This window comes from Lagopus muta, chromosome 4 (assembly GCF_023343835.1).
Source record: "Lagopus muta isolate bLagMut1 chromosome 4, bLagMut1 primary, whole genome shotgun sequence".
NCBI classification, from domain to species: Eukaryota; Metazoa; Chordata; class Aves; order Galliformes; family Phasianidae; genus Lagopus; species Lagopus muta.
The window spans coordinates 46,315,649-46,422,133 of record NC_064436.1 but is presented as its reverse complement, the minus strand read 5'-3'; the positions used below and the strand labels follow the sequence as shown (position 1 = coordinate 46,422,133).

Below are 106,485 nucleotides of genomic sequence, written 5' to 3'. Positions count from 1 at the left end.
TCTATTTTCCAATAAATGGCATTAAAGTCTTTTATCCATTTTTCTTATCTTCTTCTGGAGGCATGTTCCTGGCCCTTGTCATTGTCCGCATTACTAGATTTTTCCGACACTGTCTGTCTCTTCCTTTGATCTTTATGTGCCTCTCTCAAACACCCAACTCGTCACAAAACAACGGCCAGTGAAACCTTTCCTCCCACATGTCTTTCACACACCCTTGTTTCGGACAGTGGCAAGTGTTGGTGATGGGAAGGAAAGCCACATTAGTTCAGCTACCTGGCCTGATGATAAACTTTCCTTTTTCTTCCAAGGCTATAAGGGCCAAGTTTACCTTTATTTACAGAAATTCTACCCCAAATACTAACAAAACTGATGAAAAATTGGACTCTCAATTTCTCAGTAGCACTGAGAAACACCGAAGTCATAGCACTCATGGCTGTGACAACAAAACCAGACAACAAAGGACCTTTTATCTTCTTTCAGATGCATTCTCTGTGCTCCATTCAGCCATGAACTAGATGTTCTTCCTCAGGGCTGTTGTAACTTAGAAGTTTGAAGAAATGTACTTTGTGCATTTGAGTGTTTCCAAACTTCTTTTTCAGTCACTGCACTTTGTGTGCAATGTTGCTTACTTCTTAAGCATGAGTTTTCTCTATTCATTCCTAGTTTGTAATAAACAGTGTGACTGTTATGCATAGGTAATTTTTCCTCAGTTCCTTGTTGGGGCAAGTGTGGAGTAGCCTGGTACTGTTCTGTTATCTTTAAAAATACAGATAGGAGCATGTATTCATGAGGGCAGAAGGGTAACTCTTCTGAAGAAGAGATAGCCTCTGAGAAATCCCCAGTTCCCAGATAGCCATGCAAAAAGTGCTGTCTTTGCTACAAACTGACTTCACAGTGCCTGGTTGTGCCTGGTTTGTCACAGTTTTCCTGGGGCAACTACTAGGTATGTTTTTTCCATTGCTTCATGCACTTAGATTGCACTGGAAACATTGAGGTTCCTGGACAGTTGAAGTTGAGGTAAAGGCATGGGACACTGAGGAGACTGAGGGCAGTTTCTCCATCAGTGGTGGAGAATGGCAGTGAAGAAGATAACAAATTCAGGCTTTCAGCCATTGCAATGTTCTGAATCTCAAAAGAAAGCAGTGGGAAAGATCATGGAGAGCAGGAGCACTTGTAATCCAAGTGATATGTATGCATTTTCAGATGGTGGAGGTTTGGTTTGGCTTGCTTTAAAAGCTGCTTCTTTCCTCCCAGCACAACTTCAGCTGTCCCTTAGCCCTGAGCTGATCTCAGCCAAGCACTACGTCACCCTCGCAGAGATGTTACAGATGTCTGAAGGTGAAAGTGTTGCACACCTCTTGCTGGGTTTGGGCTGCCTAAGCAGTTACTCAATGCTTGCTTGCAGATGTCAAAGGAAGGCTGCTTTGGGATGTGGGTCATCAAGCTCACTTTTATATTGCCAGTTTCATCACTCGTGAGCTCTGAGGAATTGGTCATCTCATGGTATCCCACCATGGAAATGAATACATTCTGTCCATGGTCACGAGAAAAGACAAGTAAAGAACAAAGGAAAGCTTTGTCTGAAGGTCAGTGCAAACTTCTGCTGAAACACCCTTTATTTGATAATGTTTTCTATAGTAAAATATTAGGAAAATGTGAGGTCCTTTCAAAGACAAGATAACAAAAATTATTTTGTTGAAGGTCTATAATAGAACATCATGTGGCAATCACCAAAATTAAGTCATCTTCAGCTTCTCAAATTGGAAAAGTCAGTCTGTTAGCAATCAGCTTTTTCTTTGGACGAGCCTAGCATTTAAGACTTCCATCCAAAAAGACATAGCTGATTCTTTCTTTTGATTTAAGTTTAAATAGGTGGTGTGCCAAGGAGCAAAGTTTAGGTCCCTCCTTTGAGAACAAAACAATTTTGGCTTTCATTTGACAGTATTAAAATCTCATCTTCAGCTGGAAACAACAAAGCTAAAACACAATTATGATGAAGATGTCAAAATATCTCTTTTAAAAAAGATCTTTAATCCCACCAGGAGGCAATTTCTGATGTATGAACAGAGTGACAGAGGTAACTCTTTGCTTCAGTACTGTTTTACAAGCTGAGTGCTTAGGATTGTGCTGGATAGTGAGCTTTTAGGCCAAAATCAGGACTTTTTTGATGCATAATTTGTATATATATGTACATATTGTACATATATATATATGTTTAGCCCATTTGACTTTTTCCAGAATCCATGCTTTTTGAAAATAATTTTAGTAAGTTGGAAGATTTTTTTGGAAGAAAACTGAAGGAATGATTCAGTCTGGAAAATTTTCCTCATGATGAGACTGAAGAAAAAGTTAACAGATTTCTATCTTGGTCTCTAAATACTTATGTAAGGAAATTATTTTTTCTGAGAATAGATGACTCGAGATTTATAACAGCACAAGTAGTCTTCACCTCTGGAATCCAAATCCAGACAAAATTCTGCTGGAGATACAGTACGTGCCTCTCATGGTAGAAATTACAGTGTGAGGTATAGTGCAGGTATAGGTTTTCATAATGAAAATCCTCATTACTGATAACCATGAATGTCCTTCCAAACCTTGCAAATGAGCAGTAGTGAATAGAGGTGGGTAGAGGAATGACAAATAAAGACACTGGCCTTGACCATGCATAAAATCAAAATAATGAGGTGGCGCCCAATAACTTTTGCAGGCTGAATTTCTTGCTGCTACCTTCATTGCTTTTCCTCTTGCTTCCCCCTGCTTTGGCAGTATTGCTACATCCTCCTTCCCCACCAGCTGTAGATTCTGCTTCTTGACCTCATTGTGCTGCTTCCTCACCTACATCAAACGTAGCTTCTGCTCTGGCTTCTTCATCTCCCACAGTCTGGGCAGAGCCACTACTTGAGTAATGCTGGCAACCTTTACTAGTTTGATCATAAACTGAGCACTGTGAGATACCCCAGCAGACAGGCTCAACTTGCCAGTAAAAACAAGCAGTTCAGGGATCACAACGTGGTTAGTGAACATGGTGGTAATGGGTTGATAGTTGGACTAGATAATCTTAGTAGCCTTTTCTATCCTTAATGATTCTACAAGAAAGAAAGAACTAGCACTTTCTTGTCCATCTGAGCCCTAATGGCAGAATTTGTGCAACATCAGCATTTTCTGTTCCTCTTTTCCACCAGCAGTTCGACAATATGTACAAACTATGTACAGAAAATAGATTCTTGCTTGATTCCAAGTTAGAGGTAAATGGAAATCTTATTAGCACGTGTGGATTTGATAGATAGCAATGGTATTTGTGGCTGATGATCAAATAAGAAGTCATGGTTATTGTTCTTTCCAGTTGTCCATGGCTATTTAGAAAACTCCACAGAATCTTTCAGAATCTTTCAGAAACAAGAGTGTATTCTGACATACCTAGTGCAAAATTTTCTCTTTTACTTTAAACAATGACACTGCAAACAAATGGGTTTATGAAAAGAAAGAGACACCTCCATGAAGTTTCTGCTTTGATAAAATGTTTTACAGAATCCAGGTCTTTCACCATATGATGAGACCTGATATATCCTCGGCTTTTCCACTGTCTTTTTGGACAAAGATCAAGAGTTAAGGACCTGGCAAAGCAAATACATGTCTGAAAATGCGTGTGTTACTAGTGTGAGAGTGCTTTTGGCAAGCGTGTTTTTGAATGACTGCTGCAGTGTTTTACTGGCTCTCTGCTGCTGTAAACAAATCTGAAAGGGGAAGAAGATTTAGAATCTAACTAATGAGCATGAAAGCCACAGAAAGGAAATGAAGACAAATGGTTATTGACTCTGCTTCTCTCTTATTAGGCAGTAATTAATTTTTCAGCTGCTTCATCCTATCAGATCCCTGTGGTGCAATTAGGAAGCCAGTAGGCTTCCTACTTTAGGGTCTGCATTGCCCACTAGCACCCAAAGGCTAAGGTTTGTGCAGAAGTTTCACCTGGCTTTCTCTGTCCTGTGGTGCCTGCCCACTGGCTTTGGGATCAGCATATCCCCTAACTGCCTGTACTGGTGATACTGATGGATATAGGCATTTTTGTTGGCCCTGTTTGATTTTAAGACAGACAAAGTGGAAGACTGCACCTCAGAGTTAAAACTCCAGGAAAAGTGGATTTTCACCTCCAGAGCAGTATTACAGTTATTTCCACTGCATAATGGGAGCAATTATAACATCGTGTGAGCTTGTTCTGGGGTTTGTTCTCCAGCAGTTCAAACAGTATCTTTTTACATTAAATTAAACCAAACTGTGGCCAGTATCAGCATCAAGCATCCAAAAATATAATGGTTTAAATCTTTAAGGCCAGACGTGGATCTCGGAAATTCTGGTATGAATCTTGAGGAATTCCAGCTTTAAGTTGGTGTATGCAAGATGAAGGGGCTGATTTTGGACTAGTGATCTGCTTTCACAGGAGTGCTAGGGGCTTATTTTAAGGTTCCATCAAAACAGCTTCTTCCTATCACTCTAAATCTATTGAATATTAAAGGAGAATGTTACTGGTAATCAAACAAACAGACAAAATCTGGGGAAATAAGTGCACCTTTCATTTCTTTCTCTGTTAAATTCTGTAAAGGACAATTTGAGTATGTTGTAAAGAATATGTGAAAACAGAGAATGATAATAGAATTCTGCCTATAAAGAGAACACCTGCAGCCTACACTGAGTGAAACACTGCTTTAAGGAAGTATTTTCTCTCCTTTTAAAATTTTTTTCAGTGCACAATCGCATTGGAAGGGAAGTACTCAGGTAACCCTGTACCTCCCCATCTTCCTCTGTGTTAGCACCCATCCTGATGTCCCCACAGCTGTAGTCTTGGCATGATTGCAGGCAGAGCTATGCTCTGACTCGCAGGCATGTGCTGGCTGTTAGAGCTGCTCTGGGAAGACACGCTTGAGGCAAGATACAGAGCCATAAGAAAAAGTGTGTTACAACTTCAGCTTGCATTCACCACCAAAATTATCTCACTGGCCAAAAATCTCAGCCCAATTTCACCACCCCGCGCCAAGCTCAGGCACTGCATATAGAATAGAGAGGGTGATGCCCCTCAGTGACCATCAATTTTTGTAACAGAGGACAGGAGCTTCACTGCCTGTTTTCCCAGGTAGGGCAAAAATTGCATAATTCCCGTGCACAAAACAGTGCCAGGACAAGAAAATAGAAGTGCTTAACATGTTCCCCGGCTTAGAACAGTGTGGGAAGAGAAAAGGAAAAATATTTTTATTTTGTAGCAGAAATGCTAAGTCACAGCCTGAAATAGTGTTTGAGCATCTGGTAGGAAGGCAGGGCCAGCACAGGGGAGCTCAGGTGTATGCAAGGCACCTGAGTGATCAGAAGGGTGGAGCCAGAATCCACCCCTTCCCAGATCTTATTTAAGGGTTGGTAGTGAGGGATGGGTATCTTGCTTGAGGTTCCTGCCTACCTGAGGCCTTCTGAGAGTAAGTAGATTCTTTTGTTTCTATACTCACAGCTGCTGCATTTGGTTTTGTTCTCACTTGCTCAGCCTAGGTCTTTGCTGCTATGCTGTCATTGCTGTGAGTTCCATTGTGTTACAGTTGCTGTATTCCTTAAAGAATAAACACTCCATTTTCCTACTATGATGAGGTTCTAATCAGTACAATCTGTGTGATAAGGTTTATGTGCTTTTGCATAACTTTTCCTTTTTCTGTTATTTTAGTTTAAAAAAAAAAAAAAAAAAAAAAAAAAGGGGGGGGGGGGGGGGCAAAAAATAGCATTGTTTAAGCCTATAGTATTTGTATTTCAGCAACTCTTTTAAACAAGTTCCAGCATGCTGCGAGTCGGCTTGGTGTTCTACCTTAATGATTTGTTTTATTTCTTAAAAAATGAGGAGATTCTGATTTGTTCTGTCACATAAGAAAAGGAACAAATTCTTCCTCATTCCTCTCCACTCCAAAATATTTTCTTATATTTTAATTTTTAGATGTGATATGGAAGCGTTGAGGCTTAAATCCTCAAGAACTGTGTCCTTGGTTTTAGTGTGAAATGTACTTCACAGGTTTATATATATAAATAGTCACAACAAAACTGAAGTGACTTCTGGCCAAACTCCCTCAAGCAACAGAATGGATATGTTGATCATAAAGCAGCCTAGAGTATCATCCATGGCGTTAGGAATGTAAGCTGTAGTGCCCTTACATCTGAAATAATTGAAGAAGTTAGTTACATACTGAAATAAATGGCCTACTGAATCTCCTATATTGTATTACCCTTTTAGCAGTGCCACGCATAGATACCTTGGCTCACCTCATTCTTGTTTTGTTAATGTGCGTATGCCAAGAAGAGCTGGCCAAGAATAATGCAGAGCTACTTATGCTCATTCAGGGCCTAGTCAGCCTCTGAGCTGAATGCTTAATGTGCAAATGTAAATGGCTCTGCCCAGGACTCTTGCTCTATTTGCGATATTCTTTTGCAAGTCCTCTACTTGTGTGTATTTTCATATAGATTTCCTCTTGTCTGAGATAGGCAAACACAACAGCAAGCTCCACTGCAAACAGGAAACTCAGAGCAAAGAATGAGACCGCACAAAATAAACTCCAACAGTATGTAACAACTCAAGATAGTATTTATTCTTCAAATATTTATTTGTGTTGTAACAGTGCTTGAAGGCCAGGGCTACTTTGTGCTCACTGCCATGCAGACAAAACAACAAATCTCATCTCCAAGGGTAGCTGTAAAGGCAGACAAAATGCTCACATTTGTGTTTCTGTATCACTCGCTTGGGTCTGCAACACCAAAACCTTGGAAGAAATCTCATCCTTTCCTTCCAGACCTGAAGTCCCTGGAGCTCCAGTCCAGATCTTCTCTTATACGTGTATAGCTTACTGAATGAGGTACAAGAAAGGATTGTAATAGAGGCTGCAAAAAATCTACCTTCAAAAGCTAGGAAATGCCAAATTAAGTATGTAATAGCAATTTGGTTCTCTTAGGTATTGCATATGTTATGATACAAGACAATTTTTTTTTTTTCTCTCCCCTGGCAACCTTGGCCTCATTCAGTGCTGTTGGAGAAGTCTATGAGTAGTGCTTCAACATTCCATTTTAGTTGGCTGAAAGTATGGGCTATACTTCCCTTGCTGCATGCTCCTTCATCAATCAAAGGTCAGGGTGAAATCAGTATTTAATTTCTTAATGTTATGTGGTGGTTTTTTTTTTTTTTTTTTTTTTTTTTTTTTTGTATTTATGGTTTTGGGTACATTTATAACTTTTTTTTCTTCAGAAAATCCTTGGGGATGATTCTGCTTTTAAGTTACAGCTGAAAATCTATGGGAGGCTCATCTCACTGGGTGGGTGTTTACTTGCTTCAGAGAAACTGAGGTAGATTTCAGGGTGTGGAGGCAAGAGTGTCCTCAAGCACTCTTCTCCCCATTGTTTCTAGTGGCCTTCTTCAATCTCACCACTGGCCCACCCTATGTTTCCCCCCTTTGCTTTCTTTCCCAGTCTTTGCTTGGATATTTTATCACAGTCTGATCTCCTTCACAGTTTTTGTACTTTCATCTCTGAGCTCACAAGCCAAGTGACAAATTTTCCTTGTTTCTGTCCCTCCCTCATCCATTGTCATGGATGCCTTGACATCTGCAGGAGGAAACTTGACTGATAATTGGACTGTAGGGTTTCAGGATCTCAAAGACTAAACCAGATTTCCTGTAGTTTTTTTTTAAAACTAAGGCCCAGAACTGAAAGTAGTTTTCACTGGCATCCAGCTAATACTCCAGGGCAAGAATAGCTTTCTTACAGATATTCTTTTCTTCTTGTAAAATTCCCACATTTGAGAGATGCCTGAGAACAAACTGCCAGGAGGTCTTGTACATTTTCACTGCTGTAAATAAAAAGTACTTACCCTGAACTGCTCATAATCTGCAGAGTCTACGCTGACTTTTTTTTGGGGGGAGGGGGGGGAAAATGGACACACTGGAAGAATAATATCTCCATCTTAGATTATTGCATAAGAATTAGTGATTCGTTGCTTGTTTTTGAGAGCATTCTAGGTATTTGTTGATCTGGGTGCTGCTCTAGGACTTGCTTATTTCCCAATGCCATTTCAATACTAAGAATGCTAATGGGAGAGAAGACATGATAGAGAAACTGTATTGAGAAGTGTTTCAGGGAGAGTCTTAAAGCTTCCTGGGCATGATGTAACTTGAGTTACACTCCAGATATAACAGGTTATGTGTTGTTTTTTTGATTTAGAAAAATCTTGACTCAGTCAATGGACAGGTGAGAATTATATTAGGTCTGCTTTTACACTAAGAATTCTAGTGTTATTTGAATATTCCCTGCAATATTTGCTCAGCTGTGCCTTGTAATGCAGTAAGAGAGCATGTATTGAAATGAGCTTTCAAACAAGACCAAATCTTGATATGGAGCACCCCAGCTCTTATACAATCACAGAATGGCTTATGTTGGAAGGGACCTTAAAGAATATCTAGTTCCAAACTCCTGCTATGGACAGGATTGCCACTCATCAGATCAGGCTGCCCAGGGCTCCATCCAAACTAAATGCCTGCAGAGGTGGGTGTCTCTTCACACAAGCTCTCTACTTCCTCCCTAGCAGAGAATGAATGTCAAGTGGTGCCTGAAGCAAAGGTGAGGGGGAAATTTCTGCAGTGAACTCTTGTTGCAGTTGCCCCAAGGTGGCCTCCTTTGAATTTCAAGTGCCCACTGAGTGCCACAAGAATGACTTTGGTTAGTATCATGCACTGGGTGAAACAGTGAGAGAGCCCCACATAGGGTCCTTAGGTGTTCAACAAGCAGTGTCTGAGTCCACTAGTGCATTTGGAAAGTGCTTGAAGAATGGTTGTATGGCTCTGGTCTGGGTAGAAACTTTCTTAATGTAGAAAGAGCACATTTCTAGAAAGAGATGGGGCTGACCCAGGAACTTCTACATGCTGAAAGAATGTACTTGTCAGGTTGCCATTTAATACAATTACTAAGGGTGAAAGTAATGTGGCTCGAACTTGTTGGATTCACTTATTTCTTGGATATATCCATATTTTCTGTGCTGAAAACCTTTGAGTGAGTTACAGCTGCAATGCAGGATTTGATGCAAGCTGCCAAGAGCCTGCAGGCCTCTTGGCTCCTGTGTGGTCTTCTTCCTGCATCCCTGCACAACATCAAGCCTGTATGCTGCTCACGCGTCACATCCATTGCCTGACATTGCACACCAAAAGTTTGAGCAAATTTCCACATGGCAGAAACCTCGGTTGCTCAAGAGCATTTGGTTTTTCAGAGCCTATAGCTGGCTTCCCCCATATGTGTGGCTCAACTTCAGACATAGGTTTTACTTTTTTTCCCAAGGGTTTCACAGTCTTCTCTGCACTGTTCGGGCTTGAGACAGCAGAGGGCAGCAAGAGAAAGCAAAGACGGTTTCATAAGCTGGGCTGTGTCCTAAATTCTGACTCGTATGTCTTTGATGCGGTGGTTGCGAACAGGCCAGCACTGGGGCAAATGCAACCTGGCCTCACCCTGCTGTATGTTGCTGAGTGGATTTGAAGGGAAATCGTGCTGCTCTGGCCAGTTAACAAGGGTGCCATTATGATATTTTGTCACACTCATGTTAAAGAGTAATGAGTCTGAAATTAGCTCTGGTTATCATTCACTGGGCAGCAAAATGTACCACTTGCTAGGACTATGAATAAGTGATTTTTTTAATACAATCATGAGAGCTGCTGAATTGCATTCTTTCTCTCCTGTGCTCTCTCTGAAAAGAAATGGGTGTTTGGAAAATGTATTGTACTGAAGGACAAAGAAAAGGGGCTGTTGCTGCTGCTATGTTGTTCTTGACATGATTTTTCCTGTCATTATGCTTGTTTGTTCAGATGAATTTTTTATGTTCTAAACGAGCGCTTGCAAAACTCAGCATAATGTTCATGTTACAGATACTTATTTTGCCAACAAAATAATTGAGGAGGTTCACTCCTGTATGTGAGCAGCCACATTCATGGCTTCCAACAGTTTGATCCTCCATTTTGTGTATGCGTGCTGCACTTTCCAGTCCTTGAATGGAGCTGATAAGCAGAAGGGGGAAGGACTTTTTACACTGCCTGATAGTGATGGGACAAGGGCTTATGTCTTTAAGCCAAAAAAGGGGGAATTTAGTTTATATATTAGGAAAAAACTCTTTATTCAGACAGTGGTAAGGCACTGGCACAGGCTGCCCACAGAAGTTGTGTATGCCCCATCTCTTGAAGTGACCAAGGCCAGGCTGGATGGGACAATGGGCAGACAGAGCTGGTGGGTAGCAACCAGCCCATGCTGGAGTGTGGGAGCTTGATGTGCTCTAAGATTCCTTCCAACCTAAGCCATTCTATGATTACATGATCTGAGAAGCACGTGGGGGTGGTGAAGCAGGAGATAGAACGTGAAAAACAATGTAAAAGTACCTTAACTTGTAGTAAAATAATATGTTAGATAAAGAGAGTGCTTTAAGCTGGTTTGTGGTTTTAATTCCTTTTTAATTTCATAAACTGGTGTGGAGCACTGTTGTATATGCATGTAACAGAGTGAATCTGACTGATCTAGTTTCACTGAAACATGAGAAGTACATCCTAGCTTGAATTCTTGTAAATTAGCTGCTACTAAATGTTGTTCCCTCTAAGCGATCACAGGTGTGCTGAGATATATATTTTATTTTTATGGCTGCTGCCAGGCAGCCTGCTCTGCTCTGAGCCTGGGCCAGGCCCTGGCACCAGATGGCAGATGGTGGGGGCACTGGTGGGAGCACAGCCCTGTTCTGGTTCTGCCCCAAGCTCCTTGTGCAACATCTTGGTTCAACAGCCGGGCACTGTTCCATGCTGGTCGGGGGCTCTCAAGATGAGTTTTGCTTCTACGATCCCTCCAAACTGAATTAAATTCTTAAACACAAACACCCAGTAGAGGAGTCTGTGGTATTTAACAGACTTACCCATGCAATGTGATAGCACTCAGTTTGGTAGAGCACATTTTGAGTGAGTGCAGCAGGTAAGAGACACCTCCAGTCTGATCTAGTAAAATGATTTTATGTTCTCCCGTAATGCTCTCCAAATGCTGCTTTATTTTTTGTTGGACATTAGGAAAAATTTCTTGTCAGAAGAGTGGTTACACATTGGAACAGACTGCCTAGGGAGGTGGTGAAGTCACTGTCCCTGGAGATGTTCAGGGAATGCATAGATATGGTGCTGAGGGGCATGGCTAATGGACATGGTGGGAATGGGTTGGCAGCTGGAATAAATGATCTTAGAAGTCTTTTCCACCCTAATTATTCTGTGATTCTATAATAAATAGTCTGCTAAATGAGGCTGTTGCTGCTTCTATTCCTTGGTGATGAGCTGTGTTCAAAAATATGGACAGATTTCATGCCAAATATCTCCGTGTGGTTCAGTGCCATCAGATGTTCTGGAGCAGACAAGAGCCAGCCCAAACCATGGAGCTGCTGCTGGGAGGGAGCTGGCCCTGTGAAGCAGCCCACTGTCTTCCCTTGAAGCTCTGTTGTAGTGCTTATTGATCAAAGGCTTGCATCATGGAAGCATGCTCCATTTCACGTTATCCATTGTAGTTGTGATTTTCAAGAGACTTCTGGGATCTAAAATAAAGAAATGAAATATAATTTTAAATTAGATATGAATTTCTACCATTAAACAGTTCTAATGAAAAACAGGTAATGGACTGCAAGTTCTATTCCTTCATCTCAGACAACAGTGAATGCTTCTCATAAATCTGGTAATAAATTTGTAGATTAAATTACACATCTGGTAAACAAAATATGAGTGGATTCTATGTAGGGAATTTTAACTGTGTCCTGCTATCAAACAGAGGAACAAGTCCTAAATGAATTTGCAGGATTAAATCCATTCTAATATTGTGTAGAAATCCATGAAATATACTGCAGGCTGTATTTTGCCAAACTGACTTCTTTCTCTGTTGAAGATATTTTCCTTAATTATTTCCCTCCCTGTTTCCTCCCTGGAGTGTCGTTGCACAGTGAAAGCCTCTACGTGCCTGTTAGTGAGCTGGAAGAAAAAGCAGCGTACCTTTGCCTTTAGGCATAACACTGTAACTTCATCTTGTGCAATTAACTGCTTACAAAGTGTTTCTTTCTCTCACTGTTCTTGGCATATATTATAGATTACTTGCTGAAATCTGCCTTCTCACCTAGAGCAGGAGTCTGCTTCTTGGTAAATTTCCAGGACGCGTCACCCAGATATCAAAATACCTGTTATCATGAAAAAAATCCTTTTCCCCACCTGGATTTTCACAGTGATTGATTTTTCTACCAAAACACCTCACTGGAAGGTGGATTAGGGACTGGACTTGCCTCTTCTCCACATCAGGAAGCAAGGACTTGTAAGTACCACAACCTTTGGGGTTCCTCCCAAACCCAGTTGTCTTTATGACAGATTCTGGTGTGAAGCTTAATGGATCAGTCAGTAAAAGCAGCAACAGGAGTGTCTCTATGAGGCACATATGGCAGCCATGAGCTTTAGTTTTAATCCTGTCCTCACTCCCTCCCTACACAGGCTTGGTCATATCACTTGGGACAAGGTTTTCAAGCGTTCCCTAATTTTGACCTTGCCTGCCATTGCTCTTTACTTCTTTCCTCTTAGCACTCTCTGTGTAAGACTACTTTCAGCAGAAGAAGTTGGTGTAACTTATAAGTGTCAGGCAGCATCTTGGAAACCAGATCATAACTCATGGTTAATCCATCCTCCCTAAGTGAGGCTGAAAGCTTATTTCCTTACACTATCTTCACTGGCCCAGTCAGTTGTTTTTTTTCTGAAGCTATGGTCTGTCTCCCAGTGAATTAAGCTGATTTCTGCAACTTTATCATCACAAACACATCTGAATGGTCTCTGTCAAGTACAAAGAATTTTGCTTGTGGATTAACAACTTTATGCTGTGTTTTGGTCTGGTTTTGTTTAAAATCAAAGAAAAAAATCCTTGAATGAAGTTTTACAAAGGGACATGTTCAATTACTTAATACACTTGTTTTTATTAGCAGGCAAAGGGAATTTCAGGCCTAAGAACTCACAAACAGCAAGGGAGAGACGACTGGTGTGGCAGGCTATCTGGTTGGACATGCAATTCTTAAAGTGCTCCCAGAACCCCAATACCATAAAAGTTGATGTTTTTTTTTTTTTTTGTCCCAGGTGGGTACTTAACTGATAATGGAGTCCCATGTGATGTTCTCTAAGGTTGGGAGAACCCTATAGAAGGTAGCCACTTTCTGGTGCGGATGGAACCCATAAACTGAGCATGGGATGGACCAAATGGGAAATAATTCTCTTTCCAAAAAATTCTTTTTGTTCACCCGGTGATGGAAGCTCACCTGGGATCTTGTATTTGAGGCCAATGCTGTGAACCTACCCCATATTTTATTGTTTTGTTTGGTCTGAGGAGACACTGTTAAGATCTTCAGCCTTTCCAGCATTCTCACTGATCATCCCTATGTGCTCACTTCAATGAATGTTTGGTTTTGATTTACACTTTTTGTGACAAAAATGATTTCTAAGGCAGGTTTTCATTTAAACAGCCTGAAATACTGATGATTTAGACAAAACAAGAAACTGTCTGCTTATCCTGCCCCATTTCTCTCAAAACATGATGTGCAGATCTTTGGATTAAAGCTGTCCCCTTTACACAGCAGTCAGTTTCAGTAAAAACTCTGAGTAAATTGGAGTGGTGCCCATCTTACCAGGACACCATTCTTTTTCTTTCTATCTTGCTTCTTTTTCTCATCCATGGGAACAAGGATTTATTTGAATTTCTGAGTCTCTACAACTGACTTGGTACTAGACTGTGTAATTCTCCTTGGCATTTCATGGGTATTATAGAAAAGCCTCAAGCTATTCCACAATCACCATCATATAAGAAAAAAATATGACTGTAGAAATACATTGACTTTCAGAAATCAATCACAGCTAGCCCTTAATCTTAAAAATCTCCATGTTTTTACAGAATAACATGGTACATCTGTTCGTGTCTGGTGTGTCTTAGCTGCCTTAGTTCTCAGGTATTTCCAGCTCTCTTCATGGACGACTGAAACTCCTCAAACGAAGAGTCATGACAGTTCCTTAAGTTATTCAATGCCAGAATTCCTCTTTATGAGGAATGCTGGCAAGTATGCTTTCAACAACCTCGTATTGTTTCAGCTGCTTGGTTCTGAAGAGAAATTTCATGGCTCCTGGACCTTCTTGCTGTTTTTGTAATAGTAGTCCCTTCTTTCCCTATATTCCAATTCCATCTACTCAAGCATGAGCAAGTTTGAATCAAGTGTTGAGGGCAACAAACATTGCTTTGTGGATCTTATAGGCACCAGTGAGCAGATCAGAATTTAGGCTATAATTCCTGGATATCTCCAAGCTAGGTTTTTTAATCATTGCAGTGGGTCCTAAATGCCTTGGACAAAAAATGGGGCTACAATATTTGTCATCTGCTGGTTTGTCAGGGTCTTAAGGACATCAGATGCTATTAGGAAAATGTGGTTTTCTGGTGATAAAATGTACACCATTCATACTGCATGTTGAGATAAAATAAGTTTTTGATGAACTCTTTGAAAGATTTGAAGATAAAATATTGGAATTCCCCCTTTTTGCTTTCAGAATACTTATTGCTCTCTGCTTTGTACTACCAAAACAAGCCATAGTGGTGGGGCTGATCCCAGTGTGCTCTTTGAGGTGCAAGGCCATCATTTTGGGAAATAAAGACCCTGAAATATTAATGAGGCATTTAGATGAAGCTTTTTGGATCCTGCACAGAATTCCAGCATAGAAAGGAGCTGTGGAGAGCATACCAGATATTTCACATCCAAAGAATTAGGATTTTTCTACCTCTCCTTCTATTTTTCTGGATAGCAGAAGTTCTAATCCTGAATTAAAAGTAGGAAACTATGCAAACAGGATTTGGCTGTAAAAATAATAATAACCACATGCTGTGGGTGTGCTACAGAGTTTGCCCCATGCCATCTGTGCTATAAGGCAGGGTAATGTCCAGATTGACACGTATTCATAGATGTTTTCAATTACTCTAATGTCCTTGATTCTATAACATTGAGGCAAATGCACAAGTATCCTTCTCATGTTATTCTTTGTCCTTGTTCACTGTTCCTTCCTAGGTGAATCTAGTCCTTTTACAATCAAGACTGCAAAGAACTTCCAATCAAACCCTGGTTTAGGTATCAATATTTCATTGCATGTTTATGCAGATCCTGGATCAGTGAGATGCTAACATATGACTGGACTTCTTTAGCAAGATGAGGAGCAGTCTTCAGCTATATGATAAACAGATCTTCCCTTTTGTGCCACAACTGGTGTGGGGCCAAAGGAAAATGGCAGAATGCAAGAAACAAAATCTCTGTGAAACAAAATCTCAAAGAACGCATTGTGGTGGTTTTTCTGATGTCAGTGGTTTTGAATGAAGCAGATAATTGATATAAGAATGAAAGATAGAAATAATTATTTTTAAATGCTGAATGGTTATGCTGTGGGATGATTTCTCTTACAAACCTCTGTGTTTATGCACTTTTGAAAGTAGGAAGGGAAGTTCTCCTTTTGGATCTGAACTTGGCACTTGTGCTTATGAAGCCTTGTATTTACATCTGCTGACAGTCTCACTGCTTGAGTGAATCCTCTTCTGGGAGTGTGAAGATGCATTTCACTGGACCATGTGAAAATGTGTATTTGGTTGTGGGTGACTCAGATGTATTGGAACTGTGCTTTCCATTCCACCATCCTTCCTGTTGAAGATTCAGGAGTGTATGTTTTTATATTTGCTGTGCATCTTGGGTGTATCCATGTCTGACATTTATTCTTTTTACAGTCTGGATTATTTTGTCTCTCCTACTTTTGTTCTATTTCACCTCAGTTATGCTCCAGAAACATACTGGTCCCATAGGGATTAAAGTCAAGAAGAAAAACTAACTGAGTTTATGACTCACGTCAGTGACATTACACCCATTTGTTTTTATGTTAGTCCAAAGACCTTAGACTGAAACTCAGAGATTAAATTACATGCCCTGAGGAGAGAGCAGATGAGATCTCTGATCCTTGTCAGTGTAAGCTGAAGAAAATTCCTTTCTGATCCCCAATCTAACACAATTGCAGCCTGTGCAAGTAAGTAAAGCCTAACATTATTCTTATCTGCTATAGCTACTTTATCATATCCCTTGTTCCATGCATGATTCAAACTGTGCATAAGGGGAAGAGCTGACACTTCTGGCAGTATGGTTAGTTCCAGGTCCATATTTGGGCCACTTCAATGAGTGGATCAGTCATTGAGCACCAGAAAAATGCCTTCCTGGGCTGTGCAGAAGGTCGGTAGAAGCCTTGAAACCTTGAGATCTGATTTTGACCATTGTTCTGGTTTATCCCTGGGAATGTCTGGACTGGGCTGAGAATGCCCAACCTGAGCATAGGGAGGGGTCTGATACAGAGAACCCTGGTCACATGGAGAAGAACCTTTGGGTGGCCATGCTGGCATCCAGTCATCATCTCAGAGCCCATGAACTACCTCCATTGGATCAGTCTGATTTCATATTAAACTCTAATAGGATGAGATGCTGCCAGAGATGTCTTTGGGCACCTGGAACAAGAACAGGGCCAGATGATCTCTGTTCACAGGGGCTGCAGGACACCAGAGCCCTTTGAACCAGCAGCTTGGAATGAAGCTGAATTTCTGGAGGCCTACAGAATGGCACTGGCTTCCTCAACTTGGGGAGCTCATTTGTGCATTTTGTAATGATTTCCCTGTTCCCTTTCCAGGCAATTCAAGTATAAAAAAAGTTTCATACCCAAGCACAAGTCCTAAACCGTAAGCTATTTCCAGCATGAGGAAATCTGTACTCTCTTTCTTCCCCCAGCTCATTATAAATCTGTTATATAGTATATCTTATCTATTTGAGGAGCTGAGCAATTTCGGAATATTTTTGTGACCTTGTGCTCCTTTATTCCCACATCATTCCCAACGCACAGGGAAGGAGTGAACTTCTCCATAGTAGTTTTACTGGTGCTGTGTACTGAAATTGATTATTTTTGCTACCTCTGTTGTTTTCCTTTGCATTTATTCAAGGATTATGGTAAACTTTAGTAGTAATATTGCAAAGGGGAAGTTATCTTTAAGAGTATCACAGCTCTGAGTCTTTCAAGAGTGGCTATAATTTTTGTCCCCAAATCCTAGGTGCAGGCTGGATGATGACCATCTCAATTTACAATTTGGATTGCTGTCTCCATGATTCTGCTATCCTACTATCTTAAACTTAGCTGCAGTGGATACTGTGAGTAAATATCTTATGTTTCTAAATAAAATTTTATGTTTCTAAATATTATTTCATAAAATAATAGTGTTGGCTCAGAGACTGGTTCCCACGAAGCAGGCTGGAACGTCCTCAGTCACAAATACGTCTTTATCAAGACACGATGAGATTCTCTGATGAGGCAGTTCTTAGTTATTTTAATGTATGCTCTGTTATTTCTGCATAAAGTACTTGCAGACAAAATGTCATGTGCTCCAAAATCAAACACTTTGCAGAAATCCAAATAGACTATATTAATATGCATGACCTTGTCAACTGTGCTGGAGATTCCCTCTAAGAAAGGTAATATTTAAAGCCTTGATTTTCTGGTATACCTAACAGCATGAATGCTATTTGATTAAGCATGTGATGTACAGCCTGAGGCACTCCTAGCTAATGGTGCATGAAACTAATGCTTTGCTCTTACAACTTTGCTCTAATCCTGATTAAAGACCAGTATTAGCGCTTTGATGAATGACTGGAAGTAACTGGGTTTCTGAGTAGGCTGAAATCATCTTTGCATGCCATGATATACATTTTTGAAGGGCAATAGATGAAACTAGGTCACTCATTTACAAATTAATTTGTGTTTTAAATCAAAGAAGGCTGAGCTGTAAACAAGACTGTGACATATCCGGCCAGTGTTTCTTAGACATTGTCAATCTGTTTCTGTTTAAGACTGTCTGACATTTTTTTCCATTTTCCCCTGGTGACCCCACAGTCAGAGAAAATTTAGACGATTATGTAAAACTAGTCATTGCTCATTGTACCTAATTTCTTGTAGATTATTTCTAGCTTATTTCCTACCAAGGTGCTGGCTTGGAGACATCTGGGCTATTGCTGCAGTGCTTCAGTTCTTCTGCACTTTAATAAAGTGTACAGCAGGTCTCAGTATAGGTGAATGAGCAGAATTCCACTTGTATAAAGCTGTTTCCTGGATACTTGTGGTCTGGATTATTACCCAATTGTAAATTAAAATTCCATTGAGACAGATGACTCTAATTCTTAGAGCTGCGGCTGCAATATGATGTTATGTGTCTTTTGAACGGGATCTTTGTAATTAGAGTATGCCTTATCCTAAATGGATCAGAAGATTTTAGCCCAGAAGATATAAAACGAGTTTTTTTTTTTTTTTTTTTTTGTATCATTTCATTATCATTTATATTTATTCCATGTGGTGGTAGGAGACTTTCTGAAGGAGCTAGGAGCACAGCTCCTACAACACATGATGCCCTCTGCACAGCTCTGGTCACTCTGATAACACCAAGTCTATATGGTTTCAAAATTCTATATCTATTTTTTTGTGATGTAGTGTCACTGAACCAGATTTGTTGTGATCCAAACCAAAGATGGCTCTGCTGCCTAAGCAAGACTTGCCTGGTCTATGAGACCTGAGGCCAGGCTTGGAGCTAGCAGGTTACCTTCAAGAACTGTTACATAACAGTCAGCCTGTGACACGTGTGAGGCAACAGCACTCTAGCCATTAAGAGACTGAGAAATTACTTTGGAGCTATGGGAGACTAAATATGAAGAAGCAGAACTGTTGTCTTTGAGAGAGCATGGAACTTCTTCCTCACCCATGGCAGAGCCCACCATTCATTGCCATTGTGTCTGATAGTGAAATCACTGGGAAACAGAGGAGAGTTTCTGGAATAAAAGAGAAAGAAAGCCTAATGCAGCAGACAATTGTTGCATTGCAAGAGAAAGTTTGCTGAGCTTCCCTGGAAGCCTGGCTGTGCTAGCTCCACTGCTGGCTGTGGAAGCAGTGTCAGATGACAAATGTAGCATAACACAACGTTGTTTGCTCTGGGCTGTGTGCTTCCTGAACGTGATTATATGTCTGTGGGAAACAGGTTCCTTTGGCCTTTCTGGCCAGCTATGAGGAAGACAAATGAGATGTTGGGTATTATTTGTATCATGAGGTTTCTAGTTCAAATGTCATCCCAGGTGGCTTGTAACTAAATACTTTTACCATTTGATTAAAGCTCTGTCTTTAATATAAATTGGTCAGTGAAAAAGGAACTTATGGTTTTACCCCCACTCTTAAAAGAGATACCCACATCATAACATGACGATTGCCCCTGCATCTTGTCTGTGGTGGGAAGCCTCAGATAGAATCATAAAATCATTAAGCTTGGAAAAGACCACTAATATCACCTAGCCCAATTGTCAACACTTCACCACCATGCCCACTGACCTATGTCCCTCTGTGCCATATCTGCACATTTCTTGAATGCCTCCATGTGGAGAACTCACCAACTGATGGGATAATGATATCCAGGCTGGAATGGGCGTTTGAGAATGGAGGTAACCAAAGTACCATATCTACTGAGCACTGCTATACTGTTTGTGGTTCAGAATTTAAATTTCCATTTTTTTCTACTCTCAAATAGGATCTTTATTTTTATAATTTTCTTCTAATTAAGAAGGGATAAGAAACTTCCAGCTGTAGTGGAAGACTGATTCATTATATAGTAAAAGACAAATCTGGACTGGATGATCTTGTAGGTCTTTTCCAACCTTGGTGATTCTGATCCTCTGTGATTCCCCCAGTATAAACAGTTGTAATCTTAAGGGGGGGGGGGGGGGGGTTCATCATCTGAAAGACTTCCCCATGAATTTGGACAAGCGAAACCCAAAAGCCTGTTGCAGTCCAGACTAATTATTAGCATGCTAGAAAACTAGCTTTGGCCTCTTGGCAATGATGTATGATTGCATTATTTGAAGCCTTAGTTTAAGGAGAGGAAGTTCCTCATCAATGAGAACAAGTGCAATTCCTGTTCTTTGGGCACTTTCTCATAGTTTTACTGAGGCTTCATAAACTTCACTTAGTATGAGTGATGAGATGATTCTGTAAGGAATAATTCCTGAAAAGGTCTCCTTTTCTTTCCCTATCCCTATGTAATTCACAGAATGGTTTGGGTTGGAAGGAATCTTTATGTTTTCATTCTTCATGCCACGGCAGAATGGCTGAGATCTGAGAGCTACTGCTGTGAACCAAATGCTGTATAAATATTTAAAAGAAATACAACTGAAATAGAAGCTTTCCCACATAACGCTAATCCATCATTTCTCCTTGTATGTGGAAGGTGTTTCCTGCATTCACCTTGGGTAAGAGACCACCTTCATGATTCTGAGCTGAAAAGCTGAACACATTCCTGAGTTGCAAACATCAAAGACTTCAGTAAAAGTTTGCATATTTGCTCATATGTTTCAGATTCCTGCTGCAGACTGCAATGTGACAGGAGGAAAAAAAACCACACAGAACCCAAACCACTTAGTAGCAAGTTGCAGCAAAACCCATCAAAGTTAACTTTCATCCTGTTCTCGACTTTTCATTAGTCAAAGTCCCTAAAATTATTTTATATGCTGAAGAGAGATATGATTGTGTAAACATGGGAAGAAATCTTTCCTTTCATAAGTAGAAAAATATGGCATTTACTAAATGTTGACTTTTCTTTAGGTAGTCTATAGTAAATTTGAATTGGTAGTAAAATTAACTGAAACCCAGTACTAAAGAGCAAGTGGGTGGTCTAGAAATAAAAAGCAAACAAAAAAATACCCCACAAAACACATAAATATGAATTGATTAAAATTATTTTAGAGTCTCTGACAGAGTAGAAGACTTAGTTACATGACAATTTGACTTTTTGCCACTGACTATTCTGCATAGCATAGCAATAATGGTGGAGATATCTCAGAAGCCTTGATGCAGAGAAAGGTCTGAGAAATCCCAATGAATTCAGCATCCCAACATTTATCAGGAAGTCAAACATATTCTGGACTGCTTATAATAAAGAGAAAACATTATGGGAGGTTTCTGAAGACATTTATTAATTTATTGATAAGAAAAAATACAAAGGTGCCCTTCCCCGCTCCTGGATAAAACTGTGAGAGCAGTGGTAATGTAATCTGTGTGTTCTTGCTTATATCTCACTGAGGAGCAATCTGAACTCTTCACAGTTGAACTTTGCATGGTAGGGAGCAGTAAGAAACAAAAATTATTGGTTTCTATTTAGTGCCTGTCCTACAAAGGCACATGCAAAAAAAAAAGTTTTGTAAACATTACAGTTGTTTTAGTACTAACTATTGGACTGTTTGATAATGTTTGATATAATACTCTGTGAGAGTTATGGAAAATCAGTTGTCTCTTTCCATATCTGTTACTTATGCTATTTATAACTCATTTTTATTGTTATTCAAAGAAGATAAAGCAACCAGCTGAGTGATGGGTTTAGTGCAGACATTTCTTTGGTGAAGGGGGATTCATAAAGATAAATTGAATCAAGCATTAGTCAGAGTCTGCAGACGCAAATGAGCAGAAATGACCTATGTATGAATAATACATGGACAATTGTCTAACTATTCACATGAGGCAGATTTGCTAACTCAGTATGTGTTTTGTAAGGAACTTTGAACTAGATGATGTCCTTTTTCCCTACTCCATATCATGAACCCTACCAGATCTGAAGCCTCGTGGGAGAAATGTTTTGCTATTTGAACATGGGCCTTCATGTAGATATCACAACTGACCATTACACCCTTTTTACAGAAGTGACCAAAATCTTTAGCTATTGGATTTCCCCAGAGGTGAAGAAGAAACTGAAATGTAGCTCACACTGCAAAGATCAGATTAGTCTCTAAGCATCAAGTTTAACTCTCAAACGACAGAAATTCACAAAAAGATGGCGAGCAATCCAGCAAGGTAGCACGTTCAGGGTTTAAAAGCCACCATTGAGTGAAAAAATGTTGAAAGGATGTAGCAAATCTGGGAGTATAACTGACAGACCTATGTGCTCTTAAACATCTCTGTATGTTTGGATATCAAAGGACAACACATTCTGCAGTCATAAGAATGGCTGTAGCTGACATATCTTGTGAGGTTTTCTCTGGCCTGACTTCTTTCTAAAAGACTCACATTTCCATACGTTTGCTAAGAATGTGGACCAAACACTTCTAAAGGTGTGGCTACCCTGACTGAAATACCCCAGTGCTTGAAAACCTTTGCATGGAAACATGAGGACAAATGCTTTCCTCCAAGTGGATGGGGAAGGATGGCTGGCACAGTGAGCAAGGGATAGCATCAGATCCCTAGCTGACATGTGGACACAACATTTTCTCTTTAGAGAAACAGGCAGAAAACTTGCTTTCCAGCAGGAATGCAAATAGATCTGATGATTTCTGCTCATCTACCATGTGTTTTGAGGAGTTCCACAAATCTTGTCAGTCTCTGCTGTTAAAAGTTAGACCTGTAGAAGGCTCTGAGAACACCTTATTCTGTATTTCAGGAGGTACAACCCACCTCCTCCTTTTAGCTTTCTACTTCAGCCTCGTGGTCGCTCCATCATACTGCTGCCTGCTCTGGTGCTCTGACTCAGAGCCTTTGCAGAAAATTTATTTAGGATTGAGACAATTTTCCTTGTGACATTATTATTGCATTAGTGATCTGTAATTCAGACTTTCCCAGCCAAGCTATCCTGCTTCCATTTTCCTCCTGGATCTGGTGGAGGAATATGGGATCACTCTTGGAGTGTGCCATGATCTGACACTGACCTCTGGGCTTGGGTGGCAGCACCCAGAAAAGAGAGCTGCACAACAGGCTTAATGGGATACAAAGGTCAGAAAAAGTTGGTTGAATTCTGACCAGGACAGGTTGGCTTGAGACCACTCAGCTGTAGGCTATTTTTGCATCAAACTAGTGATGAAGTGAGAGAGAACAGAGCAACTGTCTCTCTCTTAATATTTTAATACATTGAAAGATTATGCTGGCAGCAGACTTCAAAATCAGTAAGAAAATGACTGTTGACACAGAGGGAGCAGCAAATGGTCCCCTTGTTATCCAGCTACTCATGGCTAACACAGCTGTGCACAAATAGCAGAATAAATGAACCAGCCCTCTATGTCGATTATGCAGTCTGTGGGTTAGAACAAGTTGGTTTGAAGGGGATGTTCTGTATTTCATCTGTGTTTGACTTTACAGATGCTCTCCTGTTTTCAAATGCATCTATGGCAAGGACAAGCTTTGAGATTATTTCAAGAGCCAAAAGCGACTCTGTGGAAGTTTCCTGATCCTGTTGCAATCTATCAAAAGCAACAGATATGCTCATGCTTTTTCAGGAAGAGGCACAAATGTTTTCCCCTCAAGGCATCCAAAACCTCTATTCAGATTTAAAATGAGCAGAATGATGGCTTATGAAATAAAATAAAACACCAGGAGAAACAGACACATGAAGGGGTTAAGTGGTAGGGTCAGAAGAAAGATGAGAGCCATTGTATTGATTTCACGATAAGCAAATGATGGATTTCACAGAAAGGATTAGTTACTATGAACTTCACAATCCTGAACGATAAAGGCTTGACTTTTGTCTAAATTGTGAAATTCAGATATAGATTGATGCTTTCCGTGCTCTTTTCCCCCAGAATTGTTGAATCTAGTCTGGATTTTTATCTATCCTGTAATAGCAATGGAATCTAGCATTGAAATTTAGATCTCGATGCAAGTACCAGGTAGAACAGGGCCATATTGGATAAAATCAGACTGTGATATTCTGTCCTCATGTTCTGTGGTCAGGTTTTCTATTACATCTAAAAAAGGAAGAGAGTGTCTGTGTATGATAGTTATCAGCACTGCACAAGGGAATAAAGTGATCATTCAACAGCGTATAGGCAATCTCAAACATCTGTGCCTTGAAATCCTCACATGCTCTCACAGCCTCTTGTAGTCTGCTACACTGCTACATCAAATTTCACCTGAGCATACTTACAGAAAGCTTCAGGTACCAATAAATCAAGTGTTTCTTTTGGGAATGCTCATTATGCATATGTTGTGTGCTCTTGTTTCCCCATTTTCTTCTTTCAGTTGTCCAGGGGAAAGGAAATGCCCTGGATCAGGGGGCTTTTTTTTCACTTCATGGAGTAGCTTGACACTGATTTGAGCCTAGACTGTGTGACTCACTCCTTCCTTTTCTATAATGTGTACCAAATCTGCTTGCATTGCATGAAGTTCAAAGTATGCTGCTGCAGACTGTGGAGAAGATTTAATGCATGTAAACCAGGTTTCTTTCAGAGAATAATGGACTGGAGATAGGATACAGAAATTAAATTGTAGGAAGTCTGACTAAAGTTTTGTTGAATATAGGCTCAATAGTTTATGTTACATTCCAAATAAGCTGTAAGCAGTTGGTAAGGATGATGTTCTCATACCCAAAAATTTAGCAGAGCTTATAGTCTCTACTGCAATTGCCTTAGGAACAAGCATGTTCATCTGTGGGCAGAGGTGTGATGTGACTGTGTGCCTTTTAGGTGTTTGCATAGGCAAAAATAAGAAAAACTTATTCCTTAGAGGACCAAATGGGCTTTTCATCACTTCCTTTGGAGCCATACATCAAGGGAGTGCATCCCTTGATTTTCTTATAGGTGCTATAGTTATATACATGCAACAGATAGCAAGCAGCAAAATGCATGAAATTCAGTTTCAAGCTGTAGTTGCTTCTAGAGTGCGGGTTTCCTGCTATAAAACATGTCTTTGAACAGTTTGCAGGTGAGAGGAATTTCAAGCTTGTTAAACATTACAACTGTTTTTTTTTCATGAACAAATAATGAATTTGCTAGGGCTATAGTTGTCTGTGCAGGGACATTCCTGCTAATCATTTACTGGTAGCAATTCATGCTAATCACGAGTTTGTTTCTCTAGTAGGGGAAGATTTTGCATTATATACTCCTTCATAAGATAAATGCTCTATCATATACTTGTTTGCATTCAGATGGTGTTTATTCACTCTTTCAACAAACAAGTTCCTATGGTGAAGAAATGGCTGATGGAGCTCTCTTTCCTAAATCTCAGTTTTTCCCTTTAATTTTTTCAGATTAAGATAGACTAGCAACTGTGCCTTCTTCAACAAAAAAAAGCTCCTGGTAACAATATGAATTATTAATCTCATGAAAGAACAAGGAGAACACGACGGAGCCAGAAAGAAGGGGCATAAGGGCCAGGATTTCACCACTAGAGAGTGTAATTCTACTGTGTAACTTGACCTTTAAACTGTTTCAAGGTGGAGAGCTTAGAAACATACAGCAGTTTGGATAGAATTGCTTGAAATCTTTTCTGTGGGCCTTGTAGCAAAAGACGCATCAGGGGAGCACTGCATCATTGGGAGATTAATGCATTGCTTCCTCCTGCATTACTTACCATGACTTCCAGGATGCATTCTGCAAAGTAAGATGTATGTAAAGTGGAATGAAAGCTTATCTTGAACTTACTCTTGAAACAGATGGTTATGCACTCAAATTTGAATTTCAAGCATTTTAATAAAAGAAGGGAGCAGAAAAGAATTTATGTATTTTTCATTTTGTTTTCAGCTGTGTGTGTTCTATCACTATGCATTTCCCTTGGGTTGATGCTGCAATTTTTAACTTAAAGATGGTTCTTTGAAAATTCTGCCGTAGTTTCTGCTGACGTGGCTCCAAAACTGCACTGCCTTGCCATACAGATCAGACATTTAATTATTAGAGAAATAGGAAATTGAATCTTTTGCATATCTGAGATGTCAATTCTGTTTAAGGATATGAGGTTCAAGGGAAATTCTTCACCAGATGTCTACTGCCTGCCCACAGTGACATCTACGCACAATTCACACAATTTTAGGTCACTTTCAGTTGTATCACACTCTTGGGCCCACTGTATCTCACTTGTTAAGCTTGAGACTCCTCTGCTTTGCTGCAACTCACTCCTTGCAGCCCAAAGGATGCAGCTGCAACTGGCAGTCAGAACCAATTAGCAATTAGCACCTGCTGGAGGATTTGAGCCTCAAGGGAGTTCTGGAAGCTCATAATGTAGGTCTAGATACAGTCTAGTGCTGGTAGAGGTCTTTTTCAAACTGGTTTCTATCAGAATTGGAAGCACCAGAAGGAGTACTGAACCTATGGTAAGTCTGTTTACTGTACTCTGGGGTTGCACTGTTGAGGGACTGTTAATGGTTTCCCCTTATGTGTATAAGTTTCTGTGCAAAAAGTACAGTACTGGTACTCTGAATTTCATAGGTTTAGTAAGAAGATGACTAGATGATGTATGCTAACATATAATTTGCCATAAAGTATACTGAGGGAGAGTTTATATGGCAAGTTCAATTAGGTGCTGTCATTGAGAACCCGGGAAAGGGTCATCACAGATTTTATTACTTGAACTAGACCTTGAATGTTGTTGTGCCTCTAGCAACAGCCTGAAACTTATGTCTTGATCTTGAATCCTGTGAACCTAATTCATTTCTAGTGTTGCTATGCTGTTTTTAACTTTTTAACTGTTTTGCTGTAGGGATGAACCCATCAGATTCTAAAGCTTTGCAATGAATTGAAGTATATGTAAACCAGTACATTCATTAGTGTTTTCAAAGTTTTTCTCCCTTCTCCTTGCTAGCAGAGCTAGCATAATGTGTATATATAAATGTACATGTAACCTAGGAATTATCTCAGCTATACATGTTCCAAAGGATGTGCTGTTCCATGGCTGACCATTAAAATACCAACCCTATTATGCTCAAATGTAGCTTTTAGGCAGTGCAAAGCATTTAAGAAAGAATGGATATTAAAAGTGAGTTTTATAGTTTCCATGGTGATTGTACTGAAAGTAGTAACAATACACTTAAATATGTTTTCATTGAGAATATCTTTAAAAGCACTTGTTTGGCTTAGTCTTGCTGTGTTTACTCTACAATTTGTCCTAAAACTCTGGTTATTATAAAATGGAGCTAAAATGACATGGCTGTATTGTTCAAACACTTAATCAGAGCACCAAAATAGTTCAAAGCTTGTTGTTCAATGTTTTTATCATGTTTGAAATACACACTGGAGTGGGAAAAGGTTCCAAAAAGTCAGCAACATTGTGATTTAAAATCAGTACCACAGTTTCACATTAGGCTGTTTTCCAGAGTACATTTTGCTCTTGCTTCTTTATTATAGAATTCAGGAGCTTATCAGAAAAGAGCTAAACTTTGCACAAACAAGAGCAACGCGTTGGCAGACTCTCAGGAAAACCAGAGCAGATGAGAGTTATGAGTGTTCACACTGTGATAATGGATGTAGGGAATAATCGATTTATGGGATTGTACTCTTAGCTCTTACTTCAGACTTCCTTCAGAAGCGTTACAGAAATTGCCTCCTCTTTGAGTGTGCCTGCAACAAGCGGCATCAAGGAACAGCATGGTCATGTGCTAAGTATAAAGTACAAGGATTTGAGAGGTCATGCAATGTGTGATTTTCTGTTAGTCTGAAGGATGTGATGTTCATTCTGTAACAATCTTAGTCACTTGCAACCAGCTGTAGGATGAAGGCCCTTTGATAGGTGTTACTGCCTCTGGGAATGAGGAACCTGTGCCAGTATTTGGCAACCCTTCTCTGCATAGCCGACAGTCTTAAGATTAATATTATGCTTTCATTCAAGTGTAGAGATATTTTCTACTAGTGCAGGAGGTATTTGTCTTCTGAATTAGGACAAAAGCTCTTGTGAAACTTTGCAATAAAATCATCCTTCTCTTTCTTTCTGTTGAGCAAATCTAACACAGTATCTGGCAGGATCTGCTGTGTCCACTGAGATGGGAAGCAGGAGTGTGAGTGATCTAGATAAGAGAGGCAATGACTTAAAGCTACAGGTTATCCTCTATTTCTGAACTATGCCCTGCCATGGTAAGGGGGAGCCTGGCCCTAGGAAGTGCAACTTTCTGAGGTCCCTCTTCAGCGAATAGGCAGAAGCAAGCTCATCCAGAAGAATTAGGGGCTAGGTTTCTGTTCCAGATGGCCCTACAGAGGAGCCTTTCTGACTGGTGTGGTTGTGAGAGGTGCTGAGAAGGTCAGCCTTAATGAGTTACCAGGAACATTTACAGCCACTACCCTTCCATCCATGCATGCTTCAAACTGAATCAGAACTGAGTCTCTTGGATTAGCAGAATATGGGAACAAGGCACCTCTGAAAGGCATTGAACTACCTAGTCTTGGCTGGTCAGTCAAGGAATTACGTAGATTTAGGCCTTCTGAAGCTTTGGCTGTCAGTAACTACTGTAAGTTTGCAGCATGCATATAAAATTCTTGTATACTTTAAAAAAGAATTTGGACAAGAATAAATTACAGTGTTCTTATGTGAATGACAAATGCTGCAGTCACACTCAGATTCCAAGGCATGGATCAAACTGAATGACATTTGGACCCTGACGTAACATTAGATAAAAACGCTCCTTCTGCCTTGTATGCTGTCCCTCCATAAATGTTTTAATGCAGCACAGTAAGTGCAGATATCTGCCAGCTGGGACATGAATACTTTTGTTCTTCCTTTGAATGGGTGAGGCAGTATTAGGAAGGCAAGAATATTTGAACTGAGAAATATTCATGGCTCTTTCTCCTTGACTTCCACTGCTATACTTGACTTTTAGTTGCCTTCCCTCAAGGCTGCATGAATAGCTGTGCTCTCTGACTGAGCTGACTACAGAGCTGATGGTGTATGGTCATGCACAAGGACAGAGGTTGAGGGAAAAGTTTGCTGATGTTTTGAAACAGCATGGAGGGGAAGAAGGGGAGATACTGATTTAACAGTTGCTTCTGCAGTTCCAGCCTCCTTGCCAGGAGGAAGGTTTGATTTTAGTTCTGAGTAGGAATTCAGCTCTGCTCCTCCAAGGGCTGTCTCTTGCGTAAAGCACATTTACAGTGTTTTCCAGGGGATCTTTGTATTTACATGGGATATTGAATCTTGATTTGTGTGTTGCACTGACTATGGGCTTTTGCATGCAGAAACATATTACAGCTTATACAGGATGCTTGCAGGGAAAATGAGCTGCCGTGGCTAGGTGAAGTTCTCCATTCCTGCCATGTATAGGTCAAACAGCCAAATCAGATGAATTTTAATCACAGAAGTCTTCAAGAAAACTGAATGTCAGAGAGTTACAATGAGAGTGACTCAGTGGTTTCAGAATGAGATCCAACACTGCTGATGACAGGTTCAGATGAGGAGGGTCTGAGGAGTTGCAAACAGCCTTTGTGTCTTTTATAGGAAGAGAAAGAAGGAAACTTGTGGTACTCCAAATGCTGCTGTTGTTCCCTTTTCCTCTTGCAAGCTTAACTGAAGAATCTTTCTCATTTTCTAGATAATCTGAAGTTATTTTAACTTCTTTTTCTTGGTTGTATTTCCAACACAATTTCTGCTCAGATTTTATCATGTACCACGCACAAGTAACACAGACGGCAAACATGCTTTATCTCAGACCACGCAGCCATCAGTGTGTTGTTTTGCACTCCCATCTCCTACAGGTTGCCTCTGTCTCACAATGCTCGTAGTACACCTTTGCTGTAGAAAGACCAGATAAAATGTAATAGTGATTTGCAAATTGTTTTAAAGTGAAAATCAACTGTGAACTAAAACAGAAGAAAAAGGTGCTTTTAGGTTTTTCACAGAGCAATGTGTATCCTGAGGTCCTTGAATTAGATATTCCTAGGAAATGGCTTGCTGTCCAATTATAAGCAGCAGAACATGTTATAATGAAATACTCTTGTTTTCCTATCATATCCATAACTGCATGGCAATAGGGCCTTCTGCTTTGTTTTGCTCTGACAGCTTCAAGTAAAGCAAATATGGAAACATCAAAGCTTTATTTTTCTCTTTTAATTTAAAGCAGATTTTTTTTATTACTGGATAACATCATATTTTTGTTCATTGTGTGCAAGTGCTGAAGGTGAACAGCAAGCAAATGAAAGTAATAAGCTAAGTCTGCATTTTTGTTGCTTTTGACATCTTTTAAAAATATTTTCATTTTAGTGCCTTAAAATATTACCACTTTCTCTTTTTGTTTTTCTCACTTTTGTGCCAACTGGAGAGGGCAGGCCAGGCTTTAGACTTTCAGATCAGATGTATGAAATCCATGACTTTGCCAACAAATCCTTGCTAAGATTGTCGAAAACTATAGGGAGGAGCACTGATGTGACATGGTGCCACTGGTGTCAGGGAGGCTGGGAATGCATCCACCACTGTGCAGATGTGTTTCAGATGTTGGAGATGGCTGGTATACTTTGCCATATGCAATGAAAAAGCCTGCCATTACATACATCTAGTAAATTGACCCACTAGAAGTCCAGTTTAACTTGCATAGTTCTTGCTGGATAAGTAAGCAGATGCGCTGGCACAGAGGTATGGGAAATGGTCTCTTAGAGTCCGAGGTTGTTTGTGGTAGTTATAGTTGTAGTTGTCTCTTTCCTTGATGTTCACTTCTGGCAGCTGGTACAGAGGAGCAATACTGGGAATAAATAGAAACTATTAGTTTCATATGCTTTTTGATGGTTTATTTTTAAGAAAAGTCTCATTTGTGACAATTGTATCCCTACTGTTATTAGTCACCAGCCAGAATGCTTCAGTCTGTTTATCAGATGCATATGTACTACAAATATCCATCTCCTTTGATAGAAAATCACAAATCAATGAAGTTAAAATGGGTAGTTTAATTTCTATTAGAGTCTCAGCATGATGCAACATGAGTTTTCTGATGCTGGTTAGCACATCTGAGTCTGAGCTGTCAGTGGTTTTTGTGAGGGAAGCATTTATTCTTTTGATTATTGTAGTAGGTATTTAGCCTTCCCGTGTTTCCAACAAATTTCAGAGAAAACAATTGTGAAATGGGAGATGGGAGGCTGCCTCATGCTGCAGGCAAATGTGATTATTTTCATACTTATTTTCCAAGTGCTATATTCTGGTATCAAAATTGCTAAACATCCCAGAAAACTGTAGCTGGTGTGTGGGAGAGATTCATAAAACCATTCATGCACTTGAATATTGTCAAAATTTCCATCAACTAAATGCTCTAAAAAGAACAAAGTCTTATTGGAAAATTCTCTTTGGTATTCTACAGGCTTTCAGATAAGTAGCATTTTCCTGTAGCGATGGCTGCTTACACACCTGAGAGTATGCCTCTGTGAACTAAGCAGCCAGATTTCTACAGCAGCCCAGGCAGTGTGCTGGACTGGTGGAGCCTAAAATAGCAGTCACAGCATGAATAGTCTCCACTAAACTCAAGCTCTGTATGTATATTCACTTATCAGAAAGGTTGGAATCACTTACATCTCTTATCTGGGTTCTTTCTTTTGATTCTGAGCAATAATGCCACCAGCTAATTATTCCTGCATAGAAGTCCCTCAAGAGAAGGCTGACATCAGTGTCAGACACTGAGTGCTCGATTAGGGGTGTAATTTTATATGCAGCCAGTGTCTGATCAGATTTCATGTGCCTCGAAGGCAGACAGCCTGCAATAGGATATTCTTGGGTAGTTAAATCGCATTAAATATTTAAGCACAGAATTTGACATCGTTCATTAGGCCTATTAAGGAATCTCATTTCTCACTGCCAGGACTAACCACACACCTTGCAAGTCGCGTGATTGCTAAAATGACTAACACTTTCGGCTTCTTACGCCCTCAGTGAATAAGTTTCCATGGCAGTTTCCAATGTTTCCATAATACTGCCAGCAGTTCCTATGACGGCCTTAATCTCATTTCCACTGAAGACACTGATGTTTGAATTAGTTTCATACTGTATGGGAGAAGGGGAGCAACAATTTGTAGTAGAGAAAATAAAAAATGAAGCTAGATGAAGGAAATCAAAACTTCTCTTAATTTGTCACTAAAACCTGAGTTTATCAACTAAAATGTTGTAAAACAAGGCCTCTTTGTCCCTGTACCAAACCACTGAGCACTCCAGAAGAGAGGCAAGTAAGGCATCACCAGTTCTTGCCGTGAGCTCCAGCACAAAGACATTAAGTGCCTTGTGGCCACGTGCTGACTGCAATGGCAAACCTGAGGATTATAGCCATGTTTTGAGAGTCAATGCTGACTTTAGATGGGCACAGATCCTTTCTATCATCAGATAATCTCTTAGTGCATTTTCTCAAGATTCTCTGTATTGGTCTAGTTCTTCTCCATCTGAAAAAGTTAATATTGAACCCATACTTTCTCTATAAAGTAATGACACTGTATTGAAATTGCATTTTACTTTCCTGGAAGGATTGGCACCACTGGAATAATAATAAAAGCCCTCTGCATTGTGGGTTTCTTCTGCCCTAAAAATATTTATGGTTTATCTCTAGATAGATGTCTTTGGTGTATCCTGGATGCTTCGTTACTTTCATCACAAAGAAATTTTCTTCCTGTTCTGAATTACAATCCTGTAGCAATCTTTATTCACTATGGGGGAAAAAAAGATTGCTTCATACTCATCACACTGTCTGCTTTTGAACACTGTTTTCTTTTTACTAGGTTCTGAAAAATTTCCCTTCTTTATCTTTTATTCTTTATCTATGTGCTGTTCTTAAATTTAGCATCTCTAACCTCATGTCCTGAGAAATGTGTAATTATTCAGCTTTCTTTATTCTGTTGTTTTTAGGCCTTTTTCACTGTGTGATTTCAACTGGAAGGCAGTTTAAGTGAGAAAACATAGCAAAACACTGTAGTATTATAATTCTGCTTTATCTATAGTAGTTAACTGATGTGACATTATTGTAACTGATATAATACTGACACTGAAGTTACAAAATGCTGATTTAAGGTGATATTGATGTTGCCCATGATTTTGTACACAGATATTCTATCAGAAAGCATGTTGTATGATGATAGCAAAAAAAAAAAAAAAAAAAAAAAAAAAAAAAAAGAGGAGCAATATTTAGGAAAAAGGAAAAAATGAGATATTTTTTTAAAGAGGAGGAAAATTGATATATTTTTTAATGTGTTAGATGTGTTAGAAGAAACCAGACTTTGATTTATTTCAAAGAGATGAATGGAATTGCTCACGTATTTGTCACTGTCATGGTTTTAACAATTAAAGGTATCCTGGTAATGTAACTTCAAAGAGCATGAGTAGAAGAGCGGAATGACAGGAGTAAATTTAAGTGATGACAGAGGGTGTAATCTTTGGCCAGTAAAAATTATCCTTGGCTTTACCTGTGTGGTTTAGACTGTAGGAAAAACTTTGAGGTGAGATCTGAGGTGAATGCAAGAAACAGAGTTTGTCCAGAGCTTAGTGTGCTCTTCAAGAGACATGTATCTGCTGCGCAAGGGTTCTTGCTGACTTCTCTTGAGCATTTCTAGAAAAGGCTGTAGCATCTCTCTGAGGATAACCTTGTACCAGATGTATGTGGCAAAAAGAGCTTTGGCCTCCTGGAAGAGCAAACAGGGACCAGGACTGCCTAATCCTGAGAGGAACTTGGAGATCAGCACATTTTAGATATTTATGAACAGTTAAATATCTAAAGTGCATGGGTCAAGTCAATGGGGACGGACTCTTTTTAGTGGTGAGAAGCAATGAAACAAGGGGCAATGAGCAGAAAAATGAAACACAGAACATTCCGTTCTAACACAAGGAGGAACTTCTACACTGTCAGAGTGACAGAGCACTGGAACAGGCTGCCTAGAGAGGTTGCAGACTCTCCTTCTCTTGAGATATTCAAGACCCATCTGTATGCATACCCGTGCACCCTGCTGTAGGGAACTGCTTTAGCAGAAGGTTCAATTCAGTGATCTCCAGAGGTCTCTACAACTCTGTGATTTTGTGCTCTTGGGATTGCTCTAGCAGGAGCCACAGGAGATGGTCTGTGGATCGTCATCCAAAGCTGTGCTCCCTAGTCTATAACATAACTTATGGGAGAATAGGAATCCTGCACAAATCAGTTTAGAGGTTTGTCTCCATTCTTATTCCTCCAACGGAAAGTAACTCAGACTTTTGCCCTTTTGCCTCAACATTTTGTGCACTTTGGTGTTTTTTGGCTAGTACAAGCTGGAGTGATTTTTTTTTTTTTTTTTTTTTTTTTTTTTTTTTTTTTTTTGTTCCCCCCCAATGGAAGATGTTTGTGGTTTCTCACATACACAAGATTGCAGGAGATAAAGAAATATAGCTCTGACACATTTATTAAGGGGGAAAAAAATAGATCTCACAGTTACACAAAACTTGTTACTGCAATCAGATTCTTAAAAAATAGATCAAGGTCAGGGCCTTCTGAAACTGGCCTTTTCTAAGGAAGGAAGAACCTTCCAGACACAAGCTAGGAATAGGGCAGTAAGGTCAAGAGGGGACAGAAATCTTTGCTCACTGTGGTTACCACAAGGAAGCGAATGGAGCCGTGTTTTGTGTTGTTGTAGTCAGTCATAAGTGCTTTCTTCATTCTCACTGAAACTGCTTCTGCTGAGCTTCTCAGAACTATGAGCTATTAATGTCAAATAATGCTTTTATACAGTGGGGTTCTCTCTGCCACTTGTCTTTTTCATCTCTTCAGGACAACAGGTACATTGTACAGGCATTGACTTTCCCATGCAAAATGCCCAACATGAGGTACTTTTTGCCCTCATTATTTATAGCTTCCTTGCTTATCAAAGAATCATAGGTTGTAAGATCTTTAAAGATCATTCAAGTTCCAGCCCTCCAGCTGTGGGCAGGGTTGCCGTCCTCTAGATCCCCACTTCTTCTAAGTACTACTAACTCTAAACCATAATTCACAGGTGTAATTGAGTCTTAGTGGGAGTACTATGCATCGTAATACTGATGATTAATACAGATATTAGCTATTTGTTTATTATTAGTAGTTTTACTTTCTACTTATTTACTTTCTTTTGGCTTTGCATGAAATTTTCTGACTTTTTTCTTACCTAAGTAATTTGACTTTAGCTTCTCTTTGTATTTAAAGTTCTACTATTATTTTATATTGCATGGTAAAGAGTGAAGCAGCAACTACAGTAACAGCTTTAAATGCTCTGAATCAGTGGAAAAGCACAGAAGGAAACAATTATTGCTTTATTCGTGTTATTAGGCTAGTCTGCTATGGCTCCTTTCAACACGCCATCTGTCTTCAATTAAAATGGAAAGGTTTCTATGAAATGATGCTTTTGCATAGAGTTTGCAGCTGTGGAACAAACAAACCTTTTAACATCTGTTCAGACCAAAGAGATCTGGACCTAAAGTATCTTTGAATGAACGTTCTTGAGATAGTGCTTTTACTTCAGATATTCCTCTTCCGTGGCCACAGTTGTTAATAAGAGTATGACTGGAGAGCAGCCCACTCTGTCACTTGGACAGGTCAGGATGGAGGCTAGTAATGTGGGTCTGGCCTGCTGCCTGGAAAATTGCCCTTTAAAGCAAGGCCAGAATGCATGATGCATTGCTTTTTTGTGCTTTTGTTGTTCTAAATTTACTAATCAGGCCATCAAATTGGGCTGCAGAAGAGACACCCAATGGAAAAAGTGGGTTTGCATGACCTCAGAAGGCTTGCTGACCAAACACCCCCTGCCTTTCTACCTTCACAAGTCCATTTTAGCTTCTCAAGTCTATACAATGTGAAAATCTCCAGTTTTCACAGTGGTGAGAAGATTATGAATATACACAGAGAAAGGCATTATGTGACCAGTGACATGAAGCCGTTGCTCAAATGTGGGACTTGCTTTGCTACAGGGCAGTGACAGATGGCATTAGCAATCATAACCTATGTGCAGTCAATAATGAATACATTTCAGACTAAGTGCTTTTGTTCTTGCCAGGCTTCCACTGTGTTTGCTGAAGAGAACAATGAATTTACTTGAGCATTCATTTCCAGTGTATTTGCATTTAGTAATCTCCTTGTTTGAAGCACAGGAAATGAGCGGGTGCCAGAAGAAAAGACTAAATATTTATATGGCGGTCCAAAAGGTCATGGCATTGTGCATGGGGATAAAGATAATCCATCTGTGATCAACTGTCTTATTTAAAAGGCAAACAAAACGCCTGCCTCCAGATATGATTAATATGTCTGTGCAACTTGATCATGTGTGCACAGTCGTTCCAAACTAGGACCTAACAAAGCTGCTGCCATGCCGTGTATTTACACATATGCCATTAGTCCAGCATGTCCTGCACTTGACAGTTAGATTCAGATCAATATTATGTACAAGTTTAATAGCACTTGCACCTCTGCACCTGCATCTTTTGCTAGCCTGAAAGGTCTGGCTGCTCTTGCTTTTAAACCAGTCAGTGTGGCTCTCTCTGATATGAAGATGGTGCATGTGCAGGTGTGTTTGGCATCTAGTGGTGTGGGAGTTGCAGCAAAACATCCTTGGTTGACTAGGGACAGAACTTGGATAGTCCTGGAAGGTGGGACAAGCTGTGTGGAGTAGGTCCTTGGGATGCCACAGCTATGTTTGTGCTATTATGTTAAGCTGTAAGATGTCTGGTACTCTGCATGTTGTTTTCTTTTACTGTGAAGGTCTGGTCATAGGACTCATGCATAGAGGTGGGGAAAGTGCTGAGTCTTGCAAGGCAAGATTAGGTTTTGGTGTAAGTTTTTCTGCAAGAGCATTCCCAGATGGGAAGGTTCCAGGGCAGCCATGCTTTGGGGTTACTTGTTTCTCTTGTTCCTACATCTTCAGGTGCTTCCGCTGAGAGCTCTGATGTCTCTGGCCTTGCAATCAGTCTGTCTGACGGTGTTAAATCTGCAGTCAAGGACACAGTGGATATAGGTCAGTAGGTTTCTTGGCAAGCTGGAATGAAAAACTGGTCAACTAGAGTCTTGACAGTAATGTAAAGAAAATTTGTTGTAATGGGTGCACTTCCATCAAGTGCTTTGATATCCGCAAGTTATGTTGTCCACAGAAGATCTATTCTGTCAGGATTCCCATGTTTCTAGCAAACTCTTCTTTTATCCATCTCTGAGTTATGACTGAAGATAATAGATGACATTTCATGGAGAGATATGTTCAGCTTGTTAATAAGAGTGAATGACATCTAAATAGACAGCATGTTATAATTCCTGATCTTGGAAAGTGAAAATGAAGTGATAAATTACACTTTCATGTTGGCTATAGCTCATTTTGATAAGAGCCAGTGGATCATGTTACTTAATTTGAAAGACTGTTGAGAGTGATCATTAAAATTTAACTGTCCATCATTGTATCATCCTATCATATGTAAATCAACCTTCTTGCAAATTAATTTTCTTAATTTTCTTAATGTGTTTTTCTCTTGTGTGATTCCTTATCTCTTCTTCCTTGTTCGTTTTCATAAAAATGAGAATAAATTGATTATTCAAATGATTTCTGCTAGCTTACCTGATGTAAAGCAGTCACTATCACCCCGTCAGTTAGTGGTCACGTAAACACAGATAGCTAAAATCCAGCCTTTGCGCGTGCTGTTGTCTATTTGAGCTGGTCTTGAAAGGATGTTGCATCTAGTTCTGCACTGTGGCATGTCAAAATTCATCTTCTAAAACATGTACAAAATATTAGCCTGCCTTTTCCATTTAGATCCTGAAATTTCATCTTCCTACTGTCCTGAAAACAATGTCAGAGACAATATCTAGTTCTGAAGATGGTTACTCCAAGTGGCAAAGAGAAAGATGAGTAGTAGTTAAGTGGATTTTGAAGGGGAAAGCTAACCACCTCTGTTCCAATACTTGATCTGAATCTAAATCTTTGTTTTATGACTTTCTATTGGGTGAGGCATAAATGAAATATGTATTCACAGGAAGCTTCCTCACAACAGAAGAAGCTTCTCACTTATCAGACAGCAGATAGACAGAGTAAGTGTTTTAGATCGAAACCAAATACATGGTACAGTAAGAACAAACATCAGTTCATGAATTTGGGTTGTAATGTAGAAAATGCAGTACTGAATGTTTTTTTATAATAGAGGGATACATGAATTCCAAACATGCTTAATATTTGGGAGCTTTGGATGGAAGAAGGTACTGAGGCAGGAAGCTATGATTCGTACGAGATACAGAGCCGTTCTGCTGTGCACCTTCTGGCCCTATTGTTTGGGTCTCCTGATTACTAAACCCTCCACATATCAAGCACCTGGAGGCCTTTCATGAAAAGCTTGGCAATGTCATGTGATCTGCAGCTCCTAGTAAACGAATGAGGCTGGTTTCAAGGCTCTGCAAGGGAGACAAAGCTAAAAGAAAGAACAGATTCAAATGTAAGTTCTGTTAAGCATAGAATGCTTGCTTTTGTTCACCAAATCCTGGAGCAGGGTTTTATGCACCCAAGCAATAGGACAAGGAATATTGTCCTTGTTTTCTCAGGAAACAGATTAGCTCAGCCTAAATCCCTTGCCGCACTGGGATGGGAGAGTCCTTTGCATGGAAAGATTGGAAGTTTGGAGAGAACTTGGCTTCTGTGAATAACAAGGCAGTGCAGGAGATGACAGTGATTCTTCCAGCCTGCCACATCTGGAGTTGGCTGGTGAGAGCTCTGTGGCACTGTGATCTGAGTATTTGAGCCTGAGAGAGCCCTGAAAGGGGAGTCCAAAGTGTTGAGATGGGTAAAGCTTTTCTCTCTATTATGTTTTTTGATGTTATGTCTGGAGGATAGAGCTCTAACAATAAAGAACTGGGACAAAATGAATTGCTGCAGTGATGCTGAAAGTTGTTAAATATGTCCAGCCACTGTTTCAAGGAGTCAAATATGCACTCCATGATGTTGGTTACAAAAAAAAAAAAAAAAAAAAAAAAAAAAGGCAGTTCTTGATAAGACTAAGTGAGATGCTTGAGGCTACTTGCAAGAGAAAGTGCATTCTTCCAAATAAAAAAAGCTTGATATCCTCCCTCTCCTTGACCACAACCTGACATCAGTCACAGGCATTCTTGCAATAAAACCCATTCTTGGTGACAGGTTGAAAAATTAAGCAGTGATTAATATCTAAAAACAGTCAACTGGAAATGCACAGGGACCAGAGCTTAGCATTGAAATCACTCCAGGTGCACCATATTATGCAGTATGTGATACACACTAATCAACACTTTCAATTAACTTTTCCTTGTTCTCCCTTGTGACACAAAAGTTTGTGACAAAGAAAACTCCTTCCATCCCTCCTGCTTTGGCATTTTATAAATTCTGAAGAATATGGCAGGGAATACTGTCATCTTTCCAGTTTAGCCTAGAAACAGATGAAGCAGTTGAAGTGGAATAAAAAACCAAAACAACAGATATTCAGCTTGTAGAAGTGATGTCTCAATGAGGACTGCACAGATCAGTTAGCTGTAATAGAAAAATGCAAGGTTTTATGTCAGAGAAGTGTCTTTGGTGTAGTGTGTTGCTTATGGAAGGATCTTGAAGAGTGGCATATCCCAGCACTGGGGATCTTTTTCTGTGGTTAGAAAGTGCTGCAGCTTGCAAAGATTTTGCTAAAAGGAAGAGGCGTTATTATGTTCCCATTTTATAAAAATGAAATTACAGTTTGAACATGAGCAAAATTTAAGGCTATGCACAGAGCTGTCAAATCTGAAGTAGCTGAAGAGACTTCTTTAGTCTCTACAATAACCATCTGGAAACACAGTCATGGAGTAATGCTGACAGGGAGTAAAAGGCAAAGTGAACATCTTTTATTCTAAGAATTTCCAGACACAAAACTTAAGTATCAGGATTTGTGATCAAGTTAATGCTTGTGCAGCAAGAATTAAAGCTGTTTGTTGGTGGTGCATGGCAAGCAAGAACTTCATTTCCAAAAATATGATAACTGATGCTATAACTTACACTGCCACTAGCAATCACTGCTTTAAAGAAGAAAGAAAATGTAGATCTTGCTCTACTTGCTACATGCAATCTCAGAAAAGTGAAACAGATGTGACTGTGAATAAACCCAGACAAGAACTGCATGCCAAACAAGAAAAATGGGCATGGTGGTGATGGGTCGATGGTTAGACTAGATGGTCTTAGTGGTCTTTTCCAAGCTTCTATGATTCTACAAAAATAGCTTAGAAAAATATCCTCTTTGATCTACAGACTCTCTGTAAATGTCTCCTTTGTCAAGGTCTCTGCCTCCAAATTACTACTAACGGGGATTTGCTCATCAAAGCATATCATCAGCATTCTTTCTGAAGCTGAACAGAAAATTTTGACCACTGTGTCAATTAATTAGAAAATACTGGTTTTGGTAATCAGTACTTTTTTTTGGACGTGTGTTTCTTTATATGATTCACCATTCCAAAAAGGGTCAGTGGTGAAATATTTCCTATTCCAGTTCCCAAATATCTCTCTCCTGTTTACCAATTAGCAGTGACTTTGTTTCTAATAACTTTAATTTTGCAAATATTTAAAAATTTTAATCTTTCAGAATATCTGAATGCTTTCATTCAGATAAATACAAAACAACTTACTCAGTCCAAAATGAATTACTAAAAATGTTTCTAGGATCTGCTAAACCATTCTGTTTTAAACATAGATTCAGAGCAAAAACTAGCTTGAAATGTCAAACCTCCTCACGGTACAGGAGTTCTGAATCTCAGCCTGTTCTAGTCCTTCTGAAATCCTAGGTTGTTTTCTCATTCTATACCTCATTATGCCTGCTGAAGGGCACATTAGGAGGAACCAAAAGGAGGGAGGACACCATAGGGACACTGAGGCCAATGAGACGGATGCTCCTGTGCCATGGTTATGGTAGCTACTGACCGGTAAGCCACTCAGTGAGCATGTGGAGAGGTGCAACTTCTGGCTCACTGGACTGTTGCCTACATTACTGCACATGATGCTACACAGTTCTACCTAGGTTAGAGCCACCCCTATGAGACTTAGGCATTCCCAAAGTAGAGAGAACCACAATCCATGGTGACATGGGGCACTGGGAATCCTGTGCTGGGTTTCAGCTCACAGGCGTTATCCCAGGTAGGTGCCCATCACCTGAAAGCAGGGAGAGGAGAACAACCTTGGATAAAAGGGCTCCCAATAGCTATTAGAACCGTCACATGCTTTTCCTTTGGTTGGCAGGTATGGAGGCTGTTCACTATACCCTTTTAAAATTGAAGGAGGCAAAATATTTACAGATCTCTAATTAAGTAATAGGAATAAGACCTGGAAAGATGACAAATCCTTCATTTGCCCGAAAGCCCTTTCTGTCTGAAGGACTTGTAAGTTGGAAATATTTTAGTAGTTAGAAGTACCTGTGGTGACCTGGGCAGCTCCTCTGTGGATGGTGTTGCAGAGGCAGCAGGTTTTGTGATTTTAATTGCAGCTTTTAATTGCTTTTCTCTCCTGAATTTATCTTCTCTGCCCTCCCCACTCAAAAATAATAATCTCTTGAATTTTTTTTCCTTTCTGCCTGAAAAAAGGCAAGTAGGTGCTATCCTAGTCCAATAGCTGTATGCTGCTTACAGCATGCATGTAGTATTGTTTGGAAAAGATGACTAAAAACATCTAGTCCAACCATCAGCCCATCATCCCATGCCCACTAACCACAACCCTCACTGCCACATCCACAGTTCTTGAACACCTCTGGGGATGGTGACTCTACTGCATCCCTGGGCAGCCTGTTCCAATGCACCACTGCTCTTTCTCAAAGAAATTTTTCCTGATACCCACCCTGAACATCCCCTCACATAACTAGAGGCCATTCCTTCTTGCCTATTGTTCATTTCACGGCAAACCTAGCTGTCTGCAGGTGAGATCCTAAAATGCTGCACACCACAAAAGCACTGACAACTTTACCTATTTAATTTGAGTCAGGCTAGGAGCTCTGTTATTTTTGCTTGTGTGTGTTAGAGACAAGGTCAGCTCCTCAGCTGATAGGTAATAGTAGAGCTCTGCTAATTTCTGGAGGGCCATACTTCTTGTTTATGGAGACAGTCACTATTTGTCTTATTTTAATCTGATCAGCTCCTCAGTGGCTGTTAATGAGACAATTTCCAGTAGAGAACAAAATCTGAATGATTAACTCAGTTACACTGATTTACACTGAATTATTTCTGGGATTTGCTGGTCACAGCTCCTTCAGCCACGCAGATCTACATCCAGGGTTCTGTCACTGTCTCAGTGACCCAAACAGCACCACTGTGTGATCCAAGGATCATTTCATTCCCAGCTCTGCCTTTTCATGTTGTTTGCTCTCTAGGATTGACCTGCGGAAGTTCCAGTTGCAGTTGAAAGGTATTGGTGTGTCAGTGTCTAACTGTGGGAGCACTGAAAGAGAAGTTTATCATTTTCTTACTCTAAATCTCAAAGGCATCAGTACTGCACTGCTTGCTTTTATGAGGGCAATAAATTAAAACTCTCTTGCCACATTGTGTCAAAAGACAAAAAGTTGTTATTATTCTTGCAAAACCACATTAAACAGAAAGCTACAGCAATCAGGGTATTGTTGACATCGTTTAATGAAAGCCAGGGTATTCAACTGGAAACACGCAAGGAAGGACAGCTTCAATTAGAGGAAAGGATAGATTAAAGACCTTTCCTTTATACAACCTAGGGAAGGAATGTGTGAGAATGGGTTTGAAGAAGGGTCTAATTGAAGAATAAAATGAAAACCGTAAAAGGCGTATGATAAGATCAGTAAGCAGAGACAGTGTGGCCAGCATTGCTAGTAATATGTGCAAAGTTCATAACCCTCCCCACAAAGCCAATTCAGTCAGGAACAGGCTGATACAAAGGAAATATCCCAAGAACTGTGAGCACGTAGAAATCCTATTGGACAAGGGACAATGGATTTGAAAGGGAAGAATGTAAATAGTTTGAAAAACTACCATGTGTTCTTTTTGTTAAAAAATGTATTCACTGAAATGGGAGGAGAGTCAGGAAGATCAAAGCATTTTCCTGAAAGCAGGAATGAAACTTGGTGACGATTCTGCTCTGAACATACCTCTATAATCACATAAAATCAGTCTTCTCCATAGGGAAAATCTGCAGAGCTTGGAAAGGTAAAACCCGTTAAATATGAAACTCCTATAAGTATGTGATGTTTCCTCTTAATGTAGAGTACAAAAGAGCTTTTTCTTAGACGAATATGTTTTTAATTAATTTGAATTGTTAATTCAACCAGGCAAAGAAGAAGGGCAGTGGGAGAAAGGCAGGATAAAGGAAATCATTTCAGCTTCAAAGAATGCTCAGTTGCATTCATGACAGCGAAAGAAATGGGATACCAGGAGGAGAAGGCTTTCTGCAAAGCAGTCATTCTCCACAGCTTTTTTGGGCTCACTGATAGATCTTGCTTTTGCTCACGTGCATCTGTGTGCATCTAACCTGTTCAGACCCTGCTACCTTCTTGCTGTTCAGTGGCTGCAGGTGCTTTGGAGCTGGATGCCTGGCCACATGCAGGCATGTGGGCAGGCTGCCTCAAAGGAAAATACTTCGTGTCGAGCTTAGGAGTGTGAGCAGAAGGATGTGCGGCAGCCCGGCGCCTGCCTGTGCCATGCCAAGCTCTTCCCCATGTCCAGGGTCCATTTGTTTCCTTAGTACTTGAAGCTTCTTTTAGAATATTTATAATTTTTTATTGAGTGTTTCTAAGAGACGCACACAATATAACTGGTCGAGTAGTAAATCTGCTGTGATATGTTTATAGATGTAGGTTTTTGCTTCTCTGGAAAGTTTAGAATTTCTGTTTGAAAGGTACAAGTTTACACAGAGGTAGAAATGTGAAACAGAAGAGTCAGGTTATTGCAAGAGAGTTTCTGTTTTTATTGAATTGCATGAGCAATGACTGATATGAATGGATGACACTGTGCCTTCCTATTGACAGTGCTTTTTCTTTTTGATTTGAATTCTGCCCTGGCCAAGCACCAGGTAATATTTCTGATTAGGCAGTAGAGTGATGTGCATCTTTTCAAGTTGATTAGTCCTGCTAATCAACAGGGTAATTTTGTCTAGGATAAGCAGTGCACTGATGAGATTTTGAACTTGGCTTTCTGGGCACAGTTCTGTGTCTGTAGACACAGTGTAGATTAATCTATATGATATGCACAGTAACTGGTACCATTTTTCCCCAGCATGATAAAACAATGCCAGTGATTCACAGCTGTAACTTAGCATCCTGGCTATGAAGCAGAGCAGCTCTCTATCGACAGCTAGCTCTGGTGAGGTCTATAAACACAGCAGGGTACATCATTCTGCACGCACTGCAGACAGGGGTTTCTACTTCCTTCCTTATTCAGCAGCTGTACTTTGGTCAGTGTTCTGAGAGGGGAATGAATGTGGGTGATTTGAAATTAGCTTTGCTGCAGCAGCTGCAATTGCTCTGTCCGGGCAGGTAGGTCCATCTGCCGCTACAAAAGGAAATGGGCAAAGGTGTGACTGATTCTGCTTACTGCTGTGTTCGAGCAAACACGGAGATGAACTGTATATTTTTCTGGAGGGTACCAGGAGTATTGGCCATGAATCATCCCAGAAGTACCTTTTGTGCTTTTTTCTGTTGTACAAAGATTGTCTGACAAGAAGCAGAAAAATCTTTTGAGATCTTGAACTTTCATAGGTCTGAAAAAGAGGTTTCCCAGAAAACCCTGATCAGTTTGATGTTGTGCCATTTCCATCACCTCCATCCTGCTATGCCTCTGAAGATGTAAATCCTACAGAAGAGAAGTTGTTGCTGTTATTTTATATAAAATGTGTATAAACATGTTATATAAAACACGTATAGAATGTGTATATTTATGCTTAGTTAAAATAATTGCTCTGTCTACTATGAGGAGAGGCTTCATTGTGATATGTTATTCTGCCTCTGCAGTATGAAACAATCCTTCAGCATTTATTTTGTTTAGACAAGGCACTGCTGAAAATGTCTTTTAACATAAGCAAAGGTAATGGAAATGGTCTGTCTCTTCAGATGCATCAACATGGCTCAGCTTCCCAAAGAAATTTCCGTGCCTGATATAGCTTCTGAGAAAGTCCTTACATCTGTCATTTCTTAGAAATGAGACTCAGCAATTTTCCTAAAACTTTCAGAAATAAGAGGCTTCAAGGAGGACATTTATCAGTGTGAGGCAAAGACTGAACTGTACAGAGGCGAATATCTTAACTAATGTGGAAACATAGAACCTGAGGCATTCGGAATCACAGTGGATTTGCTATTCTGAATTTTTAAGTGCTTTGAATACATAACTGAAACTTTAAAAACTTGCTGTATTGTGTATGGGATAAGAAAATGCAGTCTGAAATAATTAGTGGAGAATACTTATGCTTGAGATGGAAAATAAATGGAAACCAATGAGAGCTCCAACAAATATGTAATAAGAAAATGGGGAGAATGGCTTGAGAGATGAATTTTGAGCAGCGGGGATAGGATATGGTAAAGATGACAGCAATATGTCTGGGAGGTTTATTCCCTCCTAGGGGCAAAGTAGCAAAGTCAATGAAATCTGAAACTAATGCAGTCCTGGGCCTCCCACAGTGATCCAAAGTCCTACTTTAGAGAAATGAGTAAAAATAAGATCCTGTGAAGCACTATGGCAACCATCTCCAGGGATACCATCACAGATTTGAAACATGTTTATCCAGAAGAATTACAATTCACGGAGTGGGATGATAAACTTGGCAGAGATATTTTAAAGTAAAAACAATGTCACCTGGTAATTGCAGTGGTATAGAAATGTGACACTTGGACATCTTAATAAAACAAAGCTCTTTTTAAAAAGTTACTGCAGTGAATGTCTTCTAGAAATAGATGCAGAGGAGTTGCATTTGGAAAATATCTGTATACAAGAGAACTGGGTGTTGTGCCAAAGAAGAAAAACAGGCCAAGAAAGCTGCTGAGTAGATTGAGGTAGGCTATATGAAAGTACAAAACAAATTAACTGAGTAATAACAAAAATATCTTATTGATCTTTATAAGACTAGTCCATGCTGACATCATGTTTACGGGTGAAGAAAGTGCTCTGGTTCTCATGAAAAGGGTTCAGCTGAGGTAAAATTCTGTTTGGTGAAAGTGAAAACCATAGCTGATTCTTGACTCTGCTCTGTTTTAAAAAGAAGCGGGAATTGTTTGTCCCTGAATGGGACAGACAGGGTGGGATCATTCTGTCCTTGGTTGTATTATCACAGAATCGCAGGGTTGGGAACGACCTGCAAGATCATCTAGTCCAACCACCCTCCCATTCCTATTAGTACCAGAAGCTACTAAACCATATCTCGTAGCTCCTCAGGTCCATTATGGACCTGATCTACTACACTGAACAGTTCATCAAATTGTTTCTGTTTTCTGACATTCAAAAGAAGGTAAAAGCTTCCTCAGGTGTTAAGATGAGCTATTTATCATTTATTCAGAGTTTTCAGCCTAAGCGTTGGATTACAAAATGCTGCATGTTGTGATTGGTTGGTACTCTTCATCATTAACATCTTTTATCATGTCTTGAATTCTTTCCTTTTCCACTTGTTATACTCATGAGTTGTCATGTTTCTCCTCAAGTTCTCCATATTATAAGTTCTTATATCTCCATATATATAAAGTTCTTGTTGACACTGTGCTCACGTATTCTGCAGAGATACAGTAAAGGACAATCTTCTTTTCCCTAGCTGAATTATGAGTGACCCTCCATGAACAACAGCTAATAGCACCCTGTGTAAGCAAACATTCCTGAATCTTGCTGCCAGGCTGGTGGAAATGTGAGGCTTAGCTGCTTTTGCATATAGTTGGCTTTATCCAGGTCCCTTCCCCATCTCTGCAGGTGTATAAATATCCACCAATCTTTGTGGATGCTTCACTTAAGAAAATGCAACATCCCTCAGGCCCTCTCAGTGTCTCCTGTTGCTGCTGTCTGTTTTCCCATGGAGCAAAATCTCCTCATGTGGGGGCTGGTGTTCAGGGCCGGGTCACCCTGACACTGTATCTGTATGCCTCCTTGCTGCCTGTGCCACCTGAAAGAGAGAAATGATTACAGACTGTATCACTGATCATCAGGGCATCCTAATAGTCAGAAAGATATTTCTAATGCTTGAGATTTAAAGAAATGCTGCTTTTGTAGAAGCGCCATAGTCCTGATCTTGAATAACAAAGCCTTGTATTGAGTAATAGAGAAGAAAAAAGACTCAAAGGGAGGCAGGTTTCTTGTCAGTCTTAGTTATACTGGCATCCACATATTTTCTTACTTCTTTTCTGATTCTGATGTCAGTGAAATGTTTGCCCCCAAATATGACATTAAGCCATTTTTTTAGTGCTTACGTATTTGCTTACGTCTTCTGTGAGGAATGCTCTGTCCTGCTGTGCTGCTTAACATAACTCTGCTGTTACTGGCAGAAATATATTACTGCCACTCACACACTGACACAAATGTAGTCATTATTCCAGTGGATGAATGCCTCACCTGGATTAAATTAACCAAAATGTGTTGTATGAAAGCAAAGTCAAAATGTCTCAAATCAGTTTATACCCAATAAGACCAGTGATTCACTGCAGCCGATATCTTTTGTTATATTGGCATTACACCCTTATCTTGAAGATGACATTTTTTTCTGCAGCCCGGATTTTCTTACTGCTGTATGCAGCCAGCCTTTGTGATTTAATTTGCTCTGAGAGGGGAGCTATGTGATTTATTTTTCCTCCTTTCTTGGATTTCAGGGGTGGTGGAAAAGTCGCTCGGTCTGATGTTTGGTAGCAGCAGCTGTACGGGGGATCTGCAGGCAAAAAGTCCCCTGTGTGGCACCCTTGCTCTGAGTCCACTGGGGCACTTCTCCCTCATATTACACAGCTGAGCATTTGGTATTGTGCCTACACCTTATAAACCAAACAGCCTCATCCCTGTGGGGGCGGTGGATTCTGAATGATGAAAAGCGTCTCCTAATAATTCTGTGTAATAGTTAAAAAAAAAGACAGGTCTAATTTCTAGATTTATGTGGTCATTATTCTGTAATTTTCCCTTTACATGTGCACTTTACTGACTGCAGTACTTGGAGATTGCAGTACTCTCAACCTGGAGAAGGGGAGGCTTAGTAAAAAGGGTCTGCAAGAATGAAGGGGACAGACTTGTTGGCAGGTTCTGCTGTGGTAGGACGAGAGTTTCAGGCTAAAAGAGGAAAGATTTAGACTGGATATGAGGAAAAAGGTTTTTAAACTAAAAGTGGTGAAGCACTGGCAGATCTTGCCCAGAGAGGTGGTGGATGCTCCGTCCCTGGAGATGTCCAAGGTCAGGCTGGATGTGGCACTGAACACCACCAGATCTAGCTGTAGGTGGCCCTGTTCATTGCAGAGCTGTTGAACTAGATGACCTTTAAGGATCCTTTCCAGCTCAGCTGATTCTGTACAGATACTCTTTGTGTCATGTGATCATGTAGACAGGGATAACAAGGAGCTACAGCTTTCCACGTGATTATAAAACTGCAATTCAGAAACTTGGATCTCTCTCTTATTGGTAATTCTTCAATTTTTTTTTACAGCAAAAAAAGGAATGGAATAGATTTTATTTTTTTCATGGTATTATGTAATCAAAAGCCCTATGGTAACTCACAAATAGTTTAATCTAGCTGTGCACCCAACCCCCAAGGTCAGGTATAGCTTACATATCTGAAATCAGAACCACGTTTGTTCAGAAAAGACAGCTGCAATCAAGGCTGTGAAGTAGTTTCCGTTTGCTGAAAGGCAGTGGGTTTTCATGGCCCAGTAGAAAGAGACCCAGTCTCTTTCAGCAGAAAGTGTGCGTGCCAACACAGCTTTTGTAAAAAAAAAAAAAAAAAAGATAACAATAATTTAAAAAATGGATGTTGTTGGCAATGCATGCCAAAGTTAGCGGCAGGCAGGCAGGCCCAGAGCAAAGAGGTGAGGCTGAAAGCTCTGTGCACAACACATTCTGATCCCCCCCAAAAAAAGCCTTTTTATAACTAAATAACTCTGATGAAATACCTCTACTGAATCTTTCCATAGATAATTTCAAATAGAAGAGGTAGGAATCTCTGGGTATGTAATAGAAAATCTTTGAAGGAGTTGCAGCAGAACATAAACCAGCCTGACTTTTTAAACAGGCTTCAAATAGTAACTGTTTGCATGCAATCTTTTAGCAGATTATTTGTCTCCATTGCTGATCTGATTTATTTCCTTTTTGACAACTCTATCAGCTGTGATAAGAGTTCTTTTTTTCAGTCTCGTTGTAATAACTTTCATTATATGGTGTGGTTCTCACATGAATAAGTAAATACCAGCACTTTAACTCTAGAAGGGCTGTAATGATCTCAGATTGAGTTTGAACTTATGGAGGTGGCCTGGAGGAAGGAGAAATAATATTATGAACTTTCAGCTGGGTAAAGTAGCTGTTAAAATCCACATGGGATCTGTGTAACCAAAAAACAGAGTCTGAATATTTCATATATATATATATATATATATCATATATATATATATAATGTACACTAATCAGTGACAACATTGTGATATTCAGATGAGTGGCTACACTGACATGTAACATTTCAATAAAGCAACTTTTGGCTAGTACCTAAACCTTAATGCTATTTCCATTGAGGTAAACTGAGCTCAAGAATAGCAAGTTGTAAGACCAAAAGAGCATTTATTCCATTTTTTGTTTTAATCTCCAGCACTGACCAGGCCCAGAGCTTTATTACGGCAGCCTTAACCCAAAAACTATTGAATTCAAAGGAAAGCTTTCTTTGCTGATTGCAAAAGGAGCGCAAGCAGATCACTTAATTAGCAATTATATACTCCTTGCCTGTTTCCAAGCATAAAAATGAGCAGAATATGTTGAATATCTAAAAAACAGATGAAGTAATTTGCACTAATCTAAGATAATACAAAATAGCTCACAGTTGAAAGGATTATAATAGCGATATTCTCCGTTCAACTTGTAAAAGCATTTATGCTTGTCACCATGAGATTTTTCTTGTCACTGGTGTGCTCCATGGGAGATGGTTTGCTGCCAACAGTCAGTGGTGTTACCCAGGTGAAGTCTCAGCCCTATTCTGAGCCAGGTCAACAGAGCTTACTCAAACAAGAGCTGACATTTATAGCTGCAGTAACAGGAGGTGTAAGCAGCCTGAATGATTACCTGAGTTTTCTTGTGCTGGTGGGATGAAGAGAAAATTATTGGAGTGTAGATGGAGATGAGAGGGACTGTGGTGAGCTTTGAGAGACATAGGAGTTGGGAGACATGGATTTTGCCACCCATCTCAAGGGCGTTGTGTTATTTCATCAAGGACTTCACATGGATGGATACTTATAAAAGGCTTTTTTGTTCCTGCAGAAGAACCAGGCTAATGTATTTTGAGTGGTAACCTCAGTGCTCTTGAAAGGAGGATGAAAAGCTCACGTTTTCCACAAACTGCTTGTTGAAGAGCTTAGGCTTCCAACCATTTACACAGCTCTGAAAAAGAGACTAGGATTTACACCTTTTATTGTTCTGGAGGGTGTAACAGCCTTGTCAAAAAGGCTGATTAAGAAGGTAGTGGCTAGTTAATAACCTGGTATCTGTAAAATGTGGGTTTATATTTTATGTACACAGTCAAATAAAAACTTTTGCTCCTTTCTATGTTGCCATAAAGATTCCTACAAAAGATCTTTGCAGGACATATTCTAGGCAGTTGAAATGCAAATGATTTCTATGATTCATGTGAAAGAAGTCGCAAAGTAATTAAATAGACATGGTTTTCAGCTTTTACTCTTAGCTTCTGCTTCCTGTAGCACTGGAGACTGAAAATTAAGAGTTGCAGGGGCAAAATGCAGAGATGAGAGGATCTTGCAGGAAAGAGATGGAGTGTGTACCATTCTATCAATCAAAAGAATGGCAACTCAAAAGAATTTTAGAGTATTTTCTTTAAGATTCAACACATGCTTGTTCCAAATTCCCTTTGCTTCCTGTGTCAAATGGATGCTGGATCACAAAGATTGGAAGTTGCTCCTCTTCAAACTCTTTGCATACAAGCTGTTCTTATAGAAGTCTGTAAGTTATGGCCAGGAGGGGGGGAAAGGAGGACCAACCTCCAAGTCCAGCTGTTTCATGACAAGCCACACTCCTTTCAGAGCTGATATTCCCCAGACACCTGGTACTTTTTCTGTATTTTCTGGCTCATGTTGTCTGGAAACTGTCATGGAAAGCACAGGCAAAATTGTCAGAATGCTTATTACCGCAGGAAATTCACCAAAAGCTGCCAGGGTCTGACATCTCTACACTATCTTTTCAGTATAGTAACACACACTTAGTTACAAGTATTATATATGCACTTAAAATTAACAGATGCGTAGTTTGTGGCAGTGCCAGCCAGTTTTCCAGCACAGCAGAATGAAGACTGCTCACACTGGCTCCAATGAATGCCAAAGAACATGCTGACTGGTGGAGTGTAAAAGTCAGGATTTCTCCCCCATCTTTTCATGTGTATTAAATATTATGTGAATTTAATGATGATAATTAATGCTGATTGAGAGTAATTGGATGTGGTGTTCTGTTTTGAGCTCATCTTTCATTAAATCATGTTCACCAGTGCCTGGATCTGTTTCATCCCCTGGCAGCTGGAAGTTTTTGAGGTGCAGAGGGGCTGCATTATTTGGTTTCTTGTCATTCCTGTTGCGGAAAGATGGCAGGTTGGTTTGGGAGGAAGAAAGGCAGCGTAAGAACAACCCACAGAATTAGTAAAATACAGTTACAAAGTGGATGAGAGCAATGTCAAAAGACATCTGCTGCCAAGGAAATGCACTATGTTAGACAAATAATATCACAATTTTCTCCTAGAATCATAGAGCCATTTGAGCTGTAAGGGACCTTTAAAGGTCATCTACTGCAGCCACTGTATTCTGGTTGATATCTATGTTACTGTCTGGATGAAAAAGCCACAGGAGGAAAAGCTGCTATTGTGAAATAACGGAGCACACTTGATATGAAGAGTAATCTTTTTTTTTTTTTTTTTTGAAGTGACCTTAGAATTAGACTTGCTCTCATTGGCTCTGTGGGATGCTCTGGAGCACAGGATGCATGCAAACCCTGAGGTTTGTGTCTGAGGCAGTCATCCATCTCTTTCTTCTTCACTTTTTTGAATTGATCTCAAACCTGATAGCCAGAATGTTTCCAGAAACATTCTTTGTGTGAGAAACTGTGTGTTAACAGAGGAGCAAGTAAAAGTACTTTATGATTTAACTGATCAGATAGGTTTGACTTTTCACTTAGAATTTTCCATGTTACACAACTTTGTTATTTATCTGATCCATGGTTTCACCCTTTAGGAGATTAAGCACAAGCTATCTAGCTTTCTTCGTGTCTAAATGGATTTGATGCATGTGGCCCATAAACCCCATAGCAGTTCAGAGGTGAATTTAGTAGGGACCCAAGTGCTGCTTCCAAATACAAAAGGCAAGTGTTACAAACGTTGTAATATTAAACCTGTAGAACTTGGAACTGTTTTTAGATCTGGGTCTGACTTTTCACAAAGTCTAGGAATGTTGAGATAATTGTTTAAAGACCGAGAAACCGAAAACTAACGATAACACTTGGTAAATGTCCACAAAGAAAAGCCCTCAGAAGAACAAGATATTTACATGTACCATAGCTGTTAAAGCTCAAAACTAAATTACAGTGACTCTCTGGTGTCTTTGTCACTTATTCAGCAAAATATTTCTCTGCTAAGCAGAAAAGCCACGGAGTCACGCAGGTTTTTTAGCTAAAAAGACGAGGTATAGTCCCTTCCTATTTGTGGACATGTTAAATGAAGGAAGGAAACAAAACCAGAATATTCCACTATAGTTGGATAGCATTATAAAATTCTTGTGTAGCTAAGTTCACATTTTCTTCTACAAAGCATATATTTGGAAGAGAATAGCTCCTTTTTCCTTGCTTGGTGTCCAGTAAGAAAGGTCTTGTAAGAATGAACACTAAAATGAACAGCAGCTCTTGAAGTCATCAGTTCGTCACAATTGTTGAGAATAGCTTATGTCTGTATATTTTCTAGGATTTATTCCAGCCTTGATATAGAGATTTCTGGAAACATGATCCAAGGATTTTTAGATGCTTCTGTGTGCTGCTCTGATTAAGGGATAATTTGCTCTCATTCTACCAACGCTTTTTCATTCTATGTTGCCTCCTACCATTCCTGCTTATAGTCCATCCACCTTCTTCCCACTATCATATATCACCATACCTGCAGACTTGTTTTCATTGAGGCTGAGTACTGTGGTGACTGCTACCTACATCACCCATTGTCCAAGTAAATTCTGAAAACACAGTGAGATGACATAGGAAAATCAAGATGTGACAAAAATTGGTAGATGACTAGATCCTAAAAGCAAACTCTCAACCTATATAGCAACCATCAAGGCAGCTGATGTAGCAAAGGCCCATGGGAGCCATGTTTCAGGCTGAAATTTAATAGGACATATCAAGCTTTTTATGTAAAAAATAAAAATCAGGAGTATCTGTTTATTTCGCAAGAATTCTATGAAGAATGTAGCCTGATTCATTTTCAACAGAAATCAGAAGTAATGTTTGGGAGAGATTCTTACTGAAGCAAGTTTCCTGAAGGAACCATCAATATAGAAACTCTGAGTGTTATGCCTATTTTAAACTGGGTTTCGGAAGAGAAAGTCGGGCACAAATTTATCTGTGGTTCCAGACTCAGGTCTCTCTAGTCCAGGGACTTGCTTTTCTGTAGAGAGATTTTGGCTCTGTAGAGTAAGCTTATTTTTTTTTTTAACATAGAAGACTCTTTATAAAGCATGAAATAAGTCATGAGAGGGAAGCCAGTCTTGCACAGAATCATGAAAATGCTTTGTCTATGTTTCTTAGAGTGGTCATAAATATATCTCCTGAATACACCAAATTATGTTACAACTTTTTATACTAGAGAGACTATAAACTTTAGCCCACTTATTTGATTGACATGAATTGGCTTGTTTCCAGTCAATTCAATAAAGCACCATTTCAAGGCCAGGCTTCATGGATTCCTGGGCAGTCTGATCTAGTGGTTCGTAACCCTGTCCACAGCAGGGGGGGCTGGAACTAGATAATCTTTGAGGTCCCTTCCCATCTAAGTCACTCTGTGGTTCTATGATTTGCAAACTCTTTCCATAGCAGAGCTGGGGGGAGATTTTTCTGAGGCTGAAGGACCCTGCAATTTGCACATGAACATCTTCACTGTTACCGATGACATGTGCTCTGATGTTGGAGACAGGAGACCAAGGGCTATGTGAGTCCTATGAGATCAGTAGGACATAAAGAAAATAGAACACAACTGCCCATGAGAGATTTTAGGAGGCATGCAAAATAATCAGCTTTTTCTTTGTGAGGATTATTTGCTAGCTTCTGTGCAAAGAAACTTGAAAATCTCCTCGTTACTCAAACAGAAAAACATCTCAAGCTGCCCTGAGTGTCTGTAACCCGTCTCAACTATTTCTGCCTAAGGCTGGAGAGCCTTGGTAAGCAGCTCCACATTTTTGGTGACAAGCTGGATTCTCAGCTAAACTCTTTCTTCAGCTGAAATGCAGAGGAACATTTTCATAGCTGGTTTTACTTTTCTGATGCGTGTGAAGTCCTGAATTACTCTGCAGAGCTTGTGCTCTGGATCCCTGGGAGATGAATGCCTTCACTCCCCCATGTAGTGCTCATGAGGTGACAATGTCTGCCACTGGAGTTGTGTCTTAGTAGCAGGGGAAAAAACTCTAGTTTATTTTTATTAAAAAGGAAGAGTATCTGGGGATGGTTCACAATGAAAACAATTTGTAGCAAAACTTTGCTAGTTTTAGATCATTGAAATTTATGGTGAATCCTGGGAGTAGAGTGGAATATGGGAGGAGGTGAAATATGTTTAACTTTGTCTGTGTTGGGGTCTATGTTCTGACCTTATGGCTGAGAAAGAACAAGTGTATTTTTCCTGAGAGGAACCATGATACTGATCACAGTTCTTCTCCATTTCTCTCTTCCTGTTTAGCACTGTAAGAAATAATGCATTATTGGGACATATACCACCCAATGCTGCTGCTCCCAAACTGGCTTATCTATATCTTACCATAACTTTTCCAAGGGATCTTTTCTGTAGAGATCCACTTCAGTGTTATTTCTTCATTTAACTTTCTGAAAATAAATATGTAATTAAATTCTTCACCTCAGATCTTTTTCTTTTCCTTTAAACCTCCCTTGAGTGATCCCTACTGTTGTGCAGATTCAATTATCTTGTCAGGTCTTTATGTGACTTTTATTCCCTCTCCTATATCTCACTTGAAAAATAACATTATATCACAGTTTTTAGCCTAGCTAGTGCTTTTCTCACTGTTGATTTACTATTAATTTCCCACTGCTGATTCAGTGTTGCTGTGATGGTAATCTCTGAGTGATCTCCCTGTCCTTATCTCAGCCCTTGAGCCTTTTTCCTTTGTATTTTCTCCCCACTCTACTTTGAGGAAAGGGAAGTGGCAGAGGAGAATGGTGGAATTTTGCCACTCATTAGGGGGAAAGCACTACAACATGGAAAATTAACTGGTCTGAGGTAAGAAGCCTGAAGTGATGAAATCCTGCTTTCCTCAGCTATTGTGCAATTTGACTGCCATTGGGTTTATGTCTCCATCAGAAAATATTTCATGGGGTAAAATTAGATTGAGAGAAGTAGTTTGTGTCAAATAACCTCTTTGGTCAGAACACCACTAAGGTTTAATTGGCTCAAAATTATATCAAACTATTCTTTTAGCTTGATGTATAAGCCACTCCTGTTCTTTCCAGCTAAAAGAGAAAGCCCTAAGTTTTTTACCTGTCACAGAAAGTGTGCCTTCCTGCAAATAAATTAATGTGGTTTCTTCCTGTAGAGTGGAATAAACAGAGAAAGCTGGGAATATTCAAGTAATTGATCTGTTGAGACCACAGAAAATAAAATGTGGGGATAGTAACAGAATAAATACTTCCTAAAGTAACTTTGCAAAAGGTTTGACCAAAACAAAAAAATGTTTTCTTCCTTATTGTTTCATCTCTTCTTCTTTTCATTTCATCTTTCTGAATATTTATTGTGGCCAAGATGTTATTCTTTATCATCTGCCTGGGAAATAGAACAGCAGATTTGCTGCCTGCAGGAAGTAGAGGAGAAAAAGGACTGATATCTGTAATGAACAATATTTGTAAATAACACGATGGTATCTGATTATCTGTGACATAAATGGAATTATTATGCGTAGCAAAACTTTACAAATATCTTTTATGGGGGAAGTGAGCTAAGCAGATACGTAAGGAACCAGAGAGTGCTTGTTGCATGCTCCATCAGCCTAATTCCTATCTGCAAAAATAGCTGCCATTAGTTGGATAAACTTGGGAAGGAAGTTTCTTCTCCTTGGACACTTTTTTTTTTTTTTTTTCCTTCTTTGGAAGTAAATGGCATTCTTTAATGGGCTGTCTGCATAGAATTTTCTCCCTTCTCTTTGAAAACTGCAGATACAGCCATTATGAGAGACAGTGAGTAGAAAGGAACATGCAGTACTTCCATTGCTTGGTCTCCTCTATCTCACCCGGGGCCCAGACTCTGCTCTCTGACTTTGGCTGATGTTATGCTAGGACATGTTACTTGGAAAAAAAAACCAACAGTGATACTGCCTCTTCAGGACAAATAGGGAGTGGATTTGTATCACTGAATTATTTCCTGTCATCCTGGGTAGCTGTCTGATCTTCTTGTAAATATCTCCTCTTGTCAAATAGCAGTCAGGTAGTCTTAGTGTCTGCCACTTTCCACCTGTGAAAGGAGAGCTGCTCATTAACAGAAGATTTAGTGAGAAGGAAAATATATATCGTTAGGACCCAACTGCTGTGTGCGTGAGTGACTGAGGCTGCAGCCTCTGCTCCTCCAACCTTAGTCCCATGCATCTCTGAGATGCATAAATAATGGCATACTTATTTCTAGATGGGAGATGGAGGAAGAGAGAGATTGCATGATTTGCCTCATGTAACACGATGAGATTTTCATAGCAATGTGAATACTTGTATTCAGTCTCTTCTTCCTGAACATCCCCTGCTGAAGGCTGCATATGAGTTCTGTGAATGCGTCCAATAAAATATAAAATAGAGTGGCTGATGATCTGGTACTGCAGTCTCTCAAAAGAGGGAGGCTGAGTACCCATCCACTCATGGAGAACATGTTCATGGATGAACATGTCCAGTGGATGGCCATGAAGATGGTGAAGGGCCTGGAGCATCTCCCCAATGAAGAAAGGCTAAGTGAACTGGGTCTGTTTAGCCTTGAGAAAAGAAGACTGAGAGGGGACCTGATCCAGGTCTATAAATATCTAAGGTGTGGGGGGCAGAGTGGCGAGGCTGGACTGTTTTTAGCAGTGGAAAGGGGAAATGGTCAGAAACTGCAGCATAGGAAGTTCCACACAAACATGCGCAAGAACTTCTTTACAGTGAGGGTGACAGAGCACTGGAACAGGCTGCCCAGGGAGGTGGTGGAGTCTCCTTCTCTGGAGATGTTCAAGACCTGCCTGGATGCCTACCTGTGTGACCTGCTGTAGGGAACCTGCTTTGGCAGGGGGTTGGACTCGATGATCTCTGGAGGTCCCTTCCAACCCTACAATTCTGTGATTCTGTGAACTGGATAGTGGGAAAAGAGGGTGTCTTTCACGCTAATCTGAGATGTGCTATTGCAAAAGTGTGATTAATTGATACTTGAAGCTATGTTGCAACATAGACACGCAGTATGACCAGGCACATCTCCATATATTTTAACAGTAGAATTGGCAGCCTTTGCTTGAGTGTATAAAAAAACTCATCATTGTAAAGGCAAGAATTCTGTTTAACTTTCTATGTGGAGGATGTTGTCCTCAATGCAGCTTCTGAGGCGCCACTGGATGCTGTTCTGGTGTCCCAGCCAGCACTAGGCTCTGTCTCAACTACTCATCTTGTGGGAATTAAACCAGCAGAAGTCCAGTGACCTTACCTCAGTATACTTTTGTTGATCAGCAAGTGTCAGTAGAAATATCCAGAATAGAGAAATAAACCAAATAAATGTCATCATCCCTGCTTTACCTAACACTCCTTGATGTCATGTTAAAGTTGGCAGTTGCCAGAGAGTTGATCCATTCCTTGGAAAGTAAAGCACTGTCACAACAAAACTTCTGAGCAACCTCAGCTGCCCTGGAGCATTCCAGGCAAGCCAAGCTGTTTCAGAGGTAGAGAGGGATCAGGTTATGCTTTAGCCATGTACTACAAGTTCTGCACTTTGGACTGCATCCAGAAGTGAATAGGTCAGTAAGGCACCCACTGGGGAGCTGAGGAAAATGTCCCTACTATTTAAAGTTATCTAGAATGAGGAGTGTCCAGCTTCAGAGCAAGTTGCAGTAGTCTCAAATATGTAGAGATTTTGATACACATCACACAGTGTGTACAATTCCCAGTGAAGTGCAGAGATAGAAAGTTATTGACTGGTAAACTATTTCAAAGATGAAAAATGCTTCATAAATGACAGTGAGGAATATATCACTAGCAACAAAATAAAGTGTAACATTTTGTTTGTGCACCTGAACCACATTCACAGAGTGCAGAGGTCATCACACCTGCATTTCTCCTGCGCTTAATGTATTCCACACATCGGTCTCCCTTACCACTCCTAGAAAGCACAGCTCTGCACACTGAAAGCTTTGGGAGAAAGTTGTAAGAAACTTTATTCTAGCTCCGATTCTTATGAATCCTACTATAGAACTGCAAACCTGTCTGGAGGTTCTTCAGAGCTACACTGCTGTGGTTGATGGTAGAATTTAGTCTCTATTGCATAGTTTGCAACATTGGGTGAAAACTGTATCTTCTTTTCCGACATCTTTGTTGTTTTAGGACAACTTGCATATTTTTTCTCATGTGTGTAAAATGAAATCCAGAGGATAACCACAGAATCCTCTAATTGGAAAAGATCTTCAAGATCATCAAATCTAACTACTGACCTGACCTACTGAGACCCATCATTGAATCATGCTCCCCCAAATACCTCCATGGACAGGGTTTCACTCTGGCTTATTCCACATTTCATTTCAGTACTGGACTTTCTATTTTGTATTTGCACCAATTTGGCAAAATCTCTGGTACTTTCTACTTCTTGAATTCTCTTTGATCATGGTAGATCTCTCTGTTCATGCTGCATCGACCTGGAAAATCCAGGCTGCTTCTTCTCTGCTATTTCTGTATTCATGGTGAGATAAAACGCTCAGTTTGTTAGTAATAAGTGAAGTGTTTATGGCTGGCTAAGCTGATATAAGCAAAGACTGTATTAGCTTTGATTGATGATCATTCTACAGCACTGAATGCCATCAGTGCTTCTTTCCCATCTGAATTCTGACATTGTGCTCAGAGATATAGGTCATCTGTTGTGGAGAGTGGACTGAGAATGCCTCTTCTCAAATGCATAAAGATGTGGAAAGGAACAGCAGTGTGTGTGGTGGTGGGAATTAAATTTGTTACAGTTCAGAAAGGTTTAACCTTCAAGGAAATCAACATCTTCAGAAACACATCTTCCATGTATCTATTTTTAATTAATCACTGTTTTCCATCTAGTGAGTGTATTTAAGCAAAGAATCTTACCGTGTTATCCTACCTCACTTGAGTTTTCAGTTAAGATGAAATTATATTTTTGGCATCTCTCTAATTGTCTGGTATACAGGACACAACACAGTCTAATCTAAAAGTAATTACTCTAACTCATGCTGAAAAATAAGGGAGATAGCTGAGCATTATACAACTCCTGGGAAAATGCAAGTGTGACCAGTTCTTCTGGAGCCGACATACAGTGAGCACAGTTCTTAGGAATATTTTCTTCCTTTATTTGTATGCACACTATATCATGTTTTAAAAGTTGACATTTGAGATTTGTTTCTATCATCTCTCACATTTCAAATTGGTTTCCCCATCCTTCAGTTAAAAACTTACATTGTAATAACCTAGGAATAAATCTGAAGGAGAGGAAATTTGTGTTGCAAGCTGTGTTTTTCAGCTCAGTCCTTTAATAGTCTGATACACCATAAATCTTTTGGTGTGACAGCTATAAATTTAATAGACAATTTGACAGCTATGTTTGATTTTGCTTCTCTGAAACATTCTGGAGTAATAACAAGAATCCATTCAGGCAAGGGCAAGAATGTCTGGCCCCCTAATTTTCTCACTTTTGAGAAAGTACATTGTGTTTGTTAATGAATAACTCCAGAAAAATGAACAGTGTGCAGGAATCTCTCAATTCTCTGACCCTTTAGCAAAACTCTTTCCCACTCCAATAGCAACAGTAAGATTTCACCTAAAGGGCTTGGGGTTTTAGTTCTTCTCTGTCGCAGAATGTTGTCACATTCTAGCTGCTCTTTGTTCTGTTGAGATTTTAGGTGTTCTCAGTAACTTTGGCAAGGTTGGTGCTTTAGCCGGGTACAGCTTGGTCATGCAGTTATGTGTATATTCCACTAAGATAACTCACACAAAATGTGTTCCCTTAAGGCACTGGAGAGACGGTCAGCCCTGGTGGTAAAATATTCCCTGAAGCCTTTCGAAATGCCATGACTGCAGTGAAACAAAAGTCAAGCTTCAGCAGTTTTTTTTTTTCCCATCTGTAAGCACAAAGACATCTTGCACTTGAAGCATTTTTGTAGCCATTAACGTCAATGTCCAGAGCCTTAGTCTGGCTCCAGATGAATTCAAAGCAAGCTGAATGGAAGCAACATCAGCTAGGGAGTTTATTTTATGTAAAATATAAACATGTTAACAGGAGAAAATACTGATTTGTTATGTTACAACCTTAATATCCAACATGAGATTTATCTTACAGTTCTGCAGGTAGTGCATGGTTTAATTACATGTACATGATTAAAAAGAGTAGATACTCTGATACACACACACTGTGTATTGTCTGCTTTACAAGAAATTCAGTATTTTTGTGTCCCCAGTTGTATGCCTAATAGTTTTACTACCTCTTACTCTGTTTAAAAAACTAGCACAATATTTGTAAGTAGTTTTACTACCATTGCACCTTTAGGACCAGTTAAATAGGGACTATATATTTACAGATATGCACATCCAAAGCCTCAGACAAACCAACTCTTTCTGTATTTCTGCCTCTGTTCTTTCTTCTTCCCTTCCTACATCCATATTCATGCAGTGATGATGATTTTACTCCCAAAGAGACATGGGTAAGTGACAGAGCTCCTGTTAGTGCTCTTTAATGAAACCACTGAAGCTGGAAAATCATGTCTAGGAAAAGCACTTGAATGTGTAATACAGCTGCCCTAGAGTTGCTTTTACAGTTAGAATGAGAGCTGTGAGAAGATGAGAAAATAACATCTTATTTGAACAGAATCCATCATGGGATGCTAGAATATGAATGCAGTGGCAAATAGAAAGCTGATGTTTGAGCATAGCCTCTTTAAGGAATGTATATGTACTAAGGATTTGGAGGATAGGAGAGAGTGAATTTCTGAATTATCTACTGTGGCAGGCAAGGTATCTTTTGAACTGCAAGGCACCTTCCCAAAGGGTTTGCTTCTGCCTTTTTGGAACCTCTGGGTGATGGGGTAGGCTTATCTAGAATGTGAAGCATCAACTTTATCTGGGTAAGATGGGGGTTAAGGTGCTAGATGCCAGTCCAGAACTAGAGCCCTACTACTCTGACAGAAAAATTTCTTAGTATTCAATAATCTTACATATAGTGAAGTTGCCACCTGTAACAGGCTTCATCGTATGCATTAGGCTGCCAAAATCACCACTGTGAATGGCACAGAAAAGCTAATTTATTATATACTGTGCAGTACTCCCAGCCCAGATAACCCAATGAAGTAGATTTATTAAGGAATTATAGCAACTCTGAGACCTTGAAATAAAGGGAATTATGTGCAGTCTTATATTAAATCCTTCAGGCAAAGCCAGCAAACAAACCTCCTAGGGGGTAAAGGATCATTAGTGTGTAAAAAGGTGCTGGTTTAGCCCAGCTGGTCCCATCAGGTGGGCACATACCTCCTGGTAGGTGTTATTTGACCTTGTAAGCAAAAGGGCTGTGCTAATCTAAATTGTTCTTGTGGCTGGGTTCAAGTAATCTCTTTGAAGTAATGCATGTTAGATGGAAAGAAATTCAAAGCATGTCTATTGAGGCTTGCCAAGGGACATTTAAATATTCAGTGCCATGTTAAACTGAGAAAAAGCACTGCAGAAACAGAAAATTCCGGGGCTTTCTATTGATCAAACAGAATGCTATGTCTAAAAACCTAACAATTACCCTTGCCCCCAAAATCATGAAGTAACTTTTTGATATGGTTACCACCAGCACTGCTCCATAAGGAACGTCCAGTGTCTCTGATAGATGGAGTGCTATTTTTTTCTAACACCAGCGCAAACTCTGCTTCTCATCTTCCCTTCATACGAAACCAAGTGGGGAGGGGAAATATTTGAAAAGATTTCTCTTCTTGCTTGTGCACACACAAAGGCCATAAATGAATGCAGCTCTTCAGATTGCTCATGTTAGAGATTGCACAGAGAGCAGATAAAATGGCAAAGAGCAATATGTGCGTTATCAGTTGAATACTGGTTTAACTATCTGTCTAGTAAAAAAGATTTTTTACTGGAAGAAGTGGAGCTTCTCAAAATTATGATAATTGATAGCTGTAGCAGATGAAAGGATTGCAGTCATTTCCAGACATGCTAGCAGATAAGAGTGCAAACAAGACAGTGAAACATGCGGTGTTATTGCATTCATCAGGTGTGTATTGCTATACAAGGTCAGAGGACAGGAAGGTAGTAAATACTGCATTCTTGTTACTTATGAACAAATATGTAATGAACAAATCTGGGCTTCCAAAATTTCCACCCATCTAGAACTCCAAACATAGAGATGGAAATTGGATTGATATGATGGAACATAAGCAAAGGGTTCCAAAGCAAAAGAATACAAAACAAAAAGCCAACAGCAAAGTGATAAGCCAATTGGAATTTCACAATATTGACGCTGATGCTTAAAGTGCTTGGGTTGTTTACATGTAAAAACTCAAAGTACATAAAAATTAAAATAGAGAACTAATAATATTAACTGCTTAAATTATTATACAGATACATTAACGGAGTAACAAAAAAAGAAATAAATTAAAACAGGATTTGATAAAAAGTACTAACATGGAATGGAGCTAAAACTAGAACTTCTCAGTATTTCTAGTACACATTCAGCTGCAAGATACTTCTCCAGCTCACCAGCCACAAGCAGCAAAAAAAAAAAACAAAGAGACTAAACAAGAAGGGTCTGCTGCTGAGAGGTATGATGCTATAACAGGTGGGTGAATGACATGTCACGTCTGGAGATGAAGGATCAGCACTTTAGGAACCACTGTGTAACACAGATTTCAGTTGCAGCTTTGATCTTTAATATCTTTACTCAGTCTAACATGAAGGAAATGCCTACTGCCTTATTTTCTTCACCCCAGCTGCTGAAGGAATAAGATCTTTAAGATGCTATCTGTTTCTCTGTGGTTACTGTAGATTATTAATATAGAATTGGCAGGAGTCATTTCAGGACTGCAACAAGGTGTTCTGCTTCACTGATATGTTTCTCCATCACTCCTTCTGCCTTCCTCTGCTGTGTCCCAGAAATAGAAATTACATAAACCCTGACAGCTTGTTCTGTGGAAAAGTTGAGGTCTGAGCTCATCCTCTAAGATAAGTGATTAATCCGCACTGCAGTGCTTCCTTGGGTTTGGTGGGGAAAAAAAAAGGCATAGGATGGAACTCTTCTTTTCTTCTAAGTAAGAACATGATAAGAAGTTTTTAAAGTTTAATAAATGGGCAATACTTCTCAGCAGCAGCATGTGAAAGAGGTAGAGAAGTTCAGATGCCACTAGACCTAATGCACTCAAAACCAAATACTAGGAAAGCAGCAATTTTAGGGAAGCACAGGGCACTGTTAGATAGGTACTATCTTTTTATTTTCTGTCTGCTGGCTGAAAAGCTGTGATTGTCCTAGATATTTTACCGTTCTTCCATAAGGAACTGGACATCTGTGTGTAAGCGTGAGAGAACGGATTGAATTTCATTTAATCAAATGGAACACAGTAGATCATACTATTGTTCCTGCAAAGATCCTAATCCTGCAAAACTCATGCAAACGTTTTTAATTTGGCATAGATCAGAACTTCTCCCACCAGAAGCAAAAGTGTTCACACAGCTTTGATGGACAGCTTTTGCCAGACTGAAGTTGAGACATTCAGGATGCTGTAGATTGGATATCATTTATAGAATTATAACTGCAACTTTTTGGGATCAAAAGAAAATACCCCTTATTTTAGCTGTTACTAGCCTAAAGTGAGCATTCCATGATATTTTAGAGTTCATGTCAGAACAGTGATGGGGGACTGGTGTCTCATCAGTTCCATGATCTTTTATGAGATGAACATTTCCAATGGTTTGTCATATGTCTTGTGCATTTCTTGTTAGTTATAGTAGAAGGTTTGGGAACTTCATTTTTGAGCATGGGTTCCATACTTGGTAAAAAGCTTCTTCTATGAATTTTGTTCTCAATAACACATAGCAATTATCTGTATGTTTTACAACCCAGAGCTGTTTTGCAGCTGGAGAAAAGCAAAGAGCATCCTATAATTTATCATTTAAATATTACTTCATTTTCACAGAATCATAGAATTGCCAAGGTTGGAAAAGACCTCTGAGATCATCCAGTCCAACCAATAGTTAAAAATACTTTGTCAGATATAAGTTAATTCAATTTTTTTTTTTTTTTAAATATATCCTACAATTGAACCAATTTTAATGTTACTTCTACGCACAATGTACAAACATGAGCTGCATTAAGGATTTTTTTCTTCCTTGTTTGGAAACTGAAGAATGCCCTATGAATGTTCTGCAGTAAACTGTGAAGTACAGACCCTTGGACCAACATTGATGAATGCTGATCTGGAAACTGCCTTCATTCACAAGCAAGAAACACTCCTGTTTTGAAAGGCAATTAATTATTATATTTTTAGTATGGAAATTTGGAATGCACATAAATAAATCCATTAAAAAAAAAAAAAAAAGACTTACAGGTTTAGCTTTTCACTGGAAAAGGCGTCCTGGGCTTCAGTGAGAGCTCAAGTCTCCTGTAGGATGTCTGTCTTTTGTGTTACAGATAGAACATTTCATTTCATCATTGATACAAGAACAAGAACGGCATCGCAATTATGCTTATCTATAGCCTGCATAACAACCTTCATCCACAGGAGTGATCTCTGCAGAGCTCTGCTATTCTATTCATGTACCCAAGGACCCTAAGGTTACTTTTTTTTTTTTTTTTTTTTTTTTTTTTTTTTTTTTGTACTGGTATAAGGACATGATAAGCCACCAAAAAAAAGTCTTATGAAAAGGTCACTTCTGTTTGTCCTTCAGTGTAAAGTGCTACATTTCATTGGTTTACAAAATGGCCGTAGATATTTATGTTCAATCAATGTTGGTGTAGAAACCAGTATTTCATTTTCCCTGTTATTCAACAGCAACAACAACAAGTGTTTCACATTCACAGTAGATTGCAGTGAAAAGTATTTTTCTCTTTCCTGTGGAAAACTAGAATAGAAGATTAAGCCTTGCTTCAGAGGCAGTTTTCTGAAACATGTCTGCCACAAAATGACAAGCAGGCTTCTAAAGGAAAAGTAGCAAAAGCAACATTGTCTAATAAATACTGAACGAGAGTCAATAAAATGTAACAAGTAGAAATACATCTCATGAGATGACAAAGAGTCTTAGAAAATGCTGGAACCAGCTCTCTGTCGCCCTGAAGACAACAGGAGGTTCTTTGCTGTTGATCTAATTTGAACAGGTATTTGGGTGCTAAGGTTTAAGCACTGTACAACTGTGTCAAACCAAGCAAGAGAGATACCCAGGGCTACCTCTTCCTCATTCCGCTTTCCATCCCTTCTCATACCCTGCTGACACATTCCTTTACATTCCTTCTTTGCTGTATTCCAGTATGTGTGTTTGATAGTTTTATCAGCCAGTGTATTACTGTTACCAGCCCAATTCGCCCAGTAAAATCAGAAACAGCAGAACTAAGTCTGTTCAAAATGCTGTCAAATATTCAAAAAAAATTGTAGGATGGAGCCTGTTTTATGTATATAGTGTACCAACAGCACACCTGGAGCTGGACTGTGGAATTTCAGTCCTCATGGATACATTGCACATGAGCAGTGTTGTTATCTCTGCAAAATCAATGAAGTCAAGAACGTGTTATACTGTTTTAGCAGAACAATAAGCTCAATCTCTATAAAAGTAATTTATCTCTGTGCTACATGTGTCATCTTGCTGATTTTATCCCAGTGCTCTGTAAGTTCTGAAATCTCACCTCATCTGTACTATCACATTGTCTTGGCATATAATATTGCTTAGTTCCACTGTAATTTACATCCTTCTATGTGAATTTTAGGCCTAACATTATACACTGAAAGTTTTTAACAACCCCCAAAGCTTAAATGATTTTGGAAGATTAGCTTTCTTTGCAGTTGAGAGTAACATGTAAAAAAAAATAAAAACAAGAAAAATACTCTATGACAATTCCAGTCATTGTGAAGCAGATTTTTTCCCCCTTACATTTAAATTGGTTAAGAAAGTCAATACACTCCAAAATCATTTAGAAAGCTTAAAACAACTTTGGCCTAAATACAGTGAGCTGTTCCACATAAAATACTGCTCTAGCCAGATTTGGTTGAACAGTTGACATTCAATTCTTTCGGTGTTATTCCATATAAACTCTACTAGAATCTGACTGCAATTAACTTCTCAATCAGACTTAAAAACAACAAACTGCCCTCCCCTCCTGAAAGAAAGTTCTGGATGTCAAAAATGAACAGTAACGGTCAATACCACATAGGCCATTTAATGAGAGGCAGAATATATCATTTTTCAGCCATACAAGATGAGGTTTTTGTAGAAGTCAATTCAGTGGGCCATCACCTTCTTTGCCTGCAGAGTTGTTGTGTGCAGCTGTCACAGTTTCCCAAGTCACTCTCTTGACTGGTAGAATAAAATATAACCAGACTCCGAATTTTTTGATATATCAGAGGTCAGTCCATAAAATTCTTCAATAGCTTGAGCATCTATTTTCTGTAAAATAAATAGAATCATTTAATGTACTCCTAAGCAAAAGAAATGCCAAGCATAGATTAGAAGGCTATATAAAAACAGAGGACAAATTCATTTAAGTGCTTCAGAGCAGCAGTTAGCAAATTCCCTTTGCAGTTCAAGCAGTGAAATGTTAATTAATGTTCAGGTGCTAAACCCTACTGATCACTGTCATTGAAATCAAAAGGAATGTTTGCCTTGGAGAGCCTAAAGGAATTAGGCTTTTTCAAATAACGCAGTGTTTGGAATGCAGTAGTAAACAAAAAGCACAAATGTGACCTCATCTTTCCGAAAAGCAACAGAAACCCTCTTCAATAGGAGCTTCATTCACAGTGGTCCTGAAGTCCTACTTTACTCCAATGAATCTAAACCTGGGGAACTAGACTCAAGACCCCTGTTATGCCAGGTTCCACAGTGACATAAAGGGTTTGCTTGGGAACAAATTGCGCTATGTTTAGACAGTCTGTAATAGCTGTGGACCACGTGCCTCACTAATTTTCGTCCAGACCATCCCAGACTGACCAAAAAATTCAGATGCTCTTGTAACCTCCTAGTTGTTCAAGAAGTAAAACTCCAAACAACCCTAACCTTACCCGGTCCAATTTTGCCAAGTGGTATTGTGAAAGATTGCAAAATAGTTCCTGTATGTTTTAAGTTTTAATGAATTAACTTGATCTTATTATGTATAAAAAACATTCCAAATTAAACACTCTGAATCTGATATAAAATGTTTGATGTTGCTTTACAATAAAATGACTGTCTTTTACATTGACAGGGTAAGAACTATGCCATTAATCATTCTTTTTGCAATCTAACTTTCTAACAGAGCCGAGCAAAATGTCACGTTGCAAGCAAGCTGTGGCTTTGCAGACTAGTAATCTGTACCCAGATCTGGATCAGAACTTTAATTCCAAACAAAGAAGAGAGCACAAATGTTGTGCTCATGGGCTTCAGCATACTGACCTCTACAATGTCATCATCAAACAAGAGCCAAAATCCATGACTTTTCACAATAGTAATATAATGCCCACGATTCGGTCCACTGAAAAAGAAAATGAAGAAAAATCTCAAAACCCAATGTAACACTAGAAAGTACTATTAGGTCCATTTTGATAAGTAGCTTGTCTATATAAGAGCAGGTGAAATCATAGTTACATGCTAAGAAGAATACAGTAAACCTATCTCTAGCAGTACAGTATATATGTTCTATTTTTTTTCTGCCCCGTTGCAATGACCTAGTCAACTAAATTTGTAATGTATTGTTTTGATTTGTGTTATGACCATCTGCAAATTGATCTATACAGTACTTAACAATTTCCTCATATCTGGCATCAACTATGGCAAATATTTTTAAAACAACATGAAGTAATTTTAAGGGGAAATATTTTGAAAATACGAGCCATGAATAGTAACTTATTTATGGTTTTTGAGATTAAGGGAGAGCAAGACATTTCTCCAACCCCAAAGGTTTATCTGTTTGTTTCATGTCTAACGATGCTTCACTTCTGAGAAGCTTTAATAAAGCTATCATTTTCATTGTCCTGACAGGAACTGGCTGACCTGCTGCAGAGTCTACCTGCTAACAGCCCATGGCCCTCACAGAGTCCTGTCTCCAAGTTCTCCAAGTGATGAGGAAAGAGACATCTTTCTTCTTCCTTTCACACGATTTCAATCTGTTGACTTTTGGGTGCCTGAAGTGCTATTTTTCAAAGAGGTACAGATTACTATGAGGAAAGGTGGGTAAGAGCTTCTGGCCAAGATAAACGCAAGCTGGAGCAGCAGTACAGCTTATGTCCCCTCTTCCACTCTCCCTCTATTTTGCCAGGCATGCCTCACCCTTGACAAATGCCTGGAACCTGTAATAGTTTGAGATGATCGACATGAGGGAGTCTTACCTTCCACAGTGAACGACAACAGCTACTAAGTCATACATCCGGTCTAAGTTGACAGCATCGCCAGACGTGTTGAAGAGACGTAATTCCAGGGGAAATACAACACGATAAGACAGCTTAGTATACCTGTGCAATTGCTCCATGTACTTGAATCTCTTGAGATGTAAGGCAAGAATCATTGGCAACTTTTTTACTCGCATCCTGTGACACCATAAGAATGCACATGGTAAAGACCTGTCCAGTTCAAAGCCACTCTTTCCTTAATGATTAAATGTTTGCATTAGAAAAGGACCTTGTAAGTAACAATATTATACTAGCAGTAGCTTCTACACTAACAAGTACAATAGCTTTGAATCTGTCTGCAAGTTCTCTGGGCCACACAGAGCGTGTATATGGGGTGCAAGTTCTACAAACACAATAAATGTTAAAGAGAAGGTTTGTCAAAGTCCAGGAGTAACATATTGAAACCACCCTGCTCTTCACTTACCTTTTCTGTGCCTCTTGTTTACTGCAGCAGGTTTCACAGTAGTATTTCTGCTCACTACATAATGTCTCTGTGTTACTGAAGTCTCTGTAAGTAAATACAATTATCAGTTCTTCAAAGTTCTTAATGCTTTTGACCCAGTGCCACGCTTGGACTGTGGAACTGGAATCCTAAAAAGACACAGGGGATGAAATCTTATTACTGCTGAAATCCAGTTTTCTAAAACACCCGAATAAACTGTACTGGAATTTGCAAGGGACTTACAGTACCTGGCTGTAGTGACAGCTTTGTATTAGGTGCTGAGACCCTCTGTGCAATACAGGGAATCACAGAATGGTCTGGGTTGGAAGGGACCTCAAGGATCATGAATCTCCAACCCACGTGCCACAGGCAGGGCCACCAACCTCGCCATTTAATACTAGGCTGACGAGGACCCCATCCAACCTGGCCTTCGTAGGGGAGGGAAGGACTCAGCTATCTCTAAATGGGACCTATATCTTCATCTCTTACATGTCAAGAGGCTGCCAAGATTTCAGTGTAGATGCTTAACCCATCCAGTGCCTTTTAAAATTATTTATAGAATGGAATATCTTCAAGCACACTTCTTTCATCCCCAGGTAATTCACATTTTATAGTGTTCTCCTGTAAGCTAAACTTGAATCATCTAATGCAGAAAAATAAATTGAACTCAGTCTTCTGCATCCCCTAACCTTTGAGCATCTATCCAGAAGTTATGTGGTTATATCTTCACGACGTCTAAAAAGGAAAGTGTCATCTGAGCTTTTGAAGAGAGGCAGAGGAAGAGTTGGCTTGATTGTGCTGTGCAGTTAGCCGAAAAGATTTGTCAGAAATCACAACGTTGATAAGTTTTGGAACAGAACTTTAGGTGTCTAAAAATCTTAACAGGAAAAAAAAACCCAATAATTTGTTTTGTCAGCTCTAGCGTTACATTGCAACTAGGCAGGTGTTTTGAGAACCTTAAATGCAGGCATAAGCACCTATCTTCCACTTTAGACACAGTGGGTTTTTTGTGACTGTGCTTTAAATAGATGTATTCTATCATTCCAATACCCTGAGTTGGAAGGAACATTGGACATAGGCATCCCTTGCTAAATCAGGTTGCCCAAAGCCCCATCCAACATAGCCTTGAGCACTTCCAGGGACGTGGCATCCATGGCACACAGCTACTTCTGTGGGCAAACTGCGTCACTGTATCACCATCCTCAAAGATAGTACTTTTTTTTCAATATCTAATCTAAAACAAACTACTCTCTTATCTGTCCTCTACCTTCCGCCTAAAAGGCTGTTACCGTGTCCTACTAAAGCAGTTGAGGCACAGTCACAGAACCTAGAGGCACTGCTTGTTTACTGACTCAGCACATTAATTTCTTTGTCTGTACCAAGAACAAAACAAGTAGCCTAAACACAAGTAATAACTATTTCCTTGGGGGAAGAGATGTATGGAGGAAAATTAGATGGTTTTCTTGTCCTTCAAAAGTGCAATTTCTGTTTCAAGAATTCTCAGCACAGCACTCCTAAAACATGTTTCACACTTAAAAACAAGAACTACGGGCTTGAGAAACCTTTCTCTACAACAGCAGAATGAGTTGCAAGACATTTCTAACTCCCTCCCGTTCCATTAATGGGCCAATCTGCATCTGTTTATATGGTATTTTAACAGGAAAAAGGAATTTACTTTCTCTCTCAAAACGTGCTAATTCATCACTGACCCTCTACAGTCAATTTCTAGAAACTCTGCAGATTCTATACAACAGTGCAGAAGATGCTTTCTACTGTTTATATGAGTAAATAGTACAAATTTCCTATTTTAATAGATGACAGAATTCTTAGTGGAACAAAACAGAACAAAAAGCATAGGCAGATTAGTTAGAAATTGGGATCAAAAAGCTTTGCAGATCCTAGAGGAAATAAAAATAACAGAAATGTACTATATTATTCATAAACTTTTACTGCTTCAGGTCCAGCTGTCTGCTTTGTGGAGTTAAGGCTATGCCAAAGACTTACATTCTTCAGATTTCTTACAGAGACAGGACATTTTCAATCTGAAAAGCTACAAAAATAACTGAAAAGAACATTCATCTATATGGGGAAGAAATTCATTTTACTGAAATGTTGTATTGCACAGATTTTCTTTTATGTACCTTTTCAATGCAGTACTAATTTAATCTGTAAAGATGCAGCAACTACCTTTGCAGTAGCCATTTCTTAGGACAGTTGTGTCACATAGAAATCACTGCCATCTGACTCAGGGAGTGGTCCATGCCTTGTATGCTTTCTCTTTCTGTAACTCCATAGTTGATGTGAGATATCAGGTAACACTTCTAGGCATTCCAGAACAACTGTTAATTAGTTTCAGCAGTTGTTCAACGTTGCCAGTGATTTTGGAGCTTGAATGAGTAATTTGGCCAATCGATAATCATTACTTTAGAGCAGTAATATTCTGCCTTAAACCTAGGTACCTGTCTATTGCATCGATGCCAAAACTCCATACATTTTATATCTCTCAGATGAACCATTCATGCAAATCTGAAAATTACGTAGATCTCTGAAGGATTTGTTTAATAATTAGGCATGAAATAAGAGCGGAACTGACTTAAAAACTTCTCATTATAGTTTGATAAGATGTGTAGTAAGAAACTTACATGGCACAACAGAAGACTTCTGAAATCTTTTGCCCTCTAAGGACTCTAGTGCTCTACAAAGCACACACATGACTTTTAATATGCACATAAATCCTAATCAACAAAGCACTTGACTAAAAGCTTAAAGATAAGCACACACAAATCTCTTTGAAACCAATTATTATTCTACAGCAATTCTTCAAGATGACAGTGCAATCAATTTTTCCCCAAGAGAGAAATTGTTTTTTCTCTTTCAAACACATACATTGAAAACAAGAGAAAAACAAAATCCATTAGTGTGTATTTTGTCACTAGAGGAAGAACCCAGTTTATAGTAATTTTCTGCTTAGGAAAAGCTCAAAACACAATCCTATTCCATTTCTCTTTTTTGCATCTAGTAGATTTGGAAAATATAACAAAATCTGATAGAAACATTCATCAAAGGGATGCATTCATTTACCTTAGACAGTGTGTAATTGATGTGTTCTGCTCCACATCAACAGAAAGGTCAAGAAAATCTTCATCTTTACTACTAACCTGTAGCAAAAAATATACACGTAAAGCAGATTTAGTAAAACATCATGCATCAAAATGCTGTATGTATCTATGGGCAAATGCTATAAGATGGAACAATTTCTCAAAATAAATTACACAAAGTATTTATTTCAATTGGTTTTTCTGTGTTGTTGTTTTTTGTTTGTTTTTTTTCCTAGATCAGCATGACCATATTCATTCTGCCAATTAAGCAACCAGGCCAACCCAGTTTCCAACTTCTGTCTATTCCAATTATCCAAACCCTCTGACCGCAGACTGATGACGGCACTTTGCTATCCACTAAACAGGGAGCATCATCCTGTACATTAGGCTCTGGTTGGTGTAGTACATATGTTCTATTGTTACAAAATACAGCCCAGCTCCTTATTATACTGGAATTTTATCTGTGTATAAATTGTGTAATCTCAGTTTACGCCCTACATGATTATTTCCACTATTAAGGATACAGTGAAAATAATTTCCATGCAGGCATTCATTGAGAAATGTCATATTCAAATGCTTTATATTTTTTCTCCAGTGAAAATTTAAAAGCTTGGCTTTGTGTCTCTTGTTGGCACACCTACATTTCCCCATGGAATATTACTGTTGATGAATAATTTTAACAAGACTGAATGAGAGGTTGGAGGAAAAAATGGCAAAGTGGCAATATTTTGTAAAATCACTGTGATTTCACCAATGTGGTTTTTTTTAGGTGGAAGAAGATGAGAAAAAGTCTGATAAAAGTATTTTTTTCTAAAAAATAGTCTTTCAAACATTTTCAGAGTGATAGATCCTGGCTTTGCTTGAAAATGACTTTTCACCTAAAATGTTTAATCTTGAAGGAGATTGAATTATATGTGTATACATATATTTATCTTCTACAACAGATAATTATTGTACTTCAGCTGAGCCAAAACATTTTTCTCCAGAATTCTTTTCATGGAAAATCATGGAATTTCAATATTTCTTTGCAGACCGGAAATATGATTTTTAAATGCCACTCATGTATCCTATAGGTCATCTCATTAATGGTCCTTCATCTTTTGTATCAGCTTTGAGATTCAAAATAAGGAAAATCTTCAATATATATATCAATGATATATCATATATATATATATATCACATAAATATATAATATATCAATATATAATATATTAATATTCATAATAGGTGTAGTTTAGCAACTCCCTGAGGTAGTTGGGAACTCTGAGCTCAAGCTTCTCCAAAATTCAAAGATGTTCTAAACTTTGGTCACATTTGGAACCTCTCTGCAATAAATATTAATGAGGACTCTCTCAGGAATGGTAGACAAACAGATCTGTAAAAGGTGACCCCATTTTGAGTCATCTCAGATCATAAAGAACAACACATCTTACTCAGCATCTTAATAAATGTTTTTGTAAATTAAATTAAAATTAGGACAGGGTAACCAATTAAATCCCAAAATCTAGTGATTTTCTGCTCATCCATTAACTAGTTTTTAAGGCCTTGAACACCTAGAAAAAACAACATGGTTATTTTTCGGATGAGATTAAACTAAGACTGTAGCAGGATTACTACAAATGAATTTAGTCATATTTGTAACAACCAATTCTGATTGTAAACGTTGCACAAACACTCCATATCTTGCTTTCTGTGAATGCATTTCTTTAGAATAACTTAATCTGACAGGATTGCAAAGTTCAAATCCAGAACTTCAGCAAGGGGTTCCATCTGCTGTTCTGACTCCGGACACTCATGCTCAAATTTCTATGCTCAAACTCATGCAGGCCTGTGGGTCTGGAAATTACGTACTGCTCTGAGCTCATCTTCATATTATATCATCCTATAAACATGGTGAATGCAATCCAAATCAACCTTGAACCCAGAGGAACACCTTTAGCAGGATGAATTTTGATATTACCAAGGATGTACAGAGGCATAACGTACATTTAAATAAAATGAACAGCAGTTCTTCAAGCAAAAATCCTCTCTGAGATATGATTCTATCCAAAGAGCACAGGAAACCACAAAACTGGCAGCAATCAACTGCAGTGTAAACACATGTATAGAATTCAAAAATAGAGCAACAAAACCTCAGAGAACATTGTGTCTCTGCTGCTGGAAGTAGAGTTCTGTCAGGCACACAGCATATCAAGAGGGAGGTTAAATACTTGGAAAAGTCTTTGGCAAATAGAGCATTTCATCTGAATATCACTAAGCAGTTAGGAATCCTGATATTGACTTCAGCACATAATATATTGCTCAAACGGGGAGATGAGTCCAATCAAGCTAGAATAATACAGTTATAACTAGAGGTCACTGGAAACACAGATTCAGACTGCCCTCTTTGTGAGAATAACTACTGGAATCTGCACGATTCCTCACGCACGATACATTCACATTTTAGCAAAGTGTTACCTTTTAATCCATTTCATTTTCCAAAGATTTCAAGGTACAGTAATAAAAGAAAAAACATAAACAACTGTAGAATTATACTGTACAGAGCACCATATTTCTGCATTCACAGGAAGCTGCAGTGCCTTTCTACAGCAGCAGCACATAGTGCAGTTTTTTTCCGTACAGCTTGATCACTTTGAGTTACATACTGGTGTTGTGCGGTTTTGCTCTTACTCGGGGACACATCCTGACTTCATTACAATTTGACTGAGCAAACTTAGGGTGTTAGGCCTATGTTAGGCTTCTTTAAACAGGCCACAACTGTTTAAAGAAGCTTGTCTGTCAAGAAGAATCCTATCCTTCCACTTTTTTATCGTGCTATTACTATGTGAGCTGTCATAACTGAAATATACTAAAGAATTAATTTTCAATTTCTACCTCTCACATTTTCTCTTTAACAGTCTTGTTCCAGATTCGGTCCACCCCATTTCTCAAGCTGATTGTCACTTTATCACTCTGCCCTGTCCCTGAACACAAGCTCCCAAGGAGTCTTTTACTTGGAGTAGAGTTATCATTAAAGAATATCAGAATATGTTCTTCTAGACTTTTATCTCACCTAAATTCGGCTGCCTAGAGTTAGACCTGCGAGTAATCTAAAGCTGTGTTTTCTATAGACAAGTTCCAAAGTAGCAATATTGGTTTGAGTTGGAAACATTCTTAGGAGAGATCAGTTCGTTGGCCCAATTCACAACACTGCTGCACAAACAATTGCAACAACTCAGTGCAAGGACTGGAATGAGAACAAGCTGTACTGTGTAGATGGAATACCTGATATTGCTCAGACTTCCATCTCACAGAACAACCTGGAGACAGATGGAGAGAGATTCGTGAAGAAGGTCCTTTGCAAATTCTATCAGCTATAGAAAGTGCTGAGAAAACTAGTTCATCCTTGACACAAAGCAAAAGTTAGGTAAGATTTGCAAACTATGCTGTGCTTTACTGAGACTTCAAATAAAGAGACTTCCACCATTCTTTTAAGAATATTTCAGAAGACAAAAGAACACGTATGGTTTGTTAATAACAAATCCTTTGGCAGTCACATTCTTCGACATAAATTAATGCAAATCCATCTTATCTTTCCTCTGGTTCTTGGAATAACAATGCAAATACCTTCTCCTGAAATTACAGTAATAGAGAAGGATACTGATTAACTAGCAAGGGTTCTAAGTGTAGAGGTACATGCTATGACAGCCAGACTTGGCAAAGGCTAGCCAAGAAACACCTAGAAAAATAAATTTTTAGAAAAGAATATACTCACTTCAAGAAGTAAAGTCTACAGGAATATCCACAATTCTCAGATGTCTGAAAAGATTCATATGTTTATACATATGAAACGTATCTATCTATTAAAGGGCAACAACCAAAAAAAAAAAAAAAAAAGATCTATCCCAATGCTTACGGTTTCACAGTTCAAACATCTAGTTTCGTTAGTCAGTGTTCCCTGAAAAATCTCATGCACCCAGGTGAGTTCTTGCTTATTGTTCTCTTCAGCTTCGTTCATGTTGCCATTTTTCAATTTCCCATTTTGCTTTTCCTGTTTCTTCTCCTCCTGTAAAATGTCGGCGATTGTATTCAGCAAGTAATTCAAAAACTCATGTGCATCCTGCTGCATGTAGTTGTCAAATAGATCTGTGAAGAAGAGAGTCAAGATTTCTAAAGCTGAGTATATCATTTATTTCAAGAAATCAAACTAAAGTCATTGTTTTCCAAAGACATGTATTGGTCCTTGCTCAGCAAACTACTTACAATCATGCCAAAGAAAAGTACACTGGCTTTCAGAGAAGCTACCTTGAGAGAAGACTTCAACTCACATAACTTTAGCGTGTCTAAAAGAGTGGGGTTGTATTTGGAATTAGCTGTGTAGGCTTCTACTACAGTCAGTGAAGAAAGCAAGAGGGTGGTCCTCAGTGCAGCCAACTATCTGTGCCCACTGTACAAGAAAACTGGTGACTACAGAAGGAACTTACATTAATTGCTTACACCCATTGCTTAATATCAGACTGATTCCCACCCATACATTCCACATCACTGAGTTTGGACAGTACAAACCTTGGCTGGGGAAAACGAAGATGCTGGATGCAAACATCATAATAATAATAATAATAATAATAATAATAATAACAACAACAGCAACAACAATAGCAACAACATCTAACATAGCTTATTTTTCACACACAAGATGAGCACAGACTTCTCTTTCATATAAAATGCCTTCCGGAGCAGAGACTACCTCAGTGGTGATGAAAAACAGGCTTCTTCCCTAGTGAAGGCTTAACTTACCCAAAACATTAAAGAAAAATAATTTGCATTCCCAAGAAATGTGTGATTTTATCCCTCTGCTCCTGGAAAAAGCCCACATGGATTTCCTCAAAAATATTGTACAGTCAATAGCTTTGAAGCAGCTAGCCTGAACACAGAAGCACATTAATATATTCCAAATCCGTCCCTAATTTGAAAAAGTTGAAAACATAAGACCAGGTCCCAAAAGGTGATCCCAGCAGAGTAGGGGCATTTATCACTAAGATGACTTGGAGCTGACTTTGTCACTGTTTACAATGCCTGCTTTGCAATGGACAGTCTGCCCATTTACATGCTGTCACCAGGAGGCAATTTCTCCCAGGTGTTAACTCACAGTTCTTCTCTTCATTCAAAGCTCCCTTGTTTCCAAGTACAACACCCACACTGATACGAATCCAGGTTGAAAAGGAACTGTATGGCAGGCTTCCTTATTTCAAGACATTCCCCCCATCCCTTGGGAAGAAACACTAAAAGACCAGGCATATGCTGTTGCCAGTGTGGTGCTCAAAAAGGGCCTGATGCTTCTCAGTGTCAGATTGCACCCACTGCTCCTAAGAACAGCAGCAGTGGTTGACGTGCAGTCCACTGAACAACTCCAAAACACAGTTTCCTGCCCTCCCAAGGTATTTTGGGCTTGTAATGCTTGTAGCCCTAATAGGCCACGCTGCTTCAGTACTGCCAGCTGCCCACAGCATTTCTCTCTGCCATGCTACATTAAAAGTAAGAAAAAACCTGAGGCAGAATGGCACCTTCTCCCCAGCTCTAACTCACTGCTCAGTGCGGTCTGTCATACCATGCACTGAATCATCACCTCTGAGAACTCAGGAAATCTGGCATAGCAATTTCAAGCATAGGACTGCATAACAGATACTACAATATTAGTATCTAAAACCAAAAAATGCTAAAAGTCATTTACAGACTTAACCTAACATCTGACTAATATGACCACATTGCTCAATGTTTAGATTTCCCTGATCAGCTTACAGATATCTAAGAGAATTCCAGTTTCATACTTACCATTCTCTTTTCGCAACCTTGATATGAACTTCTTTGGTGGAATAACTCCAACTTTCTTCTTCTGAGTAGCAATACTGTGAAAAAGATCTGCCAGGCAAGTCAAGAGATTTTCCTTCTTTTTCTGTTGGGCCTTGTATGATAAAACATTTTCCCGAAATGGACGGCAAAAGTACAGTGCCTGCAGCACGGAGTTACAGTAGCAGGTGTTCCCAAACTGCCATGTAAAAGCAAAAACAATCTTAATCTCTGTGTATCACAAGAAACTACTCAACATCTGTCTTCTGTGACACAGCCATTTTGCCAGGCAGCTGCTGTAGGAATATATTTATATAACTTTTATACAACTCCATCACTTTCTACAAAAATTAAAGAGACTGTCCCTCATATTTTATAGGTAAAATTGACTTTATCAATTTAAGCTCTAACCACTGGAAACGTCCATAGAACACTAAACTGTTTTCTCTGGGGAGTATGAAGTTATCTTCAAAACATTTTAAACAATTCCGCAGCCCATTCTGCCTAAAACTGGAACGTGCACAACACTTTTTAAAAACAAGGCAATCGTGCCTTAGAGCAGCATTGGGATGAAAAAAATAAGTAAAATTCACAAAAACCATAGTTCTATATAGGATTTGTCCATTGAAAATGGTACTTACATTGACCAATCCAAAGTAGTGCTCATTGATGGGAAACTGCTCTGGGCCAATGTCTTTTTCCAGAGCAGAGGCATTGGTGCCCTAAGGAAAGAGGGAAGAATTAATGTAAACTACTAAAATTCCAAAATAAAGTCATGGACATTAAGATAGAAATGCACCTTTTCCTTTCAGTTACAATTAGCCAAGCTAACTCTGCTCTTCTAATGGCCAAGCACAACAGTCACCCGAGCCAACACAAATATTTGCAGTTGTGGGTAGTGAAGCTAGCCTGACCTGGGTGCTCTGATGATGGCTGACTTGAAGTGAACAGGTCACAACAACAGTGGTTCTCCCCCCACACGCCTCTCCCTTATTTCATACTTCATACTTAAGCAGCTGGATCCCATTATGCTCTTGTTTCATAAAGATACTTGACCTCTAGATGTTGAGCAGGTTTTCTAAGCATTACTGAAACTCTTCTGCATCCCTTCTAATTTGTCAGAGGCCTTTAACAAAACCTGAGATCCAGAACAGCACCTTGTTCTAATAAGAGCAGCACAGAAGTTAAAAGTAAGCATAATACATGTGGTACTTTGTTCTAATGTTGAAAGGTGCATAAGTCCAAGCACTGCCTTGCTTCTTGGTCAGTGCCTCAAATTATGTTCAGCTGTGTCTTCATTTCAACAGTAAAGTCACTTTCACAGCTACTGGTTTGTAAAGTACACTCACGACTTCTTTGTACATTACCTGCAGCTTGACTGTATGAAAATGCTTATTTTTAACAAGCTTAGATCACTGAGCTAACAGGCCTCATTGCTGCCAGTGCTGTCACTCCTTGCTACTGTGTAAACGTACAGATCAGTCTGGACAGGAGGAGGCTGAGGGGAGACATCATTGCTCTCTTCCAGTACCTGCAAGGTGCTTACAGTGAGAGCAGGGTTGGTCTCTTCTCACTGGTGACAGGTGACAGGACAAGGGGAAATGGCCTTAAGCTGCACCAAGATAAGTTTAGGTTGGATATCAGGAAAAACTTAGTTACAGAAAAAGTTGTTAAGCACTGGAATTGGCTCCACAGGGAGGTGGTTGAGTTACCATCCCTGGATGTGTTCAAAAACCATTTGGATATGATGCTCAGGGACATAATTTAGCAGAGGGTTGTTAGAGTTAGGGTAGTATGGTTAAGTTGAGGTTGGACTTGATGATCTTTAAGGTCTTTTTCAACCTGAGCAATTTTATGATCTCCGAAGGACATCAGTAAAAATGCTGTACTTGGAGAAGTATTCTCTATGTACAGTTATTCAAGATCTATTGGTTAGCCAGTTCTCAATCTGTCTGATAATTGTTTTACTGACATCAGAGAGTCATTTTCTTACTGAATTTAATCTGCAGTATGCAGTATTAATACACTAAGCCTTTGTAGTTTCTGTCACATAAGAATGGCACAGTTGGCTGACTTTCATTACAACATATAAACTGCCACCACAAAGATGCTAACATGTAAAACTTTATTATCTTTTTGCTTTTTACCAGCTGCCTCCCATACTCATATTTGTATTTTGTTTGTTTGTTTTTTTCTGAGATTGACATCAGGTTGCATTTACACAAGTCCATGCCGACTCTATTCAAATAGAGTAAAAAAAAAAAAAAATTTACACGCAGCGTTTCTTCCTAGTGCTCTGAAATGACCTGTGTTCCTGAGGTTTGTTCAATAATGGCTTGGAGAGCTCATCAGTTAAAATTTTTAAATTTAGTGTTAATCAGATTCAGTAATTCTGTTTTTTCTTCTCAACATCCGACTTTTATTTCCTTCCTCCACCTAATATCAACATTGCTTGCTCTATTAGATTATTTTTTCATGTCAGTCCATCAAAAGAAGATGATTTTACTCAACGGAAATGGTGTGAAACCCGGCACTGGTGCTCTTTAACAACCTATAAGCCTTGAAAGTAAAGAAGCTCCTTCAAGTTGGCTGCTTCCAGAAAAGGTCCAAAGCTTCTGTGTTTCATAAACCCTTACCAAATCTCTTTCCAGTCTCTTCCTTTCTCTTACAAGCACAGAGATTATTTCTTAGACCAGATGTAGAGGATTTCCCTTTGAGACTAGGTAATTCATTTGCACAAGGCTCCATGAAAAGATTAAGAAATATGTTGTATGCCCTTGGAGGGCTCTACTAAGCCTCAGTGAGAAACTCAGAGAAGAACGGATCAGTACAAAGCCATTGCTGGCTGTGTTTCAACTGATATGACAGTGTGATAATTACGTAAGTTCTATATGAGGATCAGTTTTTTTTGCTTGGAGAGGCAGCCTTGCCAAAAATGCTACATTCTGCAAAGCATCTGAGTTCCCATGAGGGAGGAAAATGATAGGCAGTTGCCTATCTGATACTAACAGCAAAGCAAACAGCTGCTGGTTTAATCAACGCCTTGGCTTATAGAAGACAATTCAAATACAGAAGATCAATGCAACTTCTGAAGAAAACCATCCTCATACAGACTTCACAGCACAGCATTCAAACCAATGCATAGGTTTTCTTCAATTATACATTCAGCATTCAAATTAAGTTCTCTAAATTAAGACTGAAATTGGATATGGGTTGGTTTTGTTTTTGTTTTTTTTCATTTCTGCAGGAAGATTTTTCCATGCCGGAAAAAATTCTCCCTCTAGAACTTGCAGGAAATAATGCCTCTCAAAAGTGACCTCCCACTCTTTTACAGAACGTGCATTAGTGTGTACATATACATATAGTGTATATGTTAGCAGAATGTAAGTGCTTGGCTAACTAATTGCTCCTCTGTTACCTCTTTTTCCCCAGGCCCAGGTTTCTTACTTCAGAGGATGCCAGATGGTTCTGACAAATCTTTTTCAACATTTAAATTATCTTGAACACACTGAGAGAAACAGCAAGACCTAGGATTTGCCAAATAATTATCACCGAAAAACAAACAAATCCATGATGCGCACTAACTTATCTTCATGCAAAATCTATACACTGCTATGGAGTTTCCAACAGCTCATCATAGATCTGTTCAATGAGCGTTACACGTTTGACATACAAAAGCTCTTCAAAAGTGATTGATATGACACAAGGAATGGTTGGAAATATTCTAACCCAAATAAACCACAAACTGTACATCCAAACCAGGCTAAAGCTAGAAAAAGTCTTATTAGAGACGTGTTAAATGTGTGTGTGTGTTGTTCACCTATAGCAGTGTTCAACCATGACTACTTACATTGGGTTTTAAGCATGATTATCCTTGTCCCCAGGCACAGAAATCACTTTGGTCACTTTTACAAGTGTACAATTGCTCAAACACTCAAGGGTGGTTATCAAATGGATGCGACCAGGCTCTTCTGCTGTTGCTCAGCGACTGGACAATAGGCAGTGGGCACAAAGTGGAACACAGAAAGTTCCATGAGAACATGAGGAAAATATTTACTTTTACAGGAACAGATTGCCCAGAATGGTTATCCTTCTAATGAATACTCCTCTAATGGAGTATCCTTCTCTGAAGATATTCAAAACCCACCTGGATGCTTTTCTGTGTGACCTGCTATAGGGGGTTGGACTGGATGATCTCCAGAGGTCCCTTCCAACCCCTGTGACTCTGTGATAAAAGTTTAATTTGTACCTATCATCATATGAAAGTTTTTTAAGTAAAATAAAAACAAACAAACAAAACCTCCTGTTCCTTTGGACTTAAGAATAAATACAAAAGAACAGTGTAGGGAAAAGAAAACAAAAAGAAAACAATGAAAAAACCCACATTGCATTAGATCATTAAGTCATACAAAGCAAAATAACCAAATAAAATTGTTCTATGGAAGATGAGAAATGAAACAGTGCCAAAATGAAAGATGCTGCTAACACAATACAGCAAATCAAACTTAATTTTGCATTCTGACAGAGCTATAAATATGTCACTAAATTTCTAGGAATACATATGTGCTTAATTTAAAGAAAAGGAGTGCAGTAAAGAAATTGGAAACTTAAGTCAACTGTGGAAAACCTATTGCATAGCTATTTTCTCAATGAACAGAAACACAACATGAATTACCATCAAACTAGAAAACACAAAGTAAGAAACAATAAATATTTTGTTCACAAGAAAATCTAAGCAAAAGAAGACAAAAGTTGAATAGCGAAAACAGATATTTAACAAATACATAAACAAAAATAGATCAACAAAAGATGGCAAAGAAGGGCTTCAGATCACATACACAGCTGCAAACTAGATATTCTTTTAGTATTCGAGTGAAGTGAAAAGCTATGTGCTAGAAATAGTGTTGTTTCCAGGAGGAAGAAACTGAAAACTTAAACAAAGGGTGATGCTGGAACTGGTAGAAGAGAAATTGGAACAAAATAGATATGGCTTTAGGACCAGGCAGCCTGAGTTTCACAGTTTTGGAAGGCATAGTGTATGGAATGGGAGGGAAAAGAAAGGTAAAAAAGATGTAGAAGCCCCCTGACCAGCAAATGGCTGTGACAAATAACTGGAAAGAGAGCAAGTAATGGTAAAGAAAATCCAAACCTGTTTTCCAGAAGCAACACCAATAGAGTAAGAGAAGAGTGAGGGAGATCATACTGGGCAGTATTTACACAACGGTCCTCAACAGATATATCACGTACACTCACCATAGGACCTTGACTTCCCTTGGGGTCAACCTTTACTTCCAAAGAGAAATTGGAATACCTGAACACACCTCCTTCAAAATTCACATATATGAAATGTCAAAACTGAAACATCTTTGTAATTTCTAAAGTAACAAAAAATTGTTTAATTCAGCCAGATTAGCATCTTTTTTTTCCAGCAAATAAATGTTTTATTGTTCCACCAGAACAGCTATTTTAAGTTCTTGTTGCCAAGAGATAAAAGAGGAAAGAGAAGGTGCCACGAAAAACAGAGGGGATCATAGTAAATAGCAAGAGGATACTGACAGACCTAAAAGTGAGTATGTGGTCATACTTTTTGGAAGAAGGATGATTTAAAATAATAATTTCACATATTTTCCTTAGAGTTTTCTGACCACAACGACAAATTATACAAGCTTCAGATGCCTGACTTTTTTTTTTTTCCCCACTGGATGCGCTGAACCGTCTCTAAACATGGATGTACACATTATATACACCATCAATAACTTCAGCTCTTGTTGCCAAGAAATAGGAAAAAAAGCCTTGAAGCCTAAAATCCTGAATCGCTTGGCTATTCTGTCCAAGATTTTCAAGGTACTCTGCCTTATACGCCTTAAAGGACAAGTATGGGATGCAAGGTTCTACTGAAGACCTACAAGTTACACATTTAAATATTTAAATCCAAAAGTAATTTTGTTTTTACGTATTGACCTTCAAAGTTTCCATAATTAGGCAACATTTACCAAACTGCAGTTCAGTATTCTTTTACTGAAGACCATCTCCATTCTTAGTTTATTTGTTCTTGGATTAGTGGCACTTGGTCTTTTTCCTGGCACAAATAGCAATATTTTTTTTCCCTCTCCCATTTACTCTTCAGAACAAATAAACCCAGTATGGCCTCACAAGTGAGAAAGAAACTGAGGTTTGCTCACAGCCTGTAATTTCCTCAACAGCACTTTTGTGCAGGCCATAGTGATGACACTCATCGTGTCTTAGTGCACTTTTAAGGTAAGGCTTCTTCTAGACTTCATCACAGCTCCCCCAGCTGGAGTACTCTTTGTTAACATGGAGGACAGAAGATTAAATATCTTCATTAAATCTCATTATAACATGAATTACGAAGGCTGCAGATGTACTGGAGGACAGGCTTAGAATTCAAAATGATTTTTTGACCCATTAGAGAAATGCTCTGAAAATGGTTGAAATTCATCTAAGGCAAGTACAACATTTTGTACAGGAAGACGTGAATCACCTGCATATATGCAGAATGAGAGAGAGCTAAGCTAATTGTTCCTGAAAACAAACAAACAGCACTGTCTAGAGACTCTAGCGTATTATTCAGATGAATAAATTAATGATGATGATTTTTAAAAAAGACAACACAAAGAAATTCTTACAGACAGAGGCCTAAAAAGTTCTTAAAATGACTTTCCAGTTTAATTTGTCACCAGGAAGACTTCACACAGGACCTTGTGGCCAGGTTTGGGTGCTAGGCTTCAAGAAATACAAACACAGCCGGAGAGAGTCCAAAGGAAGGAAATAAAAACAAAAAACCCTAGAGGAAAATGACTTGTAAAAGGGGCTGAACGGGGTCATGTATAAGATAGAAAAGACTGAGACAGCGCATGAGAATACTTTAAAGCATATAACATTTATTACAGAAGGGAATCAGTCTGTTCTTGGTCTCAGGAGCGGACAGGAGGAGAAGTGGGAAGCTCAAATTATGGTAAATTCAGATAAGACATTAGGGAGTGTTCTAGCCATAAGGACACTGAATCATTGGGATGGATTGCCTAGAGATATGAAATAGTCACTGTCACCACAAGTCTTCAGGTTAGACAGACATAGGGCAGAAACAATACAGGTTTATCACATGAAATTTCAATGAATGGTCAGGGATGTTGTGGTTTTATGGCAGTTCAGAGGCACATATTATTAAGTGATCAGTAGTGAAATCAAATGAAATAATCAGAGCAATATCCAGAATTCAAGCTGGCTTGAAAACATCAGCACAGCACCCTTCTCTGCAAAGTCTAAGCATGTCCAAGAGAAGGCTTATAACAGAGCTTTGTTATAACAGACACAAGGCTCTCCAGAAGTACTCATACACTGTGGAGTTGGGTGTACACAAATGTACAGAAGTGTATTTAGCAAACAGCCAACCAAGGACAGATTCACGAGGCAGAGGAGATTTTGCTGACTGCTTCTCTAATTGGCCATAGTTTACAATCCACAGACTGGTGTCTTTTCAAGCCCACCAGAATCTCACCTCCCAAGTGTTACTTACCTGCCACACATACTTCATCAGAGCCCAGATTTGCTTTTTAATCCACCTTTTCCACAATTCAGACTCACTCAGCCTTACTGAACTGTAACTAAGAGGTTCCTTTTCTAAAGTATTTAGCATAACCACTGTTTTGCTCTTAATTCAGCAACTAGAAGCCAATGACTATATGCAACAAAAATAAAATATTACACGGTAAAACAAGAATTGTTATGAATTGTCCTAGTGTGCTTATAATTTTCTAAATAACTGGGAAGTATTTGATGACCACTTTTGTCATAAAAGCAGTATGCACGCAAGGCAGTCTCTGTCACTATATTAGAACATTTCCCACCATCGTATATCCTCTAATACTACAAGTATCTTTCCTGGAATTCTGATGAAAAGAACACTTTCTGTTTGTCATTCTAGTGCCCGTTTGCCAGCCATGCTCTCAAGTTTTTCTTTACTTCATAAAGATGCTACAGTAATTAGACTTCACATTCCCTATATTTGTCATCTTTCTTTTCTGATTTCCTGTAGGTCATGCTGAAATGCCACACTCTTCTAAAATTGTATTGCTTGAACTGCCTATATTAATATTTTCAGATGTAGCAGTTTATTTTTCTTTATCAAACCACAGCATTTTTAAAAAGAATACCTATATAACATTTACTGAGAGCAACTGTGAGGTATTCCAGAAGATATTTTGTGTCAGAAGCCATCCGAGTGTGTTCAAAACGTACTGCTCATCAATTTGGCAGGGCATGCTGAAGTGCAGATCAGATTATTTGAAATACTCTTATGAAATTATGAAAGGGGAAACTAATATCTCTTTTCGGCAGAACTCTAAAAGGTATTTAGGAAAACATGGCCCACAGATCTTGCTAGCCATCTTTGCAAAAATATGTCAATACATTCTGAAATGGTTAGATGCTGTTTGCTGCATATAACAGTAATATTGCCCAGGCCACGGCTGCTGCATGAACTCAAGGCTGCATCAAAATCTCATAAACACAGAAATATACTGCAGGGGTTTTCAGTGAGCAGCAATCTTGAAATGACAGCATGCCTCTTTGCCTTTGAACCAGCATTCTGTATTGAGTTGTCTGGAATGTCTCACAAAAATGATACCAATGAGGATTACAACACACCTCTAGTTCATGTCTAGAAACTACAAAGCTGACATGGCACAGAGTGCTGATATTCCTTCTAAGAGTTTCCTCAACTTATCTCATGCTTCTTCACTTCTACTGCATCTGCCCGACCCAAAAGCTGGTAATTGCCCATTGCAGACCTCCTGATGTGGCCAGCCAGTATACAGACCTCGTAGATGACTTTCCAGCATCTGCAAGGCAGTAAGAGGAGCTTTTTGGGAGCTGGATCTCCATCTCATCGAATGGCCACTGTGCCCACTCAGGAGTGTCACCAATTCCTTCAGGTAGAGGGGCATTCATCACCCTCTAGCCTCAGCAAAAGACGGCTTTGTTAACCAAGTCAGTGAATAACTAATGCTATTGTAATTATAACGAGGGGGAGGGTGTGTGGGGGGGAGGCAAACTGGGAAAAGACAACAAAGTAATTTTAAGTTATGCATTGCAATATATGCTACAAATACATATGTCAAGTGGAAGGGGTAAACCTGTTTTTCTCACTGTGTTCCTACTGTGTTTCCCTCAGCATATGGGAGTTAATCCAGCAGATCTACAGTACTGAATCTCCTTTGCAAGCAAGTTAAAAACTGTCCCTGGCTTGCTTTGCTTCACTATACTTGTTTTGCCTATTTCTTAGCCACAGACTGTGAGTGGCTCAGTTCTTCAAGCACCGCGTTATACTGAAGGAACAAGATTGGGTAATATAGATCTTTGATAGATTTCTACACATGCCTTCTGTCAATCTAGAACAGCAAAAATAGTTTATACAAACAAAAAGTTTGCTCATGTAACTCTAACCTTCCTAAGTCCCATTCTTATGGAGAGAGGTCCCAGCTCCTCTTACAGTTCACCACTTTATCTGGGCAGGATCATCTTCAGAGGAGCCATAATGGAGTGTTACTGGTACTTTCAATAGTTTATGTTTAGCTTAAAGACCCAGATTCCTGAAACCCAGCTTTTATATCCTAAAATAAATTAATAATCCTATGGGTTACACACAGAAGAATGAATATGACCAGTGTAACACAATGTATATAAAACCACATACGTATAACCTAAGGAACACACAGCTTTCAAGCATCATTACTGTCAAACCAACTTCACCCTCTGTCTTAGCACTGATACGAGTCAGAATTGGCTTGAACTATAAGCTCTTGTGTGAGACTTTAATTCTTCCATTTCTGACATGCCACTTTCACAAGATCTAATGGCAGCAGCTGAGCAGCACATTTTTAGAATAAGCCCAGCAGCTTTGCTCTGTCTATGCAGGTTTTGGGAGAAGCAGGCTGTATGCAAGCACATGCCTGAAGCACACAAGAGAAATCATGGAGCTCCTAGAACTTTAAGCCAATGCTAAAGCCTTACAACCATCTTACAGCCTCCAGCTCCCCTTCATGCAGTGCTTGTTGCAGTATCCCTGACCCACAGGACTGGAAGGTATTAAGAGCAGTGGAAAGCTGCCATTGCCACAGAAGGGAGCAGCTCACAGCCCGCGCTCCCTCCCCAGCTTTGCTGACCCACAGGAGCCGGATCTCTGGGCTGTGCCTGCTGCCTTACCCCGGAGGCAGGCTCTGTTCTCCAGGGCAGCTGAATGGTATGTGTGGCATTGCCAGCACAAGGCATGCTGGGACACCACATGGAGGGAAGTTGGCAACTGTGTGGAGCTGCTCTTGAAGAACCTGGAAATAAGGGGGAAAAATACAGACTAAACCAACAAAATGTGCAGCAATTGGCTTCTCTTCTGTTTGCGCTGGTGTACTTAGCATTTGCTTGTGTCTTTGGCAGGTGTACCACTTTCTCAGTTCATTAATAAACCTTAAACTGATGTACTTTAAGCTCTCCCCCACCAAGAAGTTTAAGAAATCCAAACCGATCCAGATGCTCTGAGTCAGTAGAGTCAGGACTGCAAACAGACCTGGGCACAGTGAAGAAATGGTCTTTTCAACTATTCCTGGGATGGGAATGGCAAAGCAAAAATATTAATATTTTCTTATTTCTTCCTAATTACACAGCGGGAGTTAGAGAAAGCCAAGTGTTAAAAGAGTAAGCAGCAGTCATCTCTGGGTGGCACTCAGCAGGAGAAAAACCCTGACAGCAGCTACAGCTGAGACTTCCTAAAGCAGTCCCCAGCCTCGGGACTAAAGCCTCTTACACCAGAACACTCCGTTCTGTGCATTCCCCGGGGGCTGCTGGCCGCATGAGCCCGCAGGGTGCCTGCCTGGAGGGATTTAGCGGGCTCACTGAGCGGGTATGCATTCAGAGCCGAACTCCGGGGTTCCTCAGCAGCGTTCTTAGGGCAGGAAGAGGAAGGACGGAAAGAAGGAAGGACAGGCGGCTACGGCTCCTTCTTCAACGTGCGTTTGCCGGCGCCAGCCCCGCTCCCGTCGGTGCCTCCGCTTCCCCCCCCCCCCCCCCGGGACGGTCCGCCGGGCCTCGACCGCTCCCCGGCGCAGCCTGCTCGGCTTCCCGCCGCCCCCCCCCCTCCCCGAGCCCTCGAGCAGCCCCCTCCACCGGCCCCAGCAGGCCTGCCGTACCGCACCGCCCCGCCCGCGGGCACTCACCATATTACAGATGGAGGCGATGTTTCTGACAGTCATTAGTCTAAAGGTTGCAGCGATCCCACACCGCCATCTTTACGAGGTGAAAACGGCCCCGCTCATGGTGGGAAGAGGGCAGGAAGGCAGAGGGGGCGGCGGCGGCTCCGGCTCGGGGCTGGGATGAGCTGGAGGAAGGCCTGCCCGCGCCCCGCGGCGCAGCGGGGAGGAAGGAGCTCACCGCCCTCCTTCCTCCTCCTCCCGCGAGCGAGTGACCGGCAGTTTTAGCGGCGTGGCTGGAGCAGCCGCATCTCAGCTCCTCCCGCCCCTGCCTCCCGCACGGGCCGCAGGGTCCTGGGCTCCCGCCGGAGCGCTCAGCTGCGCCTCTGCGCCAGCCGGCTCCGCACTAATCCCTGCCTTCCTCCTCCTTCTCCTCCTCCTCCTCCTCCTCCTGCTCCTCCTCGCCCGGCAGCCGCAGCTCCATCGCGGCGTGGCGCGGCACGCTCTGACCCGAGCTGGCCGGGCAGTGAGAGGCACTCGGCACCGTCGCAGCCAACGCGCCGCGGGGGGGGGGGGGACGGGGGACGGGGTGCCCTGCGGCAGCAGTGGGGGGTGCGCTGCCCGGACAGCTCCGCGATGCCCCTGGGGGAGCCGCCGAACTCGGGCTAAAGGGCATGAGAATTGTCATTTGCGGGCAGGAGGGACGACGAGGAGGAGAGCAGGCAGGCAGAGCGACGCAGCGTGTGACAGTGACAGCATCAATGTGCTTTGGGATGTGCTCTCTGCACCCAGCTTGAAGGACTCATGAATCCAGGCGTTTTACAAATCATTTTACAGCACGCAGGAGTGTAATTTACTGCCTACCCTATGTGCTTTGTAGTCACTGCCACTCGTGTAGACATTTACTTTTACAACAGCTGTGCAGGGACCATGTCTGTGTTACGATGTATCGTAGTGCTCAGTCACAGACTTACAGCACGTGGCATTTACACAACACCGCTGATGCAGTAAGCTCAGTTCATTTTTAGACACTACAATAATTGAAGGCCCATGCCATCCTCCAGGGCGTGAGGGCATTAAAAGCTATGGGCACCTTAAATTTGCACTTGTGGTGAAGCACAAGGATGTTATCTTGTGGCCGTGTGGAAAATCTCATGGAGAAGCATGGATGGAGTTCACCTAGGATCACCTCTCCTGTGAGGAAAGGTTGAGGGAACTGGGCTTATTTAGCTTGGAGAAGAAAAGGCTCCAGGGAGACCTCATTGTGGCCTTCCAGTACTTGAAGGGAGTGTATAAACAGGAGGGGGAATGGCTGTTTACATGGGTGGATAGTGATAGGACAAGGGGGAATGATTTTAAACTGAGACAGGGGAGGTATAGGTTAGATATTAGGAGGAAGTTTTTCACACAGAGGGTGGTGATGCACTGGAACAGGTTACCCAAGGAGGTTGTGGAACGAGGAGGCACTGGAACAGGTTGCCCCCATCCCTGAAGGCATTCAAGGTCAGGCTGGATGTGGCTCTGGGCAGCCTGGTTTGGTGGTTGGTGATCCTGCACATAGCAGGGGGGTTGAAATCAAGTGATCATTGCGGTCCTTTTCAACCCAGCCCATTCTATGATTCTAGGATATGGATTCAGCATCCCTTTCCTTAGCTGTTCCCATCGGGAACTTAAAGTCCCTGTGTTGTTCTTTCCCTACATGTAAGGGATTCTTAAGAGAGAAAGCTGGTAACATTTTGGCGCTTACTTGGAAACATGGCAGCTCATGTTCGGCTACACTTTCCAGTTCACACTGCTATAATGTAATAATTTCAGCCTGCAGAGCCTGGCTCCATGGGTATTATTTATGGGAAATATTCTGAAATTTTCCGAGAGTTTGGGTTTGAAGAGAAGGTCTTTGATTATTATTAAAAAATCTGGCAGCAGCAGCAGCATCTGAAAGATGCATCCCACCCTGTGAAGGCTGCTAAGACAGCTGGCTGCCATCCAGCTCCTGGTGGATAAGTGCCCACTTTACAAAAACGGCACCAAAACTAGCATTACTTGGCATTCTGTTGGCTGTTTCAGCAAAGAAACTCTAAATAGAGCTGTCACAGAGGCAGAACTCTCTTTCCTCAATAACTGGAATTAATTGTATCAAATCACCTTGGACATGTTTGAAATACAGTATGGAGGAAGCTGTACTTCCAGCATCCCTCATGGAGACTTTTGGATGTTACAGACTGAAGTCAGCAAAGCCACTAAACTGCCTCATAGACTCACAAATCACTGTGTAAAAGAATCATCAAATAAAATACTACAGAAGAAAAAAAATCATCTTCGGTGTAATTTTATTAAGTCAACCATCTTGCACTATATGTCAATTTGACTCACTTCAAGTATTAATTTGCACAACACCTAGGGTCTGGATTAAAAGTAATATTACAGATCTTGTTGAATTAACCAAAGGAAACAGGAGCTCAGCCCAGGTGTCATTTCATGACTGGCCACCTCCAGCTGCAGTCATGAAGCAATTGATGCCTGACTCCATCTCCAGTGCACTTCAAAGTAGCCCACAGAGATTGAATGTACTATACTGTAGCTGTTTTTTAAGCCCAAATCCCTTTAATTCAGAAGACCACCTCAATTCTCTTTTCTACACAGTATTTATTTTGATTTACTGTAGGGTATCATGCTCTCTCTCAGTGAAAATCAATGAAGCAAATAAACCATTTTATAAATGGTTTATAAATAAGGCAACAAAGTAATTTACATACATGGTAACAGCAGGGTCACAAAACCTAAAGAAATACAAGGTAGATGTTCAAAATGCCCCAACCCCCGGGGCATCACAAGGATAAGAGGTATTTCCATACTTCTGCTTTCTTGCTGATCCCCATTCCCTGATTTCCAGAGTAAGGTTCCAGGCAGTTTCTGTTTGTTACATGTTGGTGCTGCCAAATAAATTGCTACTAGATAAGCTCTTTGTCATTGTTAAAGGAATTGGACATTGTGGAAGATATGCTTATTTTGAAATATGGACATACAGACACACACATGTATACACATACTGCTCTACAAAGCATTTAGTACCTTTTGTTTAAGGGTTGAATAAGGAATGTGCTAGTTTAATGATCATTTAGCACTGACTTATTTGCTCTTAAGCCACAGATCAGGCCAGACAAAAAGAAACTTTCCCTCTTTAAATGGGTTGGTGAGTGCTATGGATTTTCTTCGGGGTTGTTGTTTTCAGAACTAGAAAGTTCATTTCTGTAGCTTTTTGAAGATAAAAAACTGCTAAGAAAAGCAACAAAATTTAGCTGCAAACACTATAGGATCTGTGTAAATAAAGAACAGTGAGCAATTGTTCCCACTCCAAAGCATTGCCCTATCTCTTCATAACAAACAAGTAACCCAGTGTTACTTCTGAGTGCTAAACAAAGAGAAGGAAAACAAGGGGCTATTTATAACCTGAGAGCACTTACATAATTTCTGTTGAAAGGTCAAAAAACGTCTCCTGCATTTACTTTTAGAGCGGTCTTTCTCCTTCTGCATTCACTTTCAGGTCAGTCTTTTTTTCATCTGGTTATACATTCCAACATTTGTATTTCACTATATGAAATAAGGACCTATTGCAAATACCCCCTTTAGCTGGCTGAGGCTGTGACTTTCCTAATGGTTTCCACCTGAAAGTCTCAGACTACTTTGCAAACATTCATTTAGCGCTGTCAAATTACTGGGAGACGAGTTAATATCAGCCTATTTTACAAAGAAAACAGGCAGCAGAAACTTCGTGTGAGTTGTCCAAATGTACACAGCATAGTTGGTAGCAAAGCTAACACTGGCTCACTGTGTTAAGAGAAAACATTCCGTTTCATTTCCAGAAATGAGAAATTTGCAGAGTTCATTTAAATTTTTGTTGTAACAACCAATCCCTGAAGTAAGTCCAGAAAGGGGAGATCATCCATCAATTTTGCTGAAAAAGTCTTTGGAATAATCATATTTGGGTTCAATTTCTAGGAAATAGGGACAAGTTTTAGTGGAAAAGGCAGTTAAAACAAGACTCAGATTTTCTGGGAGGTGGGAGAGTTCTCTTTAATTTCTGTTACGTATTCAGCTATCCAAGATAGCTGAATTCATTATCAGCACTACTATCAGTACAGTTAGAATTTTAGAAACACTTTATCATCTTTCACATATCACAATATTTGTTCTACAAAAAGGATCACTGTAGATTTAAAAGCATGAACAAATATGCTGATAGAAGCATGAGCACTAAGGACAGATACAAACCCCTCAGATTACTGAGACTACAGTTTTTAGGTTGATTTCTGTTGAGAAAAGGGAAATTTCAGTGACTGTTGTTCCCACAGCATTGAATTTTTATTCTCAAGATACAAATCTGCCTGGCATTCCATTTTTCTGCAAGGTAAGACAGTCACACATTGTATAAACACTAGGCCAAAGCTTTTTAACCTTATTTGGGCTACATAATGCCTTCAGCTTTTAGTACAACTCATCATTAACTTCAGTGAGAAAGATCAGCTCTTTGGGCTGTCAGAGTAATAGGAATTCACCTATGTGGGGACCACTGCAAAGCTGAAAAATTGCACTTTCTAATGCTACATCCAAGAAAAAGAGAAGACAGAGTAGAAAATCCCGTGATAATCCCTTTCTAAAGTTAACAACAGATATTTTCCATGAAACTTGGCTCCCATTGCAGAACAGATTGGAAGCTTTAGTACAATGCCAAATGCCAGCTTGCAGCCCATGCACTGAACTTCCTAACAGGTCCACAGGAGATATTCTATTGACTTCTGGAGTTCTAATGATAGAAGTGTGTTGTGTTCTAAAGTTCATGGCAGTCCATGGAAAACAAATGTGGAGGGGTTCCCGGGGGTCCCTTAGTCCAATAAAAGCCCCAGCTTTCTTCTCTAGGACATTATCAGCTTCACGGCAGTTACTACCCACTTTTTTTTTCCCCAATTCTGTAATTTTTTTTAAGTTACATTGTTATCATCATTTACTTTTAGAATTTTAGCAAACTCAGTTGTCACCTACCAAACTTAAAGCAGAGAAAATGAAAGTCTGCATTAAATTCATCTGTGAACCCAGCCTACCTGTGCTAATATTAACAATATATTGGCAGAGTGGAAAGCACCATTTGAGTTCTAACCATTATGTATTGCTGAGATGACCAGACTTCATAGCCATGGAAGTAATTTGCCATTCTTCAGAAAAGATTCACTGAGAAAAAACACCAGAAACCTTCAGAAATAACAAAGCTGGTTTGCATACCCGCAAGGATTTCTTTTATTGTTTTTATTCTATTCTACAGGCTCTAATTTTGTCTCACATAAAGAGAACAAAACACAAAGGATATTTTGATAGTAGATAGGCTGGAAGCTGTATTTAGTCTATTTTGGGCATGAATTTGAAACGGTCCTTTCATTTCATGTAAATGGTGGCATAAATTAATCAAATTGCATTTTTAATGAATTAACATCCCACGGATTTAATTAAGACACAGTCCTATTGCATTGGACATATAGATTAAAAAACAAACAAACAAACACAGAAACAACTGCTTGGTAAGGTTCCAAATCTGCCAGTTATATAATGCAGATGGATACTGACATTTATCAGCAAAGATTGACAGCTATATCAAGATTTTGCTTGCTTGATTTTCCTTCGTATCTATGTGGAGAAAAGAAGTGAAACTGAATAGAAACATTAAAAATAACTGTGCATTTTGATGAACTCAGTGTGATGTTTTTGAACAAATGAAATTCTGTCCACTTAGAAAGGTATCAAACCAATGACATAGAGAAATCCATGCATCCTACAAAGAGGGACCTTGATGACTAGGGCACCAACCTACAAAATCTGAACAGCTGAATTCAGATCACCATAGGCTCCTTTAAAAAATCAACACTAAGTGCACAAAATAACCAAGACAGCCAGTTGTCACTTAGGTAAGTTCAAAACACAGACCTCAAAATATTCTTCACGGTGACTGCCTAAAACAGAGGTGCCCTGGTGTCAGCAGGAAAAATGGACCACTAGCATGATCAATGAGGGACTTGATGAGCTTTTCCTGGGCATGTGCACAACCTGCCTGCTAACCCCTCACACTCACAAGAAGTGATGGCTTTGCTTTATCAGGAGGTAATCACTGTGGATCAAAAACAGCACATAAAACCTGAATCGTAAGGTCTTGAAACAGCTCTCCTTAACCATTCCTGTCCCCCCACTCCCCTAGTACTTTTGTGTTTACTAGTCAAACTTCCATGGTAAAAGCCACGGATGGTAAAAATGTGAAGGCTGAATGCCTCTTTATGCTGTTGACTAAACTACATGAACAGACTGATCCAGCTTACTTGCCTACCTGTAGAGAAATAGCTATTGTGCAGACCCTCACGTGAAATCACCTGAAGCTAGGTGCATCTGCAAACTCGTAAGCAGAGTGGCTTACCTGTAGTCAGGAGGCTGCTTTTCAATCCTGATATCGTGGTAACAGGCACACTGTCACAAAAGGACTGCACCTGCAACAGTGTTTTAAGATTTATATTTTGTATCAAGATTTAGCCAAGTATCTACAGGTGGTAAGAAAGCTTCTCTAACTATCCCTTGGTTGTTACTATGTGTCTGTTTTAGCCTGAATCAAACCAACTAGGCTGGTTGACTGTAATTTAGAGACTAGAAACCTCCAAGGCCAGGCAGTGCGTCCAGGGCTGGTGACACGTGCTGTGTGTAACTCGAACGTGCTGGGCCGGCCGGCCCTGCGCCTACTGCCCAGGCGTGCTTACCTGCCGGGAGTCAGCGGGATATTAGCACGGCCTTGGGGCTTGCCTCGCCAGCCTTACACGCAAATCCTAAGTCTCCTAAAGAAGGGCTTAGACGGGAGTTTAGACAGAGATCAGCTGTATTTAGCTTCTTGAAACCGCTATGCAGCTGCTACTTTACACCGAACGTCTGCACGTTAAAGACCTCCGGACCCGTGCAGCTGTCATCCGGGCAGAGCTGAGTAGCAACGTCCCGACGGAAGCCCTACAGGCCCTAGCCCGCTCCTGACTGAGAGGCCTGGAGCCCTCCCCGAGCTCCAGCGACCCCGAGACCAGCACGCACATCCCACTGCCCGTCCGGTGAGGAGCGGAATGCCGCCTCCGGTCACGTGCTCCTACTCAACCAACAGGCGACGGCGCCCGTGCCGCTGGCTCCCCCTCCCCACCTTCTCCGGAGACGTCGGGCTCGCGCGGATCTCGCGGGAGCGGCGGGCCGTATTTAAAGGCCGCGGAGGCACCACCCGCCCACTTTCCCCGCCGCCCGGCGGTGAGGCGGTAAGGCATCCGCCTGGCGTTCCTCTCGTATGAGGGGCGGGTGGCGTGAAGGCTGGGGGAGGCTCGTGCCGGTGGGCGGAGGGCGGGGCGGGGGCCTACATCACGTCTTCCCTTCACATTTGCCCTCTCGGAGCCTGGCAGTGCCCCGAGGAGTCAACACAGGGGGATAGAGCGCCTTCCTCACATAAACACAGTGCGGAGCCGCCCCTCCGTCCTGCATCCTGTCGTGAGGCACAAGCGTCCCTTCCCTCCGCCCCACGGCTCCTTCCATTCCCTTCCCGTGCTGACTTCTCTCTGCTTCCCCAGCTCCGGCGCGAGGTCCCCACGAGGTCTCCCGATGCTCTCCGGGGTTCTGCCCAGCTGGTCGCTCCCCGTCCCGGCGGCCGCTGCTATGGCCGTGCTGGGGCTGGAGCCTCGCTTGCCGATGCCGGTAGGTGGGCGTGCCGCCTCAGAGTGAGCCTTCCTCTGTCCCCGCCGGGTCTCACAGGTCGAGCTCAGCCCGTCGTTGCTCTGCCTCTGTGCCGTAGTTTTCCTTAGGCCCGGCCTCCTCTTCTATCTGATACAGTAGCTTCCGGTGTCTCCCTGTGACTTGTTGCAAGGTATAGCAAGTGGGCACACGGTGGTAAGGAATTAGCCAGTTAAGGCTTCTCCTAAAGCTGAGAACTCCCAGCTTCTGGTAATGTCAGCACCAGAAGTAATTTAAGTGTTCTGTTTAGCAGTGTATTTAGCAATATTAAGAAGATATGTACTATTTACTTTAAATGGCCGCATTGGAAAAGGATATTCTCATCCGTTTGATTAAACCATCTACTACACCTTGCTGTAGATATTTGATAATGAACTTCATAAGTGACTTCTGAAATTTTACACTGTAATAATTGGCCTCTCTGTTATTAGGAGTCACTTAGTGATTTCATGATTGAAGCAGGCTAGAAATGGATGATCACACCTAAACTGAAAGCAGTCCTCAGGATTCCTTAGGAATGAATAATACCTTCTGTTAAGAAGGTAAGTGCTTTCTACTTTAATGAGTTATTGACCATTTTAAGTCATGCTTTTTTGATAATTCATGAGTTTCAAGTAAGTTGTCTGATTGGAGTAAATAGTAAATTCAAATAATCTTAGAACAAATTGGTGTGATCTACTCCCCTTTTTAGCTTTGCCCTCTTAAGTCTCTCAGTGTCTTAAGTGGCCAGTATGGAGGGGTATAACAGTTCTCTCTCAAACCCAGAGGTGAGGCTGAAACTCTTCTTTGGATCACGCTGAGAGGAACACATTAATGAAACCATAAAACCACTTTCATGAATTTCAGAAAGTTAATGAGTCAACTTTATAGCTTTCAAAGAAGCTTCTAGGATTGAGGAAGTCATCTGATGATCATGTTATCTAATTCTGTTTCACAGTAATCTTTTTCAATTTTCAGAGTTCAAGTGTGTTGGTGCTCCTTGACTGCCTAGAATATGCCTCATGAGATAGAGATAAACAATATGGAGTCAAAAGAGTTCCTTGTAAATTGATTGGTCTTCCAGGTACGTAGTGTAAAAAGTCTTATCAGACTTGAGTGGATGGGGTTGTGTTGTTGTCTCTATCTAAGTAGCCTAAATTATTGCTTAACTGAAAGTTAAATAAACAAACTAACAAAAAAAAAAAAAAAAAAAAAAAAAAAAAACCTAGTTTGAAACTAGTTTGGACTTCTGGAAACCTCTGTGGAAGTCTAGAGTTTTTAAAACTGATTTTATGTAGATCAGTCAAACTAAATTAAATAATATCTTGGTAAAGTGGATCTGTTTTTTCTTCCTAGACTTGCCCTGGACCAGAATATGTGCTAATTGTATGGGCAAGGAAAATCTTGTCCTGGGAAATGTAATCTTTATGGAGAAATGCCCTTGATTAAAGGTTAGTGTCATGTAGCTTGTCCATGTGGTTCAATCTTAGGCCATTTAACTCCATTCAGGTATTTGATGCTGACTGCAAATTAAATAAAGCTTTTCTTTTATAGAGAGAAAACCAGCAAGGGATGTGCAAGGCATCAGAACTGATCTGTTGAGTGGATGATTGCAGACTTCACACAAGATCACTCAGTTGTCCTATGTAATGTTTTGTCCTGAACTGAAACTGACTCAGACTATTACATCTTCAATGCTCATGTTTAAACAATCTAGCCATTGGTTGCAACAGAAGTTTCTTAAAAGCTGGGGCAATTTATTTCTGTATGGATTGACTGAAATAAAGTTAATACACGAAGCTTGTGTTGTGAAGTTCTCTCATCTAGGTGTTCCCTATTCAAAGGTATTCAGAAGTTAAGAGTGTTAATTTACTTCACTTTGAAATCACTTTAGTTTGAGGTCAGTGGCCCACTTCTGAATTATTTAATTAGGCTATGATAATTTGCATATTGTCCAATTAGTCAATACATGGTCTCAAAATTGCTAAAGACATAATAGATGAAGAGATCCTCAAAGATTGCTATTTAAAATACAACAAAATATTTTTCTGCTGCAGGCTTCCTTTTAAAGAGCCTATTATGAAGGATTATGGAGAGCAGGAACAATGTTCTCCAGCAACTGAAAGGCTGCATCTCCTAAGTCAAAAATGCAGGTTTCCATGTGAAAGTGTGAAACTGTAATTTGTGTATTCTGTTACTAGCTGATGCTTCAATCGAAGGCATAAGCAAGAATAACAATAGCTCCAATTGGCTGTTAGGCAATCCCTACTGCTGAGTTGGTGCAGTGGATTCTTGCAGGGTTAGGGCCAAATGTAAATAACCTTGGTCAGATTAAAATTCCATCTAGACTGGAAGTATGTTTCTGGTTCTTCGCTTAAGCATCTGCTAAATGGGGCAAGTATTTGAAGGTTTATAACTTCTAGCCTGTCGGATTTACCTTAAGTATAAGCTTTGAAACGTTTTCACTTCTGGAAACTAACTTCTGGCAACAAGACACTTGTTCCTCTTCTTTCTGCACTGAGAAAAGTGCCCTTGGAGGACCTACTTGAAGACTCTGAAAATGAAGCCTGTTCTTTCAGGCCAAGATTTGTGATTACCTGTTGACTTCTCCAGAGGCTTACTGCTAAGGCATTACTGCCCTTCATAGTTAGTGCTTTTTGCATGTCTTGTAATTCTTTGCTGGATAACACTCAAAGGCCAATGGAGTGGCTTGCACTATCAAAGATTAGTATTAACTACTCCTATTTCCAGCTAAATGATGTCAAGCCAGACTCATTTTATAGGTTTCTGTATAAAGGTTTTGTGCAATAGGGATTGCAAGAAAAAGCTAGAGAGGAATAAAAGTGAATGAGAGCTACTAGGTAGCTTTTAATCTGTACATTTCTTGTAATTCTGATTATTGACTGCACATCTAAGGATGATGCTTGAGAGTTTTGTTGGCTAGACCTGCAGCAGATTCAATTCTGTTCAGCAAGATGGTCTGTCAGGCAGGAAGACTGCATTTTCTATTCTGTTTTAGCAAGTTATTATAACTGGGTTTCAGACTTGATCAAAGGAGGCATAGAAAGAAGGTGAAGTATATAAGATGCTTAGGGAGCAACCTCATACAGAAGAGAAGCCTTTCTAAAGAAGTCTAAGTGTTTAAAAATGATCTTAGGGGGATTCTTTTATATAAAAGGGGCAAGGAAAAGGGACGAAGATAAGCCTAAAGGAGACAGTGGAGCACCTTGTTCTGAAGAGATGATGAAAGATTCTATTCTTACAGGAGAATAGAGGATAAGAGCTTTTTCCTGGAAATCAACATCTCTAGTGATGTAATGGTAGACTGTGAGTTTTGCTTTTCTTTTTTAAGTTCTTCTTCCATTTTCTCCCTCTATCTATTTTAAGCTTTTAGAGGACTTTCTTGGAATGTGAGCAAGTAGTCCAAACTTATTGGGACTCACTTGGAAAGAAATTTTAGTCAGGATTTTCTTTCAGAGGTAACTAACATCATTAATTGTAGATCGTTAGTGTCTCTTGAAATGCAGGCAGTTATATTCATTAGGCTTGGGAATTTGTGGTTCTGCAGCTGGCAAACGCAAACTCTGGTTAACCTTGAAACTTTATGGAAAGAAAACCAGCAAAATATCAGTAGGGTGAGGATAATGTATGAATGCTCTTGTACCTAAGGAGCAATGAGTGTGCATCCTGTGCATTAATTTGGATTAAAGCAAGCAGGCAGGCACTTCCCATAAATCTGTAGTGGTCTTTAGATATTAGGTATGTACTTTCTTAACACTTTTTACACTTGGTTTCAGATGGAGCTAACATTGGATTCTTCAACATATCAGTACTTCTAAGTTTATCTAAGCAAAGTTGAAAACTGCATGACCTTCACAAGACATTCACTGCTGCAAACAGGGTCTTTGCTCTTTGGTGCACTTTGATGTAAAGATCAGAGACTTCCTCACAGTGGTTTGGCATTTGAGTTCTATGGTTTTTACTCAGTGCACTGAAGACGTTAATACTCTTTCAGGCTGAGGTATAGAAGCTTGGAATAATGATTTATTATCTTCAGATTGTATTGTATGCGTGCTTAATCTAAGGTGCCAAGGTAATGTGATCCAGAATATGCATTTTAATTTAAATAATCCTAATTAAAATCTTGAGCAGGAGGAGTAATTGGAAATAGGTAAATCCTAGGAAGATGAGTGTGCCCAAAACCAAGGGAGAAATAAATGTGGGGAGTTGCAGCTTTTAGCACTGCCTGGCCATGGAGACAGCAGGTGATGCAGATCCCTAGTTTGTCTCCTGGGAGCATGCAAGGTCATTTATTATTTCCTTCTCAATGGTTTATTGCACACCAAAGCAGAGGTGGTATGTGGCCTATGAGTCAGAATGTTTTTTAGTCCTTCTCCTGAGAAGTGAAGGTGAACTTGAAGATGAAGTTGTATAGGGGAATTTGGCTTAGGTTTTATTAGCTCTTCTGCCATTGAGTCTCATTGCAACTGATGTAGGAGGATGAAATTGCAGCTTCCTTTTGGTTATGTCACCATCTCTCCCTTATAAATAGAATGTTATCTCATGCAATTTGGAAAGTGAAAGAAAATAAATAGGAGTTCTCTGGAATAATTTCTCTGCATTTTCTCCACAAGCTACTTGAAAAGATTGCTCATTCAGCCTCCCCAGGATCTTAGTACCGAATCCTATTAGATTCATCACTTCATTCTTTTCCCTGAAATGTAATCATGAAATGCACACAACATACTTAGTAAGGAAAGTAAAAAAGGAAGGGAATAAAGCCAAGTAAAGTATGCAGAAGGATGTAGTTTGTTTCCAGCAATAATGTGTTCTCTCCTACTCATCCAGACTTGAAGATATTGGATTCTCATTCCCCCCGATAAATGAAAAGAGAGAAATGGCAACAACAGACACAGAGAAGCCTGAGGTACTCAACAAGTTCTTTGCCTCAGTCGTCCCTGGCTGTCAGGCTTCTCGTGTCCCTTGTGTCCTTGAATCTCTCGGTGGGTACTGGGGGAGCAAAATCCCTCCTACTGTAAGCAAAGACTTGGTAAGATAGACTCAGTATTAATATTGTTACTCAGGATAAAAACAGGAAGTTATGAAATAGCAATAATTCACTGATATTCAGGATTAAACTGCAGAAACTGCAATGAAAGAACAGATCACTTATCCAGAAAGGAAAAAATTATAATTCTTAAAGAAAAAAGCAAAGGTAAATTATTAGTCAAATTGTAAGCTGAACAAGATCAGAAGTGAGTTCAGGTTAGCAGAAGTGAAGATTTGTGAGAAATGGAACAAGTAACCCCACTTCATATAACCCAACCCCTTCAGGCTGTGCAGCACAGGAGAGGTGAGCTGCTGTGACAACAAGGAGGTACAGCTGAGGACAGGACCTCAGATGTTGTTAGACATTACTATTATGAACAGCAAACTCAGAAAGATAACCAAGTTTTGTAGACAAGTGATGGGACCTGTCCTTGCTCTGCTCAAGTAAAATAGTGCAGTTTCATTGAATTTCATGCTGATTTACACCTCTGGAGACCTGGTCCTGCCTTTGTGCTAGCATGCTTATCACTGTGCTGCTTTACAGATCCCAGTGGCCTCCTGCCTAAGAATGGCTTGAATCCTCAGTTTCGGAAGTTTTGAAGTTACCTTGATTTGAGCAGCCCTTTCAGCTCCTAATTCATAGGTCTGAAGTCAGTGAGAGCTGAGAGCAGCCCTTCCATCATCCTATGGTTTACATGGGATGACATCTTTTAATAAAATATGCAACAAGTCTAATAATTTTCTTTAAAATACGTTTTTAAAATGATAGTACTTTATAACTTCTTCCTCTTAAAGAAGAATTACATGGCAGCAGTTACTCACCATGTAGCAAATGCTGTGCCTGCAGTTCATAAAGTGACAGCAGCACTATTACTCATGGTACTGTGAAGCAGTTTGAGATGCATGGGGCATTTCAGAAGGTAAATATTCTCTGTTTTTCTTTACCATTTTGTTTCATATCATGCCAATAACTTGACATGCAGACAGAGCACTTGTCTGATAGCTGATTCAGTAATCAATTAATAGTCATTATTCAAATCAAAAGGAAAACTCTCAGCTGCTTTCAAATAAATAAAAATACTCGTGTTCTCAGTGTTTTATGATAATTTCTTGGCACAATTTTTTCCTTAGTGATTTCCTAACATCATTCTCTGGGTCAGACCAAGAGCACAGAGCAGACCTACCTCAATCAGGATGGCTTGGATCACATCCTTGTCTCATTTGCACCTTAACACAGCTTCCAGGAGGATCTGTTCCCTGATCCCTCAGACGCAGAGCTGAGGCTTACTGGCTGGTAGTTCCCCAGCTCTTCCCTTCTATCTTAAAAATGGGAAGGATGTTTCCCTTTCTATAGTCACTGGGGACTTCACCTGACAGCCACAGCATTGTGAATATGAGTGAGTGAGGCTTGGCAACTGCCTCATCTGGTTCCTTCAGGACCCTGGGATGCGTGTGGTCCGGTCCCACAGACTTGTACAAATTCAGTCTCATCACGTGGTCTGGAATAAGGTTATTTTATATCTTTCTGACATTTTGTGTAAGTTTGTGTGACAGCAGAAAAAGTTCCTTATAATCTGAAATAAACATCTTGGACTTTGAAATAGCATGTGATTTAAATACCTCTGGTTTTTATTCTGATGGGCTTCTAAATAGTTTATATGCATTTTTATTGTCTTGGGATTTGATTATGGATCCAAGTTGAAGGAGGGAAGATTTAGGTTAGATGTTAGGGGGAAGTTCTTTACTAGGAGAGTGGTTAGGCCCTGGAACGGGCTGCCCAGGGAGGTTGTGGATGCCCCGTCCTTGGACGTGTTTAAGGCCAGGTTGGACGGGGTCCTGGGCAACCTGATCTGAATGTGTATGTTTGGTGGCCCTGCTAGGCAGGGGGGTTGGAACTACATGATCCTTGGGGTCCCTTCCAACCCGGGTGATTCTGTGATTCTGTGATTCTGTGAGTACAAGTTGGAAAGCTTGAGAGGTTTTTGCACAGAATGCAATTTGCAAAATGCTGTTGCCATTTCCCCCTGGAAAAGAAAATTGGAGTTGAATATTTCATGTACTGGAAAAGAGATGGAGAGGAATTACTTTTCCTTCCAAAAAATTATTTTTAGTTGTCAGATTTCAAAGCTTCAAGTAAGAGTATTATATAGATCATCTGTTTGCTTGTATTCTCAGCCGCACTGCAGATCCGCTCTGGCAGAATTTCTCATGGTAGATCCTATAAACTGCATATTTTAAGTAACATAAAGTAAGGATTTCTAAGGTAGGGCTTTTCAAAAGTACTCAGAATTAGTTTCTTTCTAGTCTTTCTGAGTTCAATGTTGATGACAGTAAAGCAAATTTTGGCCACTGCTGAATGCTAAAATCAAAATCAGCGGTGTTCCTTAATCAGTTCAGGTGACAGAGCAACTTTGGATCAGTAAAATCATTTTGATTGGCTGCACTGAAAACGTCAATGATGTTGTAAAGCTCAGTGTATCTAGTCTGCATTGAAACTGAACTTGTCCTTCCTGTTTGATGGCACATACCTATCTGAACCTGAAGCATTTCACACACCTCGCATTTCCAATCGCTAATTCAGCCAGAGGTGGGGTATTCGATACCAGGCATTGGTTATCAGTGTCTGCAGATGAAAAATTTAGGAGGCTGATGTATCATTTGTTCACAATCATAACCTACTGAAAAAGTGTCTGCAATATAAGCCACATGATTAAGCATTTTTCATAGCAACCCAGCAACGTTGCTTTAAAAGCTCGATTTGAAGTTTCCATATTGCATCATTTTTCCTCTCTAAATTTGTTTGCAGGCAGCTTGTTTATGTTTGCAGCAGAAAATGAATCGTTCTTTTATGTAATTGCTGTTAATTTGGCTGAAAAGCAAAAGCAAAACACCCATAAGGTAATTTCACCTGTCTTTGTTAGAAAAGCAGCTCTCAAATTGAACATGAATGCCTCTGAGTTGCCAAATGCAATTGGTTTTACTGTCTGTGGTTTCTGTTCTTGTTGAGTCCGTCAGCAGCAGGTGAGGTCTAGAGCTAGAGCCTCCCAGCCAGAGCTCTGCAACCTGTGCTGGGGGAGGGAGGCTGAACAAGGCTAATCAGGATGAGGACAGACAGAAGTATGGGACTGGTTGTAAATAGTGATCCTAGCCAGTCCAGGGGCACTGTGACTTCAGAAAAGATTCAGGGATGAGGAGAAAGGTGGTGGAAATGGATGGAGCTCCCTTACTCTTCGCCTTCCAGTGGAAATACACATTCAGAGTGCTGCAGGCAGGACAGGGCACAGGATTCTCACTTAGGAGTTTATTTTCTGTTCTCTCCTTGATCTACAGATCTGCAAGTGATTCTGAAGGGATGTGATCAGTGCAGTGTAAATGAGTCCACAGTCATTTGTATAGAATCAGCCCTTGTTGTGGGAGCACAGAGAGGCATCATAAATAAGCCTACGGGGAACATGATGAAACTGCCTTTATACTTCTCACCATAAGCAAGCCAACCTAGTTAGTCTTCATTGTGCAGGGAGTTATGAAGCCTGTTCTGTCCTAAGGGATCAGATTCCCTGTTGTGTCGGGCATTCAGCGGCAATGCAAGATCTATCGTGCTAATGAATTTATAGCAATGGTAATTATGATCTTCTGCAACAGTTTTGAGCAGCTGGAATTAGTGTTAGATAAGTCTCCTTATCATCACACTCCTATAAATAATGGATTTTGCTGCATGGAGAGAATGAATTCTTTCCTGTGTAATCCATTACCTCTGTACAACAGCCAAACATTTCAACTGTTCAAAGAGGAAAGTGCTATTTTCTTTGAGGTTACTTCTGCCCCATTTGTTTGAAGCATCTTGTTAGACATTCTGCTTACAGTAACGGAAATACTTTTTATCAGATGACAATGTGTAGTAGGTTTGCCTTGATTCAAAGCAACATGAAAAGAGCTTCCTTAAGTCCCAGGAAGAATGAAATTCAAGAAAAAATGTTTTATGTAAGGTTTCAAAACTTAAAAAATTGTAACAGAAAGGCTTTTGGTCTTGGGAAGGAAATATTTGTGTATCACTTCCAGGATACTGGGGATAGTGGAGACACCTGGCTGTATTCAAATTACAAATCAAGTGAAATCATGACTTGGCT

General features: G+C 39.9%; 1 protein-coding gene, 2 long non-coding RNA genes and 1 other non-coding gene across 7 annotated transcripts; 3 read left to right on the top strand and 1 right to left on the bottom strand.

Moving 5' to 3' along the window:
* Nucleotides 1–5,438: 5,438 nt before the first annotated feature.
* LOC125691760 (uncharacterized) lies at nucleotides 5,439–25,347 on the top strand. Its single transcript, XR_007376236.1, has 3 exons — nucleotides 5,439–5,459; nucleotides 17,188–17,284; nucleotides 25,168–25,347. It is a non-coding gene; the product is annotated as an uncharacterized LOC125691760 (long non-coding RNA).
* Nucleotides 25,348–60,596: 35,249 nt separating this feature from the next.
* USP46 (ubiquitin specific peptidase 46) lies at nucleotides 60,597–90,075 on the bottom strand. Of its 2 annotated transcripts, XM_048941518.1 has the most exons (10): nucleotides 89,573–90,075; nucleotides 88,569–88,690; nucleotides 78,986–79,066; nucleotides 78,330–78,543; nucleotides 76,414–76,643; nucleotides 72,502–72,578; nucleotides 69,403–69,486; nucleotides 68,919–69,116; nucleotides 67,987–68,065; nucleotides 60,597–67,005 (listed from the first exon to the last, which is right to left on the bottom strand). In XM_048941518.1, the coding sequence occupies exons 2-10, from the start codon at nucleotides 88,647–88,649 to the stop codon at nucleotides 66,904–66,906; spliced, it is 1,146 nt and encodes a 381-aa protein (XP_048797475.1). In that variant the 5' UTR covers nucleotides 88,650–88,690; nucleotides 89,573–90,075; the 3' UTR covers nucleotides 60,597–66,903. The 2 variants fall into 2 exon arrangements, with proteins under 2 accessions (XP_048797475.1, XP_048797476.1); XM_048941519.1 differs by lacking the exon at nucleotides 88,569–88,690 and having other exon boundaries at nucleotides 89,573–90,073.
* Nucleotides 90,076–96,751: 6,676 nt separating this feature from the next.
* On the top strand, nucleotides 96,752–99,108 carry LOC125691888 (uncharacterized). 3 transcript variants are annotated; one of them, XR_007376304.1, is made up of 6 exons: nucleotides 96,752–96,864; nucleotides 97,171–97,294; nucleotides 97,762–97,872; nucleotides 98,288–98,393; nucleotides 98,666–98,760; nucleotides 98,864–99,108. It is a non-coding gene; the product is annotated as an uncharacterized LOC125691888 (long non-coding RNA). The 3 variants fall into 3 exon arrangements; XR_007376303.1 differs by lacking the exon at nucleotides 96,752–96,864 and having other exon boundaries at nucleotides 96,943–97,294; XR_007376305.1 differs by lacking the exons at nucleotides 96,752–96,864; nucleotides 97,171–97,294 and adding an exon at nucleotides 97,303–97,463.
* LOC125692787 (small nucleolar RNA SNORA26) lies at nucleotides 98,024–98,141 on the top strand. Its single transcript, XR_007376836.1, has one exon. It is a non-coding gene; the product is annotated as a small nucleolar RNA SNORA26 (small nucleolar RNA).
* Nucleotides 99,109–106,485: the final 7,377 nt, after the last annotated feature.

Bases quoted from the DNA above. Each gene is read 5' to 3' on its own strand.
- USP46 (XM_048941518.1), bottom strand. From the start codon at position 88,649: ATGTGGTGTCCCAGCATGCCTTGTGCTGGCAATGCCACACATACCATT. The intron at 68,066-68,918 runs GTAAGACTCCCT...TTTCTTTTTCAG, and splicing joins GTTGTCGTTCACTGTGGAAG to TGGACCGAATCGTGGGCATT. The intron at 67,006-67,986 runs GTCAGTATGCTG...TTTATTTTACAG, and splicing joins TTGATGATGACATTGTAGAG to AAAATAGATGCTCAAGCTAT.